Here is a 144,179-nt window from a genome sequence, read left to right as displayed (position 1 = left end):
ATATTTGGCAAAAAACGAATGTAACATTTATAGCGGAGATAGTGCATTTGGTCTGCATCTTCCATGTGTTCTAAATTTGCAGTTGCAATTTCACAGTTCATACTCATTAAATACAAATTAAAGTGGAGATTGGTGTACAAAAAAATTGGATTTCAATTTTGACCTTAATTGAAATATTTAGTTGTTTTTAAAAACTTTTAATTCAAATGCTTCAATCAATTTTAATACAGACTGTTCAACAAAAGGAAAGCAAGAAAAACAATTGAATATTTTATTTAAGGTCAAAACTAATTTTGATTTTTTTTTTTTCTTAGTCTTTTCCCATTTTTTATAAAATTGAAAACTCTTTATTGTCTTACCTTTATTTGTAAATAAAGTCCATGCGCCTATCCTCCTCCACAAAAATCTCTGTCACTTTCTTGTAAAACTCCTACTTATTTTCCTTTAGTTTTAAAAGTCATAAATCTTCCATTTTGACAGTCAGTCGGAATAAAATATAAAAATAAAAGGACAGCTGCAGTGCACTTGACTTGATATCTCTAACTTATTGGCGCCCATAGTCTCTGTGTAGAAGAACAGCAGCAACAAACACCTCTTGGGCTCACATCCACCCCCTTTGAGTGCGGCATGGTACTGTCTTCCTCACCAACTCCGAGACTCTTCTTGTACACTACATTTGCTTTTATTATCATCTGTGCAGTAATTTAAGTATTTCCATGCGTTACTTCCTCGCTTTCTACCCACAAACATCTGTGCAAAACTCGCCACCGTCAACCACACATGCTTACTGCTTCAACCCGACAAGCCAGATGTGCGCCACAAACAAACAACGGTCCTTTACAAAGCCACGTGACTATGGTAAGCCCAAGTTACAAAATCACCGAATAGTTAACAACACAATGTGACTGAACACTCAGGATGACCTACAAACAACCGCTCAAGCATGACTGAACTGTATTGAATGAAAATGCTTTTACTGTTTTTTTTTTAATTTTTACTCAATTCTTGTTCATGTTTTAGTTTGTAATTATTTAGTTTTAGTTTCTCTGCTTGCCTCTGTTTGTCACCTCTCTGAAGAGGAAGGAGCCTGAGCTAGTGTGCGAGGTCGTGAGGTTCCGGCTAGATATAGTCGGACTCACCTCAATGCACAGCTTGGACTCTGGAACCAATCTCCTTGAGAGGGGCTGGACTCTCTACCACTCTGGAATTGCCCCCGGTGAGAGGCGCCAAGCAGGTGTGGGCATACTTATTGCCCCCAACCTGGAGCCTGTGCATTGGGGTTTACCCCGGTGTACGAGAGGGTGGTCTCCCTCTGCCTTCAGGTGGGGGGTTGAGGGTCCTGACTGTTGTTTGTGCGTATGCGCCGAACAGCAGTTTGAAGTATCCACCCTGTTTGGAATCCCTGGAGGGGGTGTTAAGAGGGCGTAACTTCTGGGAACTCCCTCGTTCTGCTGGGAGACTTCAGTGCTCACGTGGGCAATGACAGTGAGACCTGGAAGGGCGTGATTGGGAGGAATGACGACCCTAAACCCCCCCATCCACCCCTTTCTGAACCCGAGAGGTGTTTTGTTATTAGACTTCTGTGCTCGTCACGGATTGTCTGTAACGAACACCATGGTTAAGCATAAGGGTGTTCATATGTGCACTTGGCACCAGGACACCCTAGGCCTCAGTTCGATGATCGACTTTGTGGTCGTGTCATCGGACTTGCGGCCATATGTCTTGGAAACTCGACCGTTAATCACTACCTGGTGGTGAGTTGGCTTCGATGGTGGGGGAAGATGCCGGTCAGTCCTGGTAGGCCCAAACGTGTTGTGAGGGTCTGCTGGGAACAGCTGGCGGAGTCCCCTGTCAGAAGTAGCTTCAACTCCCACCTCCGGCAGAACTTTGACCATGTCCCGAGGGAGGTGGAGGACATTGAGTCCGAATGGGCCATGTTCCGTGCCTCTATTGTTGAGGCGGCTGACCGGAGCTGTGGCCGTTAGGTGGTAGGTGCCTGTCGTGGCGGCAATCCCCGAACCAGTTGGTGGACACTGGTGGTGAGGGATGCTGTCTATCTGAAGGAGGAGTCCTATAGGACCTTTTTGTCCTGTGGGTCTCTGGAGGCAGCTGACAGGTACCGGCAGGCCAAGTGGAATGCGGCTTCGGTGGTTGCTGAGGCAAAAACTCAAGCATGGGAGGAGTTTGGAGAGGCCATGGAAAACAACTTTCAGACGGCTTCGAGGAGATTCTGGTCCACCATCCGGCGTCTCGGGAGGGGGAAACAGTGCAGTGTCAACACCGTATATGGTGGGGATGGTGCCCTGCTGACCTCGACTCGGGACATTGTGGGTCGGTGGGGGGAGTACTTCGAAGACCTCCTCAATCCCACTAACATGCCGTTCAATGAGGAAGCAGAGCCTGGGGACTCTGAGGTGGGCTCTCCCATCTCTGGGACTGCGGTCACCGAGGTGGTCAAAAAACTTCTTGGTGGCAGGGCCCCGGGGGTGGATGAGATACGCCCGGAGTTCCTCATGGCTCTGGATGTTGTAAGACTGTCTTGGTTGACACGTCTCTGAACAATTGCATGGACATTGGGGACAGTGCCTCTGGATTGGCAGGCCGGGGTGGTGGTTCCCCTCTTTAAAAAGGGGGACTGGAGGGTGTGTTCCAACTACAAAGGGATCACACTCCTCAGCCTCCCTGGAAATGTCTATTCGGGGGTTCTGGAGAGGAGGGTCCCTCGGATTCAAGAGGAACAGTGTGGTTTTTGTCCTGGTCACTTAACAGTGGACCAGCTCTACACCCTTAGCAGAATCCTGGAGGGTGCATGGGAGTTTGCCCAACCAGTCTACATGTGTTTTGTGGACTTGAAAAAGGCGTTAGACCGTGTCCCTCGGGGAACCATGTGGGGGCTGCTCCGGGAGTATGGGGTACCGGACCCCATGATAAGGGCTATACGGTCCCTGTACAACTGGTGTCAGAGCTTGGTCCGCATTGCCGGCAGTAAGTCGAGTCCGTTTCCAGTGAGAGTTGGACTCGGCTGCCCTTTGTCACCAATTCTGTTCATAACTTTTATGGACAGAATTTCTAGGCGCAGCCAGGGTATTGAAGGGGTCCGATTTGGTGGACTCAGGATTGGGTCACTGTTTTTTGAAGATGATGTTGTCCTGTTGGCTTCATCAGGCCTTGATCTTCTGCTCTCTCTGGAACGGTTCGCGGCTGGGATGAGAATCGGCACCTCCAAATCCGAGACCATGGTCCTCAGCTGGAAAACGGTGGAGTGCCCTCTCAGGGTTGGGGGCGAGATCCTGCCCCAAGTGGAGGAGTTCAAGTATCTTGGGGTCTTGTTCACGAGTAAGGGAAGAATGGACCGTGAGATCGACAGGTGGATTGTGATGTGGGCTCTGCATCGGTCTGTCGTGGTGAAAAAAGAGCTGAGCCGTAAGGCAAAGCTCTCAATTTACCAGTCGATCTATGTTCCTACCCTCACCTATGGTCATGAGCTATGGGTAGTGACCGAAAGAACGAGATCGTGAATACAAGCGGCTGAAATGAGTTTCCTCCGCAGGGTGTCTGGGCTTTCCCTTAAAAGATAGGGTAAGAAGCTCAGTCATCCAGGTGGGGCTCAGAGTAGAGCCGCTGCTCCGCATTGAGAGGAGTCAGATGAGGTGGCTCGAGCATCTGATCTGGATGCCTCCCTGGTGAGGTGTTCCGGGTACGTCCAACCGGGAGGAGGCCCCGAGGAAGACCCAGGACACACTGGAGGGACTATGTCTCCTGGCTGGCCTGGGAACGCCTTGGGATTCTCCCGGAAGAACTAGAAAAAGTGGATGGGAAGAGGGAAGTCTGGGCCTCTCTGCTTAAGCTGCTGCCCCCGCGACCCGACCCCGGATAAGCGGCGAAGGATGGTTGGATGGATGTTTGCCTTAATTTCAGTTCTCGTTCTTGTAAAACGAGAAACAATATTTTTACTTCTAGTTCTCGTTTTCGTTATGAAAATATCACTGGTCTCTTCACCTACCAATAATGTGCACCATCCACTTGGATGATGCAGTAGCAGCCATTTTGTGCCAAAGTCACGACCTTGATTTTTTTTTTTTTTTTATATCCCATCCAGAGGACAGCAAAATTCTTATAGCACAGTTCCCTTGTTTCTGTGCTGGGGCATTGAGGTCCACATTCAGGCCACAGGTGCTGTCCTTTCCAACACACAACAAAAGCTTTCCCTGGTTGGTCTCCCACCTAAGCATTGTCAGGGCTAGAACGTGCTTAGCCTCAGGTGGATTACCAGTTCTGAAGTGCATGTGGTATGGCTGCATTCAGTCATCCCTGCATTTTCTTATCTAGCTTATCTGAATAGCAACATAGAGACGCACACACAGGGTGGTTGTGAAATTAAATGGTAGCACTTCTTGATTCTCTTTTACTTTGTGATATAACCTGTAAACTCTTGAATGCATCTTGGTAGGTGAGGGATATTGAGGATCTGCAGTCATTCATTCTTTGATCTGATGGAATTTTAACTTACTTGAAATTAATCATTTTATCTAATTTCATCTTTCTCCCTGCTTATGAGTGCCTCTCCAGGATCATAACAACTCTAGCTCAACAGGAACTGATTTCAGCTTGACCAAGATGTAAGAACATCTCATTTAATTTAGTCAGTTTAGATAATGGAGATGAATTCTTCAAAGTGGCTAGGGAGCCAGTTCTTAAATGTAGTCGGCTGATCTTCTGGCGTGAAAACATTCTGTAGTAACTAGATGTGTTTTGAGCACTTATTTAGTTTAAAAAGTTGGATTTTATTCCCCCTTTGTAAAGAGGCCCTTAACCTGCAGTTGCTTCGTCCTGGGTATGATGATAATCTTTATTCGGCCACCTAAAACTTTGCACTGTGTAGTGCTGAGGTGTCACCTATTGCTTGGCTGCATTCGGGTGGTTTGTTGTGTGGCAACACACTCTAATTAGTGGATGCTCCCCCAACCTTTGATGTAAACCTGCCATTCTCCTCTCAGAACTTCCTTTCTGAACTCTTACTGTACTTACACACAGTATGTCGCTAGAGGGGGCTGTTACACAACATAAAGAAAAAAGCTAGAAATTGGTTTGTTTTACAGGGTTATACCTGCCAGCATCCCTAAACAGCAGAATTTAATTTGTTTTAGTTTTATAACTTGTTATCAAGAGGCCCTTTTGCTTTTTACTTTGGAAGCAGCAGCGAGGATATGAGTGGGGTGTCTACCATTTAGGTTCAGATATGCAACTGCCTGCTGGTCCCCTCCTGCCCTCTCTATAGATTCAACATTTGCTTTTATTAGTTGAAGACATTTTCGGCACACATTATTCTGAAGTGAGTGGCGATAGTTAATACAGAACACTTTGTGGTTTACAGTCTTAATTCTTTGATTACTAGGACACAATACATTTTACAAACTGACTTTAAAGTTGAAAATCATCCCAGACGCATGTGGCTTGAGCTTGAAAACTGAAATGACAGGTCAGTGCTCAGTTTCTGTGGTTTTTTTGGTTTTTTTTCCTTCCTCTCTCTTCCTGTCTCACTTTCTTTAAAGCAATTTGTGGACAGCAATTAGAGGCTAGCACTGCTGCCTTTTGCCAATGTCACAACCACGGCTGCCACTGTCATCTGGGTGTTGACGATTCTCAAACTAACTGCATGGCACAATGCCTGTAGATGGAAACATTAGTTAGACTTCAGTCCTAATCCTTGTCAGGATATTTTTAGTTTTTAATTCTTGAGGAGCAGGGCATACTGTGTTTGGGGGACGGGGAAAAAAGTAGGTATATATTTTTACAAAATTGAAACAATATGAAAATGCTATCTAAAGTCTTTGTCTCCTTTTTTGTCCCAGTAGCAATGTGTAACAGTTGTGACAGTCATATTATGGTGAATTCCAATAACATTGTGGAAGTTTGGAAAACATTTTTTGACATTACAATCTTTTTAAAACTGTCACCTGTACTACAGGCATAACAAAATGATTTAATTGGTTCTTATATAACACCCAGCATTGTATTTTCTTCTCTGATTACTGTTCTTTCTCTTACAGGTAGGATTCTATTTATGCATGCATCCATTTTTTGAGTACATTTTGCTGGATGTTCCTTGGAGCCAGGGAATTGGGCACAAGGCAGGAAGCAAAGTTTGATAAATCGCCATTTCATCATAAAGTTTGCACAGACACACAGAAGGCCAGTTTTGTGACATAGTCTTGGAGGTGCCCCGCATAAAGCATAATGTACTGGTGATGCATAGTTCAAACTTTGCGGACACCAAAATTGAATCGCCTTTGCCTTGTAATTCCTTCCATTTTCTTAGAAAATCACATTATTATAAAAGTGCTTCTTTAGTTTATTTTTATGTATTGCATGTCAGAGAGTAATTTAATATTTTTAGGGTTTTGGTGGAGTTAACTTGTGCTCATTGCCAGGTGGCCACATATAAATCAACTTTAATAAGAGGAGAGACAGCATGTGCCATAGACCATAAAGCTGTAGTAACCTGTGACAGCTGTGGTCACCCCACGAGTTGTCGTCGTCTCGTTTTGTTCTTGCACAACAAGCCTCTTCCTCTAGTATAACAAAAATTATGAATAGAGAGATCAGAATGAGTGACTGCCTTGATATGTCTAAGTGGTTGCACCTCACCCTTATTTCGGTGAGTGGTAGCTCGCTCAGCCCATTCTCTCCCCCAGCACAGACTGTGTTGTAAAAGTGGATTATCGGATGTGGTATTACAATTTCAACAAAGAATCCTGTAGAGCAGTGTACAGTAAAGCCTGCAGGCAACATGACACTGAGTGTTGGGCATTGATGTGTTTTTGTTTATAGCATTTGTGCACAAATGTCACTATCAAATATGGAGTTATATGCTTTACTCTCGAACATGAGATGTGTCTTTAATGTATTTAGGTGCTATATTCTCAATACTGTGTACACCAATCAGCCACAGTAATAACTCCACTGAGAGATTAAGTTAAAAATGTTGAGCACCTGTCAAGGGGCAGGTTATATTGGATAGCAAGTGAACAGTCCGTTATTGAAGTTGATGTGTTGGAAGCAGGAAAAATGGGCACATATAAGGATCAAAGCTGCTTTGATTACGGGCCAAATTGTCATCCCATTTGACTGAATCAGAGCATCTCCAAAATGGCAGGTCTTGTGGAGTATTCCCAGTATGCAGTAATTAGTGCCTACCAAAAGTGATGCATGGAAGAAAAACCGGTGAACCAGCGACAGGTGCATGAGTGTTCAAGGCTCATTGATATAAGTGGAGACTGAAGGCTAGCCCATCTGGCCATATTGCACAACAGAGCTCCTGTAGCACAAACCGCTGATAAACATAATGCTGGCCATGAGAGGTGTCAGAACACACAATCCATCGCAACTTGCTATGTATGAGGATGTTTAGCTGTAGACCAGTCAAGAGTGACCATGCTGACCCCCTACCTACTGCTGAAAGAGCCTACAGAGGGCAAGTGAGCATCAGAATTTGACCATGGAGCAATGGAAGAAGATGGGCTAGAGTCGGAGTCACACTTTCTTTTAGATCATGTGAACAGCTAGGTGTGTGTATGTTTACCTAGGGAAGAGATGGTAGCAGGATCCACTTTGGGCAGAAGGCATAGTCGTCATGTTGCTCTGGGCAATGTTCTACTGGGAAAGCTTACTTTGACATGTACCACCTACCTCAAGATTGTTACAGACCTTATACACCCTTTCATGGGAATGGTTTGAGGAACATGACAAAGAGTTCAAGGTGATGACTTGGCTTCCAAATTCTCCAGATCCCAGTCCATCCCAGTCCCAGCATATGTGGGATGTTCTGGGAAAAGTCCAATCCATGGAGGCCCCACCTCACAACTTACAGGACTTGAAGGATCTGCTGCTAACCATAGGACACCGTCGGAGGCCTTGTGGACTCCATGCCTTGACGGCTCAGAACCTACACAATATTAGGCCAGTAGTTTTAATACTGTGGCTAATCATTATATACTTACAGTTAGGTCCATAAATATTTGGACTGAGACAACTTTTTTCTAATTTTGGTTTGGTTCTGTACATTACCACAATGAATTTTAAATGAAACAACTCAGATGTAGTTGAAGTGCAGACTTTCAGCTTTAATTTAGTGGGGTGAACAAAATGATTGCATAAAAATGTGGGGCAACTAAAGCATTTTTTTAATACAATCCCTTAATTTCAGAGATTCAAGTAATTGGACAATTGACTTAAAGGCTATTTCATGGGAAGGTGTGGGCAAGTCCGTCATTATCAATTAAGCAGATAAAAGGCCTGGAGTTGATTTGAGGTGTGGTGCTTGCATGTGGAAGATTTTGCTGTGAACAGACAACATGCGGTCAAAGGAGCTCTCCATGCAGGTGAAAGAAGCCATCCTTAAGCTGTGAAAACAGAAAAAACCCATCCGAGAAATTGCCACAATATTACGAGTGGCAAAATCTACAGTTTGGTACATCTTGAGAAAGAAAGCAAGCACTGGTGAACTCAGCAATGCAAAAAGATCTGGACGTCCATGGAAGACAACACTGGTGGATGATCGCAGAGTCATTTCCATGGTAAAGAGAAACCCCTTCACAACAGCCAACCAAGTGAGCAACACTCTCCAGGGTGTCGGCGTATCGATATCAAAGTCTACCATAAAGAGAAGACTACATGAAAGTAAATACAGAGTGTGCACTGCAAGGTGCAGGCCACTCATAAGCCTCAAGAATAGAAAGGCTAGATTGGACTTTGCTAAAGAACATCTAAAAAAGCCGGCACAGTTCTGGAAAACATTCTTTGGACAGATGAAACCAAGATCAACCTCTACCAGAGTCATGGCAAGAAAAAAGTATGGAGAAGGCGTGGAACAGCTCATCATCCAAAGCATACCACATCATCTGTAAAACATGGTGGAGGCAGTGTGATGGCTTGGGTGTGCATGGCTGCCAGTGGCACTGGGACACTAGTGTTTATTGATGATGTGACACAGGACAGAAGCAGCCGAGTGAATTCTGAGGTGTTCAGAGACATGCTGTCTGCTCAAATCCAGCTAAATGCAGTCAAATTGATCGGGTGGCGTTTCATGATACAGATGGACAATGACCCAAAACATACAGCCAAAGCAACCCAGGAGTTTATTGAAGCAAAGAAGTGGAGAATTCTTGAATGGCCAAGTCAGTCACCTGATCTTAACCCAACTGAACATGCATTTCACTTGTTGAAGACTAAACTTCGTACAGAAAGGCCCACAAAGAAACGGCAACTGAAAGCTGCTGCAGTAAAGGCCTGGCACAGCATTAAAAAGGAGGAAACCCAGCATCTGGTGATGTCCATGAGTTCAAGACTTCAGGCTGTCATTGCCAGAAAAGGGTTTTCAACCAAGTACAAACCGGATTCCAAAAAAGTTGGGACACTAAACAAATTGTGAATAAAAACTGAATGCAATGATGTGGAGATGACAAATGTCAATATTTTATTTGTAATAGAACGTAGATGACAGATCAAACGTTTAATCCGAGTAAATGTATAATTTTAAAGGAAAAATATGTTGATTCAAAATTTCACGGTGTCAACAAATCCCAAAAAAGTTGGGACAAGTAGCAATAAGAGGCTGGAAAAAGTAAATTTGAGCATAACGAAGAGCAGGAAGACCAATAAACACTAATTAGGTCAATTGGCAACATGATTGGGTATAAAAAGAGCTTCTCAGAATGGCAGTGTCTCTCAGAAGCCAAGATGGGTAGAGGATCACCAATTCCCACAATGTTGCGCAGAAAGATAGTGGAGCAATATCAGAAAGGTGTTACCCAGCGAAAAATTGCAAAGACTTTACATCTATCATCATCAACTGTGCATAACATCATCCAAAGATTCAGAGAATCTGGAACAATCTCTGTGCGTAAGGGTCAAGGCCGTAAAACCATACTGGATGCCCGTGATCTCCGAGCCCTTAAACGACACTGCACCACAACCAGGAATGCTACTGTAAAGGAAATCACAGAATGGGCTCAGGAATACTTCCAGAAACCATTGTCAGTGAACACAATCCACCGTGCCATCTGCCGTTGCCAGCTGAAACTCTACAGTGCAAAGAAGAAGCCATTTCTAAGCAAGATCCACATGCTCAGGCGTTGTCACTGGGCCAGGGATCATTTAAAATGGAGTGTGGCAAAATGGAAGACTGTTCTGTGGTCAGACGAGTCACGATTCAAAGTTCTTTTTGGAAATCTGGGACGCCATGTCATCCGGACCAAAGAGGACAAGGACAACCCAAGTTGTTATCAATGCTCAGTTCAGAAGCCTGCATCTCTGATGGTATGGGGTTGCATGAGTGCATGTGGCATGGGCAGCTTGCATGTCTGGAAAGGCACCATCAATGCAGAAAAATATATTCAGGTTCTAGAACAACATATGCTCCCATCCAGACGTCATCTCTTTCAGGGAAGACACTGCATTTTTCAACAAGATAATGCCAGACCACATTCTGCATCAATCACAACATCATGGCTGCGTAGGAGAAGGATCCAGGTACTGAAATGGCCAGTCTGCAGTCCAGATCTTTCACCTATAGAGAACATTTGGCGCATCATAAAGAGGAAGGTGCGACAAAGAAGGTCCAAGACGATTGAACAGTTAGAGGCCTGTATTAGACAAGAATGGGAGAGCATTCCTATTTCTAAACTTGAGAAACTGGTCTCCTCGGTCCCCAGACGTCTGTTGAGTGTTGTAAGAAGAAGGGGAGATGCCACACAGTGGTGAAAATGGCCTTGTCCCAACTTTTTTGGGAGTTGAAATTCTGAATCAACATATTTTTCCCTTAAAATGATGCATTTTCTCAGTTTAAACTTTTGTTCCGTGATTTATGTTATTTTCTGAATAAAATATTAGAAGTTGGCACCTCCACATCATTGCATTCAGTTTTTATTCACGATTTGTATAGTGTCCCAACTTTTTTGGAATCCGGTTTGTATTAGAAATGAACATTTTATTTCCAATTATTTAATTTGTCCAATTACTTTTGATCCCCTGAAATGAAGAGATTGTGTTAAAAATGCTTTAGTTGCCTCACATTTTTATGCAATCATTTTGTTCACCCCACTGAATTAAAGCTGAAAGTCTGCACTTCAACTCCATCTGAGTTGTTTCATTTAAAATTCACTGTGGTAACGTACAGAACCAAAATTAGAAAAAAGTTGTCTCTGTCCAAATATTTATGGACCTATCTGTATATACCTGTACTGAAGGTCACTTTTTGCCTCTCTTTGTACAGTTTAAAGGTCACGTTCAGTCATTGACGGTAAACTCCATTCTTTCTGTTTAACATGTCATGTTATTCTGAGCTTCTTATTAGTCAGAGTTTTATCTATAAAACTGAATTCTTGCTATTGACATAGAGGTGAAGTCATCCGCCACATCCTTGTTCTTATACATGTGGCTGTAGTATTTACAGTGTTTACTTCTTTAGTGCTTGAAACACCCCCTCATACTATCTTTTCTTTGCTTACTTTCCAGGTGACTTCCTTGTATAATTTTCGCTAAAGTCAATAGGACTGAAAACAAATAAGTACTTAAAAGAAAATGGGAGGAAGGCCATGCTTGCAGAGAGTGAGCCAGCAGTAACAGAAAAACCAAAACTGTTCTTGTCTATAACAGTAAACCAGCTTCTTGAAATAGAAAAGAGGGGTTGGGTGGGTTTTAGACTAGAGATTCATATAAAAACCTTCCTTTGGGGACTGGAGAGCTTCTGACTTGCAGATATTAAAGTGCCAGATCGGGATTTTCTAATTTGATGCATGAGAGCAGAACCAGAGTTGCCTTATGCGAGTGTGAACAGCAGCCAGTTCTGCACCTCTACTACGCACGCTGTGATTTCTCCGTTTATTACTTAAAAGTTTTGTATGGGAGAAACAAATAACCCAAAATCTTTTGTTATTTTGTGTGTTTTAGACCAGCAGTGAAGATTCCTGTGCCACTGCTTAAGTAGAACAAGCTTGAATCAAAGTGCTTCTTACTTCCTGCTGGCCTTCGATAGGCCAAAGTTAAGTTGTGGGAAATGTCCGTAAACACACAAGAGGAGGGAATAAGGAAGCTATTAAAAGTCAATAATACGTTTTTTTTTTTTTCTTAGTCGCACAATGCAAAACAGAAACAAATTCTCTATTTTCTGAGCCTGAAGAAAAAGCTAGGGATAGACACCTTCTTTCTCTTATGACCAAATGTTCAGTTGCCAGTTAATCCAATAAATGTCTTTGGAAGGAATCCAAGTAATTTATGCCTGGAAATAGAATTTTAAAATTCCAGAAGAGGGACAGTTGTAATGATCAAATCCAGGAAGCCTCCCATTGATATGAACTTTGAGCTCTTTAAAAAAATAAAAATTAAAGTGTCTTAATAGAAGCTTCTTGTGGCTAAAATGGGATTGATGTGTGTCTGCTCTGAGGGCAAAAGTGCTGCAAATGTCTGAATCTGAGTTGGTTTGTGTTTTTAATTCTTATTTCATTTACTAGATTTGGTTGCAGCATAATGATTCAATAACCAGCACAGCTCCTGGAAACTCTTGGTGGCCAGGTAAGGGTGTCCTCCACGCAAGTCCATGTGGCCATTTCTGCTCACAAAAGTGTGCTAATGTAGGCCCTCTCGCTTTACATGCAGTATAATGTTAGAGAGGTGGATGCAGTCATGGAGCACTCCTATGACCGTCATTTGTGCAGTTTGGCATACCCAGTGACTCTGGTTTAATTCTGTATAAGATTGTAGGATGGGGCTTTTGTATTGTACTTTAGCTAGAAATACAGGGCATACGGCCAACATAAAAAAAGTCTACACACTCCTGCCAAAATGGCAGGTTTTGTGTAATTAAAAAAAAAAATGGAACCAATAGAAATCCTGTCTCAGCTTTTTTCCACCCTTAATTGCAATCAATACAAAGAAGCTGAAAACAAATCAAACTGTTTAGTGATAAAAGGAGGAAAAAAATCCTCCAAAAACGTGGTTGTATTAGTTTACACTCCCCCTAAACTAACACTTCATTGAAGTACCTTTTAGTCTTTTCAGGTAAAAGTCAGTTTTGCACATCTGGACTTGGCTATTTTGCCCTCTCCTCCTTGTTGTCACATTGCGAGGGCATCTCCTGGGCACAGCTGTCTTCAGGTCACAGCACAGGTCTGGGCTCTGGTGGGCCATTCCACATCTTTGGCTCTCCTTTGAAGAAGCCATTGCTTTGGTGATTTTGATGTACATATCTTATTTACTGCTTGAGCTGCAAGTTTAAAGCATAATACTGTACAAAATTAACTGGCCATTTTTAAAACAGCTTGAATTTTTTTAATCACGTAAAGGTTATTTTTTACTGTTGCCTAAATTTCTTAATCATAACAGTAGAGAAAAGCCAAGCAAAATGACACCTTTTATTGGCTAACTAAAAAGATTACAATATGCAAGCTGTCGAGGCAACTCGGGCCGCTTCTTCAGGCAGGATGTAATACAGAAACTGAAGTTCCCTGTGTTTATATCCATACACTAGGACAAGAAACAACATTGGTACATCTTTAAATGAAAAATCTTAAATGTAAAAAATTAATAGGTTCATTCAGGCTAAGATTAATTTAACAAGAGAGAGAAGAACAATGTATGGTCAAGATCTTTGGATAAGATAACTGTCTAACAAAGTCCTTTGAAGTTTATGATGAGTTTTCCAAAACAATGTGGGTCTGTAGACAGGCTATCTGTGTCAGTCTGAGAGATGCAAACACTACTCGTACCTGGTGTCGCATGCGGCTGGGGGTGGAGTCCAGCCGGGACGCCCGAGGGGACCGGAGGAGGGCTGGTGCCTCCTCCCGACCACGAGGGGGCGACCGCCCTGGTTTTGTTGGTGGCCTCGGGTAGGGGGCTTGGAAGCCCAACCCTTTAGGGGCCCGTGGCCACCGCCAGGTGGCGCCCCAGTGCCTGAAGAACCCTGGAGCTAAGTGCTAGGGAGAAGAAGAATGGTGACACCTGGAGGGCTTCCGGGTGCGCAGCCGGCACTTCCGCCACACGGGGGCGTGTCCATGGAGGAGTGCCAGGAAGCAGCTGGAGCCCATCCAGGTTGGCATAAAAGGGGCCGCCCCCCTGCATTCAAGAGCGGAAGTCAAGTGGAAGAGGACGGAGCTGGACAGAGGACTGGAGGTGGCCAGAAGAAAGGCACAAAGGACTGTGAGGCCTGGACTTTGGGGGATCGGTGCTGGAGGCACTGGGACGTGCACTGAACATTTCTTGTAAATAGTTGTACATAATAAACGTGTGTTGGGTGAACGAATGATGTCTATCTGTCTGTGTCCAGGGCCTGTTCCACACTGGCTATAAAACTCTTGTCTCTATTCAAGCCATGTTGTAATGTATTAAATTTTAACATGAGTTTTACTTCCCATTCTTTTCTCTCTTGCTGTGTTCTGAAGTTGCCCATAAGCACTGTGACTTTAAAGTCCCTCTCACAGTGTCCATGGCTGTTGAAGTGGGCCACTACATGAACATCTGTGTTGCCATGTTTAATGTGGAATCTGTGTAAATTCATTCTCTGGCGAAGTGTTTGTCCAGTTTCTCCCACATAGAGTGCAGCGTCAGGACATTTCATGCAGAGAATTAGGTAGACAACATTAGATGATCTGCAGGAAAATGATCCCTTTATGTGATGTTCAAGTCGGCAGTGTGGTTACCTTAATCATAACAAAATAGGCATTTTTAAGGATAAATAGTTTATAAATATATATATTTTATATAAAAGCCAAATACCACTGACTCACTCATCCTGAAATCTCCCAAAGCATGAAGATTTGGGACTTGAAATTTGGAATTTAGGTTACCCTTGGCCCATAGGTGCTCGCTAAGAAACGGTTTTAAAAATTTCGTGGACCAAGCGCAAAATTTCTTATAGTTTTTTAGACCCGTTTTTATGTCTGTCCGCTTTTCACGAGAGAACTACGTAATTGATTTAGATTGGGTTTTTTTCTATAATTTGCTTGAACATTTAGTTGATTTTGTGACTTTCTCATTGCGCTAAGTATCAGTTCGCTTGTGGTACTGATTTATTTGTGCGTATCCGAGAGACACTCGTCGGGCTGTCCCTACACACTCACAGGCCTCGGGCTTAGTTTGTGAACCAGAGAACTACTTAACGGATTAAGATCTTTTTTTTTTTTCTTTCTACAATTTGCTTGAACATTCCAGTTGATTTTGCGACTTTTCTCATTGCGCTAAGAATCAGAGTTCGCTAGCAGGAGCAATATATACGTGCTAATCCGAGACAGAGGCTGCGGCCCGAGGGGAGAGGGAAGAGTGACGTCAGGAGTAGAAAGCTGGGGAGGGCCCTCCTCACTGTCCTGTTTCACTAATCCGAGGACGAGGCCGTGGGGGATGGCTAGTATAGTATAAGGATTAGTATAAATAGTAGTAGTAATTACTAAGATACAGAATTTGTCACTGCAGACATTTTTCTTCACAAAAGCTGCTCACTTCTCATTTGGCGTATGTATTACTTTTTAAATTAAGTGCTACATGATTGTGTATTTCTTAAAATAAAGTAATGCAAAATTAGTCACAGTAAGCAATTTTTTCATCTATATATATATATATATATATATATATATATATATATATATATATATATTCTCTTCTGGTTCGTCCTGTTTCCTCTTCAAAACCGGTCCACCCCCAACACACAGCCCACACGGTATTTCTCGATTCCTATTCGTCCTCTTCCAAACCCTTCCCCATGCTGCCTGCGGCCTCCCATACACCCCCACGCCACTTTTCTCGATTCATATTCCTCCTTCAAACTACTGCGTTCCCCATGACTATCAACAAGTCCCAAGGACAAACGTTTGCAAAGATTTGCGTTAATCTACAACAGCCAGTCTTCAGCCACGGTCAGTTGTACGTGGCTTTTTCTAGGGTTAGATCTTTCGACTCATTATCTGTCATCTCCAGCAAAACACCTATTCACAACTGCGTCTTTCAAGAATTATTTCTTTCTTCTTAATTTCTAAATTCCTTTCTGACCATTTTCTGTTCCTATTCTTACACCGCCGTATACTACGGCAGGCGTCAGCTAGTAATGTATTAACAGAGTGTACTTTGTTATCTTGCAGACTGGAGCGTTTTGAACAACTATATCCACGGTTAACACAAGTGGGAAATGTAAATGCGCTTTCTCTCCACATACAACATGGTGGAAGAGATAAAAAGAATCATGTAGGATGATGGCAGAAGTCAGGTAAGCCACAGAAGGGTGGCCAGTGCTGACACAAAAAAAAAGAAACTGAGCAGAGTGGCGGCAGTGGCACGTGAGTCTTTCATCGGCCTGTCCCACGTTTGTCCTTGTACTAAAACAAAGAAGTTCTTCATAGCAGTGAATCATGTCCTTTTTCTTTTCAGTTTTTCATGCTAGGTCATTCTGAACAGTCTGTTCCAATTCTACCTTAGGGCAGTAACTTACATTGCACTTTGTTCTGCGGATAAACGCAAGTGACCACTGAATCCAGATGTTCTGTGAGGGGAGGCCTTGAATGGAGATGCATTTTAAACCCAGCTGTAAATGTAATCCAACTAAACTACATATGGCTAACTATTTATTGCAGTGGCCTTTGCGAGTAGAAGGAATAACGATATGTAATGCTCTCAGTTTTATTAGGGAGAGAAGTAAGAATGGTGTAGGAAAAGAAGAGGTTAAAAGAAACTTTATAACTGGCTTTATAACTGGGAGAAAGACAGACACATTTTTCTTTGATTTACCCCTCTGCTCCACTGTTTAAAATTACAAATTAAGGAATTCAGATGTGATTAAAGTACACAATGCAGACTTTCATTTAAGGTTATTTGCATGTATTTCATGACATTTTTTATATGTGGACCCTCCCCATAATGTTTGGGGACAATTGGCGTCTTGTGCAGGCAGAAGATCCCTACAGTAGGCTTGCTTCTACCCTTTGGAGTCTGTAGTTGCCAAGAGCTGTGCCAGTGAAAGTCAAAGCAGTCATTATGAGCCTTAGAAAAATTAATATATCCATCCAGTAGAGACATTGGTAAAGCCTTAGGATTACTTTAATCAACGGTCTGCAATATCATTAAGAAGAAAGAACGCACTTGTGAGCCCAGTAATCGTAAAGGAACTGGTAGCCAGGGAAGACCTTAACTGCTGATGACAGAAGAAACCCTCACCATGGTAAAGAAAAAGCCAAAAATACCTGTCTGACAGATCCAAACCCGTCTTCAGGAGGCAGATGTTTGTGTCAGAGACGACTATCCACAGAAGACTTGATGAACAGAAATGCAGAGGCCACACTGCAGTTTCTGATTGTTCGGTCAGAGACATTCACATCAGTGGCCTGCTGGAGGTCATTTTGTAGGGCTCTGGCAGTGTTCATCCTGTTCTTCTTTCCCCAAAGGAGCAGATACTGGTCCTGCTGATGGGTTAAGGACCTCTACGGCCCTGTCCTGCTTTCCTAGAGTACCTGCATGTCTCCTGGAATCTCCACCATACCCTTGAGACTGTGCAGGGAGACAGCAAACCTTCTGGCAATGACACGTATTGATGTGCCATCCTGGAGAAGTTGGACTACCTGTGCAACCGCTGTAGGTTTCAGGTATCGCCTCATGTTACCAGTAGTGACACTGACTGTAGCCAAATGCAAAACTAGTGAAGAAACAGTCAGAAAAGATGAGGAGAGAAAAATGTCAGTGGCCTCCACCTGTTAAACCATTCCTGTTTTGGGGGTCATCTCATTGTTGCCCCTCTAGTGCATCTGTTGTTAATTTCATTAACACCACAGCAGCTGAAACTGATTAACAACCCCCTCTGCTACTTAACTGACCAGATTAATATCCCATAAGTTTCATTGACTTTATGCTATACTCTGATTAAAAAGTATTCCTTTAATTTTTTTTGAACAGTATATTTTATGTTTATGTTTAGACTGAAGTATAGCATGGTACTGAATCAAATACATTTAACTCCAATGCCATTGAAAAAGACGAGTGATGAATGGAAATATTGCAGAATATAAGACACAGTAAAATGATACAGAGTCAGTCTCCCTAATTAAAAAAATAATCAGCCACTGTTCGGTAAGTACACATTGAAAAATGCTGGCAGTTTCTGCCATGTTATATTCTTTCATAGTGCCATGGAGGTATCTTGGTGGGTGTCTTGCAGATCTAATATGAGTTCACTCACAATATGTATTAATAGAAGTTTTGCTCTTCTGTGTAGGTTGTGCTATGATGAAACATTCTTTATGAATATTGTCCAGCTTCTGATTAGGTGTTTATTAAGCTTTGGTGACTGTTGGATTAATTTGTTTCATTTAAGAATGCCAAGTATCAACGCTTCAGTGTTATCTGCTTTGAAAGATATCGGGCGTGACTAAGCCCTAAACCCTGGACACAACTGAGACAGACACTGTCACGGGTTTAAATATAATGATTTTATTTTATCTAGTACCTTCACAGGCCCTTCTGGAATCCTCCGTACAGCACACCAAATAACGTCCTACTTCTCTTCCTCCAAGCAAGTGTTGTTCTCTGACTCCCTAAGGTGAAGCAGAGGGCTACTTTTAAGCCAGACCCTGGAAGTACTCCCAGTGTTTGGGCAAAGAGTTACTTCTGAATTAGGCTGAAGTGCCATAAAGTACGGTTAGTCCATCCCTGCAGCTCCTCCTGGTGACATTCACAACACCCAGCAGGGCTGACCCACAAGACTACGATTCCCAGCCTGCCCCAAGGTTTGAAAAATAGGAGCAGGGACACATGGGTGCTGCCTTCTAGTGTGTCAGGGAAGTAAATACTAAAAACAGACTGAGTCCCCCATTCCTTCCATTATTCTGGCCTCTTTTCCATGTCAAGGCTCCAATTCCATTGTTGTCTTTCCACTCTGACCTCCCTTCCTGGCAGGGACCCACCTTTCTTCCTGGATGAGATGACGGACAATTCCAAAAGTGAGCAAGAAACTAAGTATTCAGAGTGTTTCTGCTGTTTGTGCTTATGTTTTATACCTGACAGGTTATGTGAATATCGCCAAAATGCTGTTGGTTGTATGTTGTACACTTATCTTTCAGTGTGTACAAGCAGTGGGCTAGCGGACAGTGATGGTCTTGTTTAACTAACCTGCTGTCAGTTTGCGTTTAAACACTTTTTCCCAGAAGCCCTGCCATGAGGTCATGGAGACCTGGCTCCTGTTTCATGTAAACTATTCTCTCAGAAGCTAAACATACTGTAAGGTGCCAGGTTAACAGGTGTCAGCAGTGCACTTCCGCCATGACTGTTGTAGATGCCCTGATGCTTAGAACTGTTCATAGCTGCAAAACTCAAGTGGCCTTTTACATTCATTAAAGAAGCATTATAGGTTTATGGAGTCATTATTGTCACATCTACACAGTACATGTATGCAGTATACAATTATATAAAATATGCAGAATATCTAACATATGTCCAGCCATGCCACCTAAAAGCACACCCCCCCCCCCTTATAGTGAGCCCCGCTATGCAGAATGCCTGTTACGTTTTGAATCTGTGTTTTTAACTCTTGACAGGTTACAAGATGATCTTTGAATCTTCCAGTTAACTCAACCTGCTGCATCTCACGACTGGCCATTCCCAGAACTATAGCTGATCCTGGTTCAGTTCAATTGCTTTCTCTTTGCCCGCATATCTTGTACTGCTCATGTCAGGAAGGATGTGCAACAACCAGAGTCTCAAGGTTAAGGGTCCTTGCCGATTGTGACCTCCTTTGTCATATGTTTAGGTGGCGATCCAGCTGTAGGGAACACTAATGAGCAGTAAGGCTGAGGAGACTTGTTTTAACTCTTATGCTGAACACCTAAAACAAGTGGTTGCCATTTTCATTTTTCCTTGTTTTTGTTGTATGTCCTATCAAGAATAACCAGTTTGTACACTTCATTAATGCAGAACAAGAACATCCCGGTAAGCTCTACATCCTTGTTAGACGTTTGTCTATTGTGTTTGAGTAAAATGAAAGGCAGGTGCCTTTTGTTCTGCTGCCATAGGGCTTACACCTGCTTCAAATGCAGAATTCTGCATGGAGTGGAGTTGCCATGTTCTCTTGGCTCTCAACTGCCATGGCTTTTAATTTATCATGCTGGCTGTAGAATATGATGTATGTTAATATTTGGAACCGGGTATAATCCCCTCTTTGACCCAGAACTGGCCGATTGAAAATAATGTATCGATAGAATGGTTAATCAATTCCATTCAGTTTATTTTTGTATAGCGCTCTTCATAGAGTGCTGTAATAAATTCTCAGGTAAAACAATTATAAACTTCACAGACCGATTTGTTTAAGCACAGGATGACAAAGCAGTTTCAAACTCTTTACTATAAATGGATCCAACCACCCTGCCTTAAATAAGCAAGTTAAGAAAATGGATGAAATACATGTCCATTAATAGCAAATCAAATCATATCAAATTCCAATTATCACATATAATTATGCCACACAGTACAATATGTTGTGCAATGCTTAGCTGCTGAACTCCAAGAGTATAAAATTTTAAATACTCAGCTTTGTATATATCTATATTTATATTCAGAACATTTATATAAATATTATACAAATCTATAATAAATAACTAACTTAATATAGGACAGTGTAGCTCTAGGCACTCTCTTCATTTAAGATGTGGCTGGACTGGGGAAAGAAGTTCTTCCTCAGTCTCTCTGATGGTCTTCAGGCAGCAGTAATGTTTCCCAAATGGCACCACAGAGAAGCAGCCATTATCAGGATGGCTGCCATCTCTGACAATTTTCTTTGATACTGGTCCAACATCACTTGGTGTAGATGTCATGGAGGTTAGAGAGTGCCCACCCAGTGATGAGTTCGCGTAACGGTATCACTCTCTGCCCTGTGTATTAAATTGAGCTTTGCAGTCCTGCTGCCTGTTGTTGCCAAATCGAGGGAAAAACTTCCTGTCACGATGCCTTCAATGGTGGATGTGTGGAAGCTGTTTAGAGTCATGCATGCGCATCAGAGGGACACCTTCAGGACTCATCCAAGGTATGCAATACCCCACCAGGACAAGAGGAGGTGCTGCCACGAACAGTTTGATCTTTTTTCTCCTCCATAACAGCAAGATGATGCCACTTCTTGCCTGAGAGCCATAAGAATCCATCTCGTTTGAACCTGAACTGCATTTGTGGATGGAGCTCTAACGCTGTAACCCGCTCATAGACACATTAGATAAAGCCAAAAGGGCTATTATTGTTACATTTTATACCCTCAAGCACGTACGGTATTTTGTTTCTTGTTTGCAACTTGTGGCAGTGCATGTCAGCTTCACACTCCCAGTTCCTCTAGGGAGCCTCCTGAACCCGCTGCCACCAATAAAGTACCTGAAGGATGAGCCAGCAGATTTGAACACAACACACAAACATAGCATATCCATATTAGTATCTTGATGTGGGCCTAAAATGCCAGATGGGGTAAAGACATTTTTGGGCCTTTTTCATCAAAGTTGCAGTGTGTTTGAACCAGATCAGGTCCACTGTGATGTGAACATTAAAGTATCTGAAACTGTCCACCCTCTCCAGCTGGGTGCTATTAATTCTGAGGCATCTCTGCTGTTTTCTCCCAAAGTCCATAATAGGCTTGTTTGTCTTGCTAATGTCCAGGAGGAGGCAGTTGTCCTGACACCAATGTGATAGACACTTCACTTCATCCAGGTAGTCCTGCTCATTGTTGTTGAAGATCAGGCTCAATCTGCAAATCTGGCAATGATGTTAGAGTCACATGGAGCTATGAAGATATATGTGTAGATGGAGCATAGCAGAGGACTGAGGACACAGCCATGTGGAGTCTCTGTATTGAACCTTAAGTGTGGTCACTCATTCGACCTACCTGAGGTCTGTAACAAGGTTTACTATCCAGCTGAACAGTGAAGTGATCAGACATTGGGCCTGAGCTTTGTGATGACCATAAAAGAGTTTATTGTGTTAAATGCTGTGCTATGGATTAAATAGCTTTTGCACATAATTTCTTCTAACTTCTTCCAATGAGGAAGCAGAGCCTGGGGACGCGAAGCCTGGTGGTCAAAAAACTCCTTGGTGGCAGGGCCCCGGGGGTGGATGAGATACACCCGGAGTTCCTCAAGGCTCTGGATGTCGTAGGACTGTCTTGGTTGATACATCTCTGCAACATCGCATGGACATTGGGGACAGTGCCTCTGGATTGGCAGACCGGGGTGGTGGTCCCCCTCTTTAATAAGGGGGACCAGAGGGTGTGTTCTAACTACAGAGGCATCACATTCCTCAGCCTCCCTGGAAAAGTCAATTCGGGGGTTCTGGAGAGGAGGGTCCATCGGATAGTCGAACCTCGGATTCAGGAGGAACAGTGGACCAGCTCTACACCCTTAGCAGAATCCTGGAGGGTGCATAGGAGTTTGCCCAACCAGTCTACATGTGTTTTGTGGACTTGGAAAAGGCGTTCGACAGTGTCCCTCGGGGAATCCTATGGGGGGTGCTCCGGGAGTATGGGGTACTGGACCCCCTGGTAAGAGCTGTTCGGTCCCTCTACAACCGGTGTCAGAGCTTGGTCCGCATTGCCGGCAGTAAGTCGAGCCCGTTTTCAGTGAGAGTTGGACTCCGCCAGGGCTGCCCTTTATCACCTATTCTGTTCATAACTTTTATGGACAGAATTTCTAGGAGCAGCCAGGGTGTTGAAGGGGTCCGGTTTGGTGGACCCAGGATTGGGTCACTGCTTTTTGCAGATGATGTTGTCCTGTTTGCTTCATCAGGCTGTGATCTTCAGCTCTCTCTGGAACGGTTTGCAGCTAAGTGTAAAGCGGCTGGGATGAGAATCAGCACCTCCAAATCCGAGACCATGGTCCTCAGCCGGAAAAGGGTGGAGTGTCCTCTCAGGGTTGGGGGAGAGATCCTGCCCCAAGTGGAGGAGTAAGGCAAAGCTGAAATGAGTTTCCTCCGCAGGGTGTCTGGGCTTTCCCTTAAAGATAGGGTGAGAAGCTCAGTCATCTGGAAGGGGCTCAGAGTAGAGCCGCTACTCCTCGGCATCGAGAGGAGTCAGATGAGGTGGCTCGGGCATCTAATCAGGATGCCTCCTGGACGCCTCCCTGGTGAGGTTTTCCGGGCACGTCCAACCGGGAGGAGGCCCCGGGGAAGACCCAGGACACGCTGGAGGGATTATGTCTCCCAGCAGGCCTGAGAACGCCTTGGGATTCTCCCGGAAGAGCTGGAAGAAGTGGCCGGGGAGAGGGAAGTCTGGGCCTCTCTCCTTAAGCTGCTGCCCCCGCGACCCGACCCTGGATAAGCAGAAGAGGATGGATGGATGGACATAATTCCTTCTCTTAATGTCCAGGTTAGCCAGTACAGTACGTAGCATCAAGTTGACAGCATCGTGCGTTGATCTATTGGCATGATATGCAAACTGCCAATGCACCTAATCTGCATGTCCTTGGACTGTGGGAGGAAACCGGAGTACCCAGAGGAAACCCACGCAGACACAAGGAGAACATGCAAACTCCACGCAGGGAGGACCCAGGAAGTTGATCACCACAGATCCTAAAAACACATATTGAGATGCCATCTGGACCTGCTGCCTTCCTGGTGTTTATTTTGCTGAAAGTTCTTCTTACGTCACGTTTCAACAAAGTGAGTGCTGTTTCCTCACTTGGCACAGATTCCATTGTAGAGGTGTTGTTATACTGCTGGCTGGCATTAGTGGCATTCGTATCAAAGCATGTGTAGAAATGATTTACTGTATGTCTGTCAAAGAGGTGTTGTTTACTGTGGTGAGGATGGCTGCTTTATGATGTGTCATTTACCGTAGACCTTGCCACATGTGCCTAGAATTGGACTGTAGAAATTGTGCGTTCATCTTTTCCATATTATGCTTTCCATATTAAAATATAGCATCCATCTTAAAAGTACAAAAGGGTTAATAAATGTCAGAAACCTGTTCAGGCATATCAGAACAACATTTATTTCTATAGCACATTTTCATAAAAAAGAATGTAGCTCAAAGTGCTTTGCAAGATGAAGTAAAAAAAATGTAAATGGTTGATAAAATTAAACATATATTTATTGTTTTGGTACTTCCAACAAAATCAGTGTTTAAACATTAAAACATATGCTGTACAGCAAAGATTAATCAGCACAAATGTTTGAACAATATACCATGAGCCTTGAAAAACACAAAAATTTCAACATATAAATGATACTCCATTGGTAAACCATACAGATGGAGATGGCACAGTATGAAATTACTATGAATTATGTATTATTAATCAAGTGTTTAACACAAACATTTGTGAAATTTCTTTGCAGAGACTTGAATTGAAGTGTCGTTAACATATACACTTTTACGTTCTATAGTGCGTGAGATCCGTACACATACTGTACACGCACGTGAGGCTGCAGAGGTGACCGTGATACTAAATCAGAGGCGAATGCCAATGTCCACTTGTAGCACAATAGACTATCATTCTCGTGGGGACCCCGGGCAACTGCCCAGTGTGCCCAATGCTTTAAGACAGCCCTGGCTGCATTCACTATTTCAGGCTAAGTCCAGGTTTTCTTGGTCATCTAGTGTCCTGCTAGGAAGCCTATCTATACTTTAAATATTTCTGTATTGTCCACATATTAGGAACCTTTTCAAAGCACAAAGAACCCATCCTAGAATTAGTCAAGCAATGGTTCTGTAAAGAACCATACAACCCAGTAAAGTGGCACTAAACAGAAGAGTGCACACGCTCAGGCGCTGTCTGAACTTTGTTTCTGTAAAGCAGAGACTTCTTGCTTTAGTGAGAGAAAGATGGATTCCCCTGCCAATTTCGTTTCAAAACAGTCTTTCAGTTTTTTGTTTTATTTCTATTTTGCGTTTAGCTTTGAGCTTGTCAAAATCTAAATTCTAAATGAAGATGGCTGTGTTCCAGCCTCTAGTCAGTCCTTACAATCCATCCTCTTTCACCTGTTTATTCCCTGCCTCACTCTAATTAACAAAATTAACCTTTTTGATCTAATTGTATTTTTCAATGATCGAAATGATAAATTCAACATAATCAATTTATATCTTTGAGAGTATCTTTCACTGAATACAGCTCAGAGCACTTTCACAAGTTTCCAGTTATAAAGCAATGACAGAAGTAATTACAGTAAATAATACATTATTTACATACCTTAACACACAAATTAAGTTGGATACACAGTCAAACAGAGCAATTTTGACTGCTTTAACACAAACAAATCATGAATGTACATGTCAATTAGTATTATAATTTAGTGAAAAAGATAGATTTATGGTCCTAAAATAAAATGCAAGTAAAAACCAAGTTAAAGATAAGGATCTGTTGATACTTCTGTTTTTATAGTTACATCTTTCAGTTCCTGTAGAAGACACAAGACATTTTATTACTTTTGGTAGCTCATCTAGTGCAAGCTAAACATTTCTATTTTGTGAATATTTTTTCTTTCCAACGTTATTAATAATAATTGTCTACATTTATATAAAGGTTTTCTTACTACTCAAAGCACTTTACATAGTGGAAGAGGAGCGACTTCAACTAAAACCAATGTTCAGCATCCATGAGGCGATGGGAGCCATTTTGTGGCAGTATGCTCGCCACCCATTAGCTATTAGGTGGTGAAAGGATGATGGTTAATTAGCCAACAGGGGATGATTAGGCTGGGGTGGGCAATTTATCCCGGACATTGGGAAACACCTTACTCTTTACGAAGGATATCCAGCAACCTTTTATGACCACAGAGAGTCAGGACCTTGATTTTAATTCTAATACATGCGGTATGGCTGCATAACATTGATCACATTTCTAATGTCACTTTGCTAAGTAGTGGTCTTCAAAGAAACTTTGATGTTAGGATGTAAAAGCGATGCTCTCATATGGTTGGAAGTTTTGGCAATTTGACGATCTTTTTAATTGTTGCTATGCATTTCTGCCTCTGGGGTTGTGGTCTAGCGGGTCCACAGCTCAAATTGAAAAGGCCGGTTTTAATAGATAATCACCGCACTCGCAGCTTAGAGGGGGCATAGTAGTGTGGCCGGAGAGATTCCCGGGAGCTTTGTGATGCGGGTGGTACAGGTGAGGGATTGTCCACATCCGTAATTGAGGCTGGGAGCTACTAATCGCCACTCCTGATCCACGTCCCTGTAATAAATAGTAGAAGTGTGAAGCAGACAGAGAGAAGAAGAAGAAGAAGAAGAAGCGGCCAGTGTGTGTGACAGCAGGCTCGTTCAATGCAGCTGGAAGGAGAGGCCCGGAGGAGTGTTTGGCCAACTCTTGGGGGTAGCACATTGAAGCAGTTGCTCTAGCTGAGCAGTTTTGAGGAGTTGGATTGACCGGCAGAGGAGATGACTTGCTATGGAAGGGAGCGGCAGTCGAGGAGGCTTTAGGCGTGTTCGGCCCCAGCATTAGCGCCCTGGCCGCTGGGGAGGGAGCCCATGTCTCGGTGCGGCTGAAGCCTTATGTAGCTGGGGATCGGAAGGCTACCAGACCAGAATAGGTGGGAGCTGCATTTACTGGTACGGCTCATATGGGAAAAGCAGGGGAGCTGCCAGTTGAAAAAAGAAAGCACTGGAGTTCTCAGACAAGACTGCTTCCAGCCATTATCATTTTAACCTTGTTTTAAAAGGATGTATTTATTGGATTTTAACTCCCACAGTTCACCTGTTTTAATGGATTATTTATTTAAGAACTATTTGAGATACTGCACTTATTTATTTGGACACTGTCTTTGGTTTTGTTTTAATAAAAGCACTTTGCACGTTTTTCACCATCCCCTTGCTTCGTTGTTGATGTCTTCACTGTCTAGCTCATCGGTGACAATACCGATGGTGTTGGGTTCGAGAGATCCCCAGAACCCTAGATGGGAGCATGGAGTAGAACCCGCACCGTCACAGAGGTATTCTTGCATTCTGTATCCTGGCCTCTGTTTTGCAGGTCTATGAGCTATTGTGTTTGTCTGCTGCTGTACAGGTATTGCTCTGTACTCAGGATTAGTGTTTGTCTGTCTGTGTGCTTCACTGTCTTGTCTTCTTATTCCTTCTCATTCTTCATCACTTAATTGTCTTCTGAAATTTGCTTGATACTCAGCAGATATTGCTCTTTGCCTTATTTCTGCCATTATGGTGGTTATCATTTGGTTATTCAGTCACTTTGCTGAAAAACGTGACCATAGATTATGGCTCACTTTGCCATCCTTTATGGCCAGTAGGTTACTGCTATCGAAATATTTAAAAAATATCCATGACATATTGAGTCATAAGCTTTTGATTAAGACAAAGATCCAGGATCTAGCCCCATTAGTTTGTAAGTAATCATGTGACAGACAGACAGAGAGACAAACTTTAGCACTTATATATATATATATATATAAAGGTATATGTATATATACCATATTTACTCGTGTACCACACACCCTCGTGTAAGACGCTCACCCTAATTTTTACAAAGAAAATCGTTTTGCCCCGTGTACGACATGCGCTGTGATTGTATAGGAAAGAGAGCAGGATGAGACCTGCTTAACTTTTGGAAGTAAGCTGCAAGGAATAAGCCTGCCAAATTTCAGCCTTCTACCTACACGGGAACTTGGAGAATTAGTGATGAGTGAGTCAGTCAGTCAGTCAGTCTGTGAGGGCTTTGCCTTTTATTAGTATAGATGAATTCATTTTATCATTATATTTGAAGCAGAAGTGTAGCTAGGAATTGATTTTAGGGTGGTCCTATGTAAAAATAGGTGTTCTATTTTTTTGCAGGATATATACAGGTGCTTTTCCAATAAAAATGCATCTATTCATACTGTGGTACATTCATATAACTGAATTATTAGAATCATGCAAAAGTTGAGCAAAAATTATCAGGGCAATCCAATGTTGCTGTGCCACGGCAGACACGCACACATAAAATCAGTCCCTGCCTGTCCTGTAAAGTTTTATGCCAGATGCAGGTGTTGGGGCTTTAGATTGAAGATTTCGTCATGATGTAGATTTTTATCAAGATCATGTTCAAATGATAAGATAGTCAAGTTGCTGAGATGAACTGATAACATTGATGATCTCAAATGAGTCTTGATCTGATTTACAGATGGGAAAAAAACTCTCTCAACACTGCAAGCTGTACTTGGCAAAGCATTAACATTAAGGAAAATGTCTGCAGGGCAGTTGTCAAGTATCTCCTAAAGATATGACAATTTTTGCTGTCTTGTTTAACATTTCTGTTAATTTGTTGGACAAACACGGTTTTCTGCATCCTGCATATTTATTCCAAATAGCTAACAAAAAAGTAGGATCCTGAGTGAGAGGCAGCTGCAGCACACATAATGCCGTATGTGTCGTCTTTAAACCTGCTATGTAGTTCCATCATTCTACATCATTCCAAATGTGTCTGAGATCTGTAATGCTTTTAACACTAGATGACTTACCCAACGTGGAAGTCAACAAGTTGTCCATCATCTTTGTACTTAAGAGTAGCATTTTTAGGAAGTGGTTTAACCCTGGTTTCAATTTCTGGATCATATTTTATGATGAGCTTGAAGATTTCAATAAAATTTTCCCTATTATGTAAGTTTTCTTGAGCTTCCCTTTCCCTTTGTCCTTGAAGTGGAATGCCCTGCTTTGCACACATCAAAACAACAACCAACACAACTTTGAGGTATTGACAGTTTCTCTCTATAAATGAAATGTTGGCACTCACTTTTTATTGATTTAGCACTTTCCCATGGCTGTTTGGAGCATGGCTCACCTTGTAGGCTTCTGATTTGCCAAGTGCTACTTGATGCTGTTTAGAGTGTTCATGTTTTGAGCAGGCCTGTCCAAAATATTTCCAATTTCTAAACCCCTCTTTACTGAACATTAACTCAACATTAACTCAACATTAACTTTCTCTTCTGGAAAATGTCTACACACCTTGCAGAACACTGCATCTTTTGCTATGCTGTATTTGATCCATTTGAATTGTTTCTCTGCAAAATGGTATGAATATCGAGCCTTTCCTGTTATTGTAGTTCAAAATGACTGCAAATTAAATTGACTGGTTGGTTCATCGATGGCTGACAATTCTTTTGGTGGTTCTGTCAAAGCATACTTGCCTTTTGGCACCGCTAAAGCCAGAGTCTCCTCAGATGAAGACGTGATTGAAACATTTGTTCAAGTCTTTTTCTCAGCCGCACACTGTTCTATATTGTGTGTCTTATTTGTGTCCAAGTGTCCCTCTTCATCTAAACAAGGCTTTTTGAAAAACCTTTGATATTTCTGTTTGTTTTGCCATGCCAGAAATAATCCCAGAAAGTAAGAAACTATCTCTTGATGTTCAGCAAAAATACTCAATTAAGCAATTTAAGGTTCTGTTAACTACCTAATGACTATTACCAATCAGGATACACATAAACCATAACACTGCCCCATTTATTTATTGAAAATTCAGTAAAGCAATGAGATTTGACATACCACTTCAAAAACAGAAGAAAAGATAAAATAACAAATACCCAATCAATTACAAAATTTAATGGAAAAAGTCATTAACAATGAACTGATTGGCTGGGCCTATGGCCAATCAGGGTGGGCCTTGGTCCAGCGAGGCCCACACTTCCCTATGCCACTGATTCCAAGTGTTCCAGTATCTCTGGTATCGCTTCTCCTGGGCAAAATTAGCAACTTATGGCAAAAGGTTGCTGGACCCATGGGGCCGCACCATTAGCCGCAATGCCATCATTACAATTTTCACAAAGAAAAGTCAGTTATATGTGGGAGCTTCACATTTTACAAAAAAAAAACAAAAAACAAAACAGAAAAGATGCCATTGAGATTTAAGTTAGAGGTCAACCATCGCATTTTCTACAACCCTAGAACTGTCACATTCTACAAAAGGCAGAGCAGTAATGAATGTAGCAGCCAAGTTTTGTTTTTGAATGCAGCTTAGGAAACTGATGCTAAAATTTATTTTTTATGTTATTTTGCAAATAGAAAATGTGAAAGTTACAAAAAAACATTTTCAATATTTAAAGTTCTTTAGGGAATTTAAACAAAGAATATCGCTCCAGTAAGCCTTATTCACACTTTTTTTTTTCCACACCTGCATAATGGAGGTAATCCACAGCACTTTAAATACTGTTACTGTAAGTATTTTATGGTTCTTGTTCATAGTGGATTAGGGAGATTTTTTTTTTAATTATGAAATGCTACATATTTTCTGCACCAAAACAGACTATCCCATGTATTACTACATTTTCTCTGCAAGAAAGCGCAATACACTGAACCCAACCCATGCTGTTAGCTAGCAACCACCCTTTCCTGTTTCTTGATTCCTGCAGCTAAGGCCGAGGATATACATATTCCAAGCACCTTTGCCATTGTTTCTCTGTTCGGTGCATATTTAGGATTGAGATTGCCTAGACTACCATCATAATTGGCAAAGTAGGCATCATATATCCAGAACAACCATAACATCCATCTCACAGCTTAAGAATGTCTATGCGTGATGGGAAATAAGTCCAGTAATTTTTTTTTTTTTTACTTATTACATGTACTTATTAAAACACTAAATGAAAGAAAGACAAACATGAAAAACACTTCCACACAAGAAATAAACACTTTTCTTTCTGTTCATGGTGAGAATTTTGTTGACATTACACAACATTTTTGTGAAGGTCTAAGTTTTGCTGAAAATTAAATATTCTACAAATCGTCTGCATTGATGTCACAGTAATACCTATCTCAACCGCCTCAATGCAGTATTGGTCACCTCCCTAAATGTCCTTAATTACATTAGCTGTATACTAAAAATGATCTGAAGAAAAATAAGTGCATTAATTTAAAATTGAGTATTATTTTGTTTGATATTAATGTTTATAGTTATTAGTCAGAACTGTCATCTCACAGCACCTGTGTTAACAGTGACACATACTGTTATCTGTTGAGGCATAGGGCAGTTAACACATATACTGTACATTCGTTCCCGCATACAGCAGGTGGCAGTGTCCCTCAGAGCTAAAGAGTCCACAGTTACAGCCCTGTTGGAGTTTTGGGGACTAATAGGGGCGCTGCTGGGGGAGGACTGCTCTGGTTTTCATACAACCGGGAGGTGCTTTAGAGGACTTGGACATGAGACCAGAAGCAGTACCTGGGTCTATCTTAAAACTGAATCAGAGGGGGGAGGCAGAGGGCTATGCTCTCTTGGAGGAGAATTGTGGATGTTGTACTTTTGCTGGTGCACTGTAGAAAATGTGTCTTTGTCAAATAAAAAATCCTTTGAATCTGGAATTGTGTTGGGTATTGCTGTGACTGTGGTTTGGGGCTCAAAGGCGCCCCATACTGGTTATGACACTTAACATACTCTTTACATCTGGAGTTGACAAAAGCTGAGTTCTCCTGTAGAGTAAACTATGAATCCAAGTCAAGTCAAGTGGCTTTATTGTCCTACCACCCATATACAGTACTGCAACATACAGTAACATTCCCCAGGACCATGGTGCAACATAAGCATAAACAGAAAGCAAGTGCAAGACAGGTAAAAAGACTATATTATAAATAAATAATAGGTAAGTGACTAGATTGTAATAATTTGACATAGATAGTAATAAATTAATAATAACTAATTTTAAAAAAGTAGTAACAAGTGTAGCAAATGTACTGCATATAAATATGCTACTAGGAGCAGATAAGTGGGCAGGGAGCAGCACAAAGTTTAAAGTTCAGACAGCCAAGCAGGAGAAGCTTTACCAGAACCTGACAGAACTGGTTCAGATCCTACTCTATCTTCTATCAGATGGAAGTGGGACTAAAAGACTGTAAGAGGGGTGGAAGCTGTCCTTCACAATGTTGTGGGCTTTGCAGATGCAACTGTATATAAAAATGTCTTTACTGGAGGGCAGATGTTCTAATTACCTTTTCTGTTGTGTTAACCAAGGGTCACCAACTCCGGTCCTGGAGGGCCCCAGTGGCTGCAGGTTTTCATTCTAACCCTTTTTCTTAATTAGTGACCTGTTTTTGCTCCTAATTAACTTCTTTTGAATTAATTTTAATCAGCTTGCTCTCGAAGAATTAGACCCCTTAATTGGTTATTTTTCCTTAATTAGTTGCCAAACAATAATGAGATACAAAATGAGCCAAAACATGACCAACAAAGTGTGTCCATCATACAATATCTGAAAATTAAAGAAAGATGAAGGTCTCAAGGATGCTGATCTGCTCAGGTCCCCAGAACATTTTAACAATGCTCTTAGAAAAAAGAAAATCAACAATTTCAGAAATGTATGCCATTGCATAATGAGAGCAGCAACAAGCTATGGAATTAAAGAACGGGTTTAATTAACGACAAGAATCCGCACCTAATTAAGTAACTGGTTGGTGTTTGAGGCCCTGACTTAGTTGGTCTTAGTTGGCTCACTCACTTCACATTTCATTTCTGTTTAAGGAAAAAAATGAAGCAATTCAAAGGAACAATGAAGAAATTCAGGGGAAAAGATCTTAAAAAAAAAAACAAGTCAATTGAAATTGATTCAAAAGAAGTTAATTAGAAGCAAAAACAGTGCACTAATTAAGAAAAGGGTTAGAATGAAAACCTGCAGACACTGGGGCCCTCCAGGACCGGAGTTGGGGAGCCCTGGTGTAAACTATCTGTTGTAGGAGCTTATGGTCAGGGACACTGCAGTTCCCAAACCAGAGTGATGCAGCTGGTCATAATGCTCTCAATGATGCTCCTGTAGAATGTGATGAGACCTGTTTAGGCACAGTGTAATTAATGAACTGTATATTCATAGCTGACTGGACAGAGCAATCTTGTGGCACTAGTTGTCAAGTCTACCACTTACATAATGGACAGACTTGCTAGGGAGCAGATCCGTGTTTTCATAGAGCTACTCTTGTAGACAAACCCTTGCATCTTGTGCCATCACTTGTATAAGTGCAATCATCTTTGTATTTACCTCTCAGATCACACCTTCAATGAAATATAGCTGAGATGGCGCTTGACCTGACACAGGCAATTCTTTTACAGATGTAACTAGCTAAGCCCAAAAAGCTGGAGCTGACAAGGTACAACATAAGAATTTACTGGGGAGGATAAGTTGTGCTAAAAGAGTTTCTGTATGCTACAGCAGCCTTAAAAGAAGAAAGTCTGCAATGTCAACTTTTGGAAATGCTTATCTGTTCAGCAGATGTACACCTTTTGAGAAGCAGTAAGAGTTATTTATTATTTTATGTTTTACTCAGTAATTCAACTCATCATTGTTCATGCTATATTTTGCCCTTGAAAGTAAACACCACCATAAGAGACTCGACAAAGCAAGACAAGTTAACTTCAAATCCTTTTGTTGGTGTTTTAGCTCTCTGCTTCTATTGGGTTTAACTTTTATATAGGTTAAAGGTCTATATGTTTTACAATATTTAAATTTTATGTACTTTCAGACAGCTGTTCTGTTAGCTTTATCAAGCTGCATTGCTGACATGGGGATCTGACTCAACAAAGGGAGGAGAAGGATGAGTGAAAGTGTGGTGAGAATGAAAATACTGATGTTTATTCTCAGACCAGGAGAAGCAGCTCAGTCATGCCATCGCTAGGATGAATGAATACTCATTATGGGATTAGGGTCCAAGCATGCCTGCTTTGTTTTCTAATACTGTTTACCATACCAAGTATTATAAGGATAGGTGTGTGTCATCATACACCTGGGAGATAGAGGTGTGCCTGCCTGGTCTGTAACTTGTATAATGAGACCATTGTGAAAATGTAGTCACCTATTCTAGTCAAAACCAGTTGTTGGGAACTGTAGTTGTCTTTTAACATCTTATACATTTTAACCCAGACTTAATAATTTGACTTTTCAACCACTTTTTAGGCTGATTTTTTTAATACTATTTATAGTTTAGAGCTATATGGTAAAGGAATGTTGCCTAAATGCAGAATTATTCAAGAACAAGAAAGATGTAATCTCAGGACAGGATGCGGTGTCAGTATACTTCCTTGTTAGTTACACACAGTACAGTGTTAAGTAAAAAGGTTATAGCTGATAAGTTTACAAATATGCAACAAAGTGAATCAAACTTATTTTAGTTTCTTCACCCTATTGGACTTAAAACCTTTAACAACTAAACACGTATGTATGTGTTTTTTAAATTACTGGAAAAGATACCAGAAATACTTGGGGCCTTGAAATTCAAAGATGAATCCTATCTTCATATTAGACTACCCAGCACAAATCAATGTGATACAGTAGAAAGCCCAGGTGAGATGGATAGCCAATTGGCCTAAATTACCAGAATTGTGACCATGTCATTAAATTTGCATAATAGTTGACCATGGAACCTCCCAGAGGTTAATTTTCTCCAGGGATGCTGGTGACTGGAGTTTCTGCTTTCCTCTATTCCACTGTCAACTGGCCATAATTTATCAAAAATAGTAATGAACGTATGTAATTAGGATTAGGATGCTATTCTGTGTGAAATTACTTTGTTCTACTGTGTGTTTAATGAAACTTTTACTTTATTTGTGTATATTGTAAAATATGTATTTTATTTTTTAGCATTCTACTAATCTCTCTATTATAATACAAAACAATCTTGGGATGAGACATGACTTTTTGAAGAGACTTTTTGGAATAAAGATGGTGACTTTTGCCATTAGATTCTTTCAAGTCACGCCCTACATACACAATCATCTAACCTCTCAGTTGTGTGAATGCTTTTGGCAGACACACTTCCTGCACTCTCAGCTCTTATAAATTTTATCAGGACAATAATTTTATACATTCTAGATGACACGCCAACTACTAAACGAAGAAGAAAGAGCAGCATCAAAAAGAGACCCAAAAGCATTAGAGAGAAAAGAATGTAAAAAAGAACAATAATAATCTATGTGCAAATTCTGAAAAAAAGGAAAGTAATAATCATCCCGGACCAACTGGAATGGAAAACCTCGCAGGTCCAATCAGGGTCAGAAATAAAAGACAAAGTAGAAATTCATAAAGACTTTCAAAAATGGCTCAATAAACATGCAGAGCAGGTTAGAGGTTATGAAAGTAGTATAATTCAAAAGTATCAAAAAAAAGATAGTAAAGATTGCATTAGCGATAACAAATGGATATTATTACTCGGTGAAATAAGGGAAAGCAATAATCATCCCAGACCAGGTGGAGTTGAAAACCTAGCAGGTCCAAGCGGGGCCAGAAATAAAAGACAAAGAGTAGAAGACAAAGTAGAATGTCGTAAAGAGGTTCAAAAACATTGGCGCGAAACACATGCTGAGCAAGTGACAGATTATGAAAGTGGTAAAATTTGAAAGTATCAAAAAACTGATAGTAAAGACCGCATTAGCACTAACAAATTATATCTGAATCTACAATAATCTATTTGCGTTCGCATCATTCAATGCTCAAAATGTAGATTTACACAATAATGGACCATACGTTTTGAGTATCTGTGGTCCTGCAACAATTGAAGCTACGACAAGTTTAATTTCAAAGAAACCACAATTCGGTCAGGTGTATACTGTATTTATGATCACGGATAAGTGATACAACATTGAATCGAAAGAGTTAAAAGATCAGACATATTAGAAATTATACAGCCAATAATGGATACAAATCCACCCATCCATCCATTATCCAACCCGCTATATTCTAATTACAGGGTCACGGGGGTCTGCTGGAGCCAGTCCCAGCCTACACAGGGCGCAAGGCAGGAAACAAACCCTGGGCAGGGCGCCAGTCCACCGCAGGGCGCACACACACACTCACACACCAAGCACCCACTAGGGACAATTTAGGATCGCCAATCCACCTAACCTGCATGTCTTTGGACTGTGGGAGGAAACCAGAGTACCTGGAGGAAACCCACGCAGACACAGGGAGAACATGCAGACGACATGCAGGGAGGACCCAGGAAGTGAACCCAGGTCTTCTTACAGCGAGGCAGCAGTGCTACCAATCCGCCACCTTGCCATGGATTCAAATCCATATGTCAAAAAGTATCTCACTTTTAAACAAAATTGATCTGCAAAACACGGACAAAGAAATTTTCTTGGATTTCTATATGAATCCAAATGATCACGGTCACATTTATAATTAAGTAATGTGATGATTTGTCAGTGATAATAGTTTCGAAAGACGGAGATATCAAAGACAGAGTTGATATTCGTGTATATCCAAAAGCAAAGCACGATTCAAAAGGAGATCATGATATGCCATTCGTATTAAAACGTTTACAGTTTCCTGTGAGAATAGCTTTTGCTATGACAATTAACAAATCATAGGGACAAAAATTTGAAAAAGTTGGTTTATTGATCAGAGAGAAAGAAAAGATATTCACTCATGGGCAGTTATACGTTGCATTTTCACGATGTAAGTCCAAACACAGAATCAAAATTCAATCCAATCTTGAAGAAAAGTTAATTCCTAATATTGCATGCATATATCAATGTATATGTAACAATTCCCATGAAAATAACAATCTTTTTAAATTGTACTTTATATCCAGTTAACCAAACACAGGGGTTGGAGAGTGAAGCGAGCAGGGGGTGGAACCCCCTAGTCTAACATATAATAATAAAATTGCAGATAAAACCATTTACTGTGCTTCAAATTATATATTTTATTTTTAAACTTGTTATTGTATCTGAGACTATACTCAGTTAATAGCACTACATAAAAATAAATTGGATTGAATTAAATTGAATTGAGTCCAGCATTCTTGGGTACTGCAGTTTTTTTTCCCATTTCTTCAAAGATGTACACTTATATAAATTGGAGATTGTAAATTGGCCCCATGTGAGTGCAAGTATGGCTGTGTGTGTTGTGTGTAATTGGGACCAGTAATGATCTTCCACCCTGTCCAAATCTTTTTTTTTCTATGCAATCAGTGCTCCTGGTATAGACTCCAGCCCCTTGGAATCCTAAACTGAATGAAGCTCAAGTGAAAATGTGTTGTTTTGTTTCTATACATATATACCATACCATGTTGTGCTGAAATATTTTTTTTTTTTGCCAGTAAGTTGAATTCATGAAATTACATCATTATGAATCAACATCTGTTTGCATTTCTTTGCAGCCATTTTTTCATTGATTTTAACAAGATACCCTGCACTACTGATTGAAATGCACCCACAGACCGTGACAGAGCTGCCGCCCTGTTTTGCTGCAGACAGGCATCAACATACTTATCATTAAACACATGAACATCAATATACTTCTCAGTCTCTTGTGCTCTGTCATACTTGTATCTTTATAAACCAAAAGTCTCAAATTTGAACTCATCTCCCCAGAGTACTTTCTGGCATACACTGTCACTTGACGCTTTATGGTCTTTCTCATACTATGGTTTCCTTTACTTGTTGCCTTTCGGCAAGAATGGTTTCCTTGCTGCAACATGTCCTACAAGGCCATTTCTCTTAAGACTTCATACAGTTAAAGTGTGTACTGTGCAGCCAGATAATAAGCAAGCACGTTCATGAGATGCCTTTTGAGTCTTCTTTCACTGCCTTTCCTGTTGTTCAGTTTCTTCAAATCTCTGATGCCTTTATCCAATGTGTCACTTCAGATACCGTTGGTTACATATCTTTTTGTTTTTCCAATTGGAGCACAGGCAGTTGAAGATATCCGGTCATGGTCACACCGGATTTAAACACACACCCTCAAGGTTTGAGGTGCAAAGCTTTAACTATTATGCTGTGCTGCCTGCCTTTTATTATGATGTTTGCTGACTATAGCCTTGTTCATATAATCTGTCTATCAAACAGTGTTAGCTTAGCCATTTCCCAACATCTCCTGGAGACACATCAGTATTTGTGGGTACTATTCAATACACCCATTTATTTAATAAATTATAGTATAAGAGCACCTGGTTTGGATAATCATTGTTTTTTTAATTTGAATCAGGTGTGCTATTAGTGGAATTTAACAAATCAAAATGGCAGGGAGTACCTTGTGAGAGGTTTGAGAACCAAACCTAAGAATTTCTAGTAACCTCACAAGATGTCTATAGCTTTTTGGAAAGCTCCAGAAATAATTGCTACATTGTACTGTATCAATGTGTACCAATCTATTCTAATGGTATATGGAATTTTCAAAGCAAATAAACAATTACTTCCCAGATAAGTAGCTTTGAAAATAGCTTAATATAGTACTATATATAGTATACTATATATGCATGTATGTATGCATGAATGTGTGTGTGTGTGTATTTTTTAATTTCAAGACATATATATCTATTGTGAAGCTAGAAGCTACAGCTGATGACAGCTCACAAGTGCCACCCATACTCTTTATCTCATAATTTCTGTACAGTACTTCAGGACTCTTCTTTCTGGATGTTTGTACAACAGGATCTGAGATGAGTTACCACGCTGTCACTGCTAAGGAACCACTTTGAGTTAATTTTTGGTAGCACTAAGAAATGAACAGTGGCAGACTAAGTAAGATCACTTAAAGCATGGTTTCCACCTGGCTAAGTACATATTAAGACCATCCTTTTATGGCAGCCTTAGTCCTGGTAAATTACAGCATGAGCAGCCTTCACTTTTCCAGAAGAGGTAACACAAAAGCAAAGTATATTAACTGTCAAGTTCACTGAAGGCAACGTATCAAGACTGAATCTGAAAGTCCATTCTGTACAAAATAGGTTGAAGTGAAACTTACAAAGTAAAAACAAAACAACTGCCTTAAAGTGCGTGATACTGTAAATACTGTAAAATATATAGGCAGTGCTGGTGCTAGGTTATTTTGCACCCTAGGCCAAGTTTATTAGTGTGCCAACAAAATGTTTGGTAGCTAACCTGTGCGGTGGGTTTTTTCTCCCCATTATGATCTACACTCTAGGCTAATGCCTAACTTACCTTAATGGTGGTGCTGGCCCTGCATATTGATGTTTAACCTCTACGAAAATTAAACCCGATGGTAGCAGAAAGATAAAACAGCATCATGAAGTTAAAAATTATGCCTCAGTTCAGTGTTGTGTTTTTAAGCCAAACAATGACATTTTTGGTGCCATTTACTGTCCATAAAGAAAAAAGAAATACTGTTTTGATCTCTTCCACGTCTTACCATACACTTTGTTGAGTAATAAAAAATATAGTACAAATGTAATGTCCATTGTCTGAAATACTATCCTGAGCATAACAGGACAGTGTATCTTTAACTTCTATATCACTTTAAAACTGAATTCACTATAATAAAGTGTCATTTCCATATTTAATTAATTATTCTTTATATTACAGAGCTCCAGCAATCAGTCAACTCAATTTTATATAGCAAACATGGCATCCCATCTAGGTTTGGTTCATAGCTTGCCCTCAATGTTAGAAGGACAGGCCCAAGCTCCATGCTACCTGAACAGGATATGTGGCTTAGAAAATGAATGGTTAGATGGGCATTTCACAGAAAACCTATGTAAGGTTCTTTAAAAGGCTGAATCGTGGCTATTCAATAAAAACGCTATTAAAGACATGAACTCAGCATTTGCTGGCTTCAAAAAAGATCATGTACATAATTATTAAGATTTTATGACCAACACCCTCCGAACTCCACCTCATGCCTTGGATTCCTGTTAAGTGTAATAATTTTCCCCAGACAATGATTCCTGATAGGAGTCGAACGCTTAGAAATAAAAAACGATTTTAAGATACGTGACTTATTTTCTCCCTTTTCGGATTTCCTGCCCCAAATAGCAAATTGTATGACAGACCTTCACTTCCATAAGGTGCCTTAATCTGAAGACATTGGAGAATGCAGGTTATTTAATATACTGTACATGATAGCTCTTGCAATGCCCTTCGAACCACCTCGGTTCTAATAACAAGTGAAAACAAGCTGCAATCGATGTGCTAAAAGCAGTAAAAGCACAAGTAGCACAATCAAGATGAGTAGGGTACGCATGCAAAAGGGCCACTTATCAAATAACTGAAAACACATATCTGATGTGAAATACAAATGAGAAAAGTTATATTTTCATACTTTATCTTGGATCGTGTCACGAGATGGCATCTGGCACAGTGGTGCTTATAGAGCTCAGCTAATCACAGGTTAAAGCCGGTTACCTTTTCATAGAATTTCCCTAATACAAATCTTAGGGTCGCGGTGGTCTGTTCTTACCAGGAATTCAATTTCAATCTAAAGGCTACTTGTGCCATCTTATTGATAAATTCACGAAAAAAAACTTAACGAACATTTTCTGTATTTAAAAACTGTATCTCTGTAATCTTCTTTTAAATGGAAAAATTAATTTTTTAAGATGTAAAAGGTTGTCCCCCTTCCCTCCCTGAAAACAACCACGACCGTTCCACAACGCATCCGTGCCCCTAATTAGAAACCATCAGACACAAACCATCACGTTTGCTGCCAGCAGTAGCGGAGGAGCAGGATGTTTAAGCGTGGCAGCTTTCGAAAGGCGTTCAGTCTTTTGTCGCCCCTTGCTTTGGTAGCTCCACCCTAGCATTTATTGCCGGGAGGAGCCCGCAGTTAAACTTTAAGCTTGTGCCACTAAAGCAATGGGCAGCCGAGAAGCAGGCAGCTAGGTGGTTGGGTCGGGGAGCAGGGTCATCCTTGCACAACTACATTTTATTTACCTCCCATTGAAGAAGACACGAATACACCTACTGCTTTCTGCATCCCGTCCCTGTTGTTAAAGCTAAAAAGAACAGAGAGGGGACAGAGAAGAGAAAGAATTGTGAGTGGCAAGCGGCGCGAGTGACTCCAGAAGTGTCAGTCCAGGCGGCGGTGTCCGCGGCTCGTGGAAGATCTCCTTTACACGCACAGCGGCATTCGCATTGACGCGCGCGGTGAAACGCGAGCCCCACTTGTCCTGCGCGGTCTTTGACCGTTCCGCAACGCGTTCGCGGCTGGGCGTCAAGAGTCGCGCCAGCGTTGCCTCCCAGTCCTATACTGTAGATGCCATTTAATTTAAAGTACACTTTAAAATGCACACACCCGCTAATCGACCCCTTCACCTGCTCTTTAGCGAATACGCGCCTCTCACTCAGTCCTTTTCCTAATTATACGTCACGGAGGAGGCTACAGCTCTGACTCACTTTTTAAGTCGTCGTTTCTGCTGACCGGGACTCTTTACTTAAAGGGCCAGGCGAAGTGCCCTGTCAAGTTTTAACTCGGCGTCTGGAGAACCGCGCGGCTTTCATAGAAGCTGTAATCCGGAGACTATCAACTGTGAGTCTGTTTTTAACAGTTGATGTATTTATTTATGTATATATTTGTTTGTTTATATGTTTATGTTTTCATTTGTCACGCTTTTCACACCAACGTCGCGCTCCAGAGTTTCCTATTTGCTACTTTTCCTTTTCCAGATTATCAACTAGTTATACAGTACTGTACATCCTCGCTATTTTTAAAGTTAACCCTCAATGTAACTTTTTATTTTCCTCTTTTCTGGCCAAAAAGAATGAAGGTGCTGTTCACCCTTTGGTAACTGTAGTGTAGTGTAACGGGGATGGCGCTGGCCTTTAAAGTTTTCAAGTCTTGTATAGCTCAGAACAGGTCAATTAATCCAAATTATGCTCCAGTTATGTAAAAAAAAATAATTATAATGTGAGTTTCATTGAGAGAAGACGCCATTACGAAATTGGATTACGTTCTTTAACCGCGATTGATACTGTTTAACCAAATTTCCAATCAATAACTATGATATTAAGTGCATGTAACACTTTGCCTACTAAGTAGTCGGTATGAATGCCGGTGTATGATAATTATAATTTTTTCTTGATGCAACACTACAGTATATACGGCAGTAGAAATAAGGATTGAACCTGTTGTGAAAGGCGAGTAGTGACGTCACCGCACCTTTCCTAGCCCAGAAACTTCAAGCTGTAGCTTTTCTCTCAGATCGAGGTCAGTGTGACTGGGAGACCTCACAGCAGCAGCAGCGAGTGCAGCACCACCCTGCCTTAATGGAATGTGATTTTTTCAGTCATTTTTTCAAACTTCTTATACACGTTTTCAGAATAATGGACGGCATCCCAATACTCTATCTGACTGTAGAGCTTTATTTTAAATATCACTTCTTCTCAGAAGTATTCTAGTAGCTTACCCACAGCTGAGGCATTTTGTTAACAACCACGTGGTTGCTGCCACGTTTATGTAGCATTTACACTGTATATCTAGCCACTGTTTTGGTTCATGACTCACTGCATCTGGAATTTTCCTAATTGATTGATTGCAAGTTTACAGCAATTTTTGTCCGTTTCTTTCTTTCTTTCTTTCTTTCTTTCTTTCTTTCTTTCTTTCTTTCTTAAAGACAGCTAATTCATTCCCTCCTGGTAGTCGTGGTTTTTGCCTAGGTGTGTTACAGGGTTTGGACCGTTTTTACTTTAGAAATATATTAAATCAAAAAAATCTAGCAGCTCTGAAATCCATCCAAACTCATCTTTCAAACCTTCTGTTTCCATTACCAGCTCACTCCAATGAGGTAACGTAGCAGCTTCATGCACCAGGTAAGGACCAACCCTGGGCAGGGAGCCATTCTAATGCAGGTTATTGTCAAGCATTCATCTAGAGCAACTCATACAAGCACAATTTAGAGCCTCAGAGTAATCCAAAATCACTCTGACACAAGCATTCAGACTCTTTCCGTTCCTTCATCCTCACTAAGATGTTTCTACACCTTGTTTAGAGTTAATCTCTGGTAAATTTAATTGACTGGATGTTATTAGGAAAGGCATACACTTGTCTATAGATGGTCCCACAGTTGAGCAAAACCAAGCTGTAAGGTTGAAGGGATTAGCCGCAGAGCTCAAAGACAGGCTTGTGTGGAGACAGAGATCTGGGGAAGGCTGCAAAAAAAAAATGACTGCATCACTGAAGGTCTCCAAGAACTCAATGGCCTCCATAATCTTTAAATAGAAAAAGTTATGAAACAGCTATGACTCTTCCTAGAGCTCACCATGTAGCCTAATTTAGCAATCATGGGAGGAGGGTTCATTCATTCTGGCTGAGCTCCAGAGAACCTGTGTGGAAACTGTTTAAATTCCCAGATGGACAACCATCACTGCCATACCCCACCAATCTGGGTGTTATGACAAAGTGGCCAGGCAGAAATCTCTGTTAAGTAAAAGACACCTGGAAGCTTGATTGGACTTTGCAGAAAGACACATAAAGGGCTTTGAGACTGTAAGAAACAAATTCTCTGGTCTGATGAAACCTAGATTAGTGTCAATGCTAGAGGAAACCAGACACCACTCATCACCTGTGGAATAACATTCCAGCAGTGGAGCATGGTGATGGCAGCATCATACTGTGGGGTGGTTTTACAGTGGCAGTGTCTGGAAGAGTAGACAGGTTTGAGGAAAAGCTGACCAGAACAAATTACACAGATATCCTTAATGAAATGGAGCTTTAGATCGCTCTGGACATCAGAATAGGCAGAAAGGTCATCTCCAACAGGACAATGACCCAAGGCACTAAGCAACGACAACACAGGAGTGGCTTAGGGATAACTGAGAATGTCCTTGAGTTACCCAGCCAAAACCTGGACTTGAACCCAATCAAATATCTGTGAAAAGAAAATCTCCATTTAACATGACAGAGCCTGATAAAATCAGCAGAGAAGAATGGCAGAAAATACCCTAATACAAGTGTATGAAACGTGTAGAGTCAGACCCAAGAAGACTTCAGTCTATAATTACTGCCCAAGGTTCTTCCACTGAATACTGGGTGTAGGGTTTGAATACTTATTTCAATGTAGTATTTCAGGTTTTTTATTTGTAATAAATTTGCAAAAAAGGTTGACACATATCAAAATGTGAAAAAATGAAGGGAGGCTGAATATTTCCCAAATCTACTGTACTTTGTTCTTGTTATCCTTAGAAGGACATCTCACCTTAGCTGCCCTTGCTGGCAAACGTAGGACTGTGGCAGACTTGCCCAGGCTCCTATGCACCTTGCGCTGAAACTGTTATGATAATGGAATGCCAGATTGTACTGTTAGTGACTATTTGCTTATGCCATTCCCAGGCTGATGCAACTTAGTCTGAACTACTCACAAGCCATGTAAGAGTCACCAGTTATCCTAAACTGATTATCTTTATAATATGGGAAGATGTTGGGCTAATACACACTTAGCAAATGATAAACATAATGTTCCTGTATTTCCTCCATTTCCTACATTTAAGACCTCAATGCATTAAGCATACTTTTAATGAATTTCTCATGTAGGACTGAAAAAAGCTGGTTCCCACTCTCAGTATCTGCTCCTTTAACAGCCTTTGTCATCATTAGTAGAATCTATGAGCAACATATGGGTTAAACCTGGCTATGCTAATATCTTACTTTCTTTGGCAGTAGAAGAATTTTTTATTTCCTCATATTTTAGATTTTGTATATTATCTGTGTAAGTGGCACATTTTCAGGTAAGTTGATGCACTTGCTGTTCAACTTACTAACCACCTGACTCATTTCTGTGAATCCTTCAAATATTCTGTTAATGTTTCTTCAATCACCTTCTAATTTTTTAACATATTGTTTTCCATTAATTACTCTGGACAGAAACATCTCATTAAGAAAGTGTACTAATTGATAGTTATTATCTGTACAGTTGTTTCCATGCCAGGCACAATAGAAAGTCTCACATTACTAAAAAAAGACCTTAGTCAAGTCAGAGACCCTGCATACTGTAATTTCCCTCAAGAGATATATCAGGGACCAAAAACTCACTTCGTTCTAGTGTTTCGTCATTTTTCTCATATATCTTGATATTATTTGTCTATGGTACATACTTTCATAGAAAGTCCTTTTCCCCCAATTCTATTTATTATACCCTACTATTGACCAACATTATTTAACAATACATTTATTTACATTTACATTGATATCACTTAAACACTATTCACACTGGACAATTTCTGTTGCAACATTGGACACTGTATTAAATACTGTGTAACTTTGCCTTCAAAGATATGATTACATTTTACCCTTGTAATGTGTGCCAAAAAGCATGCCTCACTACATTAAATTACAACCACGAGAATGTACTATTGAGGCAAGGCAGGATGGATCCATGGATTTGTGTTGCTTATGCTAAACTATGATCTCATTATCTTAATACTGCATTAGAAATTAAAAATTGTCACACCAGGATAAACCTTTGTAATCTTTCAATCTTTGATTGTCTAGTTTTGCAGATCATGTGTCCACTGTGGCTTCACCTTCCAGTTCTTAGTATATTTAAATATTTGTGACTTTCTGTTAGCTTCAATGAGTTTGACCTTTCTCCTGTAATATATATAATTAACAAGGTGTTTTTCACCTGAAACAAATTTATTCACTATATGTTCTTTGTTAATCACAGCACTCTTTGCAAATTGTGTAGGCTGTAGTTTGCAAATAAGCTCTTGCCAGCCAAAGAAGTCATCACAATATATAGAAAAAGAGACAAAGAACCTCATCCATGTCTAAACATCAGCCTAAATCTATCACCAGCAATAAGTGGTCAGATAAGTGGAGAAGTTAAACTACATCAGAATATACAGTCCAAATCAGGCCAAGGCATGCATAAACAATGGAAACATGAGTACAGAGATACAAAGAAAGCAAACCGATATTGTCATACTATCCTGTTATATCCCCAGGTAAAATCCTACACTTTCTTTCTTTCTTTCTTTCTTTCTTTCTTTCTTTCTTTCTTTCTTTCTTTCTTTCTTTCTTTCTTTCTTTCTTTTCATCAGAATTATCATGAAGTAGTTTATTTATTCTTGCAGATTATCTGCTGAATTTGTTGTACTTTTCTGAATTACCTCCCATAGAGAAATGTCACTGAGTCGTGTTGATCGGTAAATCAAAATTGCCTCTGTGTTTGATAGTTCACGAATATGCGTGACTGTGTTATGTGATGGACTGGTGTCCAATCTAGAATTCTTGCTTTATAGTAATCCGGTGTGTGTTCAGACTAAAGTATGAGTGTATGTTTATCTATCTATCTATCTATCTATCTATCTATCTATCTATCTATCTATCTATCTATCTATCTATTTTCTGTAAAATGCCAAATCTCCCCTTGGGAGACAAATAAAATATACTGTATATACAGTATATATTTATGGGCCAGAGTCTATTTTGACTATACATAGGGCAAAGCAGAGCATACTCTTGCTCAACATTCTTACAGTGCCAGAAGAAAATCTCACAGACACACACAGGGAAAATGTGAAAACTTTTCAAAAGCAGTGACCAACTGGGGTTTTGAGTCCATCACTCAAAAACTGTGAGGCAACAGTGCCCAACCTGATTTAGAGTATTGGTTTATATTATTTCAGTGAAATTATACTAGTATTCACTATGATAACAGTAAGAGTGAGGAAATCTTGCTTAGTAAACATCAGCAGTGCTTAATGTACCACTGAGTTAAGCTTTGTTTTGCTAGTAAAGTCTGATTGCTCATGTGCTCTGTGAATACCCTAAACTTAAGATAGTAAGAGCCATTTTTTTTTTTGATTTTGTGTCTGGTTTTAGAATTTTGGACACGTGAAGGGATTAAAATGCATCCAGACTGAGAGTCTCGTGTTTGCTTAAATTTCCTCCTCACAACAAGCGTACTGAATTCTCACTGAAATCTGAGCTTGTTCATCTGACACAGACTCATTGCAAGTCAATTTCACCTGTACACTACACTACGCAACATTCAATGCGTTTTATAAATAATGAACATCTATTTATGCAGTCAGATTCTTAGCTGCTTTTAGTACAATTTTAAATAACACTGGAAATGAAATTGTTTACATTAGTTTAGATTCCCTTGTGAAATATGTCATAATGCTTATATTTATTTTAAGTTTATTTATTGGCATCCTTTAATATTTTTGATATCTGTGACCAAGTGATTCTGACAAAGTTCTCAGGGAACTCTACTGCTTGCTTTTTTCATTCCAACCAGTTCCTAAATCAAAGTGTAATTTATTAAGTTCTTGTTCAGTTATAATATCATTATTTGCCCATTTAATCTGTTGGTAAAAAAAATAGCAAACAAGTTGTGTTTGATTCACAAGTGTACATTATTTTTGCTTTTCTTTTCTGCCTATATAGTTTTAAGGATTTCCTCAGTCTAACTCTTTTTAAAATAGTATTTTCAGGCTGAACACCCACAGGTGCGAATGCCACTGATTCAGCTGTGTAATTAGTTTTATATTTCTGACTGTACAAGGAAATAGAGGAACAAGATGTCTCATTTAACAGATAGTTAACTGTTCATAGAAACTAGCTGAATGAGAAAGTTAACTGTTATGGTGAGGGCTGAATTTGTGATCTCAGCTTTAAAGGGGAAGTTCACTGGCTTTGGTATATGGGTCATCTGCTGCTTTCTTATTTCCTGTCTTGAAGACTAATAGTAAAATATACTTCTTCATTTTGTCTTCAATGAACATGAAGGAATAACTCTTAAAGAAGACCCTAGACCTGAACAGGGAAAGGAGTAGGTTTTTATTTTTTTTTTAACTACCGATGTTTTTGAGCAATGCATTGCTGATATTTGATAAACTATGAACACCATGTTAAGGCAATGTAATTTGTAGCAAGTTTAAGATCACTGAAAAATTAGTATTTTAGAGGAAATAAAGCAGAGTATTCAAACTTTAAACAAAGTGCACCAAAATAGCTAAGATATTGATAGAGATACTGGTAAGGTTTAAAGTAGGCTGATATGGAAAAGAGAAAACTTTCCCCTTTTAATACTGGCTGCAGATTATTTTGGACCCAAGGGTCATTACACACAATCAGGAAGTATAGTAGCACTTCTAGGCATCATTGATGTGAGCAAACCAAATTGGCCAAAATTTAATCCAATTAACATATTGTGTTAAACTTTAATGTGAATTACTTTTCTCCGCTTTTGTGAGTGTGAGTAATTATTCAGCTGTTTTTGAAAAGTTTGGTTTAAATTTTTGATTTTTTAATCAAAGTCCTTTATTCTTAAAAATAGTCTCATCTGCTGAATTAATTTCCAAATTGATTGGATATACTGTTTAATATCCTAAAGTCATCGATTTCTAAAAGGCTGTTACAATAGCACGAAGAGCTGAAAGTCTGTGTGCTTGATATAATTTTCACTATATAAGGTGCTATATAATAAAATACTTTATTTGAAAAATAAACTTGTGTATGAGTGATATAAAGATAATTTTACTTGGGATGGTGAATATGGATCAAGAATTCAATCTTGGGTAAACCTCTTTACTTAACAGACTCACAAGACATCACCATTTTTCGTATCTGCTGTAACTTGGTGATATTGAGTGCTTTGTGGAAATATTCATGCGTGTATTTATTTTTCAAAGTTTTCTGTCTTAGAATATAGTAAATTGTGAGCTTGTTTTACCAAAATGCACAACAATATCTACACTCTAAATGCATGCAAACACGTTTTCATATCTGCTTAGTTTAATTCATGGTCATGGGAAGCTTGACCCTATGATTAAAGCACTGTGCACAAAGCAAAGAAGAACTTTGTACATGGTCCAAGTCCATCAGTGGGCACAAGCACTAGGGCCAGTTTAAAGCCGTCAAACAACCTAAAATGTGTCTGGAAGGACAGAGTATATGGAGAAAAAAATCATACCGACATTTGAAGATCTGCTTCTCCCTAACTTTACCCTTCAGTATTTTGAGCGTGAAATTGTTTGGCAACTCCATGTTTTTATATTTCAACCTTTGCTTCATATTTAATTTGTACACAGGACATATCAACCAGGTGAATTCAAATCAGTAGGACCAGCCACAGGCGTGCACCCAGCATCTCACTATTTGTCTTGATAAGGCACTTTATGACACAGCGGCACATTTAAGCAGGGGGTGTTTTTTTTAGATTGGGTAAAACAATGGTAAGATTGCTGTCATGTCTTGTGTGAATCCTGTGTCTAATTGTTGTGTATAAAGCCTCTGGACATTCCTCCTTTGTCTGTGTGTGTTTTTGTCCAAGTACCATAACTGTCCTCCCACATCCTCACAAATTTGTAAGTTCATTCTAAATTGACTGTAGGCAATGTGATAAACTGGTGTCACATCTAGGGATGGTTCCTTCGTTGTACTCAATGGTGCCAGGATAAGCTTCTGCTCCCCTTGTGACACTAAGTTATATTAAGTGGGTTTGGAAATATTGTTGTTTAGAATAATATTTAGCAAAAATTTTACCAAGATACTCTACAAACTGTTATCAATCCTCTGAGGCATGGTAACCTATTCTGAACAGTACAAATATTAGCCCAAATTGAATACACAATACATATCAATAATTTTTCTTTCTTTATACTCATCTAGGTTTCAGTCTGTCAAGCTCTTCCTGAGATGTAAGATCAGCAAATCTCCCCCTCACTGCCTCTGGTGATGCTCTTTGCCAGCCAACAGAGGAATTTATTTGCTTCTGCATCTTATGAAGTCCACAACTTCAATTAAAAAATCATTCAATTTACCTGGAACACTGTTTTTCAACAAACAAAGGTGAGAGAGCCAAAAGCAAACAAAAGTCCAAACCTATCAGCTTCCCGGGAAGGGTGCAGGTACTTGAAGCAACAGATGGTCTGCAATCATTAATGAAGGGAGAAGCTCTGAGCAGGGAACATTGTGCAAATCTGAGCAGAACAATCACAAAAGGCTAAATATATAAGAAGCTCAATAAATGCAGAAAAAGAAATGACTGGAAAAAGGCACTTTGGTGAGTTTTAAATTCATACTTTTAGTAGTGTTTTGCTTTAATGCTAAAAATAACTCATTTATTCAGCCAGCATTTCTGTCCTCCAAGTAAATATTCTTTAACACCTCATCCCATTTATAATGTAGTTACCACTTCTACGGTGACCTGCAGTGTGACATTTTGCTTTTTGGAGCATAGGAGAAACCTTTAGGGAGCCACAAATGGCCAGTAGGAATACATTAACAGATGATTCACCATAGTAAATATAATTCCATGATATGTTTTGTAATCTCATGCACATTTTCAGCATTTACCATCGTCAGGTTTCTTTCTTTTTCCTAATTTTGGAGATATGCAGCCCTTTCCCAACACTTCAGTGCTAAGAATACCTTTGTTAGTGGATTGTTTTCTTCTCCTCCTCTATTAGTGACCCTCAGAGACTGATTAGTTAACTAATATCTATATTGTCCTCATGAACAACCTCTAAAATATTCAACACTTTCTTGTCTCATCTGACTATCATCTACAGATGACACTTTTATTTACATTTCCAAGCATTCCAATAGTAATTATCTTTCAAACAATTGGTCTCCACCCAAAATTCCTGCAGTGGCTCTCAGTGACTGACCATGTAAAGTAATAATTACACTTTTTCATTAGTAGCATTCTTTATTTTCAATATTTTCCTTTTTAAATAAATAACAGTGATGTCATGCCCTACCTTTGACTCTGCTTATAGTCCATCCTATTGTTTGCAACTGCCTGGAAATAAAAATTATTGTGGAATCGCTGCAAACTGATCAAGCTTAATAGCCACAGTATTTCAGTAACCACTTTTTACTTTGTCAGTGCTGTCTCGTGGTTCACCTTTCCTGTTCTTCTTCTTTTGACTTCTCATGACTTAGATCTTATGCTCTTTTGATGGCTATATCTCCTTGATTAGTCTTTTTTAATTTATTGACAATATCCATAATTTAAGCTGTTTTCTTCCTTTCCTCATTGCTCTCATCTGATCTTATTACTCTGTTTCCTTATTTTACTACTGCTTTTTGTTTGATTAACCATATCTCTGTATCTTTGATCAATCTGCACCATTTTACTGTACATAACTTGGAACAAATTTAATAGAATCCCAACTGTAATTCGTGAGTTAAAGTTATTGTACCCCATTTGCCACAAAGGGTTTCAAAAATAAAAAAAAGTATATCAGCCATGCTGTTATTAAAGGTCAGATGCTGGTAACAGACGGAGCATGAAGTGATTTAACCTTTCTTTAGGTAAAAAATATAAAAATTGGAGTGCTAAGCAAAGTGCTGTTAGTGATTTCATATTCATATACTTCCAAAGAAACCAAGAATTGCCAAAATACTTAAAAATATAATATATACTATATATCTTCTTCATTAATAACATCCTCAGATTTCTGCAAATAGGCAGGACTGTTTTTAATATTCTCATATTCTGCCCTCCCTGATGTAAATCTGTCTAATATCCCTCTAATAGATTTAAAGTTTATGTAAAGCAAATTGTTGGCAGACAGCACTGTTAAATAATTAAATAATGTTAAAGAATGGAGGCAGAAAAGTGGTGTAGTGATTAGTATTGCTGCTTCAGTGTTCCAGAGTCCTTGGTCTGCATCCTTGTCCAGGTATTAGCTGCATAAAGTTTGCTTCTTCTGCACACGTCTACATGTTTTTCGTTTCTTTTCTTGCAGAGTTTTCTTTCTGCATTTCAAAGATGTGTGTGTGTGCTAAGAAAATCAACACCAATTAAGTGCATATAGGCTTGTGTCTAGTGGTTGATTGGAATTCCCTCAACTTGCATTTGTTGCTACTGATGTAGGCTCCAGTCTCCATGACCTGAAACTGGATTAAGAGACTTTGGTAATGAATGGGTAAAGAAAAGAGGTTATGTCAATTTTTAGTCTTAAGAAATACTGAACAAAATTAATGGTTCGTGTCGAAGATGGCAAACATTTCTACCCCTCTGTTTCCGCTAACTTTAAAAAAGCAAAAAAAAAAACAAACTTTCTGTTTAAAAGTTAATCAAAGTTAACACACTGGTGTTAACATTGGTGTGGTTAGCCTTCAAACACATGCCAAACTTTTCTGACAAAGTATTGGATCATGAAATAATTTTGAACTGCAAAATCATAATACTTTAGGACTTGGACTTAGTTTAGAACTTGACTTGATATCATCTTTTTGAGGAGCTATGTGTATAGGATTGACAAGTTTTTGGGATGAATGACCTCATGAAAATTGTTTTAATGGTCCAAAAGAAAAAATTAGTTTCTATCCATTTTCATAAACCACTCATCCAGGGCGAGGTCGTAGGGAAGCTGGAGCCTATCCCAGTATGCATAGGGCACAATACCTGGACAGGGTGAACAAACACACACACGCTAAATTAACAATGTCAGATTTATCTAACCTGCATGTTTTTAGGATTTTGGAGGAGACTGGAGCACCAGAAGGAAACCCATATGGACACATGGTGAACATACAAACTCCACAAAGTGAGTACACAGTCTGTAAACCCCAGTCTCCCTGTCATAAGACAGTAGTGTTACCACTGCACCACCATGCCACCATAAGCATTGTGCAGTTGGATTTAATCATAAATTGTTCATGCATTTGGGACTAAATAATTGAAGATGCCCAGCAGGTTATGCTAAAAAAAACTAGACAGAAATCTTACTGTCCTCCATATCTAAAAATATTAGTTATGCATGCAAATAGTTCTTTCAAAGGACTATCTTTTGATAAGCAAATATTATTGAATAAATATTAACATCTCAATGTTAACAGTGTATTTTAATGAAAGACAATCCTCTGAAGTTTGATCATAAAGATACAAATGTTTGAGAAGTTTCCAGTCAAGCAAGTACTTTTGAGATAATGAGGATTCAACCATATAGTGCATGTACACTGCAAAAAATGCATATGCAAAAACTAGACAAAAAAACTTTAAATGAGAGTTGTTTTGCTTTTATTTAGCAAAAAAATCTGCCAATGGGGTAAGCAGAATTTACTTGACAAGATTTCTAAAAACATGCTAAATAATTGTAAATACAAGTTTTTTGACAAGTCAATAATTCTTACAATAATAAAAAAAAGATTTAACATCATGATGTAAGTACTTTTCACTTGCTTAGATTTTATTTTTTGCAGTGTAAGTTTGAATGGTATCTTTTATGATAGGTACTTTTCCTGTACAGAGAACTTAAAATTTTGTGAAAAGATATTATGAAATACTCATTTCAAATGTTTCTTGTAAGCCTAGTAACTTAGATGTACTTTCAACAATTATACTAATGTTAGCAACTTAACTTTACCATTCTTTTCCCCATTTACACCTTACTAATGTCTTCTATAAATTTGGTAAAGAAAGTCCCAATTTATTTAGATGGAATTTAAAATAAAGAATAATCCAATCAGATTGTCTATCATATTATTTCACAGAGAGTACTATCACTTAACTCTTTCCAACAAAATTAACACATCACTATCTTATAAACTATTTTATGGGAGTAACATTCATTAAGTGCTTTTAAAGAGTGAATTTCATATTATGCTATGTCATGTAGTTCTTTGAAACGGAATTCTTGCAAAACAATAAAACAGTTATTATTTAACATAGTGCATTTCTTATAGTATACAGTATACCCACAAGTGCAATCACTCCATCTTATTTTAAATAATGCCTTTCATGGTATGCATAGCCAGAAAATCTTTTGAATTGCAATCAGTCATATGACATTTATTTAAATACAGTAATGTTTTTCAAAGTAAGCACTTAGAGAAATCATTCAGACATTTATTATTGTATAAAATATATGTCAAAGCAAGAATAGTGTTATCTCTTTTGTCCCAATCAAAAGGTTAATAAATCTGATTTAGTTCCTTTCACACAAGTTAGCATAAACTGCTTTTATTGTGACAGGTATTACAAATAATTTAACTCATTGTTAATTTATTTAAACCATTTTACAGGAAGCACAATCAGAGAGTGTTTTACAAAGAAATCAGCCTATTATTGCTTACTTTTCAGGTAATATAACATGATCCTTGTATTTTACATTGTACCAAGCACTGTCATGAAGTGTTTTAATAGTGAGCACTATTACAAAGTTTTTTGAAGAGTGGAGGCACAAAGCACTGGGAAAGTACATGCTGTTGTGTGACATTATATGGTCAACGGATTATCTATCTAAAGACAGAAAAAAGGTCCATATTAGCATAGAGGTAGTTGCCATGGTTACAGCTGTGCATCTGCTTTTCCTGCACACGATGGATTACTTCTTCAAGCTGTGGAAACACATTTTTATTCAGCTAGGTATCCAATGTCTGTGTGCACATGTCTATGATGCAGATTTCAGTTGACTCATCGTAAAAGCAGATTATGTTTCCTACTTGTTTTATAACAGCTGCAGCTGTTGAGTGAAATTCAAATTGTAATTATTTTTTCAGAGTCATATGACAGACCCAAGATCATACTTCTTTCTGCTTTCTCACAAAGTATCAAACCTTTGCTCTTTCATTTTCCAGCTGTGTATCAGTGGAAGCTCTGCAAGGGAAACCCAGAAAGATGCTTCATTTAATATTAACACATGAGCTCTTGTAAAATGTTCAGACTGAGAAATTACATAATAGTCTTTTTAGAAGATGTTGCAGACTCATATTAAATTGTCATTCTTTTTTATATACCGGTAGTTTAATACAATAGATATATACTTATTCTTTATATCTTTAAGAACATTCTTTTATTCTATTCTAAAGTTTGTATACATTATAAGGTTATAACCCTGAACAATTCTTTGTATCCTGCTTAGGCAAAAGGCTGGCTATAATTCTTAGATATTGGTACAATATACAGCAAGTAAGCATTCCTTCAAGCAAATTGTGATTATACTGTATATACTAGCAGTTTTGTTGTTATCGATTAAGGTGTGTTTGTAAGCATAGAATTATCACACACACATGCTATAGATGTAGCGGTAGATGTATAGGGAATTAGGAGGAATAAAAGCATATTTAGGTTTTCTATTTGAAGAAGTTCAGAAAGGTCTGAGTACACCATACAATTTTTAAAGACTCTTCGGAATAAATCATGATACTAATGTAAAGTTAAAAGAATGGAAGAAAAAGCTGAATGTGATAAGAACATGGTCATAAGCACAAAGTATGTAGCACCATGTCTCAGACTGTGGTTTCCCTTTCCTTTCCATCACTGCCAACACTGATGCACTATGGACACCTACTGTCCAACCTCTTACTCAATTTGATTTGAAGATCATTCTGCTTTGTGAAGGCCCATTACAAAACTCAGTTCAAACTCTGTTGGTTTTTTTTTTTTTTTGGAACACTGTTCTAAGTATTAACACAGTATGCTCCACTGATTAAATTGCCCAGTAAGGATACATTATTTACCTTTCATCCATCCATTTGTAGTACTGGGGTGTTTACCATGTTAGCCATTATGAATATAGTGAAAAGTCTAGCAAAATAACCCCTTTTATTGGCTAACTAAAAAGATTACAATATGCAAGCTTGCAAGGCAACTCAGGCCCCTTCTTCAGGCAAGATGTAAAAAAAAGGTGTCATTTTGCTTTACTTCTCACTACATCCATCCATTTGAAATGCCCTTAACCTAAATATGAGTCATGCATAACATTGTCATTTATTTCTTTTACTATTGTTTTTAATGAAAAGGATTACAAACAATACATGTAAAATGCAAATATTTCCATATTTTAACATTGAGAGCACTAATGGTTCTTGCCTGGGGTGATTCTGTGAGTAAATGGTGGTGGAAAGACCATTAACTTAGATGATACTAACTCTTGATTAGGGGATGAAAGAACCTGTTTGGTAAGGAATTTTGCCTTAAGAAAGAAACACACACATTTTGTCATTTTGTTTCCCATGGGTATTTTTGCCTTTAAACTATGAGCTGTCTTTACAGTGGAGAGTGTGTTGTCATTTGGTATATATACTTTTTGTGTAATTTTTCTAATTGTTCTTGTATACAAAGTATAGAAGTATTGCTTATGACGTTGTTATATATGCACTGATACAATTTGTTATTAATCATTATGTTTCTTGTTGGAAAATGACTTTGCATGTTGAGTTCATATTCATTTGTAACATATGCCAATCATATGCTTCTGTCCATCCATCCATCCATCCATCCATCCATCCATCCATCTATCCATCTTCTAACTGATGTACTGCCCATTGTTCTATTCAGCCTCGATGGGAACTGTAATTAATTACTGTTCTTTATATTGTTTCTTTTGCTGCTGTAAGCACTTTAATTGGAAAATATAAAATACCTCCAAAGAAGTCATAGTTTCACAGTTCCAGCACAAGATCAAGCTTTCACCAAGTGATAGAGTGACACATAGGTGACACTTTAACCTGTAGCACTGGTACTTCAATGCCAGGACCTTATTTCCTGCCCTGTCTTGTTGCTTTTCATGGTAAATGGAAATATAAGAGTTTGGCACCTTGTAATTAGTAAAGGACATGAATGATTATTGTTACAGAAGTGACATTTTCATTGTTTGCTTTACCATAATACAAATAATATTTCCTCCATTCCTGTTTTTATTCAGATCTTATATTAATGTTCTTGCTGACATTCTTATAAACTACTGTTAGCATGGTAATTATCTTCATTAATATAGCTGGAATCATGGATTATGAGGAAGCAATAACAAAGTGTTATAGTTGTGGAGAGAATTGTTTTCCCCAGATTGTTATTTCAAAAGTTGATAGATCTGTTTTTATTGCTATCTCAAAATACTTGAAACATTACAAGGCATCTCCATACGAACCATACATTCTTAATACCCACCTAGAAGCAAACCTGTTCTGAGGAGTAAAGTTAGATATAAGTAATATAGCTAACCAAATTAGCAGTTTATAGAAGATCACCTGGGGCCTCATGTATAAACGGTGCGTACGCACAGAAATGTTGCGTAAGAACTTTTCCACGTTCAAATCGCGATGTATAAAACCTACACTTGGCGTAAAGCCACGCACTTTTCCACGGTACCTCATGCCTTGTCGTACGCAAGTTCTCCGCTCGGTTTTGCAAACTGGCGGCACCCAGCGTCAAAGCAATGGTACTGTTCTTGTGTGATTACTCATTATTTTCATGACGCGGCTTTATAAATACACAGAAACTAACCGCATATTGTTTATTAGTGTAATGCATCTGATTGTAATTAACTTGTAACAATATAATGGTCCAGGGAACAGCCATAGTATTCCAAATACCATAACTGCTTTAGCGTTGTTACTCTCACTTCTTCTTCTTCTTCTTTCAGCTCCTCCCGTTAGGAGTTGCCACAGCGGATCATCTTTTTCCATATTACTCTCACTGCACGACTCGGAGTATTTATATCACTGTATCTGAGTGTGAATCACAGCAGCAGCTGATCGGAAAGAGAATTATCGGTATACAGCTTTAAGGACACGCTACCCCAGCCACTGCAAAATGTTTTAAAGCCTTTCCTGTACGGACCTCGCGGTTCAGAAACAGTTTAATCCCAAGAACTTTAAATGCACTCAATCAATTGCACCTTGTAGAACGGTTTGTACTTATAAGTACAATCACCCCACTGTAAACTTGCACTACAGTTATAATATCTCACAACCTGGGCCACTTTATAAAGCGTGTATTTACATATGATGACGATATCATTTTTAAGGTGAAATGCAGCAAAATATGTTTGTTAAATTATACACATAAAACTTTAACTTCATTTAAATAATCTATATTCTTCACTGGGAGTGTCGTATAGGATAGAATAATTAAACATGTACTACGAAGATATTTCAATGTTCTTTAAACGTTTTGAAGAATCGGCGCTAAGCTTACAGATGGCTTAACTTCTATTACAGAGCTGATTGTGTGGCGATCAGTTACTTGGGGAAAGAAAAGCAAGGACTCTTGGGCGGCACGCCAATATATATTGAATATAAAACAGAAAGAGAAAATAACAACACAGCTAAAAACGCAGCGACAAATTTCGACAAAAGATAAATGCTTGTCATGAGCACGAGGCTCATGAAACACATGTTTAATAATGTGCTTTAGCTCCTATCATCATGAAAATGACATCACGTATACATCTCAGTATTTTAGTTATTCAGAGAGCTGTAATATCACAAATGTAATGGACTCTGTGTCCAGTTGGAGGAAGAGAGCCAGTTTAAGAAGCAAGTAGTGATTCACACACATAGATCACATACGAGTAGAAGATCAAATACAAAACAAAGCATTTAACGTGCTACTTTAATTATGATGTAATTTTGAGAAACTGGTTAATTAAACGATTTTAAGATGAAGTTTATAATGTTCTACTAAATGACAAAATAAACTATGTGATTAAAGTGGAAAATTCGAGATTAAAGTTGACATTTCGTGCTTTTTCCCCACCGTGTGCCTTTTTTCTCTGTACCCTAATAAGCTTTCATATGACACTCAGACAGTGGGCTTACAACTCGGCTTTTCACGGCAACTTTGATATGTGACTTCTTTTTTATTTCCGGCACTGTGCGATTTTGTGAATGTGAGCTTTCAAGTTTCTCCAACACGCTATGTCACTCGATCAACTTCCTTTTGTTGATTATACCACGGTTTATTTGAACAAATAGTATGTTTTTCCTTTGCCTCCACTTGGTATTCGCTGAAATTCTTATATTTTCCCGTGCTTTTCCCATTGTCTTTTCACAGAAGGCTGCGCTTAAGGGCGATTTATATTGATTTGCATATTCAAATAGGCGTAATTCTGGGAGGATTTGGGGCGTTACAAAATGCGCGTGCACGAGCGTTAGTTTTCACGCTGATCGGGATTTATGTAACGAAAGAACGTGGAAGTTGGAGTACGCACAGATTCCTGCATCTGGATTTTTCTGTGCGTAAGCACATTTCGCTTTTGTGCTTACGCCATGTTATAGTGCGAGTTCTACGCACGGCGTTATACATGAGGCCCTGGTCAATTAAAATATATATATATATATATATATATATATATATATATATATATATATATATATATATATATATATATATATATATATATATATATATATATATATATATATATATACACTTCTGTGTCAATAGGATTAATGACCTTTTTGGAATGAATGGTCTCATCCAAATTGCTTTAATGTTCCAAAACAATTATGTTTCTATCCACTATAATAAACTGTTCATCCAGGGAGGGGTTGTAAGGAAGCTTGAGCTTAAAGTTTATTATATAAATAATAATAAATTTAAAGTTCATTATATAAGCTTTGCAGTGCAGTTTGCATTATTATATATTCTTATATTTAAAGCATAAGCAGGTTGAGTGAATTGCTAACAATCAAGTAGTGAAACAGAAATGGGATTTGTACTTAGGGCTTTACCCTGAAAATCGCATTGTTCCTCTATGCTCAATACTCTCGGTACTGATTAATAACACAAAGTAAAAGTTGATTTTTATTGTCTTGAGAGTTTCCTACAGTATATAAAGGTTTCAAATACGTTAGTTCTATTGCAGGGAAAACAATGTGGGCTCCTTGGGGCTTTCCTCTACAAATATATAATAAGCTTTGATGGCAGTACATCTCAAAGTAACCTGATAATTGAAGAAATCTTGTGACTTTTCAGGTCACTGCATTATATTTATCGGCACCTGTAGAAGATGTTGTATACAAAAGTGTATTTGGTTCATGGTGTCAAGTCATTACAGGACTCAGACTTCTTGAATGTGACCCATAAGTCAAAATAAAAAAAAACACTTATTCTGTTGTGTCACTAAATCCAGCCTGGAGAGCCAGCAACATATTTATAATGATGTAACAGAAACCTGTTTTTTCCTAATACATACACATGGCTGCAGAGTATTCTCAAAGAGCATATTCTCTTGACCACAGATAACTGTTTAGGGTTTAAATGGATGAAACTACATGCTTACAGAAAAGAAAGAATTCTGAGGATATTTAAATAGATAATGATAATGTGTAAAGGATCACATTTGCCTTTAGGAAAAAAGGTAAACGTTATTCTTACTGAAAGAAAATAGTAAAGAAGGTTAGAGATATAGGAGAAAGGAAGGCAGAGAACTTAGAGAGGAACAAAAAATAGTGATGTAGGTTTTAAAAGAAAACATGGTGGTTCACAGGAAGGTAAATCTGTTAGAGTTAAACAAGGGCTACATCAGTGCATCAGGCAAGAGAAAAAAGGCAAAGGTTGTTCCCAGCCCGGTAAGCTAGAACAGAAGTTTAGAGATACAATGGTTCAAAGAATATATGTATTGTATATGATATAAGGTGTATACAGAAACACATATACTGTGTAGTGAAATGTATGAATGGTGTGCTTACAATGTCCATTGTAGAGATTATCTTTTTTTTACTTCTTCTGTCTTTAAACATCAATATTTCTGCACATCATGCATCATTTGTCACTTTTCATTTGTCACTCATTTACCATTATGCTCACTTATTACTTATTACTTTGAGATTTTGTTTCATACACATTCATATATGCATTCATTATAAATGAAGATTTATTGAATTGACTGTAAAAATGTTTGTATCTAAAATAACCTATTTTGACAGGCATTAGCAATAATAATTTTACTGAATTTGGTACAAAAAAATATATATATATTGCATTTTGCATACATCCAATATCTTTCTGACACCTTACAAATTATTTAAGATGGCGCCTCTATATATAATAATCTCTAAAGTAGTATATGTCATTTTGTTTAAAAATGTTTCTTTCATGTTTATTCTTATTATTTTCCAAATTGAATTGTTGTAATTTTGAAGGAGTCATAGGTAAAATTCTGCATCATTTGTTATGTCTGGAAAAATGAGTCCAGCTAATGGTTATTGTAGTCCTAACCTACGGGAAGCCGTGGGTACTGTGAGAGGGCACTGCTCAAAATAAGCATCCCTATTCAAAGTGGGGTCTTCCTGACCCGGAAGCGCTTCCTCAGTGGGTGGTCATGCCTCCAGAACTGTTCCCTGAGTCCGGGATAAAAGGAGCCACCCTCTTTACTCAGGGGTCAGTTAGAGCTGGTAGACAAAGCCTGAGGAGGAGTGGAAAGGAGTGAAACAAGAGGAAGAAGAAAAGAAAGGAAGATAAAAGAAAAGGAAAGAATTTATAATGTGTTGTACACTCTCGATTGCAAGGGAAGTCTATTTGTAAGTATTTGTGTAAAATAAACAGCGATTTCAACCTGAATCTGTTATGGGAAGATGTGGCCACCAGGGGGTGTGCCTGGGTCCCATTTCCCCCTGAAATCTTTGGGGATGTGGGAGGAAAACTCATGCAGACATGGTGAGAATATGAGACACCCAGGGATTTGATTGATACCTGGAATCATGCGGCAGCAGCGTTAACTACAGTGCAACTGTGCAGTCTTCTTTGGTGCTCATATTTTTTACTTTATTGATTTTACTTTAATTCCACTTCAGTCAAATCTTCACTGCATATAATGGCAGCAAACAAAATATGATGTACATTTTATTAGTTACAGCCAAATATCAAAATACTACAGTAGTTACAATGTGGGGCTCTCCACAAAATATTGGTTTTCCAGAATTGTTACTCTATCATAAGCCCCCATTTCAACAGCATTTCTTGCCGTCCTCATACTTATTTCAACACAAGGTATGTTATGATGGCAGGTACAGCAGTCAGTTAGACTCTTAAATATGACACTGTCATAAACAAATCCACTGATTTTTTTTTTTGTATGTGAGGCTCTCCCTTGCATGGGAATGCTGCAATTCCAGTTCTGAAACTGAGATGTATTTTTTTCATCAGCCTGCTGATTGGTAGCTAACATCCAGGGCTCCGCCTATTTGTGGCATTAAGCAAGGTGACTAAGTGCCATGGTGTGCTGAAAGACACTCACAAGCCAGGCTGTCTTCCTGGAAAATACAAGGCAGTAATTTTGGTAGCTGGGCCGCTGAGATGTGTTCAGAGTAGAAAAGGAAAGTCAAGCACAGGAGGTTCAAGGATGAAGAGGTCTGTGCTTGTAAGTCAATATATTCTTTATTTTGTAATAATATAAAGCATTGTCATAGTTAAAGAAGAGCAAACACTGATGAAGCTAAATTATAAGATCTCAGACCAGAGCTAAAATTAAATAAAAAATAAAATTCTAAATGTTTTGTGAATAAATATAAACTCAAAATGACTGTGTACTGTCTTCAGTAGTACAGTGTATTCTCTTTCCATTTTAAATGTTTAAGTAAAACAGCATACAGATTCAGTCCAAATCAGCATTTTTAGTTTTTATTGTGTTCATCATTTAATAAATATATGGCTCCATCACTAATGTGTTATTTTTAACTACTTTAAAATGATTATGTGTAAAGCTGTTAAGGTATCTGTTCAGTGTAGTAATTTAAAAATGATTGTGTCTTCCGTTGGAATGAAAATGCACTGCTGATCATCAATAACAAGCCAGTAGAATACAGCTAAAGTATAAAAATGTAAATTAAATATTAGAATGAGCACTTAAAATCAGGAACAATCAGCAGAATGAATCGACACCTGTCACAGTACAGCAACTCCCTGAGGCCATTATTAATTGAGATTTTTAGAAGCTGTCTTGCTCAATCTTTACCTTTCAGGTTTTTCACGTTGAGGCTAGAATACATTGATGTAAAATTCCTAAGAGGTTACAATTCCTGTTGTGAAATCTATCAGTCTGAATCATCCATTTTGTTTTCAGTGTGTCAACCGGGACAGAGATGCTTCTGAATTTTATTTTATGCAATTTAAAGCAAGACCTCATGGTGCAGAAATCTGAAAATAGGCCAAAAGCAATGAACTCATAATAAACATTGCTTTTAAATTTATATTGAAAAGAAGAAAAACCTATTTTTTCAGCATTCAGGGGCTGTCATCTTCCTTCATGACCAGTGGCTGAAAAAGGACCACAGATGCCTCTGGCTCTCGTGACACTACTATCTAAGCTGCTTGTAAACAGGCCTTTTGAGTGATTCTGATTTGGAAGGCCATGTCATATGGGCCCATATAACCAGGATGCTAGCAACAAAACAAGCATGTGTGAGTGAATTTTAGCTAATAACATGGAGGACATTTTTGACAAAGGTGACAGTTTCTGAAAAATGTTCATTAACAAGATGTGCCTGGTTTAAAAATGATTGTTTCTCTTTTATCTGTAGAGTCCCTCCTGAAACTGACAATCTTGTCATTGATTGTCATCTTTTGTGAAGTTTTAGAATCAAATGAAGTGACAGTCATTCCTTTTTTCCAAGAGCATTGTGATACAAGACTATTTGAGTGTCTCTGCCCTGGTACTCAATTGTATGCTGTTGTATCTCATTGTGAGTGTAGGTATTAATGTTTTATTTTTTAATCAATAGCGCTGTGTACTTTGGTAAAGGGTTTCTTTGCCAAATTTTGTTTTTTTTGTTTTAAGCATGAAATCATTTTCTCTATTGTCAATGTTTGTCTGGGTTCCATTAGGAACTGGAAATAAAATCAGAGGAAGTGGGAAGACCACATAACTACTGTGTACGTGCATTTGTGGGTGTGAATGCATGTGCCATGTGCATGTGCTGAAAATGTCATTTAAAATCTATTGTCTAGAACATTCACACCCTAATGTTCATTGAAAATCTGTCAGACTGGTCCGAGTGCACTGTCACATTGTACCAGGAACTCTTGACATTCCTTCCAATTTGAAGCATGGCATATAAAATACTGAAGTAAATTTCCTGTACAAAAAGCTGGAGCAGATAATTTCACTAATTGTTTATACAAACTTGAACATTTTATTTTAGAAATAACATCATTTGACTTGCGCAGCAGGAAAGATAAGCAGCTGCATTATACCTAAAGATTTTTATTTTGTAGTATGTTTACAAACTGGAATGAAGTGGCACTGTGTATGAAAACAGACACAGGGAACAAATTAGGACTGTAGGCACCCTTTTCTTATACAAAAAAGTGCTACTTGTATTAGGGTCCACATCCTGTATATTAAGTAATGTCTCCTGGGTTGTGTCTTGACTGTACTTACCCTTCATTTCCACTGGTGTTTTGAGTATACAATTCAGGATCTGCATGATCTACTTTATCAGTGCTGTTGCGAATTTTGAGGAACTTGATTTGGTCCCCATATAGACTCTACTATGGCAAGCATCATTTTGAGCTTTTTTCCATTTCAGTCAATGCAGTCCCATAAGCCTGTTAGGGTAGCATGTCCTTTTGTCCAGGAATGCAATTCTTTGCTCTTCATATTACTGCTCTAAGCATTTTTTATAGCTGCTTGGCAATCAAAACTATGCACAATATTCCAAATATAATTTCACTAGACATTTGAGCACAATGTTTCTTGATGCATGCTTTCATATTTTATGATAACCAAGATGATGTATTAGAAAGAAACAAATTTAAAAATTTGATGAATTGATGAATTCGTAGAAGCTTTTAAGATATACCTTTACATTTTATTGGATTTTCATTTGCTTCTTTATGTTGCCTGTAGGATGAAAATGTTCCAGAAGTAAAACATTTTTCAGAAGTTATTTTAATTTTCTGAATTAAGTGCTAGCAACTTGACATGTGTTATTGTTTCACTTTTCTTTTTGACACATAATTAGAACATTAGGGCAATATAACACTTGTAGCAAAAACAGGCCATTCAGCCCAACAAACTTTCCAATTCTATTCACTTAATTTAGGCTTAGTTGTATATCTTATTGAGGCTTAAAACTGAACTGAACTAGTTTAATTCTGTCAAAACATTGTGAAAAGTATTATGTTATGGTCACTAGATCCTAATGGTTCGATCACATCTTCCCCTTGAGTCCTATAATAATTATTACAGAATACTAAATCTAGACAGAGTTTCCCATGTTTTGTTGGTTTAACATCCATCCATCCATTATCCAACTTGCTACATCCTAACTACAGGGTCACGGGGGTCTGCTGGAGCCAATCCCAGCTAACACAGAATGCAAGGCAGGAAACAAACTCCGGGCAGGGCACCAGCCCACCGCAGGTCTTGCTTTAACATACTGTGTTAAAAACATTAATTTACTACATCCAAAAACATATAGTACGCCTCTATTTGTAAGGCTAGGTCAGTTACAATCTGGGTAAACCAAGATCCCCATGACCATAATATAATCCCTTTAAACGTGCCTTTTTTATTGAAAAGGTGCATATTGAAACTGTTGTTTACATTACGAAGATTATAACACACTCCTAAAATAAGGCCTCGATCACCAAGGCTTTGTAATTGAGTCCAAACATCCACACTAAGATGTGGCTCACCAAGTAACTGAAGAACATGGGCATTCAAATCCTGGTTAACATAAATGGCAACTCCCCCATCTTTTTCGTTCTGCTGTATTATTCAGCAAGATTTCTGTTAATATTGTTATCTCATAATTGTGCAAACCTACATATAAATCCAACCCACCAATTTAATGTTAATATTCCTCGCTTTGTCGTTTTTGTGTACTAATTACTTTATTTTTTCTTTTTAACAGTGCACCTTTAAACTTATCTCGGTTCTTTGTATTTATATAAATCCCTTTCCTTTTATATGAAGTTCTAAAATTGATTTGTCATAAACTCCCTGCCCCCCTTTACCTTTCCCTTCCCTAGTTTAAACAGTTTTGTGTCAAAAATTCAACAAACTGGGCTTAAATCCCATGCTTTTTCATTTCATTCTGGTGAAATATTTTCCTCAAAAAATGGAAATATGAGTTAAGTATATCAGTAACACTTAACTGATCCAAATGTGCGTGTTTGCACTGCGATGGACAAGAATCCTGTCCAAAGTGTTTCCTGCCTTACCCTCTGTGCTTCTGGGTAGGCTCCAACCCTTCACTTCCCTAAATTAGATTAAGCAGTTTTGAGAATGTAAGCATATATGTAAGAAGAGAGGTAACTAAATTGTTTTTTTCTTATTTACTAAGCAAAAGTGATATTTTAGTAGATGTGTCTTAGTAGACATTATATTTAATTCAAGGTGAGCTTTGCTAAGAAAGGCATGTGTCAGTGCTTAGACAGAGAGTGAGAGGATTACTCAAAAATAGAAATAGTATTTACAGCAAGTATGTCTCATTTGAAGATGTATAAATACAAAAAAGCTTTTTCAGCCTAAATATAAACCGGATACTAAGGGTGTGTTTACATGAGGTTTTGGAAACACTCGCAGATGTAGAAATTTAATTAGAAGAACTGAAGCATCTGTATGCCAGAGTATAATAAATTATTGTGTTACATCTGAATGAGTATTTTTGGAGATCATTCTGAATTCTGTCAATTCATTTATTTTAATGATTGTCATTCAGACTTGAGGACCTTTTAAAAATGGAGTAATTCTTTACATTATCTAAACCATGTATTTTCACTGGTTCTCTTAATTTTCATGCATGACCTCAGCTCTACATGATAGTCACTCTGACCTGTAAACAACCTGCCTACATCAGTACTGTCATTGACATGACTGCTTACCACTAATAAATTACAAGCACTGTTCACATAGTAGTTTGAGTGTGAGTTACTCTCTATCCAGGGTTAGTTTCTGCCTTGCAACTGGTGCTGTCGGGGTAAGCTCGAACCTTCCATATCCCTCGATTGGATTAGGCAAGTATAAGAATCGTACATTGTGTTTTGTGCTGTAGTCTCCAGAAATAATAAGTATAACTTTACTATTTCAATTTTGATTAGTGCTGCCTGTATTATTCTCTGCATGAATTATTCATGGACTGTAGCTGACAAATGTAAGTAGAACATACCTTTAAAAAAGTATTTATTATTGAAATAAAAAAAATATTCAACAGTAGCCATCCAGCAATCCACCTACCTATCCTTCACAGCCTACTTACAAAATCTTCATTAACCTTTGAATATCCAGCAATCAATAGATTAATTTTTTGAGACAGTCTTAGTTCTATAGTATATTTCAAAGAATGTTTCTGAAGAAAATTGCTTGTAAAAATATAGCAAAAAAAATGCATTTAGGTATATACTATTAAACCACTTTCACTTGAATGTCAGTATGCAATTTACTATATGTTTAACAAAAAGACACACTTTGCAAAGTGAAAAAATTGAATTACTTTCTTAGTTATTTATATTCACTTTGCATACTTAATATGAATACTTAAGTAAAATATATATAAGATCATCTTTATTGCAATAAATTATAATGCAGCATTTATCCAAAGTAGATTTTTTGGTTTTGTTAAAGTAATATATCTTATAATAAATATATATTTATACCGGAAAAGTATAAAGTTTGTTTGGCATGCACTCAAACTGGAGCTATAATGTATAGAAGGTAGGATCACTTACTGTATTGAAGGAAAACTTTCAGAAAATTTTGGTGCACTAGAGCTCTGTGCTGCAATTTTATACATAGTTTTTACATTTATCTTTGAACTAACAAAATACCAGCTTGGCGGAAGTACTGCCTTAAAATTTTTATTAAGAAGAAAATTAAACCTTTTTAAACTGAGGGAAAATATACCAATAATTATTTGTTAAGGATCTCTTTGTACACCACATTGTGAGTTCGGCCCTCCGGTTGTAATATGACCAAGCTGTGCGCTGAGCTTACTCTTGAGCATGCAACGTTCAGTTGGCCATGTGAACAGTAATCTTGTTTCAAATCTCACAGCTTGGATTGCTGCTGTCATAATCAGTTTGAGTTTCATGGTTTGTTTCAATTACGACAGTATTTGTAGGACTTGTGTTGAAGAGACATTCGGCATCTGTCAAGCGTTGTAAGTATATAACCGGTTTCATCGATAACTTCACATCCAGCTTTTGAGAGTTTAAACATTCATAAACATCAAAGTGTCCACTACTGAAATCGTCACCTGTGAATGTAAGATGTTTAAGTGGCATTGGCAGTTGTCAAAAGGTGTAAAATATTTGGCCATTTCGGTACACTTGAAAGCGACAACCGAACAATTCACCGGCAGCCATCAACTCACATGGCAAAGGGCTTAAGCATTTCACTCCTCTAGTGCTCCTGTGTAGAATAATTATCTCCTGTACCGTCATCAGTCCACACCTTGAACCTGTCCCAGTCATTCAATACATAAGACACAATGTTCCTCCGGATATCAAGAGTGAGCCTGATATGGCCGTGCAATATGTAACAAAAGAGAATGGAAAAGGTAGGTGCCATCTCCGGGCATGGAAACCACTCGGTAAGTGACAGTTCTTTGATCGATGGTGATCACCTCGATAGACATGTTAATGGGGGTACGGTTGGAATGATAAAGGAAATGGGTACCTGAACAATTTAAAGTAAGTCTAAAATACCTACACGATAACTATAATCGTAATAAATGAACAATAAAACAGCGGAGAAGCCGTGGATTAGATAAAAAGGCTGCCAAGCAAGGAAGGGAATGTAGAGACTGGAGCAACGGACGACCTTATATAGGCAGGCAGCCAACAACGTGGGAGGCGTTTGGATGGAGGACCCAACGGCGCCTCACACGGTGACCGAGCTGCAGGCTATGGACGTATATATATGTAAGTAAGTAGGATTCAGTTAGTGTTGGGAACCCGCGTACCAAATTTCTTGAAGATGGGCCCATAAGTAACAAAGACCATTGAAAAGTTCAATGTGGCGGCCAACAGTGGCATCATACCACCGAAATAAGTACCAAATTTCAGCCTTCTACCTACACGGAAAGTTGGAGAATTAGTGACGTTGGAAAGTTTAATATGGCGGCTGACAGTGGCGTCATACCACCGAAATAAGTACGTACATTGGTTTCGGTTAGCGCAGGGAAGCCGCCCACCAAATTTCGTGAAGATGGGGCCATGAATAAGAAAGTTCAACATGGTGGACGTTGTTGACCATTATGACCGTTACCTGTAGAATTTCGAAATGAAACCTGCTTAACTTTTGTAAGTAAGCTGTAAGGAATGAGCCTGACAAATTTCAGCCTTCTACCTACACGGGAAGTTGGAAAATTAGTGACGTTGGAAAGTTCAATATGGTGACCGACAGTGGCGTCATACCATTGAAATAAGTACGTACATCGGTTTCGGTTAGCGCAGGGAAGCCGTCTACCAAATTTCGTGAAGATGGGGCTATAAATAAGAAAGTTCAACATGGCGGACGTTGTCGACTGTTATGACCGTTACGTGTAGAATTTCGAAATGAAACCTGCTTAACTTTTGTAAGTAAGCTGTAAGGAATAAGCCTGCCAAATTTTAGTCTTCTACCTACACGGGAAGTTGGAGAATTAGTGATGAGTGAGTCAGTGAGTGAGTGAGTCAGTGAGGGCTTTGCCTTTTATTAGTATAGATGAAATAATTTTTATTTCATTGGAAAAATGTGTTTCTGATTTTTACACATTTTAGTACATTTGCACATCACACTACATTCATACATCAGCTCTACGCTTTTGATCAATCAGTCATCTAAAACAGAAATGTGGCCTGTGATTTACAGCTGGTGTACTTTCTGTTTAGTATTAAAAATGTTTTACTTTCCTCTGTGTGCTTTTCTACCCACAGACCAAATAATCTTTTTAAATCAATTTTGGAGACTCAAAATCTCACTAGTAACAGTTACTGTGCTTGATGGTACGTTGTTATTAAGAGTTGGTTCCTGCTTTTTGTTGAAGTTGTTTTTATCTACAAGTAAAGCCAAATTGGAAAAGGAAGAATTGATGGACATCTAAGTCTTTCATTCTGAACTTATTAATGTTTAATAATTAATTAATAATTATTTAAGTACTAGAAAAGACAATGCTAGGTCATCCCAGCAGGTATTCAGGCAGGCATATGAGAGAGGTTGGGAGCATGCACTGATACAGTGCGTTGCTCCACACCACACAACAAACCACCTCAGGATCCCAAATTAGGACCCAAGCACAGGCGTGCAACAGGTGACACCACAGCACCACACTAGTTTGAATAAAATATAACAGTGTGAGGTTTTTACATTGGCTGGAGTGCCAATCCTGCCACCAACTCCCAAGTTTTCCCAGCAAGTTGGAAGGACCTGCTTGCAGGGCTGGAGGATGCAGATTGATGTCATACCCAGGAGGGAGCAATTGCAGGTTAAAGGCCTTGCACAAGGACCCAACAGAGTGGAGTTACTTCTGGCATTTACGGGATATGAACTGGCAACCTTCCAATTGCCAGTGCAGAGCCCTAGCCTCAGAGCCACCACTCTGCCCATTCTCAGACCATATGACAAAATATAAATATGCAAAGGCTAAGTTGGCAACCATTTTCTTGCTTTGCATTAGTGTTTACCCAGCAATGTTTTTTTTTTTAATTTTTCAAACAGAATCTCTCAGCTGGAAGGGACTTGCCATGTGGGGAAAATTTTAAGACTTTGCTATCCTCCATTGTAACTGGAAGGTTGCTACTTTTTTGTTTAATCTCGCACGTGCTGTGAAATGTGATGTATGCTATAAAATGTAACTGTAATATGTCATGAGAATTCCTGGCTCTTCTATAGTGCAAAGGAGGCTTGGTTTAGAGAAAATGTATCCAAACTGATATCCAGATGTAATTTTCTGATCAGGAGCCTGGTGTTGAAACATGGAGACTGGTGATCAATGGGCAGCTGGGTGTGGAACTTTCTCTTTTTACAAATATTTGTCCAATAAACAATTTAGTTATCCTTTAAGTCCATACCTTCCTCTTCTTTTCTCCGGAACCAGAATTGTCTAATAATAATAATTCTTTACATTTTATAGTGCTTTTCTCACTACTCAAAGCACAGCACTCTAGTCACATAAAAGATCTTTGTTCTTGATCTTGAGCTATATCTTGTTTTAGGTTTGTTTCTGAATACTTACATTTGAAAGTGGCATTGTCTGATAGCTCATACGGCATGGAATATTTCTAGTTCAAGCTGAAATACTGTTATGTGTGTGTATAAATGCAAACTTAATTTATATACAAATATTTAAATGTAGTAAAAGGTCACAAATGTATTTCTTAACCATTTAAAGCATCCTTAAAATGTTTTACTAACTGTTGATTATATTTACTTTTCACTAGTCATTCATCTACTTACAAACCTTGTTTTTTATTTAATTTTAGGCACATACAGAGATTAAACCTCCCCAAAAGCATAGGTGATATACTGTTTCAATGGTATGATAGCAGTATGGGGTTGTTACTTTTTCCCAGTATCAGTATTCCTTGGCTGTCTGTTATATCATATGGTAATGGTGATGACAAATTGTATCAGCCTTGGGATGGGTCACCCATGGTATGAGCTGGCAAATGATCAGCTTCAGAACCTGTTGCAGAAGAGCCAATAACAACGGCAAGCCTGCCAAAGTCGCAGAAAAATTCCAACTAGTGTGGCAGAAGTGAGTCATTTTTTCAAGGACAAAGATCCACCTAAAAGAGCCATGTATAGAGCAAAAATCCATTGGTACTTGGCACCAGCACTATGATATCATCATTTATCAGGTCCTCTCATAAAGTCAGACGTGAATTAGAAGTAGAACTGAAGCCATAATAATAAGCTGCCTATTGTGGGATGTGCCTCCTTATACAGGAACAACCTTAATTCTTTCCAATTTTTTTTCAGTGCAGTAGAAGTATTTTATGAAAAGAGCAAACCATAGCCATCTTTGATGCTGTTTTTGAAGCAGCAATTAATATTTTTTTCAAAATGTGGCAGATAGGCTACTTTAACAAACACTGATATACTGTAAATATTATTAAACCTTTGTGCAAACTCTGTGCTGAATTAGGCTTGCTCATAGGACTGAAGATTTAATCTGTCAGACTCGTCCTTCTGGTTAGATGACATGCTGTTCTGTAGTTTCACAATCTGGTGGCTTTTATAAGGTCACGGTATTGTGTTCTGTATTCTATCAGATTGTTACAATGTGCAAGCTGGGGTCAGGAGGCAGAGTTTATCTAATATTATTATTTAGCTAAAAAAATGTATCTTTTTAAAAAATGTGAAAAACTTCACAGGGGGACGTGTCTTTCCCAGCACTGAGTGCTTAGACCAGGCAAAAAAGTCTTTGCTGTGAAGGGCATAGAAATTTTCAAGACTTGCACCACTATTGATAAAAAAAGAAGTATTCAGGTCAGTGTTGAGTATCAGACATTGTATGAAAGTGCCACTGTTTCACTTTTTTGAGATAAATTAGTAAGCCTGTTACTAAGCTAAGGTTTTCATGTTCCATATCATGACAGAGATATATCCATCCATTTTAAAAATTTCCTCATAAATAATCCATATATCTATCCATATTTCAATCTTCTTAATATAATTCAGGCCTGCACAGAGGCAGAACCTATCCCTAAACATTTGGCATAAAAGAATAACTAAATTATGGGGCAGTTCTGGTTTATTGTCATGCATGCTTACAATTACTCATACTGTGCAAACATAGAGTTACCAAAGGTTTAAATGTTAATATATTTAGCATATGTAAAGAATACAGTTGTGTATAAGTTCCATGCATACAAAGAAAATATACTGTGACCAAGCCAAAAACTGTCATGCAGCAGGATTTAAACATGGTGTGGCCTTGCTTCCCACTATTGAGTTTCTCAGTGTTTATATTTCAAGAAACTGCCCATTCTGTGTCCATAGTATTTAAATTCTGACATGCCACAGAGTGAAACAGACAAAGGTCTCAGGCAGCTTGAATGCTTTGACAATCTAGGTCAAGGCCATAAGAAGTCTATGATTAAGTCTAAGGAGACTTAGTTCACCTTTGCATATTCTTTGACTTCAGAAATGTTCTAGTATGTTCTCCTCTGTGTAAATGCTAACAATCTATCTGTTCATTTTCTTAATCCATTCTCCCTGTTCATGATTAGGAAAATATATAGCCTTTGCTGCTAGCTAGAAACCAATTCAGGGTGTGATATTGCAGAATCCTTATAAACCTTCATACAGTTCCACAAGGTTAAAAATGAAATAAAGTGTTGCATCATAATCACCGGTTTCCCTCTATCAACATATCTATATCTTTATTGCTTAAGAAATTACATAGAATACTCCGTGTCTGGTCTCACTTCCCTAAGCTTTTACTGTATAGTTTATAAGCTGTTAGATGAAAACTAACCCTGTTACATACCTATTAAATAGACTCCTGTTACATATGAACTCCTAACTCTTACCACTAGGGCCAGGTTCACAGTGAAGCTTTTCCAGTTTTTCCTTACTTTTAAATTTACTCATACATTTATTTATTTAGTAGATGCTTAATCCAAAATGCATGAATGCAAATTAAGGAGTACCATAAAAATCACTAAAATATAACTTATTCTAAAATTTCTAGTCATAGTTGGTTTGTTGGTAGTAAAACCACAATTATTACAATTATTATTCACATTATTTAATTATTATTTTCTAAATTTAAGATGCTATTTACACTATATATCTAAAATGGTTACTATAATATACTGTAAATACAATAAGAGAAAAAATTAACAAACCAAACAATCAGGGCTGGGGGGTATAGGATAGCAGGTATCAGAAGTTTCAAAGTAATAGGCACTTCATTCTTTTGTGAGCCAAAACCATTGTTTTCATTCTGATTCTAGGCCATATCTGGTAATAGGTAGACAGGTAGTAGGGTAGTCTGGTGGCACAGTGGTGAGAATCCTGCCAGGGGATACTTGCACTAGTCCATTAATGGAGATATTTGTTCTTTAGGTTACATAGAGGACTTAATCATGTATGAGTGAATTCTACTAGTTATTTAAGGATAGAAACTGCTAGACCAAGAACCCCTTTGTGATAATATGATGGTGCCAAAGAGCGGTGCTGAACAAAAAAGTTGCCACACTGGACATCTGCTCTTGAGGACTCATTTTTGTTCATAGACACTCTATGTAATTCATGATTGAAGTTCTGCCTATTATATATTTGCAGACATTAATTTGTATATTTTATCGCTTTTTATGAACTTCAGACCCCAATTTACTTTTGTCTTTTCAAAACTCTGATCTGTCATCTTAATTCCACAGTCCTTATTGACTACATTCATTTGGATGTTAATACAATGTTTACTTTATTTTGAATTTGAGGTTATAAATTATCTTGTACTGCATTATGTTCACTATGAAAAACATTACAGTATGTTAAATCAATTATCTCTTTCATTGCTATGTGAAAATTTAAACTACTGTTAGAACTGCTTGATGCTAATTAAAGTGTTTTGTGGAACAGGGTCCCTTGTGATACAGTGAGTTGGCACAATTGCTTTAATACTTGAAATACTTTCAAAAATAATAGTGTAAGTGGGGAGCTTGGCACTTTACAGTAGTTTGACCACAGCTGAATTCTGTGCAGGATAGTTTTCTTTCTGTGTGGAGTTTTCATGTTCCTTCAAAGTGTGTATCCTTACACAATGTGTAATGTCATAAGGAGAATGTTGATCGAAACTGCCCTAAGTATGTTTTGCTGTACTATGTATGAATGAGCATGCTTTGTGATAGACTGGTATGTCATCCAGATCTTTGTACCTGCTGTTTCTAGAATATATTTCAGGTAGAGTACTGGTTAGCTCTGCTCTCTCATGGATCTCACAGATAAGACCTTGTCTCCATGACACTGTAAAAAACATGCACTTAAAAGTACAAATAAAAACTAATTTTCTTAAACAAGGAATATATATTGCTCTTGGATCTGGAATTAAACCCCACTAAAATATTAGAATCTGTGATGGTAGAGGCCAAGGCATATTCTGGAAACATCATGCACAGTGAAGAAACCAATTCAATATAGGTAAATGTCAATTACAGGGCATATTTATTCACACCAGAACAATTTATAGAGTTCCTAATTTATCTAAGCTGACTGTGTTTGAGATATTGGAGACTACTCTGTAGTAAGCAGAGAAACATCCACACAGAAATAGGAGATCTGGCTAATTGCTGCTACTGGTTGCTTGGACTCAAGTGAGATGGCAGCAGCCGCAAATGGCAGAAAGTTTAAAACCCACTATTACCCATTATTACAAGGGTGATATTTGTGACTTTTCTGAGATGGTTTTATAATCTTTAGATATGTTTGTCAATTCTTCCTTTGTTACTTTCTTTGTTTATGAAAATTTCATTTTGAAATTAGCACACTCAATGTTTATATTTTGGACAGTGCTGTCACACATCTGGATAACTGATATGGTCAACAATATTAATAAACAATACTGCAAAACTAATTTAATAATTAGAAAGTCTAGTTATAGTAACTGGCTAAACCCTAACAAGGCCACACAGTTCTAAACTTCTGTACTACCTGAAGATTTCAGGTAAGTTATATATCAAAATGAAAACATCTCAATATGCTGTTAAAGTGGTGGAGAAAGTTTTGTAGTGCATAAAGGGCAGAAGCAGACAGCATAATCTTTACTACTTTCAAGTCATGACCCATCCACACTACTATGTTTTGTGACCACTAGGGGACATTGCAGCACCCCCAAACCCCAGATACAACCACAGTGACACTAGTCCCAGGCTGAAAATAAATTGTTTTATTAGCACAAACTAGCTTTTAAATGGCATAAACTGTTCTTCTTTTTCTTCCTCTTCTTTCTTCTCTTTTCCATCTCCTTCCATTCCTCCTTGCAAGCTTTGTCTGTCTTCAACTCGCATCCAATACAACTTCATTAGGGAGATCAACTCCTCTTATCTCAGATCTGGGAGTATTTCTGGTGCTAGAGCATAGCCTGCTGGAAGCAGTTCCGTGTCAAATGAAAGTCCTCAAAAATAGAGATTGCAAATCCTGGCAGCTGCCCCTGGTGACCCCCATGGAACTCAACAGGGATACCCTATGGGACTATAGGTCCCAGTATTCCCTGGAGATGTTTATGTGGGAATTCTAACCCAAAGATGCTGTCATCTAGCGTACAGATGGCAAAAGAATAAAGAGTCTGAGCAGAATAACTCCCTGATTCTACCACTATATTGGCCTCTCAGCCAGATAAGGAACCTGAACCAGTTCCTGCAGGGACACCAGCAGAACAAGTTGTCTGGCAGGGAACATCCTTGCCTTTTTTCTTCTTTTGGCCATCCAGCTAGGCAATGGACTAGAACCTTTCCTGGTAGGGATGCGTACTGTTTATTACAATTTTCATTTAAAAATGTAGACGTTTTCGTCTTCCATGCACACTATGTTGGCGTTTTTATCCCTTAAAATAAAAACACTCTTGAAAACCTTTTCCAGAGCTGTGTACTTCTGAAAAAGAAGCCTCAGTATTTTAATGTAGATGGGCAATAACAAATTTCTTTGAAAATGCAAACTCTAACTGCACTCTGATTTGTTCCCTGATGAGATTCTGCTCCTTACAATGTTTAATTCCCTGATAGGTCACCCTTCATGGAAGAAAAACATATCCCAACATAAAAGAGAAGTTTTCCACGGCCCTTGTTGCGTTGATTACTTGTGTGCAACTATGTTGTGTTTTGTACAGCCTGAACATTGTATACAAGCAGAAAAGGCAAATAATTTACTGGTTGCTACACTTTTGCAATAAAACCCATGGCCAGCAGTGTTACCACCCCGTTGAGGTTTTTCCCATGATCTATGTATGTGAATATCTATATCATGTGCATTTTTGATCAATTTATTGTGGAAATACGTTCATAAAATATGTGAAAATGATAGGGATTGTTTTGCCAAAAACATGCCATTTTTAAAAACATACATAGTAGCATGAACATAGCCTTAGCTCCAGTAAAGACAAAAATTATTTTGGTTTGCTCTTAGTACCAGTGCTCATCATTTGCTCATCCATCCCCATAAGGCAGAAGAATTGTTACCTCTTGTTCTCCTTTTTCTGATGCCACATTAACAGTTGCACACCAATTGAATTGTAGTTGTACATATATATGTATTATATGGGGATATTATCAAACTAAAATGAATACCATTGTAAAAATGTGCTTATTGGTCAAATAAATGTCTGTAATTTACTGGCAGTTTCTAAAGATAAATATATGTTCTGAGCAGGAAGTCAAACCCCATCTTATAATTAATTTACATCTATAGATTGGCATAGTGGCCCCAAGTTCACAGATCCTGTGATGAGTGAATGTGCCTTCTGAAGGCTATGACCCCAGAATATGTGTCAGCTCCATGGAAAGAGTTTTAAGGTTACACAAATTTAAAATTGTTTTCAGACATAAAAGGATTTGCAGTCACAAATGTTCTGGCAAAGCAACTGTGGATAAAGGTTGAAGACCAGAAAGTCATAAAGTTGTGACAAGTGGAAGAGATTTAAAGTAGGGATAATATCTGATGTAAGACGTAATACACAGAAGAAAAGTAAAAAACAATCAAAAGTAGCAATGAAAAGGACAATGGAAAAGAGAAAGAGAGAAGTAGGAGGGCGAGGAGGAGTAGAAAATTAGAATAACTACCATGATATAAAGCATGACATACTTTATACTGAGTTAAACAGCTTATGTTATGTTTATATTACTCTCTTTTACCAACACACACACACATGCACACATTCTTTTTGGAACTAATTTTAATATTATATTCAGAAACTGCAACATAAAATATGTTTTGCACTGTGTTACAAAAAAGGTTTTTATTTTTCCAATAATGGTAGTATGAAGTGATGCATTTTAGGGGTTATTAAGATTGTGAGGTTCTGAAAATGGCCATTCTATAATAGGGATAGTTCACACATATCTTCAAAGTGGCAATATTGGCAAGTTTGTCTGCCATATGGAGTTTGTTTAATGTGTTCACACATAACACAATGTAACACAAAGTTTCTTACATACCCAGCACTCTCATCATATTCTCAGACCATAGCTGCAATACCAGGTGCTGACATTGTTCAGCCAGTTGATATAATAATACAGCTGCATTCCTGTGTCACTCCTAAACAGTGGTGAGTTTGCTTAAGGAGTTTCATAGCTACAGTAGAAAGTGATACAATGAAAACAAGAGGAAGAGTACATCCTACCTTGGTAAATGTGCATGTGTGCTATTTTGCCTTTAATTTATGCTGCCTGTTCAGTTTGATGCAAAGCTTAAAAAGAGTTTTTGATAAATTAACACTGGTTTTCAAACTCAGTCATGGGGACCCAGTATAGCTGCAGGTTTTTATTCCAGCAATGTCTGTTTTTAATTGGGTTCCTAGCAATCTGTTACTTCACAGTTTTTATGTTTTGGAGTCAATATAGGAATTAAAACTTTGATAAATATTTATTTATTATAACACACAAAGCGTTACACATGTTATATGGTGATATTTTAGTGTTTTTTCTAATTTGTTTTTTAAGATTTTTACCATAATCATGATTTTCATTTTGATATTCTGGGTGCTCTGGTTATTTTATCCATTATTTAGTAATGGGTGTGTTAATAAGTAGTAGTAGCAGCCTTTCGACATTCAGTGTCTACTCTGCTTGTTGTTAATTGTCATCATTAGGATAGAATAAAGTGGCCAAACTGAGCAAAGGCTAATTAATATGAAAACATCAAAAAAGATTATGTTTAAAGCGATAGCCAAATACAGATATTTCAAAATGTCTTACAAATATGAAATATTTCTGAATGCAGTATAAGAGAAGTTAAAAAAAAAACAGCAAATTAAATGAGATAAAATAGAGGTAAAAAATAAATAAATGAATAAAAATCTGCAGCCATGCTGGGGCCATCAGACTGAGTTTGAGAACCACTGAGTTAAAACACAGTGGCTCAGCTGTATTTAAAAGAAAAAACTGGCCTTTGATATTCTGTCCTTTCACTGTGTCACCAGCAAATATCCCCTAATACCTTATCTTTATAATTTTGCTATTTTGTCAACTTGAATGTTCATACTGTATCTACTCCAATGTATAGTTTACTCATTGCACTGTTTGATTTATTTTATATTTGAGTTGCATGCTCATCATGAAAGGCACTGCAAGAGTAAAGCATTATATTCCTGCTATGAATGTGGCCAGTAACTCTGAATCAGTTGTGTGAAGTGATTGGTAATGCAGGTGCTAGCATAGTGGTCACAGGTTAAGCAGATGACTCTATAAGAGCAAATATTTTAATGGCCCCGGAGTATAAACTATTTAAAAGTCAGATGGTATAGTATCCAATTCTATACTATGTATTTCTGGATAGCAGGGTGAAATTTTAATGTTGCTGGGATGTGTAAAGTCTGAGACAGTGGTGTGACGATGTGGGTTTGTGGAAAACTGTACTAGTATAAATAAAAGAACAAAAAGAAAATGTGCCCAGACCTGTTAGTGGACAGTTAAAATAACTTTAATTAATAAACATCATGTTTCACTAATCTGTGGTGGGCTGGCGGCCTGCCCTGGGTTTGTCTCCGGCCTTGCGCCCTGTGTTGGCTGGGATTGGCTCCAGCAGACCCACGTGACCTTGTAGTTAGGATATAGCGGGTTCGATAATGGATGGATGTTTCACTAATATCCAGGAAATATAACACATGAGGAGCAACAAAGTGTTTGATTATAGTGGAGACATATATTATTTATAAGGATTTAAAAATATTGAGCCTCAAAGAAATGCTTCATCATATAAAAGAAGCAGGAATCAGAGAGGAGCATGCAGAATATGCTAAGCACCAACAATAGCATGTTATCGCACATGGAACTTTTTCTGAAATAGCTGATTTTAAAGTGGTGTTCTGCCAGGCTGATCGTTTAGACCACTGCCTTGTTTAAATTAAGTAGGAGATTTAGATAAAAATGCATCTAACAAATTAGTTAAATCTACAAATGCCTCAAAACTAGGTGGATTAATAGATACTATGACGTCAGTAAATACCATACATATTAACCTGGACAAAATTCAGATTTAGGCAGATATGTTTACTGATGAAGTTTAATGTAAAAATATAATGTGTTACATATAGGACATAAGAATAATAAATATAATTATGCAGCGTGGAACTCTAAATAAAAGCTATGCTTTATGAATAAGTCTTGTGAATCCTACTACTTTTATCACTGTCCTCAATTGTCTTCAGCCTGGATTAGAATATAAATCACAATGTGTGCTAGGGGATTTTCTGCCATAATCTCTATTATCACCAACAGAAGGCCCTGATGAAAACCAAGGGATGCTTTAACCACACCTTTATATGAAGGAATGCTGACAAACATGTGACAGGACTCCTCCAGAGCCTCTCCCTTTACCTTTGATCTTCTGCAGAGCTAGTGACTATTTAACAAAGAGATAATTAGAGCCCATTGATGGCATCCCCAGCTGAAAGCAGACAATAGTCTAATTGTGTCTTTTGTCTAAAATGGCTTTCCCCAACAGGAGATTCTGGCGGGTTTCTCAGATCATCAGAAAAAAATCTTCCAACCCCCACATACATATGCACACACATGCATAAACACACTTTACTCAGGTAAGCAGTGTAATCCTGTGAAAAGGCCCAGTGGGGTTGCATGTGCCTGGTTTGAGCTGGTGGAAACTGGCCGCAATTCCTTTTCCTGTCTGGAATGCTCTCACCTGTGTAGTGGAGATTATTGGAAAATGGACCATTACAATGTGTTTTGACTTCTTTGAGTTTTCTTTCCTTGGTTTTTATTAAAATAAAAAAACTTCATTTAAATGTCTAGACAGGATCTAAACATTTCAAAGGTCACTAAGTCAAAGCAATCAGAACAGCTGGTACCCACATTTTTATGTGTGTTTTGTTTATTTTAATAGCCTGTCAATCCATTCATTTTCCAAAACCAGGTTTTTCCATCACAGAGTATTATAGCTAGTCCCAACAGCACTAGGTGATTGAGAGATAGGAATCAGACCTGCACAGGATGACAGTCCACCACAGGGCACACTCATTTTTATTTATTTCATAGCTGAACAGGAAATCTCTATAAAGCCAAAGGTTTTTTTTCTAAAAAGAAAATAAAAATCTATTCTACATTATATAATATATGTGATCTTCTATGGCAACTTTAATGAGTAACTGTATTTACATACACACAGAACCCACAGAGGTTTCTTGATTATATTCTGTTGATATTTGGATGTTTTCAGTCTTTTTTTTTTGCTTTAACCTTTTGTGAATCCTGTTTCTCTGGAAAGACACTTCTTATTTACTTTGTTGTGTGTTATTATTATTATTAATATTCACACTGGTAATGAATCATAATGAGTGTAAATATATTGCTCAGAAACCTGACACCCTGCCTTCACTGTTTTCCTCAGTTTCTTATCTGCCACTCCTATGCTACTTCTCTTTTGCCATAGCATGTTAATAATTCACTCTAAAGATCTGGACTCTACCTGGAGAGAGTTACATCTCTTACTAAAATGTACTGTTTTCTAAGCATTTTTTTGTGTATTATTGTGCTTTTGTTGAATTTTCAAGATGTTATTTGTTTGATAATTAATTTGATTTAGTTTCTGTTCTTTCTGTAATATTCTGATGATGTCCTGTAGTGTTTCACCTCATGTTTGTCATCCAGTCATTGTAGTGTTTCACTGAACACCCGTTCAGTTGATGACATATAGACACCTATTTAACATCCAGAGGTTGCAGTATGTCTATACTTAAAACAAACAAACAAATAAATAAACTAAACAAGACTCTTTTTTTAATGTATTTAAAAAGTTTTTCTGCCTTTGCCCTTTAAAGGAATGTTTGCCTAATCATTTAACCCTTGCTTGTCCTGGAGTATGATTTCTGTTCAGAATTTTCAAATCTCTGCCACCCAAGGAACATTTTCTCTCTTTAGTCATCTAAACATGCTCTGGGTGGTCACTGATATACATGCAGAACTCAACCCATGCTTAGTAAGCTGGAACTGCAACTTCACTGGTGTTTAGCAAATTCTTTGCATGCAGGGCCTGAAATGGGCTGGTACCAGCACTTCTCAATTTTTAGTAATGTACTGGCAGTGTTGCATGTACAGACTTTCATCATGCTTATGCTGTTTGAAAGAATATTATTGGATCACAAACTTCAAAGCTAACGCTAACATACAGTGCATCCGGAAAGTATTCACAGCGCATCACTTTTTCCACATTTTGTTATGTTACAGCCTTATTCCAAAATGGATTAAATTCATTTTTTTCCTCAGAATTCTACACACAACACCCAATAATGACAACGTAAAAAAAAACTTACTTGAGATTTTTCAAATGTATTAAAAATAAAAAAATTGAGAAAGCACATGTACATAAGTATTCACAGCCTTTGCCATGAAGCTCAAAATTGAGCTCAGGTGCATCCTGTTTCCCTTGATCATCCTTGAGATGTTTCTGCAGCTTAATTGGAGTCCACCTGTGGTAAATTCAGTTGATTGGACACGATTTGGAAAGGCACACACCTGTCTATATAAGGTCCCACAGTTGACAGTTCATGTCAGAGCACAAACCAAGCATGAAGTCAAAGGAATTGTCTCAAGGCACAAATCTGGGGAAGGTTACAGAAAAATTCTGCTGCTTTGAAGGTCCCAATGAGCACAATAGCCTCCATCATTTGTAAGTGGAAGAGGTTCGAAACCACCAGGACTCTTTCTAGAGCTGGCCGTCCATCTAAACTGAGCAATCGGGGGAGAAGGGCCTTAGTCAGGGAGGTGACCAAGAACCTCATGGTCACTCTGTCAGAGCTCCAGAGGTCCTCTGTGGTTAGAGGAGAACCTTCCAGAAGGACAACCATCTCTGCAGCAATCCATCAATCAGGCCTGTATGGTAGAGTGGCCAGCCGGAAGCCACTCCTTAGTAAAAGGCACATGGCAGCCCACCTGGAGTTTGCCAAAAGGCACCTGAAGGACTCTCAGACCATGAGAAACAAAATTCTCCGGTCTGATGAGATAAAGGTTGAACTCTTTGGTGTAAATGCCAGGCGTCACGTTTGGAGGAAACCAGGCACCGCTCATCACCAGGCCAATACCATCCCTACAGTGAAGCATGGTGGTGGCAGCATCATACTGTGCAGACGTTTTTCAGCGGCAGGAACTGGGAGACTAGTCAGGATAAAGGGAAAGATGACTGCAGCAATGTACAGAGACATCCTGGATGAAAACCTGCTCCAGTGCGCTCTTGACCTCAGACTGGGGCGACAATTCATCTTTCAGCAGGACAACGACCCTAAGCACACAGCCAAGATATCAAAGGAGTGGCTTCAGGACAACTCTGTGAATTTCCTTGAGTGGCCCATCCAGAGCCCAGACTTGAACCTGATTGAACATCTCTGGAGAGATCTTAAAATGGTTGTGCACTGATGCTTCCCATCCAACCTGATGGAGCTTGAGAGGTGCTGCAAAGAGGAATGGGCGAAACTGGCCAAGGATAGGTGTGCCAAGCTTGTGGCATCATATTCCAAAAGACTTGAGGCTTTGGTAATTGCTGCCAAAGGTGCATCGACAAAGTATTAAACAAAGGCTGTGAATATTTATGTTCATGTGATTTCTCAGTTTTTTTATTTTTAATAAATTTGCAAAAATCTCAAGTAAGCTTTGTTCACGTTGTCGTTATGGGGTGTGTGTAGAATTCTGAGGAAAAAAATGAATTTAATCCATTTTGGAATAAGGCTGTAACATAACAAAATGTGGAAAAAGTGATGCACTTTGAAACCTTTCTGGATGTACTGTATATATATCTATTTCAGGCACTGTATAAAACTGAATATAAAACTGTCTGTTTATTAGAGCATCACATCAACACCACTGCATCTATAGTTAGAGCTGCCAGCTGTCCTATTTTTTTCCAGTACAGTCATGTTTTTTTGCACTGCACTTCATTTAAAAATTTGACTTGTAACAAAATGTCACTTTTTAACACGTTAGTCATTTCAAAAAACCAAAGGCTCTCAACCCACTACTTATTCTGCATGCACTCTCTCTTTAATTTAATACACGTTTAAATTAATTGTTGATCGCTTGATTAATAAGTTGTATCTCGTTTTAGGATTATGAAAATCTGGTCACCCTTGGTATTGTCTAACTTAAAATCTAGGTTAATAAAATTTTAGATTTTCCACAAATAAATATAAATATAAAAAACAAAGGCAACCTCACTAAAATTTGCCATTTTGCTGGACTTTTGCACCTTTTAACTTCAATATCTTCAGAACATATCTACTTGATTTTTTCTTCAAAAGAATTAGAAATGATTGTGTAACACCAATTTCAGGTGTTTACATTGACCACAATTATTGGGAATCTAAAAATATTTAAGCTTGTTGAAAAAGAATGAAATTTTTACCTTATTTTGTTCAATGACACTTTAACAGGTCATCATATCAGAAATCCATTCTCTTTTTTCTGAATGTGCATCCTATGAAAAAACAAAAAAGATCATATTCAGTTCTTTCTAGGGCAAATAATAAGTGAGCAAACAACCCATGTGTGACAAGATCTGTGCTTGAGTTGGGGTAACAGAACTCTTTTGAGATGACGGGAGTGAGAGGGAGCGGCCGTTTCATGGAGTTCTGCCACGGGTGTTCAGGGAGGCTGAGGTGGCATGTGCCACTTGATCCTCATTTGTCTCTGTGCGACCGAGATGCACACTTTATTACATTTCAATATATTTGTTTTTTATTGTATAATTATTATTACTGTTCTATGAATTGCTGATAAATGATTTCTATTTCTCTACATCTTACACATAATTTCACAGTAAAATCGGAGAATCTTGGTCTCTTGGAAAAAAGTGTGCAATAAGCTCAAAAGCACTAGATGCTAAATAATACTAAAAAAATAAGTGTTTTTCTGCCACAATGAGGAGATCAAAATGTGTATTTTACACATATTGTGTACATTTTATCACTCGTCCAGGTGAAGCAGAGTAGAACAGCTAGTAGTACATAAACTAACTGTATCTTGTGAGTATCTCTGTGACATCCTTACTAGATGCTCAAACTACCTTAATTGTATCCTATTATTTGAGAACAGAAATTGTTTAAATTTGCCTCTTCGTAGATTTTTGAATTTTTCAACTTTTTATGTGGATTTAAGCACTGCAACATTACAAGTGATATTCCATTTTTAAATTATAAAAAGTACTCCCCTGACAGTGTACAGTAAATTCCTCACTAGTACACAATAATGAGCAAATGCCCCCTCACAAGTTACAACAACTAAATACATACACAACTCAGATGCCCTCTACATCTGATTCCTTATCTACAGATATCTTTGAGGTTTCCAAAGATAATTTTTTGTTCCCATCTTAATACTGGGTGGCATAGTGTTGCAGTGGCACAGTGGTAGCACTGCTGCCTCACAGTAAGAAGGCCTGGGCCAGTGCAGTCCCCTAGGACCGACATTGCTCACCCCTGCTTTAGAGTGTCATCTTAGTTTTATTAACAGTGCTTCTATCTGCCTCATGTTCAAGGAGTTGTCTTGAACTAAATGATTGGTAGTACTGTTACATTATATAAGAAATTCTAAAACTCCTTATCATCTTACACTTTTAACTCTCTTGGGGATGGTATGTACAGCAATCTGCCAAGTTCTTTTCTGCAGAAAGGCCTAGCACAAACAATGATAACTTGTGCCACGCCAAAACTTCAGTCTGTTGCAAATCAATAACCAGTTCAGAGATTATTTGCAATAGGAAAAGTAAAGTGCATATTTTTGAGATGAGGTGAAGCAGTGCTACATCTGCTATCTCATGGATTTCACAGATAAGGTGTGGTCCCCATGACACTGAATTGGATTGGGTGGGTTTGAGAATGAGTGTTATGGTGTTATTGTGTAATGATGAGAAGAATACTGAATGCTGATGAAATTTGTTGATATAGTACTTGAATGGTGTGGGAAATTGCATCCCATACATGCTTTTTTATTTTGAATCCCTTATCGGAAATATATATTTCAATTTTACCCTCTTGCCAATGATGGCAATATTGGGTTATAAGCATGTAGTTATTTTTCATTTTTGTCTGCCCTTGTTTGCCAGTCAGGTACTTGTCTCATGTTCCGGCAGGTATTCAAATCACATTTTCATATTAGAAAAGGAAATCTTGCAGGTGAATGGATAGGGAGTATTGACCTGAAGCAGCTATCATAGTGTACTACAAGATTATAGCCTGTATTTGCATTTTGTACACTCCCAATGTAACAGACTCTTACTAAATATTATGTTTTGAGGAAGTGTACTTCATAAAATATGCTACATATTTTTTTTTGTTTTGCAGAACCACATCACCAAAGATGAGGAAAGAGTATCATGAAAAGAAGTGGTAGTACGCATGGATATTTTGACATGTTGGAAACATCAAGCAATGGAGATTTATGCTTTGCCTTTCACAAAGTTGATTCTTCACCAGGGGCCACATGTAATCTCAGATGACATAAGAACTTTGATTTTTTCAGCTACATTGAGGCTGTAAGAAAACTCACGGACATGGTGCTGTGGCATGTGCCTCTGCTGCAAAACCGCAAGATGCAGCTACTTTTAGTCAACATGTTGACTTTCGGCTTGGAAGTCTGCATGGCGACTGGCACCACTTATGTGCCTCCATTGTTGCTTGAGGCTGGAGTATCAGAACAGTTTATGACGATGGTCCTTGGTAAGAAAGCATGCAAAGGAATTTCTTGTAGATAATAATTTTACATTACAGGTTTCTAAACTGAAGGAAGGAATGTATGCAATGGCAGTATAGAAATGAATGATTTCCAGTTTTAATTGGCTTCTCTGGATTACTCATATTTATTTTTAACATACATTTTATTGTCTACAGTGTGCCATTGGAAAGCCGAGTAAAGTCTTGAACTTGCAGTTAGTCACTTGTTGAGTGCAGGAGCTGTTTTTTTCAAACTTAGAGGACTTGGCCATTCAACTACAGTATAAACATTTTAAGGTGGATTAGAAGCCAACCATTATGTTTTAGTTGGACTCTCATTGCAAGAAGAAAAGTTAGCTTCATTGATTTGACTGAGATTTCTTGCGCTTCCATAAGTAGTAAGGCGCAAAAATGACACTGACATAATAGCGAGAGATCAAAGTGAATGTGTAAAGCAAAATACTCCGTGGATGAAGTTTTGCCTGTTATCTCTGAACTGGACTATGACTTGCTAGACTCCGATTTTGATACAAGTGATAGAAAACGAATGTGAGGTTCCAGCTTCAGCTGACTGGTCCCCATCTAATCGTGGTGCTGAACAGGTTCATGTAGCTGAACACACCCACGACACTGTTAGCCAGGAGGGCTGCCACTTAACAATGGTAAGAGGTAGAAACCAGATTGCAATACACTGTGACCGTGACCACTGCTGCTGCCTCCCCAGCCACGCAAAGACAGCCTGGCAGCAAGCCTGACGCACATTCTTGGCATGCAGCGACAGACGTTTTATGTTGATTTCTGTGTGAAACCATTGCTTTTCATAAACTATGTTTTTTGGAAAAAATATTCAGTCCTCAAAGAGTTAAATGTGAGAGGTCTGTTACTGTTTCACTATGTAGTCATTTTTAGTTTTGTAACATTCTGTGAAAGTAAGTCAGAAAAACACAAGGGAAGCTCGGTATGATTTCACAATCCACAGTTGGGCTACTGTCTGAAGAGCTAATAAGTTTATCAATATGTATTTGGCAATTACTCTGAGGGCGTATTTTTATTAAAAAGCAGTTCTAAGTTGATATATAGGAATTATAGTATAACCGGAGCACTTCCAAAATTATTCAAACCTGCACCTAAAACTTCTTACATCGATACAATAACATAATATTTTCTAATCTGTTTTAATACAGTTCAGAATTTCAAAGGGACTGGGTGTGGGAAATTCAATACAAAATATTACACAAAAGAAGAAAACCTCTGACTTTGTTAATGAGAAGAGAGTCAGAGTGAGGTATAATTAAGATGTATTGCCATCATACAGTTTTATAACATGTAAAGGATGTTACTATCCACATTTTCTCATTTTCCCTTTACAACTGCATTTTATCAAATCACTTATTTATATTGCTTTTATTTAAAAAAAAAAAATAGTATGTTCTGTCCTTTTTCCATATAGTTCTCTGTGTTATAAGACTGGTCCAGCCTGTCTATTATGCGGACACCCAAGTACTTGTAGCAGTGTACCACCTCCACATGAACACCCTGAAGAGTGACTGGACATAGAGGCACTTTGGTGCAGCAAAACTCAATAACCAATTCTTTGCTTTTGTTGATGTTATGTTGCAGAAAAAAATCTCTTTGTACCAAGAAGCAAAGTTCTCCACCTAACTCTTTTTAATCTTTGAAGTTTGTTTACCTTTAGAAATACATTTTATCAAATCACAGTTTCAACTCTCTGTCTTGCTTCTTTATTTTATAACAGCTGTTGGACCAATCTTGGGTTTAATCTTCGTTCCACTTATTGGGTCTGCCAGCGATCACTGGACTGGACGCTTTGGACGGAGGCGGCCATTTATCTGGATGCTATGCGCAGGGGTTTTTCTGAGCCTGCTGATTATCCCCCATGTATCTCAGCTAGCCCAATGGTTATCAATAAAGACCCAAGGGTTGGAGGTGACACTCCTTATCATTGGCATCTGTCTAATGGAGTTTTGTGGACAGTCTTGTTTTACTCCTTTAGAAGCTCTTGTGTCTGACCTGTTTCAGAATGGAGACGAGTGTCAACGAGCTTTCTCTGTCTATTCTTTCATGATCAGTCTTGGAGGATGTATTGGGTATCTTTTGCCAGCCATAAATTGGAACAACAGCCCCTTAGTTCCATTTGTAGGTGGAACACAGGCATTCCTGTTTCTGCTTCTCACTGTTATTTTCCTAGTCTGTCTGATGGGCACTATGTTTGTCTCAGAAGAGGTGTTCAAAACAGAAACGCAGGAGATCTCTGAAAGAGAAATGTGCACTTACCACTGCCTACCACTGTTTCGTTCACGTACCCTGCTGTCTTCAGGGAAAAGTTGCCTTTCAGTGGTACCTCAGCTAAGTCAGCTATTTCGACGGACACCCAAAGTTATCCGGCAACTGTTTATAGCGGAGCTGTGCAGCTGGATGGCTCTTATGACCTTCATCATGTTTTATACAGACTTTGTTGGAGAGGGACTTTACAAGGGTGTTCCCAATGCCAAGCCTGGTAGTGAAGAAAGACAAAGATATGATGAAGGTATTATTTTCAATTTAATTTTAAAACCCAGAGAAAACATGCCTGCCTTTACCTCACCAACATTCATTTTCTTATTTTCATTTAGGTGTTCGAATGGGCAGCCTGGGGCTTTTTCTGCAATGTGCAATCTCACTGGTGTTTTCTACTTTCATGGAGAAGCTGGTTAAAAAACTGGGCACAAAGATCATCTATCTGAGCAGCGTGACCTTCCTTGTCTTCGCCACACTAGTCATGTGTCTGTCTCAAAGTATCATTCTTGTGTCAGCCATGGCTGGTTTGACAGGTTACACCTTCTGCACCCTTCAGATTCTGCCTTACACTTTGACGTCTTTGTATCACAGTGAGAAGCAGGTACAGTATATGAACAGCGGGTTCTAGCCAATGCAGTGAAGCCTACTAATCTGATAACCAAGCCCAGTCCTTTGAATATTCTTGGGTACCAACTCATCATAAACATTAGGAGTGGACAAAAATAATGGGCCACAGCATAACTAATAATAATTCCATTTGATCAAATTCAATAGCCTACCATTAACAATAGAACAGTAGAACAATTTGGTCAAAAACAGGCCATTCAGCCCAGCAAAGCTCCCCAATTCTATTTTACTAATTTTCCAAAATTACAATGAATAAAATTTTGAAGGTCCCACTTAGTAATTTTTTTTATGTGTCTATAGTTCTCTGCTGGGCTGAGAAATTAGCCAAAAATTGAGGTTTGAATATTTTATTTAAAAATTCAAATATATTTAAATGTAAAAGTTATGCACTCTCTCTCTGTCTGTCTCTTTCTGTCTCTCTTTCTCTCTGTCTCTCATATATATATTCAACGTTCAAGCACAACACACGTTTTTATTTATATGGGTATTCTTATTTATAAGGGGAAACATTTTCCAATCGTCCCCCATCTGCACAGTCCCAGCACCTAATACAATAAAGGGGCGTTTTTTTTTCTTCTTTCACTTTATCTCAGTCCCTTTGCCTTTGCTCCTCTCTAACAAGCTTTGTTCTTTTTCCTCCTGATTCTGGCTAACAGAATGAAGGCAGGCAGCTCCATTTAAGCTGCACCTGGGAGTACTCCATGTGGCTCATTTGGGAGGTCCACAATCACTCCCAGTTGTGGTGAAAGCCCAAAGTAGGGCTCTGCAGCTCTCCATAGTGGCTGCCATATAACCCAACAGGGCTTATTCTGTTTATTCTTAGTACAGCTGCAGATCAAACAGCAGAGTGGTGAGGTAGAAAAATCTGTTCCAAACTGCTTAATGAGGGGGTATTTTTAAGACACAGAAAGTTATTTTATTGATGACAATACAAGCTAAGCATTTAAAAATACAAAGAGGCTGACCACAGAAGTGATGTGCAAAAACAGACCTGTAAAATATCTCAATATGGCATAGCATGCCTGAAGTAACCCAGTGTCTATTTAGTGTACAGGTAAAATAAACAACTGTCCGTTTACATTTTAATGTCAGCTTTTGCCTTAGATGTTTTCAGTTATGTTCTAGTTATATTTAAATAGTGAAATTTGATCTGATAGTCTTAGTTCTCCATGTAAAGAAAATATTTCTAATGTTTGTGCAAAGTATACACTTTTAAAGATTTCCTCCGTGTCACTGTTTTCCTGTTGAATAATCTTAATTTAAAACAATCTGGTATCCACTTTACTAATTTTCTTCATAATTTTATAAACTTTGATTGGTTCATGTCATCTCTTAATCTGTGCTTAAACTGGAAAGGTTCATAGCTCATTCTTCTCAGATTGAGAATCAGCCGAATTGCTCTTTTCTGGACTTTCTCTAGCCCTGCTATGTTTTTTTTTTTTTTGTAATATGGAGACCAAAACTGAACACAGCATTCCAGAATAGGCCTCAAAAGTACATTCTCATGTTTAAGCAAAACTGCCTCTGACTGGTACCTCACACATTGTACTAGCCCTAACATCTTATTAGCCTTCTTAATGGCTACTGAACACTCTCAGGATGCAGATAATGACAAGTCCACTGTGTCTCCCAGGTCCTTTTAACTTTCAAACCTTTCATCATGTAACTAAAGATAACATTTTTACTTTCTCTTTGAAGTGCACTACATTTACTACATTAAATTTCATCTTTCACAAATCTGCTCAAGCCTGTATGCTGTCCAAGTCCTTCTGTGTCAATTTAATAATAATAATAACAATAATAATAATAATGCATTTTATTTATATATCACTTTTTCAATGCTAAAGGCACCTTATATTGTTATTATTATTAAGTCCTTCCGTGACAATTTAGTTGATTCAAGATTATCTTCCCTTTCACCTAGTTGGGTAACGTCTTCAAAATTAACCATCCTATTCTTGTCTAGATAGTTTATATCTATTAAAAATAGCAGTGGCCACAGGCAGTGACCTCTGATCATTATATTATCAATACAGGTTTTCAAAGATTCATTTTTATCATATCATGACCTTTTTAAGTGGCCTGTCAGCACACAAATTTAAAAGCATTAACAATGTTTTATATGCGAGTAGCATTTATGTTTGCATTTTCTGATCCTGTTTTTGAACTACCTGCTTTGATGAGTACAAGTTGTAAACCAGCTCCACACTCGTTAAAAGGACATAAGAAAAAAAATAAAAGACAGTTTAGTCAATCAGGCTCTTTTAGTTACTGTATCTTATAGCTAAGTACTCCTAATATCTCATTCAGATATCATTTAAAAGATGTCACGTTGTTGGAAGGGAAAAACCTTTCTGTAACATCAGATTATACATTGGCATTTGAAGATATCAATGGAATAGTGGTAAAAGTGAATGTTACATTGTAACAGGAGCTGTGTGTGTGTGTGTGTGTGTGTGCTCTCAGTTGCTCACAGTTAATGTTGATACTGTAAGAGTCAATGTCAAAAATATGATTTGCAAAATATGCCACAGGAGATGAAGAGTTTGTTACTCAAACCACCTGAATCAGTAAATTTACTTAACAACACCAGTAACAGCTTGATTGAAGCTGTTACTTAACCACTTTCTGACTACACGTATAAATGAATAACTAAAGTAACAGTACTGTCTAATTGGTAATGCAAGTATGTTGTGCCAGAATACAGCAGCAGCATTTTAACATGCACTATACACAAACCAAAATGCTTCTCTAAGCTCAATTTGCTATTGTAATACCATATACTGTAATAATGAAAATGTCAAAATGAAACGATATTGTAGCAGACAGAAGCATTTGTTAAATGCATGCAACCAAGTAGCTACAGTGGTCTATGTGTGTGTGTGTCTGTCTGTCTGTCTTCTGCCACAGTGCTCCTTAAAATGTACATCTTAATCATTAAGCTTCTGCTACCTTGTGCTACTGAGATCCTAAACTGATAACAGCAATTTTAGCTAAATATTTTCTCAAAGCGTCAAGTGCTTGTTTCAGTTTCTTTTATTCTCTCCCTGTAACCCTGGCAGTTTAAAGTGCACAGTGTTTTAGGAAGAAGCACCATAGGTGCAGCCTTTTCAGGGGTGGATTTTTCTGTTGTTCACTGCAACATTTTTAACAGGTTGTCCCCAGATGTGTATTCTCATTTGAGAATCACATCTGGCCCTGCAAGACTAGGTGACAGCTAGTAAGGATTAGGTTAAGTACATCCATAGTGTGCAATCAAGTGGCACGAACAAAACAGAAGTTTTAAGTTAAACATTCAATCCTGCATGTGCTGAGTGGTAAATTTAATCCACCCAAGGTCATATAAAGGCAGCCATTATCACAGCAGGACTTGGTATAAAGCAAGAAGCAAATGTTGTGGATGGCATGCTGGTACTTTGCAGAGCTTAGTCGCACAGCCAATTAGAAAAGAGTGTGCTGTGTACAGTTTAGATTTCATCCAGCAATGCACGGTAGATATATTGAAAGAGCGTGGTCTGGTCATGCAGCGAGCAGTGTTCGTACCATGAATCTTTGGGGGCACGGGTTGGAGACGGAAAGTCGGTTATTTACTTCAGACCACATGAAGGACTAAATATATTTATAAAACATGAGAAAATGGTCAAATTTGACTGTGTTGCTGGTGACTTTCATAAGGGTTCATAATAATAATACATTTTATTTATATAGTGCCTTTCCCATGCTAAAGGCGCTTCACAGAGTCTTAGAAAAAAAAAAACAGCAGGGTATATGTAACATTGAATATGTTTTCCTGAATAGAACAATGAAACAGATAACAAAGCATTAAATAGAATAAAGAACAATAAACCAGAGTAAAATACTAAATTCAATACTAAAAGAAAAATTTAACAAATAACCTAATTTGTGATATAACAGACACACAAATTATCCTGAGCACCTGGACAGAGAGGTAAACTGAAAGAAAAGGCAGAATGTTAAGTTAAGTTAAGTTAAAAACCTTCCTGAATAGATGAGTTTTAAGTTGTTTTTTAAAAGAATGAATGTAGTCAGCGAATCTAATTAATTTTGGGATGTTCATATACAGTATGTGTTTAATAACAAATGCTGGCCAGTGAAATGCACAGTTTTTCATACAAAAGACAAAAAAAAGTAATGCAATAGTAATACACTTTTTGTAACATATCACATTCTAAAACAAGTAATAGACTGCTTGAAATGCATTACATTTTTTAATAATATATTACGTATTTAGTTACTTTTTTTTTCTAAGTATGAGTAATGTAACTACTCTTTTTATGCTCCCCAACACTGGCTGCAAGATCCCCCTGCCCCCTTTCATTAAAACTAATCATGAAATAGTTACACATTACAACTTAAGTGTAGCCCTGTCAAAGGGCCTTGTTGCAAGACAAAAAGTATTGTTCATTATATAAGTGGGAACAGGCATTTTCTCCTTGGGTTGACAGATCACATGGTAGGTTTTCATAAATTGGTGCCATTTTTGTCATCTTCTGGGAGAAGGAGAGGTTTCACTTAGTGCACAAAGGGAACTGCTTCTGGTTATTAAAATACAAAGTAGCTCTCAGAGAATTGTAATGTGATTAATGGGAAGAGTCTGGTAACTTTTGTTATTTTTCTAGAGCACTGATTTTTATCCGTTTTCTCTGTATCATTCTTATCGTTATTCCTATTAGTATATTTTCATGTTCTCCTCCCTCTAGTCTCTTTCTTATTTTCTTTTCCTCATTTTCTGCTTTTTTTTCTTCCCCTGCTGTATTTCCACTTGCTGACTGTTCTCAAAAGACCTGATAGAGGCCCCTGTACCAGTAAGTTCTGTTTTCATTGCTTTTGTACACTATAGCATGAGATCAACATAACTTTTTGCTTTTGTCTTAGTATAATGAAATCTGTCAAAGATTATTAATGGAGTTCTGTTTATACTTTCAGATATTCTTTCCACGACACAAAGCAGTGGGAGGTGTCATTCAGCAAAGTGACAACAAAAAGGGTTCCAGCAACATGAATAGACACACCGTATCTCATAAGACGTCCTACCCTAATGGCCACCCAGGAGGAATGCCGAGTCCTTCGTTATCTACTTCAACCCCAGAGTTTCACAGCTCCATAACAGTTAATCACAGCTCACTCGGTGCAGCCACAACCCCCCAAGTGAACCGAGGTATATGCTTTGACCTCGCCATCCTCGACAGTGCTTTTCTGCTGTCCCAGGTGGTGCCCTCTCTGCTTATGGGTACCATTGTGAAGTTTACTCATTCTGTAGCAGCCTACATGGGCTGTGCTTCAGCCATTGGTATAGTGGCCATATATTTCTCGACCAAGGTAATCTTTGACAAGAATGACTTGGATCAGTAATTGCACTCCTGCCTCCATGGCTTTTGAAGGTGTCCTTTGAGATGTTAACTGTTATCTTTCAGGAAAGTAAGAGAACTTTGAAATGCTGCAAAATCAGCACAAAATGTTTTACTGCTTATTTTATTTTCAGAAACTTTTGCAACACTACCAGCCAATACCAGCTATTTAGACAACAGTGTGTCTAAATAGCACAGAGTCACTGTCTTTAATATGAAGAGGACAAAGGGTGCCTTCTAACCACTGTGCCTTCATTACTAAATTATTTAATTAAGTTATCTTTTTGTCTTGTACATTCTGAATTCTGAAGGAGTGGAATCCTGCATCATAGATATGAACATAAGATTAATAGAAGAAGGTCAGTCACATCTTTTTGGTTTTTAGTGTTTGGTTTTTTTTTGTGTTTTTTTATTGTCTGCTTTAGCTATGTGGGATTTTACATATATATGTTTGTGAGGGTGTTTGTATGCATGTATTTGTGTGAGAAAGAATGGGACTGCACATGAAGAGTTCTCATCAATGTAACAATAAAGCCAATTTGAGAGAACTAAGAAAGTAAACTAAAGCGGGTAAAGGGATAGTCAAGAGCGGTGTGTCTCAATGCAAAATAATTATGAAGTCTACAGGGTTGGGAGAAGTATGGCAGCATCTCAGGGATTCTGTGCATCAATAGCACAGATGAGCTTTCAGGAATGGCTGCAATAATCATAAAAATTGGAGTTGCTTTGACAGATGGATGAGCTGGGTTTGATGGGGTAAAAGTGACCATGTGATGCCATTTCAAAGAAAGCTTTCTTTTTCAAGAAATTTGCCACACAGGTGCCATTCTAGAACATTTGTTTATTCATAAATAGAGGATTATGTGTATTTATGTAAAGGTGTATAATGATTATTAATCACTCTTGTGGCAATATTTTTAACTGTAAAAGTTGTAAAGAAAAAGAGAAAATGTTTTATTTCCTGTCAAGAAAATAATATTATTATTTATTACAGATTATGGTAAAAAAACTTTTTATGACACAATTTTGTGTATTGCTGAAAAAATATTGTCATTGATAATACAGATTTTTTTCAAATAAACAGATTTTTTTAATTATAAAATGTTGGGTCCATTTACATTAAAAAACATTTATTAACCAAAGCGCTTTCTAATCTGTTTGGAATTACCGGCAAGGGCAACAGTTTTTGTGCTTTGTGGGTTGCTTGCACTTGCCGAGCTGGTGTGTTGGCTTGTAACTTTGGTCACAAATGATAAAGATAGAGGCTTGGGCATTACCCGTATGGTGTACACGACTGTTTGGACCGACCGCCTCATTGGTTAGCTACTGTGCAGTAGATGTCATGTTTGCTATGCGGGAATCCTGCTGACCTATTATGTGAGGCAACCCAAGTGCCTTATGGCTGCATATGAGTGACACTGTCTTTCAATTACTTGCATGGCAGACTACTGGCTTGTTGATACTGATGAAAGGCCGGAAGTTCTAGTATGCCACCAGGCCAAATTATATTTTTTATTTCCTCTAAAGTCAACATTAACAACATTCTCAAATCCCCCTTATTCAGTTCCATGACAAAGAGGGCCAAAACCTGACTGGACAGCACTGAGCAAAGGTCAGGAGCCAGCCTTGGAAGATAACCAATACATTGCAAGTTCCACTCATGTAGTGCCAGTTTAGGGCCTCCACTTAACCAAATGAAAAACCACATAATCACAGCGAGAACATGCAAACTCAACTTGGATGATGGCTGGGTGTGGGGTCCATACCCCAGATGCACCACTAAATGATGTACCACCATACTGCTTCAGTACAAATGTTATCACTCTAAATTCAGAGGACCTTTCATCCAAAGCATTTATAGCAGTGAAGCAACACAGCTTGAATCATATGAAAGATTGTGAGTCAAGGCACTGCAAAGTCCAGTCCTGAGAGAAAGTAAGGTATCTGCTTCTGAGGATTGCATGGAAACTTGAATTCTCATTAATTGGTCAACGAGACCTTGCTTCAGAAGTAGAACATGACATTAGCATTTTAATGCTTTATTCACTTGCTGTGGGAATCTTTGAAACTATCGCTTCTTACTTTCCGCCTTCCCACAGCATTCAGTTCAAGTGTTTGGTGGGAATTCAAGGTTGCTGCTGTGTTCCTGGTTGATAGGAATGAGACCAATTAAAGATTAGCACTATTTTTTTCATGAAAAAATATAAATAAACATATTAAACTCCAAACATGATATGAAATGCCATTTCAGGCTTACTTAGCTATTATGTGTTTACTTAGCTAATTCACTTGTCACTAGAATTACACCCTTAGAAGCGTTAAGCAGAGTTTGACTAAAGGTATATTTGAAAAATTATTGTTGCCAGTAAAGCCAGTCTCCTTATCCTGATTAATGTAAATGAGGAAGTGTTTTTATGTTAGAAATTAAATATTTAAGCATTCTAATGTTTCAAGTCAGATAATATAATATAGTCAGACTCATCTTAAAAATATCAAAGTCACAGGGGGACTCATTTTATAGTGTCTTGCATAAACGTCACACTAAAACATGGCGTATGGAGAAAACTAGAAATGTGCATATGCAACAAAAAAATTCAGATGCCCAAAACTGTGCATAAGCAAAGTTCCACACACTTTCCCTTTACAAATCCTTCAAAGTGATTTTTAATGCACATTTGTGTGCCTACAGCCCCACCCCAACTCCTCCGAGAATTATACTTATTTGAATATGCAAATCAACATAAATAGCCCCTTCCATTCAGTGTTTTGATAAAAGACAATAGCAAACGCACATGCAAAAAAGACAATAAAATGGAGGTCCTGCTCAATGAAGTGAAGGCAAGGAAAAACATACTACAGGTAGTCCCCAGGTTACAGACATCCAACCTACGACATACGAATGGGGCCGCAGCTGCGATGCATGCGCCTCAGTAACCGCTGCTCCATCATCTTCAGCCTGGGGATGCTGCAAGCGGTGGCTGGACGGAGGCTGGAGGGGGTGATTTCGTTGCTCGCCCAGGGTAGCGTCCATTGGGCGGCTCCCGGTGGCAAGCGGTTTCACTGCCCGCCCACCACACATGGCTGCTCGTTCATTCTCGGTGGGCGGCTGGTAATGCTGCAAGCGGTGACCCGGTTGTGGCTGAACGGAGGCCATTGAGGGTGAACAGGGCGGTAGGAGGTAGCATTGTAGTGTGCCTCGGATGGCTGCAGGTTGAATGGGGGCGGTGGTGGGGCAGACACTGCAGGCAGTATGCTGCTGTGGAGGTGACTGTGAGGTGGGCTGATGATGAACCGCCCCTCGCTGCCCCCATTCATTCTTAACAGCAAGTCTGCTTGTACTGTTATGCACATAGCAGGAAGTTGTCTCTTATCAGTACAGGGTGGCCCAGAACTAATTATGCATATCCAGATTGTCTGGATGACTTTGATTTATGCGGGGACGATTCCAGTTTTGCACGAAGACGATTCTTCATGTCGTCAGTTCGCACACTTCTCGATGGTCCGGGATTTTTCAGGTGATTTTCTATGTAATAAACTGAATAAGTTATAGCGTAATGAAAATTGCATAATTAGATCTGGACCACCCTATACATCAGACGTGTTGACGTCTGGTGCCTTCCTGCTGTGATAACGTGTACAGTGCTGTGCAGAAGAGCTCATCTTAACCTTTTGTCTTCACCCTTCAAGAATGTCTCTGAAACACAAATCTGATGTAAGTGCTGGTGATACAGTAAAGAACAGAGGTGAAACTCCATCATTCATTGGCTGAGCACTTGGTTACAGTCGGTCAACAATAGCACTTATTAAAATAATGTACCTGTTCCAACTTACATACAAATTCAACTTAAATACAAACCTACAGTCCCTATCTCGTATGTAACCCGGGGACTGCCTGTATTTGGCGGCTTAAGCAGTGGTATAAACAACAAAAGACACAGCACGGCAGAGGCACTCAAAAGCTCAAGTTCAGAAAGTCATACAGTGTCCAAAATAAAAAAGAAGTGTTCAGATATCAAAGAAGATTTTAAAAGGGGAGTCGTAGCCCACTGTCTTGAGTGTCAACACTATTGGAGGAGGTAGTGGAATTCCAGGGCTCACACTGTTTGAGCAGTGAGCTGCAGCAGTTATTGATAAGGCACTTATATATCTTGCCACAACATTAATGAGTCAAATTTTCATATTACAGATTATTTTCACATTTAGAGTGGAAATACTTTCTATTTACATAGACAAATTCATTCTCTGAAGGTGCCATAATAGCAATGCGTGGACATTCGATTATTCCGATTACATTTGGAAAACCGGACATTGCTGTGAATTACACATTGATGTTTGTCCGTTCAACCACAGTGAATGGAAACCTTGTATTTTTCTGGATGACAAGCGGATAAAGCCATCCCATACAACTGGCATGGTACAACTCGGTGATGACTGAGAAATATGTGATCAGTCAGCCAGTTCACATTGAAAAACCCTTGTGGCTAAAAACCAGAGGGTGTACAGAACTTGAAAAGGAGCAGGTAGAGCTCAATCCCTCAAAGTTTGCCTTTGTAAAGCCGGCCCCAGTTCAGCACACAGCTCCAAGAGGATGGCTCTTGGAAATCCAAATCAACTTAGACACCAAGAAATCAGTATGATCTCTAAATATGCACTCTATTCTAATTCTTTCATTTGCGATGTCTTTTAATAATGCTAAAGCAGCCGTGGTATTTGGAATAGTTTGGCCATTCCATGCACTATTACATTTTTACAGATTGATTACAATCAAGTGCCTTAAAATTTGTAAATGATATGCAATTCGGTGTATTTGATAAAGTCTATGTCATACAGTAGATGTGATTATGAGAAAGAAAGGGAAACAACACAGAAACAATAGCACTGCTTTGACGTTGGTTGCTGCCCATTTACAAAACTGTGTAAAATGTGTGTAGCTTTATGCCAAGTTTAGTTTTTAAACTTCTTGATGTGAGTTTGAAAACAGGTGTACGCAACATTTTGGGTGTGTGTACATTATTTTATACATGAGGCCCCTGCTGGCTTTCCTGTTGTTTATTCTTTCTTTTGGTTTATTCTGATAGCTCATCCAACATTTTCTTTGCCTCCTTCTCTCAGCACCCTGGATCCTACAGTTTCTTTTTAATGATGCTTCCCTCCTGCTGAAGGATACATTAAAAAAATGTATTTTTCACTAACTGCATTGCTTTGTTCTTACATAAAAAATACACATTTCACATTTCTTATCTTGTACATGTGATATGCTAAGTTTTTATAACTTGCTACAGTGAAGCCTTTAACTCTTAAAACAAACTAAATTGACTTCTGATATATTTTCTCCAACAATTTCCCATTTCAAAGCTGTGGATACTTTCTGTATCTCATTACTGTAACACATTACTTACTTCCTTGTACTCATCATTTACTGTTTGCAGTAGTAGTTCTGACATGATTCATATTTTCATATTCATATATATTCATATATTAAATATATTCATATTTAAACTTCCTTTACAACAATGACTTCTTACTTCTTTCCATAAAGGCAATCTTTTATTGTATTACTTAAGACCTCATTCCATCTTCCAGTATATTGTTGTAATAAAGTCATATAGAGTTTCTAGACATCCAGTCTGGTTTGAAACTCCTCTCCTAGATAGACACTATTAGTGTTTATTAGTTTATTAAATAATGAGGGGTAACAATGCACACTTGTGCTAATATCAAGAACTTTTGTGGCTGCCATACGGCTGGTAATTTGCTATTCACAGCAATGAGTTATAATGTACTGGTGAATAAAAGGAGCATTCATTTGAATTTGGACATAAGAATTTCTGGGGGTCTAATTAATTGTGATCCATTAAAAACTGTGTGATTGTCTTTGAGGTAGTAGATGTTTCGTCTTTACAGTTGAAGATCTACCCAGGTCTGTATTTAAATCGAAATTAAAATCCCCAGCCATTATAATTTTATTAGTGCTTAAGATTGGTAATGACTGCAAATACATTTTAGATAAATTAACTATCATCCACATTTGGTATGTATGCTATATTTATCAAAATTACTTTTGAATTGAATAAATTATCCATCACAGTGACAGTAGTGCCTTTCAGGGTCGAATAATGCATCTAATGCTACAAATGGGGAAGCCTTATGTATTAAAACTCCCACTCCGCTGGTCTTATTTATATAGCTGGAATTAAACATTTGGCTGCCCAATCTCTTTACAGTCATGGTCTTCGCTTATTAAATGAATCTTCTGTAAAAATACTATCTTAGCTTATAGGCCTATGAGATGGGAGAATATGTTATTTTTTTCCTTTTTAGATCATGATTAAGGCCTTTGACATTCCAGCTTATAAAGTTTAATGGTTGGTCAGAGTAATACTGCATCTAAATGTTTAGGGATGTTTTATAATCTTAAGTAAAAGTAGTGCATTATTTCAGAATTTCGTTTTAACCCAGATTTCATACCATTATGGTCTGTATCACGGCAAATGTGAGTAGCATTAAATTGGCACTTACAATTATGGGGGTAAAAAGAATTGAAAACAAGTAACTCTCTTTCCTTTCTCTCCTCACTCTCTTCCATTTTGCTTTTCCAACTTCACAGAAGTGTGTCAAGAAACACTACAGGGGCTCCTTTAATGGCAAGAGCACTACATCTTTTTAATGTGTCACTTTTTCTTTTTTTTGTAATACTTATGTGTTTGAGGGGGGTTGTTGTTGGTTACAATATTTCCATATTTCATGAGCTTCTGTAAAAAGCTAAATTTCCTTCTTGACACAAATAAAGTGCTATCTATCTATCTATCTATCTATCTATCTATCTATCTATCTATCTATCTATCTATCTATCTATCTATCTATCTATCTATCTATCTATCTATCTATCTATCTAACTCCAGCCTTTCCCAGCAGAGTAGGCCACAAGGCACAAACCTGTGAAGGTTTGGGTCGGCTCCATGCCACCGGGTCCTTCCGGGCAGCCTCTTGAAGCCGCAACCGCTGATGAGCCAACAGATGAGGACACTCACACACATAGCAAGGGTTTGGTGCATAAAAGTGTAAAAGTGCTTTTATTAAAAAGAGTCAAAAACAAAGTGTTCAGAAGTGCAGTGCTTCAATACTTTCAATAAATAAATAATCCATTAAAACATTGCGAATCTGTGCGATTAAAAATGCAAATCTTAACACAAGAATAAAACCATCACAGTCATCAGGTCCTTGTTCCATCTGATGATCTGATCTAAGGCAGGCACCCCCAACTGTCCTCTGAGCAAAGTGTGCTTGCCCCCAATTAGAGCCTGCACTCTTCCGGGGCGTGATTATTTATTTCAAATCAGCACAGCACCGTTTACCACTTATCACACAACCCAACACACCCAAGCTAAGCCATGTAGACACAGTACATACAAACTCCTAACAAGTCTGGTACATGGAGCTGTGAGGTGACACCATGCCACTCCTGATCCATTTTAGTTTAAGATATTTCATCTTGACAAGCCAGCAATACTACCATTTCAGACACCACAGCAAAAATACTTTTATATGTTTTCTTGCTATTAATGCAAACAGAAGCGAGTACTCCTCTAATAAAGTAAACATACAGGTAGGTATTCTTTTATTGTGCAAAACTCTAAAACAGTACGCGATTGAATTAAACCTCAATAAATTACAGTATATGACTTTAAAGTGATTTGGAAAGTAACTCCTCTAAATGTAGCTTCATTTTTTAAACACAGTTATTTGTGACATCAGGCTTATGCCAGACGATGCCTTCTCTTAAACTGTGTGTTCACTTCTTTGCTCTTGACCAATTAACATATTGACTAGATAAGGAATCTGCCTGAAAACCCAAAGGCCGCCTCTCAGGGTATGTTTCAGTTAGGCCCAAATGCAGAGTGTTACTCTATTATATAAAGTTTATGTGTGACAGTAAATACTCCCCATGATTCAGCAGCTTGTAGAATCCTGTTCATCAGGTTAAACCAGCAGAAAGAGAGAAGACCTTGTTCAGCAGAAATTCTCTGAAGAAGTCATTATCAGTGGGAGATAATCAGATTTGTCCATTGATTTGAGCAAAAATTGCCCGTGCCTCCTTGTCACACTTCTTTACTTGACTGACATTTGAAGGCATTCATTTTATTTTAATGTGTGTTTTTTGATATTACTTGTTTAACCTCTTTAATTGTTCATTGATAATCTTTTTCACTGTTGAATGATTTGCTTCAAATTCTGAGATTTTTAATGTAGAAAAGAAAGACATTTTGAGGTAAGGTAGTTCTACTCACTAATCATGGCGCTAGAGAGTGGTGATGTGTTATATGTTGACTGGGACATGTAAGTAAGGATTTCACTGTACTCGGTACATGTGACAATAATGACCCTATAAACCTATAACTTATCTGAACATGGCCTTCCAACTCTTTTCAGAATGATGAGCAGCATTATTTACTTCTCTGGCACCATTTTAGATATTGTTCAACTTTGTTAAGGTGTAGCCATAAACTCAAATGTAATGTAAAATGAAGAGGTGACTTTCTAAACCTGCTAAGTACCTTTTTTGGCGAACTTCAGGTGAAGCATGGTTGTGACTCATCAAAGGGTCAGCTATGTGCTTGGTATTGAAGTGGGCTTCAAAACCTGCTAAGTACCAAAATATAGTGCTAGAAATTTTGATGTGAGTTCCAAAACCTATTAAATACATAACCAGCTTAGTTCCAAAAGCTGCTAAGTACACCAGCCAATCATCTCAGCGCATTCGCCGCGTGAATAAAAAATGGCGGACGTAAATATGGAGTTTGATGAGCCAATTTCTAAATCAAAAAATCCCAGGAAACGAAGCAGAAATCCCGAGAATTGGAAAAGAAACGTAGAAAAGAAGAAACAATATAGCGACTCTGAATTTATTTACACCTGGTGTGAAAACCAGGCAGGGAAAAGCTCAAATGAATACATCAGTACCATCTTGGATTTTTTATCAAAAGAAGTCCTAGAGGATGTGCAGCTGTTAAGGTTATTTTCAGATAACTGTGCTGCACAGAACAAAAATATCAACTTGCAGCATTTTGGTTGCAGTCGCCCAAACATTATCATTCAGCAGTACTATCCTGTATGAGGACGTTCATACGTGCCTCCGGACAGTTTTTGGGCATATTGAACAAAGGCTTCGCCAATACGAAAATATTCTTTTTCCTGATGAATACCACAACGTGGTATCAGAATATGCCACACTCAAAGTTTTAGGAAGAGACTAGCAGGTGCTTAACTACAAGTCTGCAACTGCAAAAGTCTGCAAAAAAAAACTCCCATTTCACTTGAGAAAAATTCGAGTGGTGGAAATAACAAGAAGCAACATAAACATAACGACCACGTATTCGGGTGACTTTTGCAGTCACAGTATTGTGAAACGTGGCAGCAAAATAAAAAAGTTGTCAGCTGACCCACTTCCTCTGAATTGTTGTGTTAATCCAGCAAAAGCAAAGGATGTTAAAATGTTGCTTAGCAAAATGGAAGTCAATATGGACAATCCGCAATCAGAAAAAGTTAAAGAGTTGTACCTCCCAATCATTGGAACAGCCAACAAAAACACTAAACCAATGGCAGACAGTGATACCGAAATATATGATGAAGACGATGTAGAATATTGACATTCTAGAGATTGCTTATAACTTTAATTTACTACTTAAACAATGCTTAACAGGAATTCATGACTTTTAGCATTACTTTTTAGCTAAATAGTTTAGAGACTAAAAGCTCTGTATTTCATTTGTTATATAATAAAAATATTTCAAGATCCAGCGCACTTTTGATGAAAGTTTCTACTTATAGGTTTATGGATTAGCATTGATTTAGCGTCAAAACCTGCTAAGTACGTTTTTTTTCCTATTTTTGCAAAAATGTAAAATATTCAGATTTCTGAGATGTCCAGCAATTGACCTTCAGTAATGTAACAACCAGCATTCTGCAAAAAGAATTTTAAAAATATCATTTCAAATACTTAAAAATTATTTTTCTCCTTTTCACAAAAAGTTGTCTCCTGTACTTAGCTGATTTTGCAACTCAGCTCTTTAAATATGAAGGGCAGTCAAAAAGTTCCCGAAATTGCGATACAGAGGGAGAGTGAGAGATCAGATTATGCACACATTGTTGTGGAGGGGAGCGCAGCACATCTGTAGACCAGTTTCAACAGGTCTGGATTGGTTTCGCAGTGTAGTATTGTCTTAATTACCATTTGAGTTAGACATATGTATAGTCATTTGGCGCAGTGTTGCAGTTCGAACAACGTGAAAATTGGAGAAATCAGCTTCAGATACACTAGTGGAACTGTTAACATCAAGTTCATGTGCAAGTGCTGCTAGTGTATCTGAAGCTGATTTCCCCAATTTTCACGTTGTTCAAACTGCAACACTGCGCCAAATGACTATACATACGTCTAACTCAAATGGTAATTAAGACAATACTACACTGCGAAACCAATCCAGACCTGTTGTAACTGGTCTACAGAGATACAGCACTCTCCTCCACAACAATGTGTGCGTAATCTGATCTCTCATTTTCCCGCTATATCACAATTCCGGGAATTTTTTGACTGCCCCTTGTATGGCAGACAAGTTAGTAAAGGACAAGAAGATACAACGTGCTCACAATATGAGCCAAAACTCAGTACCAGGAGAGCAATCAATCTGAGTCGTCAAAAGCCAAAGATTAACCTAAATCATAGTTAAATATTTAAGAACAACAGATTGAAGATGTTGTGGAAATGGCAAAGACCAGAAGGATTTTTATGACTGAGAATTGTCCGAGAGATGAAAAGAAAGTAAGAAGTCATTGTTAAAAGGAATGTTGAGGGTCAAAATACCAGAAGTCAAGACAACATTGAGCAACCAGAAACCAAAAGGCTAAATAAAATTGTAAATCAAATGTAATGCTAGGAACTACCTGAATTCAAGATAAGCACTAAAGAGAAAGGGAGATTTTGGATTTTTTAGCATTCACGTAGGGATAACCAATTATTACTTTTATACATTCATTTCCCATGACACCACAAGTATGATGATCATGGTCACATGATTAATTCCAAAGACATCACACGAAAAAGGAAAATCAAGGCAGTAATGAAAAATTACTTTTTAATTTCAAAACAAACATCACAAATAGATTCCACATTCCTCAAAAAACTCAAAAATTCATGCATAGAAATGCATCTATACTACAAAAAGCTAGAATCAAAACACTAAAGCACCTAAGATATTTGTTGAGAGAATCCACAATCTTGGACAACTAGGAGATGCATGACACTGACATTTATACCTCTGCAAAAATAACGTCACACACCACTCACTCCCGACTGTCCCCAGCATAGTGACACAATGGTGACAGCAAACATCTCATCTTCCCAACCGCTTTTCATGGTGAAGGTCACGGCGACAGCAGGTCAAACAGGTCAGCCTACTCACCACGGCATGAAGCAACTCTAAGGGCAAGATATCCTTAGGATATACCCAAACAACCTCAACTGGTTCTTCTTGATCCGGAGGAACAGTGACTTTACTCTGAGGCTCTCATGAGTTGCTGACCTTCTAACCCTATTATGGATTGTCAGCCCAGTGACCCTGAGAAGAAACTTCATTTTTGCTGCTTTTACTCACTACCTCATTTAGATATCAGCTTGCGACCATAGGTGAGGACAGGGATGGAGATTGACCGGAAAAACCAAGAGTTTTGTCTTTAGACTCTACGCACACTCAATTGATTCGCTGCCAAGTGTAAAGTTGCTGGGATGAGGATCAGCACCTCAAAGTCTAAGGTCATGTTTGTCTCTCTTGGAAAAGGCCGGATTAATTTCTCCAGGTTAGGTGAGAACCACTGCCCTTAGTGGAGGAGCACAAGTATCTCGGGATGTTGTTCACGAGTAACAGATAAAGGATCGACAAGCGGAGTGGAGCAGCTGCAGCTATTCCAGTCCATCTGTAACCCTGTCCTCACCTATGGCCAGGAGCTGTGGATAAAGCCTTCTAGGATGAGATCACAAGTACAAACGGCACAAATGAGGTTTCTGCGGAGGGTGTCTGGGCTGACACTATGTGATAGGGTGAGACATTCAATGATTCAGGACAGCCACAGAGTGCAGTTACTGCTCCTCCAGATCGAGAGGAGCCACTTGAGGTGGTTTGGGTGATCTCAAGCAATTAGTGGCAAAAAAAAATTAAGACATGTTAAAAACGCACATCATCGAAAGTTGAATACATTGTGGCATCAATTTATGTGTCAAACAACACCCTTTAAAGGAGAACAAAACACCTGAAAAAGTGCAGCAAGGAGCATAAGAAAAACTTAAAATGTTGCACAATCAGAACAGCATGTGCTCAGCAGAACTGACAAAAGTCCTACCGGTGGCAGCTTTTTGTTAGCCGTACTGAAGAAAGGAAACTTAATGAGCAGCAGCCAGCGTCAATGACCTTTTAACTACACTAAGACTTTCTAATGTTTCCAGTATCACTTGTACACGTTGGTTTATGTTTTGCTAAATAAATAATGGCAAATATAAATATGTTATGAGACGATTGTCACCTCAAGTTAGCCTTCCAATATATAATTATAAGACTTCATAATGCTACAGAGGGCTGGTGCCCTGCCTGGGGTTTGTTTCCTGCTTTGCGCCCTGTGTTGGCTGGGATTGGCTCCAGCAGACCCCCGTGACCCGGTAGATGGGATGTAGCGGGTTGGATAATTGATGGATGGACTTCACAATGACTAGATGATTGATAGTTATGTGCTACTGAAAAGTGAAAGTGTAAAACTTCTAAAGAACATACTTGGTTTATCTATATAATTTCATGGTTTATTTTACATTTATCTTTACTTTACTTCGGGGCGTAGTGGTTGCTCTGAGACTAAAGATCTGTGCTGGTATCCAGAAGGTTGCCGGTTCAAATCCCTCTCACTACCAAAAGGAGATCCTACTCTACTGGGTCCTTGAGCAAGACCCTTAACCTGCAATTGCTCTAGGGGTGCTGTACAATGGCTGACCCTGCACTCTGACCCCAAGGGGTATGCGAAAACTAACAAATTCCTAATACAAGAAATTGTATAAGGCGAAATAATGAAATATATAAAGAACTTTGCTTTCTGGTGCTAAAGTCGAAACTCCATGAAACATTCTAGCTCAGTTTGATGTTATGGTAGCTATTTTTTCCCCTAGGGGTTAAAGAATAATAGGAAATGTGCAAATTCTGCCTGAAAATACCTGGGAGTGCAGCTGGATGATAAATTGGACTGGACTGCCAATACTGATGCTCTGTGCAAGAGAGGACAGAGCCGACTATACTTGCTAAGATGGCTGGCTTTCAACATCTGCAATAAGATGCTGCAGGTGTTCTATCAGACAGTTGTGGCGAGTGCCCTCTTCTACATGGTGGTGTGCTGGGGAGGCAGCATAAAGAAGAGGGACACCTCATGCCTGGACAAACTGGTGAGGAAGGCAGGCTCTATTGTAGGCACAGAGCTGGACAGTTTGACATTTGTGGCGGAGCGACGGGCGCTGAGCAGGCTCCTGTCAATCATGGAGAATCCACTGCATCCACTGAACAGTATCATCTCCAGATAGAGGAGCAGCTTCAGCGACAGACTGCTGTCACCATCCTGCTCCACTGACAGACTGAGGAGATCGTTCCTCCCCGACACTATGCGACTCTTCAATTCCACCTGGGGGGGTAAACGTTAACATTATACAAAGTTATTGTCTGTTTTACCTGCATTTTTGTTACTCTTTAATTTAATATTGTTCTTTATCAGTATGCTGCTGCTGGAGTATGTGCATTTCCCCTTGGGATTAATAAAGTACAGTATCTATCTATCTATCTGAATTTGTTTTATTCCCCCAATTTATCATTTTTGGCACTTGGGTTAGAGGTTACATTGTCTATTGATAAGGGGGCTAATCAGCATTCAGATAAATTCCCCCATGTTATCTGTGCATTTACAAAGTCCAGGCCATAAAAGCGGCTGTATCTTGGTAAGAATTTATTTGGAATCCTAATTTCTGTGCTAAGCAGACATGGTGTGATAGTTCACACCAGATACTCCTCCAGGGCAAATAGCAAAATTAATGACAGTGTCCAGAAAGGCTTGCTCGGTGACATGGCCATTGCTTAAAACAGGACCCCACAGGAGCTTAATGTTGACAGGAGTTTATAGTTTAAGTGAGTGAGTACACGGTTTATTTACTGTCCTAACTTAAATTTGGACTGCATCCACCAGGAAACTGCAGATGGAGTGAGTGTGACTGCATTTTTTTACCTTCCTTATTCTCTACCAGCTATTCAGAAAAGCAAACACTGTTTTCAAGTGAGGGCTAACTTAGCTATCCTTGCCCTGCTCAGGCAAAACGTACAAGTTAACAGGCGAAACACTTGTGACCCTGAGGTACCTGCTGAAGATACATAAGGGTTTCCAACAATGCGTATGCTCTGATTTGCCATCAAGTCCAACAAGAAGACGAACGTGTGGTTTGCGATTTCAAGTAGCTCCTGCAGTTTCAACTTATAGCAAAGTATCTTCCACTTCTCCTGTAGCCCCTGCATTAGTGCTGGTTTCTGAGTTTCCCCTCTCCCATTATGACCCCTCTTCCTGATATGACATCTCGTATAGCATATATTTTAAGTTGGACCGATGGCAAGGCATATGTAAAATTAACATGAAAATCAGTTCAGCCATTTTTGTGTGATCAGCAAGCAAACTAACAGATAATCAAACACATCCAAACAGCTTATTATTTTTTTTAAATAGATTATAAATGCTTCTAAAGTGGTCCAAGTTGAGGAGAGAAGTCTGGCATCGCCATTTTTCAATCTATCTAACTGGGCAGCAAATGCTTAGGCAATGGGATTTGAAGTTGAATCATCCATCTCTCAGCCTGTACATGCAATCATTATATTTTAAAATCCGCTTAGTATTTTCTCCTGTTTCCGTGCTCTACAAAAAATTTAAATAAAAAGTGAACAATCAAGTATTAGTGTGAAAAAGGAAAGCATCCCCTGCTTGTGTCGGTTCGAAATCTTGTCAGTTTTTGCCTTTGTTTCTGGTTCAGCGTTTGGGTTATGGCGAAAGATTTGTTTTAGATGTTCTTGCCAACAGACAATGACTTACCGTATGCCTGCTCCATTTAGCGTTCCATCTCTGGGTCGATTCCTCTGTCTCTTTGTGGTACACATGTTTCAAACTGTTTGTAATAGGGGTGGGCAGGGACCACTCACACATACTCACACTCACAAAGGGCCAATTTAAAATCACCAGTTAACCCTAACCAGCACGTCTCTGTGGATATTTGAGGAAACGTGGAGCATTAGAGGAAAAGCCGGACACGCACGTACAAACTCCACACAGTCAATGACCAGACGCAATCCCACTGAGCCGCTCTCATATGGAACTGAATTCAAAATGTTAGATATCTTTAATGAGTTCCATAACAAAAATTAAAACACCTTTGCTTTTCTTGCTGGAAGTACATCTCTCTATTATAAAAGAAAATCCTGAGACGAGACGAGACTATTTCCAAGAGAATTTTTCAAGTCCCGCGAGATGAGACTTTGGCTATGAGATTTTTTCAAGTCCCGCCCTCCTCTCAACCATATTTAACCACGCAAACCGTCCTCTCACCTCTCATTTGTGTGAATGATTTTGTCAGACACAGTTCCTGCTCTCTGAGCTCTTATAAATGTTTATGTTTTCCTCACTTTAAGAACTCAATTAGGTCGAAATCTTATTGAAGAATTTCATCCTGAAGGGTTATCAACCGAAGAAATGAGTACCCAGGCAATCCTAGCACAGAGAAATGATGAAGTCAAACAAATTAACATGAAAATTGTTGATCAGTTACACAGCAAATTGGTTAAATGCGTATCAATAGACTATGCTGAAACAGTTGGTGGTGATCATGCAGAAGATGAAAACATCAACTTGCAATACCCCAAAGAATATCTACAAGAATTAACACTGTCGAGCGGCAGAAATGCAAACTGGCTAGCAAGTAGCGCAGGCCCGGGGGTTGGCGAACGAAGCGAGTGGGGGGGTGAAGCCCTCTAGTTTCCAATAATATTGTTGGCTTTACATACAAATCTTAGGGTTTCTTTCAAAGTTGAATATTAGGCTCTTACATTTTCACATTTGTATCTCTGTTAAAAGTACTTTGGCCAAGGTAGCGTTCAGTAACAAAACCAACGTTATTTATTTACAAAACATTTATAAGAGAAATAGGGGGGAGTCAAGCTAAAGTTAGAAAATGGGAATTACTAGAAAATGGAACGATCCTTAACAAAACTGACAATGTCATTTCTCAAAGTAGTCTAAACCCTTCTCAATGACTAGAAGTGCCTGGATTCCAGCAGAATAAAAGGTTTTGTCTTGTCCTTGCAATCACTCATGTGCCACTTTCTTTACGTTGTCATCTGTCTTGATTCGATAACACCCAGATGTTTTTTTAGCAGTCTGAAAAGGTGGAAATCACACAGTGCCAAATCTGGTGAATAAGGAGGATATGGCAATACCTCAAACTTCAGTTTCTCCACACTGCCTTGGTGTTCTTAGCAGTGTGTGTATTGTCTTGCAGCAAAAGGACTCCTTGAGACAGCAGTCCCCGCCGCTTTGATCGAATAGCAGGCTTCACATTGGTCTCCAGCAAGTCACAGTAACCTGCACTAGTGACTGCAGTACCCCTCAGCATGTAGTGTTCGACAATAACTCGGGTGCACGAGTGGTTGTGAGGACAAGACAAAACTTGTTATTCTGCTGGAATCCAGGCACTTCCAGGCAGATGGCACAAGGGCATTGAGAAGGGCGGAGACTACATTGAGAAATGACGTTATCAGTTTTGTTAAGATTTGCTCCAATTTCTAATAAATCCCATTTTCTAACTTTAGCTTGACTTCCCATCATATATAAAAACATGGGACCTTCAACAGATAACAGGAGGCTATTAAATCCATCAAGTCATCCTAATATTCCATGCAGATAATTCTCAAAAGTAAATAGTCTAGGTTTCAGGTTCAAACTACATGACTCCATGGTTTGTTTTAGGTTTCCAGAACCTTATGTGTGAAGAAATCCTTTCTAGCATTCATTTTAAAAACACTTCTTCTAAATTTTCACCAGGGTCCTTGAGGGTGAATTACACTGTTTAAGTAAATGAGCTCTGATGGATCTTATTTTAACACATTACATTATACATCTACCATATATACTCGCGTTTAAGTTCTCCCGCGGATAACTTGGGGCTTTATTTTACCGTATAATTTCTAGTATTTTATAATGTTGGTCGTATACGTTGAATGTGGAAAACTTGTGCTATTGGTCGAAGAGATTGCGATATGCTAACACCCACCTGAGAGAGTAACCACGGAGCACACTGCCTTTTTTTTTCTATGTATTGTGCCTATGTGACCACACGGTAAAACCCAAACTATTCTGAAGCGACATTTGCCCTGTTTTGTGTTTTTTGTATCTCACACCCTCATACACCTTTATTGTAAGAGCATCCCTTATCTACGATGGACCATTCGATCAGAAGAAAATATCACACAGCTTTAAAAGCCAGTAGGGGAAGTGATGTCATCGGGACCGGAACCGGAAGTGACATCATTGGCTGCCCCAGAGCTGGGCAGGGTTTCCCTAGAATGGTCTGTAAGAGATGGAGAGGGAGAATTAGTGCACTTCGCCATCCTCTGGTCTGGCGTGGAATTACATGTACTTAAGCCCTTTAGTCATCTCCAAAACACACATTTGTGACAACAGTTTAAATGGTGTGAACTAGGCCCGGACACAGACAGGCGGACATGTTGTTGTCAAACCACCACACGTTTATTTACAGTATTTACAATAATAATAATGGTCACAAAGACCTTAATCACGTGCACAAACCCCAAACAGTCACAATCCTGGCCACAATGCCTTGTCTTCGGGCCGGCTCCACAGCTCCTCTTGCCTCGTCCTCCTTCCACCCGACTCTAGCCTCGAATGTATGAAGGACGACCCCTTTTATAGAGTGCCCGGATGAGCAGCAGGTGTTCCCCGCATTCCTCCGTTGGCCACGCCCCAGCGTGGCGGAAGTGCCGGCTGTCCTCCTGACAGCCCTCCAGGAAACACCAAAGGTCTTCCCCCCAGCACTTCCTGGTGTGGCGGAAGTGCTGGGGCAACAAGTCTCCAAGACATCGGGGCGCCTCCAGGCGGTGACCACGGGCCCCTACAGGGAAAGGCTTCCATGCCCTTGACCCGTGGCCCCAAAGCAACCCGAAGGCGAACCCACGTGATCCAGGCAGGGCTCTGACCCTCTTCCGGTCCCTCCTGGCGTCCCGGCCGGGTCATGGCCCCTGGCATCCCTGACAATGGACACTTTTCTTATGCCAATTAAATCAAGTAAAATTCTTGTGAAATATCTAGTGGAAACTTCTTTTTTTTTTCTTTCTATGCAAGAACTCTTCAAATTTCAGAAAACACAGAGGCTCTGGACTCAGCCTGGAGTAAATTTCCACTGTTTATACTTTTTCAGTTGCCTACCAGCAAGGTTCATTGCAAACAGGAAAACATCAAAAAGAGTTTGCCACTTAAAGTTAGTATCAAAATACAAAGATTTCTAAATGTAATGAAAACTTCACTCTGCTGTGCGTTTCTGAATGCAGAATAAGACAAGAGGAAAAAAAAAACAAACTGATTAAGCGAGATTGGTTAAGATTGTGAAACTATTTGGAGCAAAACCTACTGCTGCCGGAGGTCTCTGGGACCGAGTTTGAGAAGCTGCGCTCTTATTCCAGTAGCCTCTCAAGGGCTTCTCACTGATGATGAAATTGTGTTCTGCAGAAGTACACTACCGGTCAGAAGTTTTAGAACACCTCCATTTTTTTCAGTTTTTATGGGAATGCACACAACGTAACATCTTAATGTTTCATGAAATCAAGGTAATGAACAAATTAAAAAAATACTTTATATACTCATGTATAAATCGGGTCTTGAAACCCGAAAAATCAATCATAAAATCAGACCGACTTATATGCCCGTTCAAAAATGCAATACTTAAATTTGTTGTAACAGCGGAGTTACCAATTTCTTTTGCCACTTCAATGACTTTTAATGTAAAACATTTTCATATTTTCTTCTGATTGAACACTCCATCGTAGATAAGGGATGCTCTTACGATAAAAGTGTATGAGGGTGTGAGATACAAAAAAAACAAAACAGTGCAAACGTCGCTCTGGAATAGTTCGGGTATTACCGTGTGGTCACGTAGGCACAATACATAGAAAAAAAAGGCAGTGTGCTCTGTGGTTACTCTCTCATGTGGGCGTTAGCATATCATAATCTCTTTGACCAATAGCGTGAGTTTTCCGCACTCGATTTATACGACCAGCATTATAAAATAATGGAAATTATATGGTAAAATCAAGCTCCGACTTATCCATGGGAGAACGTAAATGCGAGTATATACAGTAAGTCAAAGAATCATTAAGTGTAAAACATTTTATTCACATTTTTGGTTCATCAAAGTGCCCATCTTTTGCCGATATAACAGCCAAACAAACAAGTGGCATTCATTCTACAAGGGAAATCAAAAATTTTACAGAAAGATCATCCTAACACTGTTGCAGAAGTTCCAACAAACGTGTTGCACTTATAGACTGCTATTCGTACACCCTTCTGTCAAGCTTACGTCTGTGAAGGTCAGTCCATGTTTTGAAGTGTACCTGCTTGTTCTTTTCTATTAACGTAGTTGTGACATTGCCTGGAGGTATGTTTTAGGTCATTGCCTTGATGTAGGATGAACCCCTGACCTACTAGGCGCAGACCAGAAGGTACTGCATGGTGCTACAAAATGCTGTAGTAACCCTTTTGATTCAGAATGCCAGTCACTCTGTACAAGTCACCAACTCTACCTCAAGCAAAAGAACCCCAAAACCATGAAACTTCCTCCTCCATGTTTGACAGTTGGTTTCACACACTGAGGAAGCTTCTTTTCACCAACTCTACAGTGTACAGACACCCTGCGTGATGAACTGTAGATTTCATATTCGGATTCAACTGTCCATAAGACTTTCTTCCAGTCTGCAGTAGTTCTCCGCCGGTATTTCAAGTCCCCATTTTGTCATTAAGGAGTGCCTTCCTCAAGGCTGCTCGCCCTGTCAAACCTGCAGCACAAAGTCTCCTCTTCACAGTACAAATCTGAGACTTGCTCTGCTTCAAGCTGTTGTGCTGTGAGGCTCCTATTACACAAGCTGTTAACCCTCAGAAACCTGTCTTCTGTTTGGGTTGTGACTTTGGGTCTGCCAGATCTCTTCATTTCCCAGTTTCTTCCAGTTTCCAATTGCTTTAGGATCATGTAGGACACCGTACTCACTGACACCTTTGTTTTTTTGTAACTTCTCTAAATGAAAGACCTACACTTCTGCTGGTAATAATGCTCTGCCTTGTTTCATTTGTTATCATTGGAATATTGTCCAAGCAGTACTTTAAGACAGATGGAGGATTTTTAAGTAATCAACAGTAGCTGGGACACCTGTGCAAATTGTTTGCTTCAACTTGCAAGGATTAATTCACTTTAATTACTGCAGAAATATTAGTTGTTCCCTGAACAAGGCCCATTTGTAATATTCTGAAATTTCCTTCAGCTTTTGCTAACCCATAATTTAAATATAAACCTCTGGAAGTTTACTGCTTACCTTTTCACCATTTTAGGTCATTCATTGCATTTTAACTGATTAAATTTGAAGGAAAACTGGAAAAACGGAGGTGTTCTCCAGCTTTTGAAATGGCAGTGTACATGTAACTGATTTAGGATGGACCAGTATGACGTGTCAGAGAGGGGTGAGCAGATCTTCAAAGGTTATCTGTCCAGCTGGTCTGATGAAACTGCAGTATGAAATGGTATAATCCATAGTGCCTGGCAGTGTTGCCATCTGATATGCCAGCCTGCAAGCTCACCAATGGACTCTCCTTCTTATTTCTGGTGACATTCATGGCATTATGAAGCACTAAGACCCTTAACCTGCAATTACTCTGTCCTGGGTACGACGTTAACCTGCATCCAGCCCTGCAAGCAAGTCCTCCAACTTGCAGGGAAAACTCTGGGGTTGGTGGCAGGATTGGCACTCCGACCACTGTAAAAAAAAACTCACCCTGTTCCATTCCATTCGAACTAGTGTGGTGCCGAGGTGTCACCTGTTGCACGGCTACACTCGGGTCCTAATTTGGGATCGTGTGGTGCTTCGTCGTGTGGTGGGAGGCTGCAACGCGCTGCATCAGTGCATACTCCCAACCTAAGGAAGAAAAGTAATGAGCACTTAATGAATGTGGATTTATTTTAAAACATGATTGTATTGTGCCAAATTAAAATGAAACATGACCTAGCCAGAAGAACATGATTTGATCACATTGTGATTAAGTTTTGACACAGAATTAAACAACAACTGTAAGATGCTTAGACGAAGATGGTGAAGGATGTTCCCTGTCCCCGAACACCTGAACCAAAACTGATAATTACCCTATGAGTTGGACTAGGTGGATTGGGGTAGGGACAGGGCCGGATTTTCCTATAGGTTAACTAGGCTTCAGCCTAGGGCAGGGGTCCTCAATCCCAGTCCTGGAGAGCCGCAGTGGCTGCAGGGTTTTGTTCTGACCTGGTTGTTTAATTAGAAAGCAATTCTGGACTGGGATTAAGAAAACCTGGACTATGTGATAGCAAGCCCTGCATCTTCTCAAGCGGTGCTGTTTAGCCGGTTCACTTGTGGGAATCTGGAATAAAACTTCTGAATCATAAATATTTTGAGTTTTTAATAACCAAAAAAGGAACATTTTCACTAACACAAACCATTGAAACAGAATGAAAAATAATGCTAAATAAATAATGGAATTGTGTATGATTAACATGATCAGAACTTGTAGCTGAAAACAATGGCATAATGATAACACAACATAACCAATTAAATGAAAATTTAAATTAAATTAACTCTGCTATGTCAGGTCATTCTCATATCCTAGATTTTCTTTCCCTTTCTATCATGCAAATGATTTGAAGGCTAAAATGGACGAGTAATTCTCAGTCCTTCACTTTTTTCTCTTCATTTTTCTTCCAAGTACTTAATTAAACCCAATAGTGCAGATAAATACACACAGGTGTAAATGTAAATAAGCTAAATGGAGAAATGCTGCTCTCAATTTGTCATTTGCATGTTATTGATAATAAGGAGCAATTAAAATAGCTGTTTAAGACAAAATTAAGCAATAAGGGCTCAAAATCACTAAAGTGAAGCAGAAGTGTTACTTTAGCAATAAGTGCTTTTTTTAAGCAACTGGGTTGGAGCAAAAACCTGCAGCCACTGCGGCTCTCCAGGACCGTGATTGAGGACCCCTGACCTAGGGCCTCAAGATCAAGAGGGGCCTATTTTATTAACTCTCATGTAATTTACAAACTTAAAAATGGGAGGTGAAAGGGCCTCATAAGTGGAATAGCCTAGAGCCTCTTTTCACCTAAATCCGGCCCTGGGTAGGGACCACTTCATACAGCTCAAGGGGTCTTAAGGACTGGGATTAAGAAAACCTGGACTATGTGATAGCAAGCCCTGCATCTTCTCAAGTGGTGCTGTTTAGCCGGTTCACTTGTGGGAATCTGGAATAAAACTTCTGAATCATAAATATTTTGAGTTTTTAATAACCAAAAAAGGAATGTTTTCACTAACACAAACCATTAAAACAGAATGAAAAATAATGCTAAATAAATAATGGAATTGTGTATGATTAACATGATCAGAACTTGTAGCTGAAAACAATGGCATAATGATAACACAACATAACCAATTGATATTGGAGGAACTTTATCTAAATGTATAATTAACTTGAAAAACTAACATTGAATTAACTAAATATGTATGTATTGAAATAATCCAGATGTATAAAGCACCATAAAAGCAATCTATTAATGTGGAATCAATCTTCACAAATGAATAAATGAGTAAATCCGGTGTTATTTTTTTATTCTTTTCATTGAATGCACAGAAAACTGACTAAGTGTGGCCTTTGTCTTGTGTGACCTCAGCTTTGAAGGAAGGCCTTTTATAAGGTGACCTGATCAGGTATTGTTCCATCAGGACCTTTTTGTATGAAAGTGCACCTGACAACCTTTTTATGTGTTTAGCAAGTGGCAATGCCTCACTGCACAAGCTGGATTGTTGCAGAGAGGTAAAACTAATTGACGACTCTTTGTGAAGGAACAAAGGCTAGAACCGGTGTATTCTCATTTCAGAAAATATAGCCTGTCTTTTTTAAATCAGTATATACTGCTAGTTAGTGTAACCTCAGTGGCAGTGAGTTGTGACATGTTGCTATGTCGATTAGCACATCCAAGTATGAATTTCACTGTACTCTACACAACTATACATTTTATAACCTGCTTATCCAGTTCCAGTAATTGACATTCTATCCATCTTGCTGTTTTTCTGTTTTGTTTCATCACCAAGTCGTGTAAAGTGCACCACAACTATTGATACAAACCAAACGAAAAAAGGATTTTGTGACATTTAAATGCACTAGTTACACTAAGTCTTTTCACTTGTATGGAGCTAATGAGTTGATCCCATTAGGTAGTTTGTTTGTGGCTAAGATGATGGGTTGTAAACCCCACATCTGTCAATTCAATGCCCATCACTCACACGCCATGAGAAAAAGGTTGAGTCATTTAAACTGTGTTACAGTTATGGAAATATGAAAGCAATTGTAATACACTTAAATCACCATAGAATGAGGGTAACCATGGAAAGGTGCCATACAAAACAAAATAATTTCAATTTTGTTGCTTTAATTACAAACAATATTCCTTCTAAACATAACTACTGTATATAATGAGAAGTCAAGTAAAATGACACCTTTAATAGGCTAACTAAAAATAATTTTTTTAGTTTTTTTAGTTAGCCAATAAAAGGTTTCATTTTACTTGACTTCTCACTACATTCATAACGGCTAACATGGTACAACACCCTAGTACTACTACTGTATATAAGGAATTCAGTTCACCAAAATTGGTAGCATTGTGACAACAAATGGTGGGTGACCATGACACCCTATACCACATTGGGAAGAAGATGGCTGTTATGCACAACTTAGGGCCTATCTGGAAATCCAACAGCATCACCCTACCAACTAAAGTTCACCTTCTGAATTTGATTGTAATTCCTACCGCTATCTATGCTAGTGAAATGTGGAAAGCGACTGCAACCATCGCAAAACACCTGAATGCGTTCCAACAACTGCACCTCCGATGGATACTTTGTTTATCATATCGTGACCATGTCAGAAATGAAGAAGCTTATCGTTGAACTGCCACTCACCCGCTAGCTGATATTGTTACTGGATGCCGGTTTCGGTTCTTGGGCCACATTCCCCACATGCCTTTAGAATGCCTACCAAAAGTGCCCATGCTGTGGATGCCAGTGCATGGGAAATGGAAGCAAGGGCGATCACCTTTCTTGAAGACCTTTGTGCAGTCAACTTGGCATAGGAAGAAACTGAGGCCACTGCTGCTAACCAGGCTTGAAGGCGATCACCTGGAGCCCAATGCGGTGCCTGGCGGAGAAGGAACTAAGTCTAAGTAATATAAAGAAAACCCAAATAAAAATAAGGTGAAAGGAGTCAATGAAGTTACAGTCCTTGCAGCAAGCACGTGGGTTTCCAGTTAACAGGAAGAAGAGAGTAAATGAAATCCACTGGAGACAGAGATGTCAAATCAGGAAAAGGAGATCCTCCGATGTGAGGTTGTGTAATGAAGTGTCATCTGGGGTGCACTCCAAATTGGTCTGCATTATACAGGGAAGGGGAAATTCACCACACATGACATGGCTAGATTGCCACTAGATGGCAGTGACATTATGCTTCTGGTCATTTTTCCAGATTTTATATCCAGGCTTAAGAAGCCTTTAAAGGGTCTTGGCTATTTGTCCTTTTATACACCTAAGCTGTCTTGGGAGTTTGTTTGTAAACTGCTGGTTCAAGGTCAGGTGTCAATAAAGCCAAAGTCACGGAAAACACAATCTACCAAGTATCGAGGTCAAGGAATAGGAATAGTGTATTTTGTGGGAATATATTGGATCTGCCTATGTGTGTGCAAAGCTGTAAAATGTACTGACTCTGGCATGTAAAAAAAAACATGACATTTACATATTAACTATTGTTGTTACATGTGAACCAATTACAAGGGACTAGGTCAATGTATATAAAAGTCTGCGGCTAGTGCACTCATTTTTATACATGATTTTACGACTTGATTTTTTTTAGCTGTTCAAAAAGCACAGGGAAATTCAGTGGACTTTGGGAGTTGCTCTACATCACAGCTATGCTGTGAAAGTTGTTGTTAGGCCTGGTTACCACTGGGCATGGTCATGTGAAGTCCGCTTCACAACCATTTCTGTGCTAATCAATTGGAAGCGTTCTCCCTGGTTGGGGGAATGGTGTATCAAGGCAATAAGGACGCAAAATGAAAACAGATGGAAAGTGTCACTCATCCACTGGAAACTTTGGGGGAATTTTGACAAATGCAAAAATATGGCACCATATACTGAATTTTGGCAGCTTTACAGTTGGCTCTGTTGTTTTTCAGTTTCTCTTCCATAGCAGTGTGTCATAACTATCCGAAATCCCTGAGGGAGATTTATTATGTCGTGTAGGTGTCAACATTATTTTAATGTATTCAGGGTTTTAGATTGAGTAATTATTAACGACTTTCACATTTACTTTTATTACTTTTCTCTGTGTAAATTTTAGTTTTGGCATTGAGATAATTTTACCTCCTGTTTTTGATCCTCTCTAGTTATGTGACCACTGCTTTCGACAGAATCCTTGACCTCTTTCATCTCCTGGTCCATTCACCTTTACCTCTTTTTAGAGCAACTTTTTTCATCCTTAAGACAGAAACATATTGCCGACCTCTCAAATGTATCCTTGTTCTTCAAAAAATAAAAATAATAAAAGGAAAACAAATGCTTGAAAAATAGCTGTGAAAACAAAACAGTGCAACACTTCAGAAATTTAATTTAGCCAAAACAACACCTATAGTGACATCCCGGCCTGCACACTCTTTATGAAGCCTCAAGAATCATCATCTCTGCAAATAAAGCTGACATATTGGAACACTATCTTTTTAGGAAATTATGAGTGAACAAACAAATCCTAAAAAAAATCCTTTTCAAAGGATGCAGAATGGAGTCCTGATTGTGGAATATAAGAAACATGCTGGTTAAAGTAAAGCACAAACAGCTCAGGAGTCCGTCCGTTTCAGTGCCTGTCCCTTTAAATCACGGGCACAGGAGGATACTGCAGCTTAGCGGTCCAAGTATTTTATAGAGAAGCCACCCCAAACGAAATTCTGGCCTTATGCTGAAAATGTGTGTCAATCTGCATGTCTTTACGTCTTTCATTGTTTGCCTGCACCCTTTGTTGTCAGTTTGTGCTTGAAAACCCTTACTTCTGTAAGGGCTCCTTACAACTGAATCTCCGGGAGACAAGATTAAATGGCTGCTGCTTATTCAAACTCAGAGCAGGTGATGGAGATGAGGCAACCAATAGAGCAAAAGCAGGAGCAGAAAAAGGCAAGATGGTTAACAATTAAAGTTGTACCAGTCTCCTACAAATGACTTCTGTTGGATGGTTAGAGATGTGACAGAACAGTAACCCTAACCCTAACCCTGTACTTTTAAATTAAAGTAAATCCACAGTTTAAGTGACAGTAGAGCAGTAGTCAGTGCTACTGAATCACAATTCCAGGAGTTCTAGTTTGGATCCCAGCAAGATCACTGCACAACAAATTATTTTGTCACAAATTATTGAAATTGTCATATGTTAATTACTACTTCAATATAATTACTGCCAATGCAAGTCTATCATATCTCTCTATTATATAAAAAAAATATCCTTCGACGAGTCAAGACATTTTTGAAGAAATTTTTTCAAGTCCTGCGAGACGAGACTTTGGCCATGAGATTTTTTCAAGTCACGCCCTCCTCTCAACCATTTTCAACCACACACACGGTACTCTCACCTCTCATTCTTGTGAATGCTTTTGACAGACACAGCTTTTGCTCTCTCAGCTCTTATAAATTTTAACATTTTCCTCACTTTAAGTTCCCAATTAAAGAAGACATATTATGTCCAAATCTTATTGAAGAATTTCATCACGAAGGGTTATCAACAGTAAAAAATGAGTACACTGGCAATCCTAGCACTGAGAAATGATGACGTCAAATGAAATAACACCAAAAACGTCAACCGGTTAAGCTGCAAATTGATTAAATGCGTATCAATAGACTATACTGAAACAATTGGCGCTGATTGTGCGAAGAATGAAAACATCAGCTTAGAATATCCTGAAGAATATCTACAACTGTTAACACCGTCCGGTCTTCCTGAATTACTGTAGAAAGAAGGATGTATGCAAGAAAGGTAATGTAGTATATCTTCAGGGGATAACATTAGACAACAAAGGAGATATGCCATTTGTATTAAAACGTTAACAGTTGAATAGCTTTTGCAAAGACAATTAACAAATCCCAGAGCCAAACATTCGAAAAAGTCATTTTATTTAATAGAGAGAAAGAAACGAAATTCAATCACAGGCAGTTATACGTTGTGTTGTCACGATGAAAGTCCAAACACAGAATCAAAACTCAATGCGATGTTGACGAAAATTTAATTCAAAAAATTGTTTTTACTGAGGTTTTACAGTACAAGTGTAAGTTTTCAAAAGTTTTTTTGTGTTAATTTCAAAGCCAAACAGAATGAAATCGTATTACACAACGAATAACTCTAACACAACATGAAACATAATTTACTTTCAAATTATTATATTTTACTATTTTTTAATATGGTTAATTACTTGCTGTAATGTAAAATAGTTAGATCTATTATGCATATGTAACAATTCCCATTAAAATAACGATCTGTTTAAATTGTACATCCACATCCCCATACGCGAGCGACAGAACCACAAAGAGACTAGCATGTAGCACAGGACTGGGGGTTGGCAAGCGAAGTGAGCAAGGGGCAAAGCCCCCTAGTTTTCTTTAAGGATTTCCTTTCATTGTGGAAGAACAAAAGGAGATCAAGGGGTAATGTAGTTATTTCAGGGGTGACGTTATTATGTTTGAAATATTTTTTTATGATTATACAGCATATATAGCATTTATCTTAGAAGTAGCCTAAAGGGATAATTAAGTATATTAGGAAACCAGATGTAGGGTGTGTGAGCAACAAGGAGATAGAATGTATGTTCTAGGCGCTGATGAGAAAGTGGCAACTGTGGAACTTGATACCATGACGTACAGAGTTCCCATTAAAGGATAACAGCTGAACTTAAGAGCTAGAAATTAAACTGTTATTTAGGCGTACAAGAGGTGTGTAAGGTAAAGAACCAATCAGAGTAAATGCCAGATATTGTGTAAGCCTGGTTCTTTGGGTTGATTATTTATTTAGATTGATTATTTAAATGTGTCTATTTCTTCCACATCATATTCACAAATCAGAGTAAATGTCAGATATTGTGTAAGCATTAATTTGGCTTTGGTATATAAATGTACTTGTTTTACTTGTAACTTTTCTCTGTGATCATTCCTTCAAAGGCTGCTGTGATGGAATGTATTCCCACTTCATGAAGAGAATTTTAAAGAAGTGATGAAGAAGCTTCCTCCTGCCTGGTTCTTTGGGTTGATTATTTATTTAGATTGATCATTTAAATATGTCTAATTCTTCCACATCATATTCACAAGAGCACTGTTTTATAGCTGGTGTTCAAGACAGAAAAATAGTAGATCATTAGACAGTTTGTTGTTATCAGATAACATATCAAAATCGAAAGTCATGCATTTATATTTTGTTACTTCATACTGTTCAGATGAAAGAGAACATATGAAAAAATGTTTAAATTCTAGAGTATTTTACTGAAACAAATTGTTAATATTAAATTACCTGGCAGCTTAAAACTGGTCCTGTAAAGCTCTGGTTTCTGCTGCTCTAGCTCCGGTGACCTAGAATAGGAATAAAGGAGTTCAGAAAATGGATGGATTTAATAACATTCTGCTTTTGCTTGATTTGTAAGGACTACTACAGCCAATTTGCTTATAAGACATAACAAACAAGATGTGGTACTGGGGAGAAAGGGGTTAGTTTAAACTTATAAAAGCTAAAAGCATAGGCAATTGATTTCTCAAGATTGACTGGAGTCCTGGTAAATTTGTCCAAAAGTGTGAACTTCACCTTTCAACCTGGACTTTGATTGATTGGTTCAAGCCAGATGGGTGACTCAATTAGGAATATGATGCTTAAAATATATACACTTGTATTCTTCATTAAATAAACACAATTTACTTAATTTATTTGTAGCGTATGACTTAAACAATGTATTAACAAGACTATTTAGGAGCACTAACAGAAGAGAAATTAATACTGGTTTACATGGAGATACATTTTTCATTACCCATTCTTATCAGATATCCTTGAGCTAAGGGTGTGGGAAAAACTCCCAAGACCTGTAACACAGACCTGATACTTTCACAATCTGTCATCTGAACAAAGCCCAATAAAGCCACTGTTTGGAAAGGTTTTTGTGTACTTTTTTTAATCTCACATAAGAATACAAGTTCCGGTGCCGCTCCCGGATTTGTTTTCTGGGACGGGTCAGGATGGCTGGCTGAACAGCCATAGATTATAGAAAGCTGTAAACCTAAGTTTCAATCAGAGAGAATGACACATAAGGTTTACATATCTGAATGATTAGAACACAGCTTCAGAAAAGGTGTGTGGTGGGAGAGGTTTGAGGTATTTATCAAAAACAAGGACTGGAAACTTGAGAATGTTGGAATATTTACACTTTAGAGCAGAAAGTTAACAAGTCAGGATAAGACAAATACAATACTGAGTTCGTGCTTGATAGAATTATCTTTTTCAATCAAATTCTTTTAACAATCCAATGCAGATTTACATTCTTATTTTTTTCTCCCCAGACTTACAAGCAAAACTAACACTGTAAATGGTTAATCATTGTGACAGCTGACTTTCTGATTCACATTAGCATGACCTTGATTAAACAAGTTTTAAAAAAACAGAAAACTGTACTATTGACCCAATATTAGTACCCTGCTATGATACACATTCAGGTAACTGAGGTTAACTGACACAACCAACTAGTTACGCTGTAGCATACAATATTTCTGTAATTGATTCACTCGTACCTTTCTTGCTATGAGGAAAGGCTCTCACCCCCTGGGAATCAGAACTGGATTTAATGAGACATATTTTCACTTTATTATTATGGGTTATTGAATGCAGATTAAAAGGCAAATATTGCAGATTTATTCCTTTTTAATTAAATCTACAGCACAATTAACAAATGTGAAGGACAGCCGGGTCCCATGCCCGGCAGGGACGCCCCTGCTGCTTATGTTCTGGGGAAGCCACCGTGGGCAGTCCAGTACCTCCCCCGTGATGCTTGGTGGCAGCTTCCATGGCTGACGGTGATTCCCCGACCACCCGCAGGGCTCCATGGGAGATGGAGTCCTCCACAGCCTGGTTGGGGGCTCGGATGGCCGCTAGGGGGAGCTGCATGGACTCAGCAGCCTGGCTGGACGAATCTTCAGCCCCACCCGAAGGTGCAATTAGGACCAGGTGGTCAAGCACCTGAAACACTTCCGGGCGGGTTATAAAAAGGGCCGGCCACCACCACTCAAGGAGCCAGGGTCGGGAGGAGGAGGACTACGCTTGTGGAGGAGTGGTGGTAGAGGAAGAAGAGCGTGTTGTGCTTTAGTGTTTGTGCTTTGGGACTGTATTGGGGTGTGTGGCACAGGGAGGACGTGTCTCACAGTTGAAGAGAGAAATAAAGTCTTTGTGTTTTTATACGTGCCTCCGTGTCTTTCTGTGTCAGGTCAGGCGCCTATATAGCGCCTTTGTTACACAAAGTATATCAAATAAAAAACAAGCATGCAGAAAGTAAAGATGTTTGAATATTTATTACTGTATAATATAGAAATCCTGATTTTTTTAAAGTGAAATGGATGTAGCAAATATATTGTAAGCCAACAGTAATGTCAGATCGCCATTCTTGCAACTTTCAATAGTCTTAATATAATGCTGGTTGCTGGTACTGTATTAAATATCTCATATGTTTAAGAACTTTCATTACAATTGTCAAACCATGCACAATCAAAAAAGGTTTCCTCTATGAGATATGATATGATATGGAGCAGAGCTGTGAATGAGATGTACCTTGATCTACAATAGTATTCCTAATAACACTGTGGCATACACCCATCCATCCATTTTCTAACCCGCTGAATCCGAATACAGGGTCACGGGGGTCTGCTGGAGCCAATCCCAGCCAACACAGGGCACAAGGCAGGAACCAATCCTGGGCAGGGTGCCAACCCACCGCAGCTGTGGCATACACATTTCTATTAAATTTCACTTATAAAACTTGATTCCAAACTTCTTGTTTTGTTGTTTGCTCTTGTGCCATTTCTAACCATCCTGATTTTTTCATTCATATATAACATTGCCATTTTGCTCTTCTTCTGGACTTTCTGTTCATCCATTAACACAGGGGTGTCGAACTCCAGTCCCGGAGGGCTGCAGTAGCTGCAGGTTTTCATTCGAACCATCTTCTTCATTAGTGAGCTATTTTTGCTGCTAATTAACTTCTTTTGCCTTTGTTTTAATTAACTTGCCTCGGGCCCCCTTAGTTGTTTCTTTTTCCTTAATTAGCAGCCAAACAATAATGAGACACAAAACAAGCTGCCACATTACCAGCTAACCACATTATTTGAACATAAAGAAAAGTGAGGGTCTCAGTAAGGTTGATCTTCAAGTTCCCAAAACATTTTGATGGTGTTCTTAGAAAAAACAGAAAACCAACAGTTTTGGAAATGTCTGATGTGGCAAAATGAGAACAGCAACGCGCCATGGAATTAAATGATGGGTTTAGTTAACAGCCAGAATTGGCCTCTAATTAAGGAACTGATTGGAGTGAAATTGGCTGGAGTATGAAGGCTCAGTTTAGTTGGTCATCTGTTGGCTCGCTTCACTTCTCATTTCTGTTTGGCTGCCATTTGATGAAGAAACAAATCAATTCAGAGGGCTGAATCCTTAAAAACAGGTATAATAAAATGAAGGGAAAAGGAGTTACAGTAATTAGCTGGGAAAACTGCTCACTGATTGGTTAAAGGGTTACAATGAAAACCTGCAGCCACTGTGGCCCTCCAGGCCTGTAGTTCAACAGCCGTGCATTAATCTTTTTGTTTTGTCCAATTCAATGGGCTCAGGGGCTATATATAGTAGCACTGGAACCAAACCTGGATGGGCTCCAGTCCATTCCAGGGCACACACTCACACAAGACAATGTTACAAATGCCAATAAACTTTATCTTTGGTGGGTGGAAGGAAAACTGGTGGAGTCAACATACAAATTCAATAAATAGAGTGATGAGTTAAAATGGAACTTAATACTTTAACATAAATTAATCATTAAGATTAAGTAATAAACATCAGTTAGCTTCCCCAAACACGTACAGGTTGTCAGTGATTCATAGTCTCTTCCAGTATATCCATATGAATGAAGGCAAACATTTCAAAATGTCACAAGTTATTCCATTCCAGCAGATCAACACCTGCAATTCATCTTTACTTCACTTTTTTCTACCCATCAATTAATTCACAGGTCTACACAAAAATATTTTTTTTAGGTGCCAAGGTTTTTTGAATGGATTTAGGGTATTTTGGGTGTGCTGAATTCAAAGAATTCCATTACTTTTGCTGAATTGGTTCTAGTTTTTGAGATAATGGACATCCATGAAAATAATGCATTCCCCCCAATGCGACTTGTGTGTGATAACAAATGCAATTTTGACTCTTTAACAGTGTCTTAGGTAATGAAATATCCCATTTAATTATTTTGTATTTCAGTTAGTAGGCCTACAATGCTATAAAAGTGACTTTTTAAAGCCAGAATTCAACTGTGAATTTGCAGAGGAAAGAAGTCGGCTACAGTATAAGTTTGTCAGCCCAGTCTTGGTTTATACCCAAAAAGTTCTGTCTTAATAAGTATATAAATATATGGAAAAATGATGACTTCATCAAGAAGAGCCTGCATCAACAATCCTGATGTATTCTGCTACATCTGTGGAGTGTACATGGTTGAAAAACAAAGAAGAAATATCACAGACTTTGGGCATCGAGTATACCTGGCTTATTTTGGAGAACAGCTTGGAGACCAGGATAAGTCTTGGGCTCCACATATGGTTTGCAAAACATGTGTGGAGCATCTACGACAGTGGACAAAAGGTGAAAGAAAAAGTTTAAACTTTGGTGTGCCAATGGTATGGAGAGAACCGAAAAACCACCATGATGATTGTTATTTTTGTGTTGTAAAGATTAAAGGCTTTAATCGTTACAAGAAAGCTTGGTGGGATTATCCAGATTTGGAATCAGCTAGATGACCTATTCCACATGGCAATGACATTCCCATACCAGTGTTTTCCACACTACCAAACCAGCCACTATCAGACTCTAAAGAGAGGCAGGGATTGGAGTGTATGGCAGGTAGTAGCAGTAGAAGTGCATTTGAGTGAAGCTCTTCTAAGCCTCAACCATTAAGCCAAAAAGAACTCAATGACCTGATTTGAGACTTACATCTGTCCAAACAAGCATCTGAACTTTTAGCGTCCAGACTTAATGAACGAAATCTTATGAAGGCGGAAATTAAAAATACAGCCTATCGGACAAGAGAAGGGAGGCTTCTCCCATATTTCAACCAAGAGGAAGAACTTGTATACTGCAATGATATCCCAGGAATTGTACTTCAAATGGGACTAACAGAATATCGACCAGAAGACTGGCGGCTTTTTATAGACAGCTCCATTAGAAGCTTGAAATGTGTTCTCTTGCACAATGGTAACCGTTATGTGTTTCTTCCCATTGCTCACTCAACAAAACTTACAGAAGAATATGAAAATGTAAGAATTGTATTACAGAAAATCCATTATCATGAACATCAGTGGTCGATTTGTGTTGATCTAAAGATGGTGAACTTCTTGCTTGGACAGCAATCTAGATACACAAAATACCCATGCTTCATGTGCCTCTGGGACAGCAGGGCAAAGTAAGATCACTGGACAAAAGTGTCATGGCCTACAAGGGAAGAAATGATTGTTGGCGCCGCGAATATTATCAACAAGCCGCTGGTGGACAAGAACAAAATCATTCTCCCACCGCATCATATTAAGCTAGGATTGATGAAGCAATTTGTTAGGGCTTTGGACAAAACAGGTAATTGCTTCAAGCACATTTGTAGATCATTCCCTGGACTGAGCATGGAAAAACTAAAAGCTGGAATCTTTGATGGTCCTCAGATTCGTAAACTCATGACGATTCCAATTTTACCAAATGCATGAATGACACTTAGGCTTCGGCCTGGAAGAGTTTTGTCTCTGTTGTGAAGAACTATTTGGGTAATCACAGAGCTGACAATTATGAGGAATTGGTGCAAGATATGCTTGCTAACTTCAGAAATTTGGGAGTTAATATGAGCATAAAGATGCACTATCTCCATAGCCAGATTTCCAGATAACCTTGGAGATTTCAGTGAGGAACAAGGTGAGAGGTTCCACCAGGCTATGAAGGTGATGGAGGAGAGATATCAAGGCAGATGGGACATACACATGATGGCAGACTACTGTTGGACTCTCTAACATGATTGTCCTGATGACACACATAAAAGGAAATCGCATAAACAGCATTTTTGAAGCATTGTCATTAATAACAATTAATAACTAATTAATATTGAATTAATTAATCAAATCATACATAACTTTTTTCCTGTCACTGTTAGATATTTTTAATTTCTTTTTTGTATGTTAGACTGTTTACTTACTAGTTATAACTAAAATAAAAATATTCTTGCAATTCTGAATGCTTTTCAAACGTGTTGCGTTAATTAATTAACTATTAAATATCTCAGAAACTACAGCCAATCTGGCAAAACCAGTCATATTCTTAATCAGCACCATAAACTTAATATAAAACCATTCAGACATCGTTGGCGCCAAAATCACTGTATACCAGTGTTTATTATTAACTTATTTGTCTCACTCTTCCATAAAAGGCGAGTTACAAAATTTGAGATATCATTTCTTACATTTATTTTGTTTTTCTAATTGGAGCACAGGGAGGTGAAGTGGCCTTGTCATGGTCACAGTGTCAGCAGCGTGGGATTTGAACCCACCACTTCAGAGTTTGAATTCCGAAGTCGTAACCACTACGTCACACTGCCTGCCTGTAATGATAATTCTATCCTATCCTCCACTCGCTATCATAAACGAAACTCTCCACTTTGTAATGTGTGAAATAAACAGAGCGAACGCCCAGAGACTGTGGTGTAACCGCGATAACTACTCCATCACCGTGCTGTCCTCAGGCTCATAAAACCGCCAGTCGAAAATTACAACATTGCATTAAACTCCGCACTGCTTGTACATTATGGGAAGGGATAAACTGTACTGAGTAAACTTTCCAATGTTATCGCCCGGCCATGAGTAAACGCTACTCTCAAGTCAGCTCCAAGTGCGAAAAGCACACGTGGTGCTCTGGAAATTCGGCAGCAGTGAAGACGTCACAGCGAGTTTGCGGCGAGCCTCCAGCTCGCAGCAGCCAATAACAGTGAAGGGATCGAGTCGAGCCTCCCTCCGGTGAAGCAATCAGCGCTCAACTAGTGAATTCGAGCCCCCACGAGTCGTCATGTGACATATCTCTGCAAAGTGCCAACATGGAACTACGAGAGACGATGAGCCAAGTGGGCGCGCTGTGCTGATTTTTTTCTACAACAAATCGGAGCAGAGAAGAACAGCTACCGGGAATTGGACAGTCGCCAGCATACTTTATATAGGGGTACAGGAAGCTTCATCTCAGAGCTGCCGGAACAAGATTTAACCCGCGTCTCCAGTGCACGAATTTGTCAGGTAATTCTACACGTAATGAAGAACTAAAAGATAAAAACGAGCTCAGAACACGCAAGGCATATTAAGACATTTAAAGATTGTTTGGCTGTATTCGCATATAAACGATCAAGTTTGGGTGCAAGCTGCACGAAGATGAACACGAAATATTAATCATTCGTTCGCCTGCGCGTATCGAGTTTCGCTGGAACTTCCTCGCAAATCGTACGACTGTGAAGTGATCCGAAGTGCCAGTGTTGGGGGCGGGGATTTTGGTTTTGCAGCGTTAACTGAAGTCGATCGCCCTGGCAAGTCACCAAGAATAGAAAACAAAAAGAAAGGGGTAGTATGACAACTGGCCTAAATTGATTTTTATCAAACATGCAAGGGGAGGGACACGGAATCATTACTATGGCAATACGGCGTATGCACAGTGCGAGTCGCACTCCCAGCGTGCTGTTACATCAGCAAGTGTTGTTGTATTGTGTTTCGCCCCTCCCCCCGTTAAACTAATCCAATTGAACAGTAAACGAGGCACGTTGTGGAATCAAAACGCAAGTTTTTGTCACGTAAAACAACTAACACGTACAAGATGGAGTTTAGTACACTGTTTTAGATTCTAGAATTGCGAACGGAGTCGAATCAAATCACTAAAACGATACGGGGCACGGAAACTGGGCTATAGTTTACGTGGAAATATGTTAGAGCAATGAAAGCACTGCACATTTGAACGGTTTCGTACTTTATGAATGAATAGAGAGTTTGGCATTGACGTGGGTCTGGGCCCTCATCCCTACAACGCACAGAAAAAACCGGCCAGCTTGGGATGATTTTTTTTTCTTACTATTATTAGTTCGTATTTTAAGGGAATACCACATGCCCCCTAATCGAATCTCTCCTTTCTCCAGAACTAGCAAACAAACTTTAAGACGAAAACGCGTAAAGCTTGAAGTGAGTCAGATGAACGATCGTTTCGATAACCAATCAACGTCTCCGAAGAATCACGTGGTAAAAGTCTTAACGCGTGCTAGGCGAGCTCAGATTTATTAAGCTTCGTTTTACAAAGGGGGTTTACAAGTACCCTCGCATCAAGCTTGAGGACGTTTCGAGATTGAATATAATACCCTGCATATGAACTTTAACGTTAAGGAGCATTTTCTGCAATGTGCTTACGCTTGCAGTTGCTTAATCTAAACAGTCATAACAGGAGTTTAGCCATCAGTTCTACCTTTGTTTGTGGTGCTGAATACGTCTAGCCAACAAAGAGAGAGTCAGTGTGATGCTAGAATGGCAGTTCTTCCAATTTGAGTAAGTGACTTCACCTCCCTTTGCTTCATAAGCAATATGATATCAAATGGCACCTTGTAGTAGTTTGAGTAAGTAAAATCATCCTATTAAACTGAACTGCTGGCTTTGCCATTGACAAGTATTCTTCAGAGGTAACGAGAGTGAAACTGTCTTTTGCTTGTTTGCTTATGTTTGGTATTTCTCTGTGAAGCTTTCCTTACTTTCCTTAGAATGTCAAAATAGAATATGCAGAACTAGGAGGTCTGAGGTCTTGAGCAAAGCTTCTTCTTTTCTCTCATCACAGAGGAGACAGTTCAACACTTGGAGAGTCCTCCTGCAAGCTTGCTAAATAGTGTTGATTAAAGGAGAATGAGAGATACCAGGGATGGAAAATTCAAGTTCAGACTCCATGTTAGGTCCTTATCCAAAGTACTGATCTTTAGGTGTCCTTGAGAGAAAAGTGAAATTCCTTGGGGGCTGTGTTTTTTTCCACTTTCTGTAATTCATTGGACATCACAATGCTGCATTCTCAGCTTGGGCACGACTCTCCACTGCCTCATTATTTAGAGAATACTGCTTGATTCTATTCTTGTCAAACCAGCAGAGTGGCATTAAGGGTGTTCTAGTTTTGGTTCAGCCATTGACTGTTTCATTACCTCATTTCCAGCAAGGTTGCATATTGAGAGTTAAAGGTCCTTCAGTCAAACCCTGTATCTCTGACCAAGATTCCTTAAGAAACGCTACAGAGAACACAGTGCAACACCTTAAGACTTCATTTCCAGATATGCTGCCAAACTCCTTGCCACAAATTGTTGAAATCCCTTAATTTGTTTGAGTCCTTTAGAAGGTGCTGGGTTACACAAGGAGATCTGCAGGTTAGATTATGTAATCTTATGCACTTTAGAAAAGATGTGGGACGCATAAAGCCTCAAGTCAAGATTTTTTTTCCTGTGTGACTGTGTGTAAAGTGTCTTCTGTCCAGAAATGTTCAGTACTGTCCCAGGCCAGGCATTGTTTGTTTCTACCTGAGTGAGTCTCTCCACCTTCCTTGTATTCTGTCCCTCACATAGGACAGTTTAAACAGAAATCCCTGTGTAACACTTGACAAGAAGCAGATTACCTAGTAGTTCCTAGAAATAAAAATATCAAAGCTGACAACACAGCCATTTTCTTAAAATACACCCCAATTATGAAATAGCCTTTCCACAGATGCAAGAGCTTCAGACACTAACAATATTCAGCTCTAGGCTAATATATGTATTTACTGAAACCTAAAGATCAGGGATATCATACATTTTAGTTTCATTTTAGCCCCTTTTTTAATTAGTAGCAAATTACTGCTGCTAATGAAATATACTTTATTATCTTTATTTTAATTGAATCCCTTGTTAGGAAACATAAAAAACATATTTTTTCCCTAACTAAGCTACCAGTTAACATTAAGTCTTGAGTTGCTTCATTGTTTCCCTCAGGGCAATGGTAATAACAATGTCTTCATGTTTTTGATGCAACCAACTTTATAGTTAGAACCCAATTTTTAATGCTAATATTTTATTTTATTATGTGGTTTGGCAGCGCAAAGCCTGTCCCATTATCACCAGTAGTTGGGCTACTAATTAAGATATTGGCAGGAATGAGAATGACCACTCGTAACAGCCCTCCAGGAATGGAGTATGACAACCCTCTATAGATAAACATTTAGAAATGCAGTTTACATAATACTGTTTTCATAGACATTCACAAAAATTTTTTATGCCTTTACTGTCGGTCCTTTGTGAGGTGGCTTGTTTGTAGGTTCACGTCCAGCTCACTCCTGCTTCTACCTCCAGACAACGTCCCATTCGAAATGACAGCCAGAGAACATTTATTCTTGACACAGCTGAACATTATCGTAATGACTAAACTAAAATTGCGACTTTGCTTTTCCATCGTGTTACAAAGTACAGACTTTCATGCGTGTACATTTTAATTACCCTGTTTCCAGACTGGAGATGCTTCACCATTCAAGCCTTGGTTACCCTCAAGGTTTCTTTCTACCGAGTCTTCCTTGTCGCCTTGCACTTGCTCAATGGGGGGTACATACATGGAAATCTGTAAAACTGCTTTGAGACATTGCGCATTAGGAAAAGATTTATACAAATAAAATAACAAGTCCCCAGTTAATGTTTAATGGAACATTAGAACAATTTTGGTAAGAACAGAATATCCAGCCCAGCAAGCTCACAATCCTGTTCACCTAATTTCACCAAAATAACAGTCTCTGAATTCCTAGTCTCTACCACAAGTGCAAGTAGATACAATTCTATTTTACTTTACTTTATAGTGAGTGTATTTATATTATGCACAGGTTTCTATTTATGTTGTTCACTTTACACTGCTTATTTTCAGCAGAATAGCAAACATTTTAAATAAATGGCTGTACTAGCTTCTAATGTGTGCTTTCAAACCATAATGATAATTGCTGGTTCCGTGACTGGCCTTTCATTACTGTTATTTGGTAGCATTATGGAGAGAGGGAGAGCTCCAAATTATTGTGTTTCCCTTGGGTAAAAAAATCTCCAGCAATGGAAATGTGCTTGTTCTATTTTTTGAAATAACTTAAATAGAATCGATTTCCACTGGGAATTACCATTGTTGTATTTAAATATTGCAAGCTGTGGAATCATTTCTTCTCTCCAAATAGTTAGAGACTATTGGTTATACTGGGTAATTTTATTTGTTTTAAATATTAAGTAAACACAGATTTACTCTTGCTGCTTCAACATTTTTGTTTTGTTTCCTTGCTTCACTCTTCTGATATGAAATTCTTATCTGGTGAAATTTTTCAGGTCACGAGTCTGCTAATTACTGACACCCTCCACTAGACTGCTTTCCATTTCTCCGAGAATTACGTTGGGTGTGGACAACATCAAATGGTCTCAGTAAGTCACCAGGCTCCACTCACTATCGGTGCAGAAGTGCTGACGGCCACTGCCTCCTTCTTGGAGGCGTCCACCTATGAGGATTGTGTGCTGCCCTATAAGGACAATACTGGTGTGCCGGCCGTCAGCCCCTGTGGACATGATGGCAGCTGTGACTCTTCATCTGCATCTTCCTGTTCAAGCCCATCTTCCCAAGACATGGAGGACATTGGTGGTAATTCATCTCGAGAGCCTGGTGAGCTTAAGGCTCTCTTTTCATCCTCTGTGAACACAAGTGAGGAGATTAATGTAAGCCAGCAATTTAAGATGCCTGACTTTTGCTCTGAAATCTCCAGTAGCTTCTCTCCCACCCTGGAGGAGATTGAAGAGTTTTTGAAGGAAAAGATGGAACTTGTCAAAGAGGGCCTTTCTGATTCAAATAAATCTATTAGCCTTGAAGTGAATGGGCGTGCTACAAAGGTGGAAGGCTTGGGGACTACTGAGGCGCCTGTTTCTCCTACCTCGGCGATTGCATTATCAACCAAGAGTGTGCCTATTTTGTTACCTCTTCAGCCCTTGCTTTTGGCCACCTCGGGGGCACAGCAAACATTACAAGGGAACCTTCGTGTGGGACTGGGACACTTGATAATTGCCATCCAAGGTGTCACCGGTAGTCAGAATCTTGTTGTGCTTCCTCACCAAGATGTAGCAGCCTCTGCCACCCAGAGCACTGCCTCAACCATCACCAGTGCTATGGACCAAAAGTATGTGAAGATCGCACCTTTGCCCATTGAAGTGAGAGGCGTGGGGTTTGGAGGCACACTTAAAGCAGTACCCTCTAGGTCTTCCAAGGTGTCAGCTGACATGATGAGGGTGCACAAGTGCACCCACCCAGGCTGTGAAAAAATGTACACTAAGAGCAGTCACCTCAAGGCTCACTTTCGAAGGCACACAGGGGAGAAGCCCTACACCTGCAGTTGGCCAGATTGTGGCTGGCGGTAAGCATTCAGTAGTCATGGACTGGGCAGGGCAGGCTGATGCTGTGGCAACAGTTAGGGAAATGTAAGAAGGTCTGACCTCTTTTGTTGAATCTTAAGAAAGGAAATCAGGGCAAGGTTGACTCATCTGACAGAAATACAGGTTAATCTGGAAGAGCCGCATGTTTAACATAACTTGAGTATCCATGTGTCACTAGATACCAAGTAAAAGCAGTTACAATTAAGATATCCAAATTTTCATGTTGCTTTTTATTGTGTTAAGTTGATTAAACAAAATAAAAGACTATATTGAAGATACTATATACTGTTTATGAAGTCAGATCCAAATGGGCACAGTAATGTTGTTAATAGAAACTTTAAAGAGCTTTCCAAGGGTTAAGCTAGCAGTCCATTACAAATTTACTCCATGCTTTAAGGTGCCTTGGTATAATAAGTGACTCTGCAAACACTGATTTGTATGATGCACTATTTGATTTAGAAACACCCTGTTTGGTGACCCATGATTTTGTAGCAACCCCAAGAAGTCTGTTAGGCTCTTCCAAGACCTTGAGTGACACATTTTTGGTGCTACCAGGGACTCCATTTATCACCAGAGTTTCCCAAGCAACACTGTCTGTCATTTGAAGTAGAATGGGACACTGGGAGCTCCCATATGGGCCTTCAGAACTTTTATGGCCTAGCACAGTTTATAACTTCCCGTGTGATCTGAGTCAGGCACAAAGAGGTTTCAATCCCATCTAACCAACTGACACTTTTTTGAATCTCTCCACCAATCTTGTAAGGTGAGGTACACCACCCACTATTCAATTGGAAAGCTGTTTTAGGAATATTCAGAAAAAGAACGTGTGTGTCATTAATGATATTCTTATTATCTTTGCAGGTTTTCTCGCTCTGATGAACTATCACGCCACAGACGCTCCCATTCCGGAGTTAAGCCCTACCAGTGCGTCATGTGTGACAAAAAATTTGCCCGCAGCGATCATTTGTCAAAACACACCAAGGTGCACCGAGGTCAGAGGATGAGTCGCATCATAAGAGCTACCAGCTAGCAACACAGCCAGTCAGCTATTTTCTTTTCATGCCCCAGCCCTGGGCGGTGAGATAAATGGACAAACTATTCTGGTAGTTTTGAAAAACGGCCTCTTCTCATTAGCACTTCTTGTGTTATTTTTGTTCTTGTTATGGAAGAAACTTCTTTTTAGCCTTGTATCTCTTTTGGGTTACATGATTTGTGCATATTGTAATAATCTATATTTGTATTTGTTTAATTGCAGAACCAGTGTTTGGCACTTCCCAAATTCATAATTTGCTGCTATGTCTTACATGCGTTAAAATGGCAATCTTGAGAGAAAAAGTGAAAGTCACCATCTTGGCACTTAATGTAAAACTAAAGTAGAATTTTTAACATTAACAGATAATATGTACTTTTACCTTCCTGCAATTGTTCCCCTAGTTATTGGAATAATTGATTTTTTTTTTTTGAAGTTTTATTAATTTTATTGCAATCCATACAAATCAATCAATTTTTTACAAATAGAAAAATTGAGTTAAGGACAAATCAATCACCACCCCTGAGAGAGAGAGCAAGGCAAACGGCATGAAGTTTAAGGCTTGTAAACATACCTTTTGGAATAATTGATTAATTGATTCTTACATTCATTTATGTTTGTAATTTTCTAGTTTGCTTATTGAAGTACAAGAGCAGGGGATGTGGAGATTGTATGTTGGGGAGTTAGAGGCTATCCCTGCAGCATCTGGTGCAAGGCAGGACCCAACCCAGGGCAGGATTCCAGTCACATGCCCAACTGTGAGCTATTTTTATATCACCAAACAGCCTAATGTACACATTTTTTGAGTAGTTGGAGGAAATCATCATATCATGAAGAAAAGACACACAGACACCAAGAGAATATGCAGATATCAAACAGACATTGATCAGGCTGGGATTTACTTATTCATCCATCCAGCCATCCATTATCCAGCCTGCTATATCCTAACTACAGGGTCACAGGGGCCTGCTGCAGCCAATCCCAGCCAACACAGGGCGCAAGGCAGGAAACAAACCCCGGGCAGGGCACACACACACCAAGCGCAGCTTCATTTTATTCTTTTTGTGTCTTATTTTTAGCTTATATTTTCTGCTTCTTTTTCACATCTGTTTAATCCCTCCATCTGTTCTTCCTCTACAATCACTTTATCCTGAGCATAGTTGCAGGGAAGCTGGAGCCTGTCCCAGCAATCTTCAGGCACAAGGCAGAAACATTCTCTGGACAGGGTGCCAGTCCATCGTAAGATCTCTGTTTAATATTTTTGTTAATTTACTGATATAGTAGAGAGTTTGTAGATACAATTTTAATTATATTCAAAATTTATTTCATAATGTGCCTTTCAGAAAGCACACCATCGTAATAAAGTGTCTTATTTTTAACTCCATGTCTTCCATGATTCTGCTTAGATTTACAGACATTTGTTATCTGTTGTATGACAAGCAGATCTGTGGGTCAGAACATTTTTATACACAACACATTTTTCCACTGTTGACACATAGTTGACTAAATTTCTCTGTTCAAGTATGGATCAGTGTGGTTCTACATATCTTGTGGCTTAATTTTTTAACCTGCTGAGGCCAAATGATGGATGAATATGGGGTAGAGGGCAAATAAGAATGAGGGACAGAATAAAACAAACACACAATTGTCCTGTACAAAAAGATGACCAAAATGAGGTTTTTCATATTTCAGTGCACAGAGGCACACATTTTTAGTGAAGATAGTTGCTGAATAAAAATATTTTTCTTTATTCATGCAGCTGCAGAGTCCAATTTTTTTAACTTTACTTTTAAAATGATTGATCAATATATTATTAATTTGGTTTGATTGGTAGTCGATCGTCAGCATGATGTAAAAAGCAGAGAAGGTGACAGCTGCTTTACTGTTGATTAATAATAGAGAGCTTGACTTGAATGAATTTTAGATAACTAACTATTGCATTTTTAAAAACATCTATTTACTAAACCCGTCTTTTCAGTTACACAATTGAAACTAACCACAGCCTGTTCTGAAAGCATCAGGAACCAGGCAAGAACCAACTCTGGACAGTAAGTCAGTCCATTAAAGGCAGACTCTTGTACACACGCTAACTTACTTATTAAGTGCAAAGTATGGGCTGCCAGTTGTTTTATATTCAAGTATTTGAGATGAACTGGAAAGTGGAGCACCAGGAGAAATCCTGCATTGTTATGCAGTGGTGGTGTGGAGCATGTTATAGTCCACAAGGGTCGTGACTGGAATGGTTGCTGAAAGGATGTACTTTGATCTATGGCTGGGTCATCCTTTTCCCATTATACCTCCAGTAACCAGAATGTAGTAGTTCTTCAGTGTATTCTCCACTATGCTTTGCATTTACCAGTTTAAAACAGTCTTAAAAATGGCAACAAAGAGCCAACAGCATGTATTAGGTTTTTTAAGTATTTGTTGTTTATTGCCATCTCGATGGCAGAAGACTAATGCGGCCAACCTCTAACTGAGGAAAGGCAATTTAGTCATTTACATCTCAATAGTAGAAAATTAACAATTCAAATTTTGGAAGTAGCATGGTTTATGGTACAGCAATTAGGTAATATAGATATTTGGAGGCAGAGTGGTGGCTCTGTGGTTAAGGATCTGCATATAATAACTAGAAAGTTGCTGGTTCAAATCCCATTACTGCTAGAAATGATCCTATTCCATTGGGCCCTCCAGCAAGGCCTTAACCTGAAAAATTTCTCCAGGGCATTGCACAATAGCTCTGACCCCAAAAGGGCATGCAAAAAGACAATTTTCCCCTTGGTATATGAAACCAAAGTCAAAATGATTTGCTGTCAATATGTGTCACATTTTCAAACACCACTTGTAACAGGTTGAATATACTGTATATAACTAAGTATATAAGTATAAATACAGTATGTAGTTATAATGGTTAATCAGTAGCCCTGGAGATTATATATATTTATGTTTATATATTTAGGTTTCTTGTGGTTTACAATCTTCTCTCCATGGCAAAAAATAGTTTTATGAATATCATCCTAATGGAAATCTAGGATATGGAGGCCCTCAGAGAGAGAGTTTTTTTTTTTTTTTACATGGGCAGGCTGTTCCCTGTTTATAGGGAAATCCTATAAGCTTCACAAACTCCAGTGGGTTTTTTTAATACTTTCCTGCAGTAGTTATTTTTGGGGTATTCTTTATAATACTTAGAGCGCTTAACTTTTCCCTTTCATATCCATTTTCTTCCTTCTCCCCATATTTATTCATGTTCACCTTTAAATCTCTTTGATGGACTACTGCCCTGCCCAGGCTTGTTTCACACCTTGTGCCCAGTGCTGCCATGATCCTCAATTGGCATAAGTAACAGTGATTCTGTATGTATATATGCGTGAATTTCTAAATTTGAGTGATGCACAGAAGTTATCAATAGACAGTAGACACTGCTGTCAAGTTCTTCATATGCTAATTAGTTTAACTAAATATTGCAGATAATTGAATGACCCATGAAAGGTGAATAATTATTAAACACAGAATCTTAAATAGAGGTTGTGTCAACCCCAATGTACTGTACAAAATGTAGCAATGAACAAAAAAAAAAAATCTGAGTACATCCATGAAAATATGTCAGTCCTTCATAGGGCATATCTGTAATATGCACTCTCTCACTTGTCAAACACCTTAACCACATTTGTCCATTGTGGGCACACTCGCGCACATACGGTCCAATGTAGAATCACCAGTGGACCTAACCTGCACATCTCTGAGGCTGTGGTAGGTAAACTGAAGCATCAGGAGAATGTGCAAACTTCCCTCCCCACAGATAACGACCAGGCAAAGGATTCAATCCTGGACCCTGGATCTGTGAGGCAGAAGTGTTATTGACTGTGCTACTGAGCCACCCTCTGAAAGTTAATACCTGTAGTTTGTGTAGAAGTGCTCAGGGCAGTAGCCTGAATAGCTAGAAAATGTATGGAAGCAATGTATTGGCAAAAGTATAAGTAAAAAAAAAAAAGTACCGACATGTATGTGAAGAAGCCTTCTACAACTGACTCAAACATGTAAACACTCACTCAATCCAAATGTTTGTTTCTCAGTAATGTACATTTCTGTTTGGCTTGATCTCATTGTTCCCTAAATGACATTTATAGTGCATTTATCAATAATAATGCAAATGGTACACATGGATGCTGTTGGGTTTCTTCACAGCTGGCCTTGTATATCCTTGAAAGTTTAGGTCCTGTGTGGAAATACTTAATACTGTTATCCTGAAATGTTTCAAATGGAATGATGAAGGTGCTTTGTTTTAACTCTGACTTGCAGAATTTAAATGAACACTGCCAAGATCTTTCTACTATAACATATTATTACAAGGTAACACATCTTTCTCAAGAATATAAAAAACGTATTGTAAGTACTTTTTAAAAATTTATAAAACACCCACTAGTCAAGGCTGTTGCTTATTAGAATAAATCAAAAAGACAGTACTTGCTCATCTAGTGTTCTATTGTGTAACTAAACAGATTTTTTAAATGTTAAATCATAAAGCCAGAACATTATTTTGACTAGTTTCTTCATAAAGATAAAAAATATTTAATCTAGTTAATCTGAAATTTTAACTGAAACTACTAACACCCTGCAGTGGTTTTGCAGAGTTCAGTTTAATTTTAAGAGAAAGTGGTTATGTCATGGTATCAGTCTATAATAGGTCTCCTGCAGAACCTTAGGCAGGGAATTATGGATAATGTGTGCAACTGTGCCTCTGCACCAGTAACGTCCTAAGGAGCTGGGTTTTGGCAAGTGGAGCTTAAATTCTCATATTATCTTTCTGGCCACTGGTAATGTTCTTTAGTGGCCAGGTACATGAAGCAACACCGGTGATACAGCAGTACAAAACTGAGCCTCATTCATGGATAAACATGTGACTTGTATGACCTGGACATTACCCTACATTATGAATTCAAATCACTTTAATGGTTGATATGGTGGCTGGTATGGCTAAGGTTTCAAAAGCTTGGTAAGGATGAATAGCTTTTTTTTTTCTTTCTGGACTTCCAGCTTTATACAAACACCAGCTTGTTTGGAAGAGTAACTGTACTTGTGCAACTTAAAAGGTTATCATCTCTGTGGATAGCCTTCACCCCACACCATTGCACTCTGTAGTGCTGTATTGTAGTTTACAAAATTGAATGTTACTGGAGGAGACCAGAATCTCTCCTATATTAGGATGCTATACGAAACTATTACCTCTGAAGGAACTGTGAATGGAGCACAGGGTGTTGCTATTAGGACCTTTTTTTTAAAATAAACAATAGGGCTGTTTAAAAGAAAAATCAGAAGGTCACTCGCAGGTGTTTTCATTAATAAAACTTAAAAAGAATAATTATTTGAAAGTCCACTTACTTTTACAAGTGTATTTGATATTTAGCATCTATTATTGGCTGTTACGGTTCCATTTGCTGAAATCAAGTGAATGTTTTTTATTTGTTAATATTTGTTTTATCATGGGGAAATGCTTTATTTTCTTAAATGTTTTTTGTTGTCCTTTCAAAATAAAAAATAAGCTGTGTGACAAATTACTATTGATTTTCTTTATTATGTAATAAAATTACCATAATATTTTTAATTTATTTTTTAGATATCAATGTGTTAACCTTCATGACCTTATATTGCAACCAGGGCTGTGGAGTCGGTACATAAATCCTTCGACTCTGACTCCTTCGTTTCCGGTACTTCTGACACCCCGACTCCTCTGTATTTAATATGCTAATGTATTTTGCATGTTGATTGAAGGAAGGCTACATACACGTCATTTAACCACAGAACTACTGGCTAGGAAGCTGGCTCTCTACCGTATTGGCCAGTTTAAACAAAAGACAAGAACCCCTGAAAACACATCAGGCCATAGCACACACCTCCACCTACACCATTACACTTGTTTATACTCAAATTAACTTGTTAAACACATTATATCTGAAAATAAAATTAAAACACCTTTTGTAATGTGCCATAATCCATTTTACAATATGTGAATGTCAGGTTGTAAAATAGCTCAGCTGAACTTCACACTAGAAGTAACACAACTATGCACTGGGCTTTATTTTTACATCAGAGAAGTACTTAATTAATACTATTGTTTATGAAATGGGACATTTGAACTTACTGTATTTTTTCCAGTACAATTTAAATTTATTAGGAGTCGGAGTCGGTACATTTTTGCCGACTCCGACCCCGACTCCAGGTACCCAAAATTGACTCCGACTCAGACTCCTCAACTCCGACTCCACAGCCCTGAATACATCAAGCTGATTTGGAAACTTTATAAAGTAAGTAATCTATTTATTTATATACAATCCCAAATCAGAAAAAGTTGGGACAGTGTGGAAAATGTGAATAAAAAAATAAAGCAGTAATTTACAAATTTCCCTTAACTTTTATTTCATTGCAGACAGTATGAACACAAGATAATTCAGGTTTTATTTGGTCAACATCGTTTGATTTGTAAATAAACATCCATTCTTGCCATTCAGGCTTGCAACACATTCCAAAAAAAGTTGGGATGGGGGCAATTCAGGGGTAGTAATGAGGTAGAATAACTAAATAACGATGTGATTTGAAACTGGTGATGTTAACAGGTGATTGTAATCATGATTCGGTACAAAAGCAGCATCGAGGAAAGGCCTGCTCCTTTAGGAGCAAAGAGGGGCAGAGGATTGCCAGTTTGCCACCAAGTGTGGGCAAAAATCTTTGAAATGATGAAGAAAAACGTTTCTCAAAGACAGATAGGAAGAAATTTGGGCATTTCTCCCTCTACAGTGCATAACATAGTGAAAAGAAATAGGGAATCTGGAGAAATTACCATGCGCAAAGGCCAAGGGCGCAAGCCTAAACTGAATGGCCGTGATCTCCGAGCCCTCAGACGGCACTGCATTAAAAACCGTCATTCATCAATAAATGATATAACTGCGTGGGCTCAGGACTACTTCAGGAAGTCACTCTCAAGCACTACACTAAGTAGTTACATTAGGAAATGCCAGCTAAAACTACTGCGCCAAAGGAAGCCCTACATAAATAGTGTCCAGAAGCGCCGTCGACTTCTCTGGGCTCGGAGGCATCTGGGATGGTCCATTGTGCAGTGGAAACGTGTATTGTGGTCAGACGAATCGGTTTTTCACATCTTTTTTGGAAGAAATGGACGCCGTGTGCTGCAGACCAAAGAGGAAAAGGGCCATCCAGACTGTTACCAGATACAAGTCCAAAAGCCAGGGTCTGTCATGGTATGGGGTTGTGTCAGTGCCTTTGGCAAAGGTAACTTTCACTTCTGCATTGGCACCATCTATGCTGAGAAGTATATCTCAGTTTTGGAGGAACAAATGCTGCCTTCCAGACGACGTCTTTTCCAGGGACGCCCATGCTTATCTCCTCCTTGAACCGTCACCTTATCGTGGTGGAGGGGTTTGCGTGTCCCAATGATCCTAGGAGCTATGTTGTCCGGGGCTTTATGCCCCTGGTAGGGCCACCCAAGGCAAACTGGTCCTAGGTGAAGGATGAGACAAAGAGCGGTTCAATA

General features: G+C 38.7%; 2 protein-coding genes across 8 annotated transcripts; both read left to right on the top strand.

Moving 5' to 3' along the window:
• Nucleotides 1-40,491: 40,491 nt before the first annotated feature.
• On the top strand, nt 40,492-95,494 carry LOC120525865 (solute carrier family 45 member 3). 7 transcript variants are annotated; one of them, XM_039748511.1, is made up of 8 exons: nt 40,492-41,157; nt 42,399-42,437; nt 49,246-49,639; nt 52,066-52,136; nt 85,744-86,118; nt 87,869-88,660; nt 88,746-89,011; nt 93,985-95,494. In XM_039748511.1, exons 5-8 carry the CDS (start codon nt 85,953-85,955, stop codon nt 94,408-94,410), a joined length of 1,650 nt encoding a protein of 549 aa, XP_039604445.1. In that variant the 5' UTR covers nt 40,492-41,157; nt 42,399-42,437; nt 49,246-49,639; nt 52,066-52,136; nt 85,744-85,952; the 3' UTR covers nt 94,411-95,494. The 7 variants fall into 7 exon arrangements, with proteins under 7 accessions (XP_039604445.1, XP_039604446.1, XP_039604444.1 ...); XM_039748512.1 differs by lacking the exon at nt 42,399-42,437 and having other exon boundaries at nt 40,492-40,663; XM_039748510.1 differs by lacking the exon at nt 42,399-42,437.
• A 34,742-nt stretch (nt 95,495-130,236) lies between these two features.
• On the top strand, nt 130,237-137,120 carry si:ch211-117k10.3 (Krueppel-like factor 15). Its single transcript, XM_039748508.1, has 3 exons — nt 130,237-130,426; nt 134,518-135,587; nt 136,468-137,120. The coding sequence occupies exons 2-3, from the start codon at nt 134,602-134,604 to the stop codon at nt 136,634-136,636; spliced, it is 1,155 nt and encodes a 384-aa protein (XP_039604442.1). The 5' UTR covers nt 130,237-130,426; nt 134,518-134,601; the 3' UTR covers nt 136,637-137,120.
• Nucleotides 137,121-144,179: the final 7,059 nt, after the last annotated feature.

Source organism: Polypterus senegalus, chromosome 3 (assembly GCF_016835505.1).
Source record: "Polypterus senegalus isolate Bchr_013 chromosome 3, ASM1683550v1, whole genome shotgun sequence".
Classification (NCBI taxonomy): domain Eukaryota; kingdom Metazoa; phylum Chordata; class Cladistia; order Polypteriformes; family Polypteridae; genus Polypterus; species Polypterus senegalus.
The sequence above is the reverse complement of the archived record's forward strand: the minus strand, read 5'-3'. Positions and strand labels throughout refer to the sequence as shown.

Bases quoted from the DNA above. Each gene is read 5' to 3' on its own strand.
- LOC120525865 (XM_039748512.1), top strand. From the start codon at position 85,953: ATGGTGCTGTGGCATGTGCCTCTGCTGCAAAACCGCAAGATGCAGCTA. The intron at 88,661-88,745 runs GTATTATTTTCA...ATTTTCATTTAG, and splicing joins AAGACAAAGATATGATGAAG to GTGTTCGAATGGGCAGCCTG. The intron at 89,012-93,984 runs GTACAGTATATG...TTATACTTTCAG, and splicing joins TGTATCACAGTGAGAAGCAG to ATATTCTTTCCACGACACAA.
- si:ch211-117k10.3 (XM_039748508.1), top strand. From the start codon at position 134,602: ATGGTCTCAGTAAGTCACCAGGCTCCACTCACTATCGGTGCAGAAGTG. The intron at 135,588-136,467 runs GTAAGCATTCAG...TTATCTTTGCAG, and splicing joins TGGCCAGATTGTGGCTGGCG to GTTTTCTCGCTCTGATGAAC.